Source organism: Perna viridis, chromosome 15 (assembly GCF_037379345.1).
Source record: "Perna viridis isolate PV_CMFRI_1.1 ecotype Kerala chromosome 15, ASM3737934v1, whole genome shotgun sequence".
Classification (NCBI taxonomy): domain Eukaryota; kingdom Metazoa; phylum Mollusca; class Bivalvia; order Mytilida; family Mytilidae; genus Perna; species Perna viridis.
This window is the reverse complement of record NC_142459.1, coordinates 23,033,643-23,160,498: the sequence shown is the minus strand read 5'-3', so window position 1 is coordinate 23,160,498 and position 126,856 is coordinate 23,033,643. Positions and strand designations below refer to the sequence as shown.

Genomic DNA, 126,856 nt, shown 5'->3' with positions numbered 1-126,856 from the left:
CTGGTGACCTCTTCTAAATGAATCCTTCGACAGGGAACTATCTTGCAATTCTTTATTGCGCCGGGTGCGTCCATATCCTTTGCAAATCGGCCAAGAAGTGACCACATGTCTTTTTTTATTTCTATTTGTACTTTTCCTCATCCAAGATCACATCCTGAATTTCCCATGGGAAAATGTTGCTTCTCAATCTCAAGTTGTCGGGAGTGCATTGTTTCATGTCGATCAATAAATATCCGTGGAGTTTGGCAGTGGCATACTCGTACGATTTCATGAAGTAGTTTGTCTTTTTGGGAAACATTTGTTGGGCCATGGTCATGACCTGTGATACATCTCTGGGATTTTTTGGGGTTATGTTTAAGATTAGGGTTAGATGTTACTGTTTGTCTAGGGTTAAGTTTAAAGTTAGGTCTATGTAAGGTCTTAGACTTTATGAGTCATACATATAGTTTGCGTGCGGTTCAAAGAAATTTGTTAGAGCTAAACGTTAGATGTAGGTTCGGGTTAGGATTAGCGATATGGTTAAGTAAAGGGTTAGGCTAAGGTTTATGTTTAGTGTTGGGGTCAAGCCATGTTGTTTGTCTAGGGTTAGGTTTATGGCTGTGGCCAATAAATATGAGAAATAGTTTATCGATTTAGTTACGGTTTGAGAAGGAGATATACTTTGAAGTCGAATAAAGTTAGTTGAAAGAAAATGGTTAAGGATAGAGTTAGTGTTGAATCTTCAGAATTGCGCAAGGTTCTTGCGTCTATCGCAGGTTTTGTATTGGTTAAGGCTTGGTGTAAGACCTTTATGTTATGAATGTTATTGTTAAAGCAAAACCATCTATTGTTAAAACTCATGTTAGGTTAAAAGTTAAGAGTTGAAGATAGAAATAGTTCAGGTCAGGAGGAGTGAAGGGGAAATTGAAGGTGATTAGAATCAGTGAATTGTTAGAGCCAGGAGTAAGAGTCAAGAGTCGTTAGAGTCGGGGGTACGAGTCAAGAGTGGGAGTCAAGAGCCGTTAGAGTCGGAGTAGGAGTCAAGAACCGGAATAAAGAATCGTTAGAGTCAAGATTCGGTGCCAAGAGCCGGAGTAGAGTCGTGTCACGGAAAATATAAAATAAATGTCTTGTTTATGTTTGTATACGTTTATCATATTTATTATTTGTATTTTTCATACATATTTATCGTTCATTCATTCATCATTTGCATATTCATTGACGAATGACTGATGACCGATCGAGCACACCTTGCATGAACGAACTTGGTCCAACCCTATCTAAACCTGTCTTCAAATTCATTCCATTATAAGGAGTTGACTTGAGCAGTGTCTGACACCATCTCAATTGTATTTTTGCAGGTTAGTTTCTCTCTAAATTGAATTTATTTCAATATTTCATAATTTTGGAATATCGGTTTTCATATTATATATACTTTTAAATTATGCAGTGTATTTATGAACATTTTGGTTAATTGTATTTTTGCAGAATAAAATATGGCATCCTGAATTCGAAATATTATTTAGCCACAAGGAAATGACAAAAATACCGGCGACAGTCGCTACAGTCAAAAGTTAAGTCGGAGTCAAAGTCGTTAGAGTCGGGGTAGGAGTCAAAAGCCGGAATAAAGAGTCGTTACAGTCAAGAGTCGGAGTCGAGAGTCGTTAGAGTCTAGAGTCAATATTACGGAAGAGAAAAGAGCCAAAAATAGCCTCAAAAGCGGGGTTAGAGTATGGAAGTAATATCAGCGAAAAGACTTGCCAAAATAGTCTTAAAAGTAAAGGTTAAATTGAATTGTTATCATTTCCTTCTTCGAAGAAGAAGGTCGTCGTTTACAAGATGTCCACTACCTGCCCCAGAATGCAAGATGATCTTTACAAGAAGGTATAATATGAAACGTCATTTAAGGAAGACTCATGGATACTAAGCTTTAATTGATTTACCCCATCGGAGTGAAACCAGGTGTTCTCCATATTCTAGACCATCGCAAGGATTACTGCGTCTATCACGCTACGAGAACCATGCAAACCAATACAGTCCACATACGCATCCTATCCAGCAAAAGACAACCTTAGAAAGACAGAATCGTTGCAAACTGGTTTATCGGACTATGATACTTTGATGAGAGAACTGCACCAATATGGTTTGAGAAAAGAAAAAAACCAAGACACTTTGATATATGGACTACGCCAAGACCCTTATACTTCGATGAAAGGGCTACCCCAATCAATCCAGGTTGAAACTTAAGAAAACTTACCTAAGGACCCAACGGACGAAAACTTTTCCATATACCCGACAGATGATCCCCTTGCTTTCGACATACCTAAGGGATACTTGGACGACCATTTCATGCCGTGGGCCCATCCCTTACAAGCGTCATAGCAGGACCAATCGGATGTTTGTACGTCGATTCGTACAAAACGTGAAACAAAAGATGATGCCTAGACCAGATCGAATAACGTGGTGCTACGATGTGTACCAGACCATTTATGGAACCAAGGAGGATGTCGATTTTGTACATGGATTCCCCGGCCTTGACACATTGAATTCCACAAAGAGACACTTGTTTGTTCTTGACGATATGATGAAAATCTATATGAAATCGTACGAGTATGCCACCACCAAATCCCACGGATATTTATTAATTGACATGAAACAGGACACTCCCGACAACTTGAGATTGAGACGCAACATTTTCCCATGGGAAATTCAGGATGTGTTCTTGGATGAGGAAAAGTACCAATAGGGGTAAAAAAGGACATGTGGTCACTTCTTGGCCGATTTGCAAAGGAGATAGACGCACTCGGAGCAATAAAGATTTAAAAGATAGTTCCATGTAGAAGGATTCATTTAGAAGAGATCACCAGTCGTGATGCCATACACATGCAATTGACGACAGGAAGAGCACAATGCAAACCAAAGAATGAACTGACAAAAGAAAGTGAGGTCCCAAAAAGACCTCGTGGTAGACCAGACGGAGGAAAGAATCACCAGAAAACAAATGTGACACTTATAAATGGAACTGTATAGAAAGTATTTCGGAACAAAGATCGTGGATTAGGCTTTTAGGATTATCAATTTAATCATTGTCAAAATGTCATTTGATGATGGAGATTTAAATTTGTGAATTTTAACACAACCTTTGTTTTAATTTTGTTGGGAATTGTAAATTTTGGGTATTTTTAACCATACAAACTACCATAGATTAGACTTAATTAGAGCTCCACAAAAAACAATGATGCTCAAACGGCAAGGTGGTTACTTTTACTCATATCAAAGCAAAATCTTAAAGACACCGGATTATGAAGTGGTATTTAAAGGGGAAGTAGAACACTTGATGGAACAGACAATTGAGCAGGACCCGGTACGGAGAAACAGATGACATCCCGACGAATGGTACCATGAATAAGAATTGTAAATAAAATTAAAAAGAAAAAAAAATCTTGTTGTGTAATAAAAGTGCACTAATAATAATACAGAATAACAAACATATTTACTATCAGAGTCTCATAACACGGGTCATAGTGTGCGTGTAAGTAACTTGAAAACATACTATAGCAATAAAAAGTTCAATCTCCTTATAAAAAAACATCTTACAATACTTAAACAAAAAGGGTGTGGGCAAAGAAAACAAACCTCGCATGAAATTATGGAGAGAAAAATAAAATTCCGAATTCAATGGTTTACCCTCTTAACAGGTCAAATCTAGTACACGCGACATGTAACCATTGAAAGTATGAAAAAGAAATCGGTTTACCCGATAGAGCCTTATAGCACGTTCAAAGCAAGTTTGGGTGTACGCGACATGCAAATATCGAAAATATTATAGCAGTAAAGAGTTCAATCTCCTTATAAAAAACCCATCATACAATACCTAAACAAAAATGGGGGTGGGGCAAAGGAAAAAAACCTCGAATGAAATTTTGGAGAGAAAAATAAAATTCCGAAGTTCAATGGTTTACCCCCATAACTGGTCAAATCTAGTACACGCGACATGTAAACATTGATAGTATGAAAAAGAAATCTGTTTACCCGATAGAGCCCCATAGCACGTTGAAAGCAAGTTTGGGTGTACGCGACATGCAAATATCGATAATACTATAGCAGTAAAAAGATCAATACCCTTATAATTAACTAAAGAAAAAACATTAAACGAGCACACAAGTCTCAAACCTAAACAAAAAAAGTACGTATGAAAAAAAAAATATTCAACATAATCAAATAAAAATAATTAAAACAACGATAAAAATTAATGTCCGAGAGGTAAACTTTGCACAACGCGTCCTTACACCTGTAATTTCTCCATAAAGCACAATAAAAAAATCAATACACGGGCTATTGAAATCACCGGTAAAATTGCAAACTTCTGTCTAATCCGTGAGACATCTATTCAAATTACACAATCCATTGAACAAAAAGAAATTCAAATCAAAATTTAAAATCTTTTTAGAAGTGCCCATTCAATTTGGCATTATTACACAAAGACAATGAAATTACAAAGAAATAATTTACAAAAAATAATAAAAAAAACAATTAACGTTAATGAAAATGTAGAATTAAAAAAAGCAATATAAACAAAGAAAGATAACTCTTGTCATAATACACCCCCCTTTTTAATACTTATCTGTTTACACCATAGTTTATAATGACCCTAATTAAGATACTTAATGAGGGTACCTTTGGAGGTCGTTTCCTCCCTCCTAAACTTTAACCCCTTTTTTCCGAGACCAAAAGGTAGCTATGTTCCTTTTATTGGTCTCCTATCTATGTCCACGTCCGGTCACACAAGGCCCACTTCCGGTCCCCTCCCTCTTCTTGTCACTTCCGGTCCACGACCACCGGACGTGACGCCATGCACATGCTCATTTGGTGCACCACTCTGCACCACCCGAAAAATGATAAGCCAAGAACTCATACTATACTACTCACCTGGTCCATGCTCCCAATTTTTAGTGGAGTACGAGTTGCTCATTTTGCTTTTGTTACTTTGTATGTATGATTTTAGTTGCTTTATGTTCTTTGATGTGTATGTCGGTTTTCCATGTCTGTTCTTTGTACCTGGATTACATTCTTTTAATTACCACTATAACTTTGGTTTCCTTGCTTATTCTTCTTGAAAAGTTCAACGTGACGCACGGTGTTATGCTGACTATGAGACTTGATATCAAAACATATTTAAACGACCAACTGTCTTAGTATTTCGTTCATATAAAAGTTTAAAACACATAACAAAAACTAATACTTTATTGCAATACGCGCTCTGAGAGAGTAGAATGAATCAATACAAAATTAAGAAGAAATTAAGATTCATTTAGAAATATAATGTTGATTGAAGTTACTCATATAATGCAGATGTAATTGCTGAAATGGTGAAACTTTGAAAATCCCTGACAGAATATCCTTATATTTAGAGCAACATGTTTAGAATGCATTTTCAACGCTTTAATCTTCACCTTTCCTCATTCTGATTTCTCGCCAAAATGCAATTTTGTAAAACAAATTTTCGCCAATGTACAATTCTTGTAAAAAGTAAGGATTTTTCTACTTTCATAAATATCGGAAATTAGTCGTCCTATACTTGTAGTTAGAATCACCGAGGAAATGGTCCAGGTCCCGTTGACCGGCTTCGTTGTTAGTAGATTATTTGCTATTTCAACGTAAATATTTTTATCAATTTGCAAGTAGCATATCGTCGCACAATATTATATAACATTATAAATAGTTCTATCGATTCGCATATTGCACGTTGTTGTTCTGGTTGCTACCTACACACATATACACACATAGATTGGCAACGTTTGTATTCTTAATTTAGTTAGATAGGGGGAGGCTCGTAAGACATAATAAAACACAACCACTGGTAAGTTCTATTGTTTAATTGTTTGTTTGTTGGGGTTCAACGCCCGAGCAGCAATATTTCAGCTCTATTCATGCGATGAACATGTTTGTTTGTTTGTTTGTTGGGGTTTAACGCCCGAGCAGCAATATTTCAGCTATATTCAGGCAATGATAAAATGAACATGAAATGATGATGATGAAATGAAAAATGGGATGGGACACAAGGACAATGGGGTCGACAAATTTTGATTGCCACTGGAAATAGGGAGAGGTGGGTAGGGTCGGGCAATTTAGCCTCTTGTGGCGGAGCCCTATGGTTCCTACTCCGGGAGAATACCACAGCAGGGTTTTTTATTGTGCAAGGAACGTGGCGTCTTTCCCAACACGGTGCACCACTATGGTTTGCGGTCAGGATTTCCGTATTATAGCCTGACAACCCCAGCATGTAACACACCAGGGGTACCCCATTCCACCACATAGGGCACCCAACCCAGTTGCTCTGTGGGCAGAGCGCCCTAGCCCCCGGCTAGTGTTCTGAGCACTATTTAGTCGCCTTTTACGACAAGCTTAGCGCTGCTGCAGGCCTATTCTTTTGACACCCGGACCTGCACGGGCCGCGATGAACATGAAGTGGATGATGAAATGAACATGAAATGATAATATAATGAGAAATGGGGTCGACAAATTTTGATTGCCACTGGAAGTAGGGAGAGGTGGATAGGGTCCGGAAATTTAGCCTCCTGTGACGGAGCCCCGTGGTTCCTATTCCAGGAGAATACCACAGCAGGGTTTTAGCCTGACAACCCCAGGATGTAAAACGCCAGGGGTACCCCATTGCACCACCTGGGGCACACAACCCAGTTACTCTGTGGGGAGAGCGCCCTAGCCCCGGCTAAGGTTCTGGGCACTATTTAGTCGCCTTTTACGACAAGCCTAGCGCTGCTGCAGGCCTATTCTTTTGACATCAGGGTCCGGTAAGTTCTAATTGTAAATGCTCTTTTGATTTTTAGGATCTCGTGAATATATGAGGTGGGTCGGTCACCGACCTTTTTTATCTTTGCCTTAGGATTATTTTGAACAATTTTGAGCAGATTTTGTTCACTTAGTAAAAGTATAGCATTTTTCGAAAACAGACATACACAACAAAGAACATGAAGTAACTAAATTCATAAATACAAAATAACTAAAGTCATAAATACAAAGTAACACAAGCAAATGAGCAACTCGGGCTCTGAGCGTCTCGTTTATTTTAGCCATGCAATAAAATACATTTGTTTTTAAGGAAAAATGTATTTTGATAAAGATGTTGTTTGCCCATGGATTGGATTGCAAAAATCGTATTTTTACAGTAAAAGTAAACAAAATACATGATCATAATGAACATTACGTGGCCAAAATTAAATTGATTGATTTATGGGTTCCCTTGTTCAACTTGTATAAGATGTCCCTGACCATGCCAATATAATTACCATCCCAAATGTGTTTTGAACTCAATGACGTTCCGGTCATCACCCTTAAACCAGATATTGTGACTGAGCGCCAGCAACGCCTATATGTAGAAACAAGAATGGTTCGCAACCGTGATGTCGGACGTAACGTATTTCGGAAATGACGTATGCAGTTAAGAAGTTCCTGTATGAATTTTAAATGCAGACGCCCATACTGTGTGAAAGGAAGTCTCGCATATTTCAATTGGGTCACGACATCAGCGATATAACAACATATCGGTACATTACCGATGTTATTAGCCCCGTCCCTCATAGACAGAGCTTATATTATATTAACGTCAAGTGATACAAGGAAAATCCTTTAATCACGATGAACCGTAACAGACTTCTTTTGCAATCGCAACAAAATAAAATAAAAAAATCGAACTACTGAAAATAAATCGGGTTGTTAACATAAACAGGAATGTTTCTTCTGAGTCTTTGCTAAGATTATTTGTGCTAAGAATCACCATTTTGTTATTATTTCAGATATCAAAAATGAATCGGATACAGATATCTTTGATTATTTTGCTTCTGGTTCTCCCTTCTGAAATTAGTGGTATGTTACAATGATTATGTTAGCTTCTTTTTTATCGCAATTTTGCACAATCCATTCCTTGAGATTTTTTATACTGTAATAATGTAGAATTAAGGTCTTTCTCACACAGAGACGATCCTGAACTTGCTTTGTTAAGGATTAAGCTGCAATACTCGCCAAGCATGTACATTGCTGATCTGATCATGATCATTTCTATCGCTTTTCATTGTGACAGGGTGTAAATACCAATTTTCTGCTATACAAATACAAGGTGTATATTCCAAAGAATAGGATTTATGAAAGTGTATGCATAAGAATTATGGCCAAATAATGGGTTATACATAAACATTTTGACTACCTCATGTCTGAGAGTATATTTAAAAATCTTTAACCACTTCCATTCTGTTCAAAATCTTGTAAAATAGTTACACACCTTCACATATCAGCTGTATGAAGATTGCAGAATACTGTTTCCATTTTTATCACAACTGATTGAGGTTCAAAATATGCAATCCTGTCAAGCTCTATCCTGTGCCGCATTTTATTTTGAACAGTTTAAAGTGATTCTAGTGCGTCTACATTCAAGGGATGGCTGATACGATTCACCATCATATTCCCTGTATTATTTTTTTGGTTTTCACTATAAGGTAAAAATGGAGGATAAAAATAACACAGCAACATTGCCAGAAAAGTCAAATTCATTTGTATACACAACGACACAGTGGGAACAGCTCGGAAAATGCTCCCGAGTTGTTTCCAAAGCTCGTACAAATAAATTAGATATTTCCCACAGTGTGCATGGTTGAATATTTGTATTTGTATAAAATAACCGACTATTGTTAGCAAACTAGATACTACGCACCAATTGATGAATACTATAGACAAATTTTGACCGCATGTATTGTAGTTGCCGGTTTCAATGACCTTTAGTTACAAATGTGATTTTTACTATAACGAGTATCAATATATTCTGTATTTTACATTTGATAAATACTAGCTCCTGACAGTTCCTGTTATACATTTATCCTAATGGGCTTCCATGTAATTTTTGTATTTCACGTTTGATAAAGAAAAAAAATGCTCCTGGTTACAGATATTATAGTGTTTGTTTTGTATTTTTTTTCACAGGTGGGCCTATTTGTACCGCATCTTGTTGTGGAGCAGCAGCCACAGCTGCGCTGGTAGGTTCTGCCGCTATACTACCCGCCCTCGGCTTTACTTCGAGTGGTATAGCAGCCGGATCATGGGCTGCCACATGGATGGCATCATTTGCAGGAGCTGTGCCTGCTGGTAGTCTGTTTGCTACACTTCAGTCCGCTGGTGTAGCTGGGGCTTCGTGGAGTACCATTACTGGAGCCACTGGAGGTGTCACAGGGATCTGTGTCACTCTCTGCGCTGCCTTACCATAAATTCTTCCCTGTCTTGTTTATTAGCTTTATTATTGGACTTCTGTATAAGGTCAATGTATAAGGTCAATGTATAAGGTCAATGCGTTAATCTTACACCTGGTAAGATCACTAGATTTTTGCTTGTTTTAATACTGTTAATACAGATTCACGATTCAACGAACGATGTAAAAATACTGAATTATATATTAAAACATTGACATGTAAAGATGTACTCTCATAATAATTGCATGCAGTATTTAAGTTTAACGAGCTGTGAAGTTTTGTAAATATCTTGTGTGTGCTGAATGTATTACATGTTATTGATCGTGCTATGAATTTGAACCATTGACTGTTGTGTTAGTAATCTGTATACACGTATTGAAACATATAGATAATTTGTGTTTCCCTATGATTTCAATGTTTGAATTGTAAGTTCATATTGTTTTTTTCTATAATCCATTTATAAAAGATCTTGATATAAGGAGCGGGTAAAGAACTTTATGATAGGGGGTTTCTATGTTACAATGTTCTTATTTTTACCACAATTTTGCACAAAAGTAAAAAATCAAACAAAACGGGTAGAGCTTCCAAACCCTGGCACTATCCTCTGGATCCGCCACTGGATTTACTAGTTTTAAGCAACGGAAAAGTTAAATGTAGTGCGGTCATCAATAGCATTACTCTCTAATGATAAGCTAATAATGGCGAGAATGCATGAAGAGAAAACGCAATTTTTTATATATACAGTCAAACACATATATTAAACTGTCCAACGACTTATTTTCGGGCTTTTCACACTGAAGAGTGAGCATTGTAATTAAATAACAATATATATCTTGCAAAAAATCCATATAAAATGTATACTAAAGAACGTTTTTCTCTTGTACGCCAATTTTTCAAAATGTCCGCATTTCTTTTACAAATCGACGTATGAAAATACAAACAGCCATAACAGTGTTACGCGTGAAGGTTTTCATCATTGGATAAGAATATCTGAAAATCTGAACAACCACATTTGTTTGCAGTCGTAAAAAGTATTGTGTTACCAAACCAATAGTCTCATTAATGCCACCGAAAACATTTCAATTTTTGAAAGTCAAAGGTTTGCATATTAAATAATAATTATCTTATACTAAAAGGAGAGTATATCTTGCTTCCTGTTGTTGAGGCCGTACTAGTGCCCTTCGCATTTTCAATATTGTTGATTGATAACACAAAGCTATTTCACACTGAAGATTTTTGGTTCACATGGTTAACAGTAAAGACTTGAAACCTCCGAAATGCCAAGTACCTATATAATAGTATATTTTCTTTTAGTTATATCAGTTGCATAGTTCGTTTTGAAAGTATACGTAAGCCTTAATCTTAATATAACTTAAACATTGACTAAAACTAAACGTGTTCCGTTTGCTTTTTGGCGTTTGCTCATTTGTCTTCAGAAAAAATAGTTAACGAGTGAGCAAGGGAACGAAGATTCGAGCGGAAGTCAAAAGAATATATTCCAAACAAAAAGACAGGGAATAGACGCACACGACAAATAACATGGCGTAACCAAAACAAATCCTTTAGTTTATGGTGAGGACCAGAACTCTGTTACAGAAGCCTAAAAAATATAGTATGGTAAAAAAAAATCTGCGTAGTTTGGCGAGATATTGTATAAAGAATTAGTTATTATATGAGAAAAAAACCCATTGGTAGGCGCAGAGAGAATGTCCCACAAATGGAGAGGGAATGTCCCACAAATGGAGAGTGAACGTCCCACAGATGAATGCAATATTTACAATACAGAATGAGAAATCCTCTTGATTTTGGTATAGTTTAATCATAAGTAATCGTTCGGTAGACAATAAAGTTTATAGTAGTAAAAACAACTTCCATGCTTTAGGCAGGGGACCAACACAGACGATATAATATCAATGATATATGGATATTTCAAACAAAATATCGGGCTTCAATAAATTGATCAGAGTGGGAAGATCTTTTATTTTTAATGCAAATTCCTGTAATAAAAAGAGGTCGTCTCTGGGTTAAGCTCGTTGATTTGCTCTGCATTTATGATCAAAGAGCAGCAAGATTGTAAATATATGATAGATTCATTTTATCATCTGTTTATCAATAATTTGAACAAATATAAAAGACACTGACTACTATACCAAGCACTACGAATTTGTATTTAGTTGTACTATCTTTTCTGCATTAACAACGATGTATAATGTTTAAGATTCGGGATTTAAACTTGGTATTGTCCAGGAATAAAAGACATTAGTCCTTGTCCAGTAAACTGATAATTACACTGTTACAATTGCAATACAGTGGTACAACTTACATGAACTATGACCTACGTCCAATGACTTATATAGACAATTATAACTATTTTGTAATTACCACCACTGTTAAGGCAAGGCTTCCAAAAACTAAGAGATGGTGAGTTAATATTATTTTCTTAAGATTATAACAACTTCAGGTCTTTTTTCCAAAAATAATTGATCTACATTTTTTACAGCAAAGCATATTTGCATCACTGAAAAATGCAAATAAAGTGTAACTAAAATACAAACAGTAAAACAGGCATAAAACATGTTTCTAATCTTTTATCAGTATAAACGACCTAAAAAATGTTAAAGATTCGCTTTAATATCATTTCATTTTGCTTACCATTCATTTTGCTTACCATTCATTTTGCTTTCCATTCATTTTGCTTTCCATTCATTTTGCTTACCATTCATTTTGCTTTCCATTCATTTTGCTTACCATTCATTTTGCTTTCCATTCATTTTGCTTACCATTCATTTTGCTTACCATTCATTTTGCTTTCCATTCATTTTGCTTACCATTCATTTTGCTTTCCGATCACTTTGCTTACCATTCATTTTGCTTACCATTCATTTTGCCTTCCATTCATTTTGCTTTCCATTCATTTTGCTTACCATTCATTTTGCTTTCCATTCATTTTGCTTACCATTCATTTTGCTTACCATTCATTTTGCTTACCATTCATTTTGCTTACCATTCATTTTGCTTACCTTTCATTTTGCTTACCATTCATTTTGCTTTCCATTCATTTTGCTTACCATTCATTTTGCTTTCCGATCACTTTGCTTACCATTCATTTTGCTTACCATTCATTTTGCCTTCCATTCATTTTGCTTTCCATTCATTTTGCTTACCATTCATTTTGCTTCCCATTCAATTTGCTTACCATTCATTTGCTTACCATTCATTTTGCTTTCTATTCATTTTGCTTACCATTCATTTTGCTTACCTTTCATTTTGCTTACCATTCATTTTGCTTACCATTCATTTTGCTTTCCATTCATTTTGCTTTCCATTCATTTTAGATCATTTTCGAATTGCTGGTCTAATACACAGATAAAAGTTATTTTAGTTCTTTAAAAGATTCTATGTATATATAAATATGATAGTCATAAGTTAATTAATTCGTTTCCATTGACAACGAATATTGAAATTTTGAAGTGTCATTCATTTTCCATATATTCCAGACTGCAATGATAAAAAGCTTTTTCAAAGTTTACATGTATTTAAGATAGTAAAGACTGATTAACAAATATCCCTTACAATTTGTTATCACGGCCCAATGAACCATAAGAAGATAAGTCCATGCAAATGTATTTATGTGGGATATGTACAAGTAATTACAATCAATTCTAATATGACATCTTCATATCATGAAACAGTATGTCGGTACAACTCCACCTTTAGCACCTGCGCACTGTCAATTTTTTTCGCCGTCGGTTTGAGATAAAACACTCATTTAAAAACGTTTGCGCGATGATTTAACGGTTGGTTGAAGCATAAGTGTAAGTGCATAATATAAGTCGTCAGGCGACTTATGTAATATTACAGCATTCCGTTTTCTGGATGGTGACTTTTAAGAGTAATCAAAATAATTATATTCACAATTTCGAATAAAACACAGATGCATATAAACATTATTCTAAGTACTTTTTACTTCTAGCGCCACAAATTATTTTAAATACTTTTCACATTTTGCAAATTTTGTTTTCTTCTTGACGTATTCGTAAAAATAGGGTGTGTATAACCTAAATAAGAGAGCACCGTGAGCTTTACCATACATGTAGGCGGGGGGGGGGGGTCAACTCGGTTGAAAAACCCCTTGATTACTCTTTAGCAACATCCATTTCAGTTTTGGCCTGTCAGATCAATTTTTACAGATTCTATGCTTCGATTTTGATAATATAAGAGGAGTGTATTTTTTTACAAGGCGGGTTAGGTCCTTGACAACAGCAACAGTGGAACAGCAGAAATACACGTACGTCCATCCACGTGTGTTCCGAAGTTTCTAAAGAAATAACATTCACATCTTTAAATAAGTAAAACAAATTAGAAAGATCTGTGAAAACTATCAGATGAATTTATTTTTACTGAAACGTAATCCTAACCTATATTTTCTATTTGTTTGATTGAAGGAAATGAAGAATTTTCTCCGGAAGGACAGTCATATTTTGTCACTTCCGGCACATGACTTTTTGTCGTTATTATATTGGGGAACCGTAAGGAAAATTTGATAAAGTACACGTAATAGCCGTAGTGCTCAAACTAGGTAAACTACCGTCATAATTGTAAGTATAAATATTAGAATCGTTATTTAAAATCATCCTATAGACGTTTACAAACCCTTTTTTTGCTACCATATGAAGCTAAGTTTCACCACTCTGTCTATTTGTCGCCGGAAAACTTTAGAGGTTAACGCAAAGAACTGAAGGTTGGACAAAACGATTTACACCATTACCCAAAAAGAGTTTTTTGGCTCTTCACGTTTGTTTTGACCAACCTAACTCATCATCTGGTGCATTACGCTGCTCTCTAAATGTAGCATTGTTACCTAACTTTGAAAAAAAAAGATTTGGAATGCAATAACAGCACATTGCAATCATTCCTCGGAATATCGCTTTTGAACAAATAAAATGCTATTTGTTCATTTTGGCAATAATCTAAAGACATGTTTCCACTTAAATCGCCATTGCTTAAGTAGTTTGACAATCTCACAATGAACCATTGAAGTTGCCACATGGATGGATGTCATGCCAATTACATGAACTATATCTTTTGATATTTCACCTACCCTGTCTCCCAGCTGAAAACAGTTTAAACGATGATGCTTTTTTCGTGAGTAATAATTCCATCATGCTTACATCATTATTGCATGCAGCTATGTGGAAAACTGTCCAATCAACCGAAGTTGTCACATTGACTTTTTCAGGAGATATAATTGTGCGGACTTTCTCAATATCGCCTTATAATACGGCATTAAGTAATGACCTGGGTAAAACATCAGACGAAATAATGGTGTTCAGCGTTGCAGTATTTTTTGCACTTATCGCATAGAATAATAGGGTCTTTTTTTGTTTGTCGATAAAATTGAGTTTACCGTTGCTTTCTTTCAACGACTGCATTAGCGTGGTAGAATGCGATTGTTTTACGATTTTCTTAAGGACATTTTGAGTTTTAAGGCATTTAATCTCGGTGACACTCTTCTTTAATATTTAATCATTTTTGGTTACCATTAAGTAAAGCCTATGGCTGCAATGGGTCTTTCCTGCAATTTTCAATACCTAAATAGTTGTTTTTTGTCACTTCTTGACGTATTATTCTAGAAAAAAAACAAGAAAAGATCAGAACAATTACTGGCAAATATCCAGTGTTGCAGATCTATTTCACGACAATGATTTAAATATTGTATCTGAGAAAAACGGTTAGGTTTTTACAATTGATTTCACCGCTTTCGGCTTCTTGGCCAATGTGGTCATCCAAAAATTGAACGGCTCGTGCATTTTTTAATGGCTGGCTATTTAAAACTTCAATAAACATACCGTTTCTAAGTTCTTGTACATATCGTTTACAGCGTAACATTAATTCCCCGTCCTCGCTAATTACTATGAAACTTTTATTGCCTGATTCAGAAGTGTCAAATACTCTTATTCATGTTTTTGGGCTACAAAGTAACTGGACGTCACAGTCACAGAAAAATCTTTGGATTAACATAAAAGTGTGACTACTGACAACTTCATGAAAAGAGACATGGACAAATTCATAATCTTCTGTATACCTTGATTCCTCGATATACTCACTTTTCACGGCTTTTAAGCTATTGAGAAGTTTGAGTTTCGAAATAACACGACGCAAGCCACAAGCTTCAACGGCGTTTTCCATTATTGTTTGTGAGTTTTTTCTTGAAATTTCAAATAATTCAGTTTACATCATACACAAAGCAAGAACACAATAAATTTCTTTGTTTCTGTTTTGTAATTGTGTAAATTCTTCTTTTAGGTATTTGAAAATTTTATAAAAGAACTGTTTTTTCCTATCAAACCATCGATCTTTTGAAACAAAGAGTAATCAAGGGAACCAAGGTTATAATTGTTGAAACTATGAAACTTTTATTGCCTGATTCAGAAACAAACAAAACATCGTCAATGCATAGGAAATGCAATAATACACTTACAACACTTAATTTTGTCCTCCTTTAATAGATCGTTAGCTCTTATGTTTTTTAAGATGGCTTTGCAATATTTTAAATTTATCTTCTATTGACATATAATCTCATATTTGGTACTGTCAAAGTCTATAAGTTTTGAATTATCTTATAAAAATATGTTGCTTGATTAAAGTATTCTACTTTCTGTTAATTTCGAGCGTAAAATACAAACAAGTCTTACATTATTGTCATCTAAAAAATAGATTTAAGTAGCACTCCAGCTAAGAATCATGCAAAATGTGTTTCATGGGTAAAAAGCCTACATATTTTTATTTTTGATATTTAGTAAACAGAAATTCACGTTCAGTTTTTCATATATCCCGTGTTCTTAGGAGATACAAATTAGATAGAATGAACTGTACATTTCGAAATTAAGGGAGATAACGCTGTAAATGGCACCCAAATACAATAGAATCTATTGGATTGTCAATGTTGATTATCTCCTAAGATTTTGCATGATTCTTACCAAGACTGTTACTTAAGTTCTTGGTCATGGTCATCCCACCGAGTAATCTGTATTTCTACTTACCTATTTGATCTCCTCAAGTTCGTTTTTTAAAAATGATGCTAGTTTCGATGTGATATTTAGGCCTCTTATCAACCAAACATAGATTGTCAAAAATATTTGAATTTAAATTCCTTAAGTTGAAATGTTTCATCTATTGACGATATAATTTATATATTTAAGACTGGGTGAGTAAAAGAAGAATTAATATCCACGGAAACGTGGTTATGACGTAGTAATATTTTTATTTTGTTCCTATTTGCATTTTCTTTATTTGTAAATGTCAAAAAGGTCAAGCTTGGTACAGATATATTGTGAATTCGTGTTTATACATAGAAAGAAATGTATTTACATTTCGATAAATTTCGAATCCTACCGGGGCACCCTGTTTAAGTTCCGTGTCCGAACTCTTTATTTTCTTTAACTTCTTTGTATGTTTTATTTTGGGTATTCCATGTTCTTTGTGTCTGTTCTCCTGTCTAGTCTTTGACGATGGACTGTTTTCATTTAATATTTGCTAGAATCATTCTTTTGAAACGAAATAGTCAATGTGATAAATATTTTACCGTAATAGTTTAATAATTGATTTCTTACTTAACACTTAAAGCCGAAAAGACGAGGGTAAATAAGGCACTATAACGACAGCTAGGAGAAAATTCATTTTGTCCACTAAAAATATAAAACAATTTGTTTTGCTGTTTAAACAATATAGAAAAAATATTTCCGTTTAAAAAAATGAGCCAATTTATAGGCTTATTCGATTGTTGAATAAGGTGAAAAAAAAATTCACGTTGGTGTTTTATTTTACACTAATTGTTAGAGTTATATGGTAACATCTTGTTGCGAGACTCAAAGTATATTTTTTCTTCTTCTGTACAGTGTGGATCTGTTGTGTTTTTTTAAACTTCAGTGTCCGACGTAAATGTGAGGGAAAAAAATCGGTGGGTAGTCGCGATTGGAAACAGTCTTGTATTTATCATTGTACAGAACCTTTAATTCTACCCATCAGAAAAACTATAAGCAACCAATCATTTCTGTCTCCTGGTCGGTAAAGAAGGCTAGAGAGTATTTGAACACGTATTGACATAATTTAAAATTGCTGACTATTTCTTCAAGAAAAGCAGTAAAAAAGTCACTGATGTTTTTTATCACAACTTTTGATTACGAATAGCAGTAAATTGACGTAGGAAAGATAAATGCATATGTATTGGTGTTAACTCTCCCGATAGTTAATCATACATCTCGTAATTTCTCCCTGTATTGTCCGTCTACTGACGGGAGCTTAAAATATTCCGCTTTCGTATTTATGGTATGATGGGCGAGAAAAAGGGATGTCATGAAGCTCAGAAGTGAAACTTTCAATTTTGGATAAAACACAGTTTTTTTTAATAAACACCAATCTAATGTTGTGATCTGACGCTACGGAAATCTCCTTTTTTCGGAATATTTTAATGGAGGGTCTTCTACACTAGGGTTTCCGAACTTTAAGGCCTATGCAAATTGTTTTTTTTTTTCGCTCAAATGCAACAACTTGTCATAATTTGTTTCAATGTCACGTGGATACTCTTACCGCAAAACCTCATATGGTTCGCAGGCATGTCATGCTTACATAACTGAACAACCCACATATTTATTTGACGAGCTTTAGGAACAGACAAATCACGATGGTTAGCCAAGCTTATCTGGTTGTTCTGGAGATAATACAAATAAATACATTAGTATAAATATTTTCGGCAATGTTCATATATATCGTTTTCATCTTACAACCACATATTCTATCTAAAACATGCGAAATTTTGCCATATTTTTTTCAGAAATCATCTGATTGGCGCGTGTACCTAAAAACTTGTTACCTATTTCCTTTTTTGACGTTGCTCGTAACTTAAAAGGTAATCAGGAGAAGTCATTACCGGGCGGAAGAATACAGCTTTACGTTATTCGACATCCATCATGTCCATATTAAAAAGTCTATTTGCATGCTGACATTGAATACATATGTAACACATAATACAGCTGACAATTTTGTTTAACACAAAATATAGATGCTAAAATGTGTATGAACATAATCGATAATACGAAAAAAACTGATCTGCAGACAACAAATAGCAAAGAGCAATTGGACCAAATATCAGATTACATGTGACCCTGTCATAATAAATACTGAATCTACATATAAATATTTACTAATGAGCGTTAAGAATTTACATGTATACCCATGCACCTCATGAAAGGTGCAGCAACGTATTTATTATGTGACAGCCTTGATATAAATACGGGCCAGTGTTTATAACATTTTTGGTGAAAAAAAAGAATTGTACACAGAAAGAAATGTTAGAAATACTACATTATATACAGGAAATTTTATACACACAAAAATGTGTACAAACTAAGAATACATCTTGCATATAAATATTGCAATATTTAGTACATTTTGGGACATTTCCGATATGTGCACATTGCCCATGTATATGTATTGGAGATTTTTTCCCAGAAAGAGACAGTAGTATTGACAGACCTTCTTTTTAAATAGGACTATTCTTTATCACTTAATTAGATAATTTTTTACACGCAAAAATAAGAATGGGGAGGGTTAAATCTGTACTTGCATTTGATATCAAAACAGTGTTTTTAACTTTGCCGAATCGCAGTAAGGATCAGAATGTGTTGCTACAGGTATTAAATGAGACAGCGTGTTACTGGTTTCTGGTTAAATCCATAAAAATCCAAATAAAGGACAGTTATGCCGTTACTTATTGTTAGTGCATTCATGTACTTGTATGCATGTTTTCAGCAGTGGCTATATCAAATTCAACATCTGATCGAAGAATAGATTATTTCAGATTTTATTAAAAAGAAAACCTTCACTAGTGTAAAATAAAGATAAAAGCTCTTTAATTATCATATCAACTCAACGTGCTACGATGATGCAATTAGGTTACGCTGAAAATAAAAGTGCAAGTTAAAGTTGCCCACTGAAGATATCAACTTTTAGAAATGGTTCTGCCACACAAAGTACTGGAAAATTTTCCGCCAGAATTTTGCACTATAACTAGTCAAAAATATTTCACGATCCAAAGCAAATTCAAGAAATAAACGTCAGGAGAATTTATTTCAGGACGCAAAAAAATGTTTTTGAGCATTTTCATTGATTACCTTGAAATATGATTAATCACCCACACCCTGTATTTGAGACAGATTTATACCTGAACAGTTTATTTTTGTGCATAAAAGTATTTTTTCATAATATGAAAGTAATTATAACGAAGATATTTGGTATCAACAACACATAAATTAGCATGAAACTTTAGAGATACAAAGGCAAATACTGAACACGGGAAAAAAATGAAACCAGATACTTTTAGAATTTAATTAACATCAATTATGAAGGAAAAAAAAGACACTTGAAAATTCGATTCGATAGACATAAATTGTACATAAAAACAGTCACAAATATAATTTAATACATTCGTTATAACGTCAAAGAAAGACATGGGCATTCAAATCAAATTGTATTGATAATGTCTCAACTGAATACTTGTATGCTTACATATATTGACAGCTCTAAAGCTAAGTAAACACAATGAACAGAACTAAATGTATTGTTGGTATCATTTTATATTACATTTAATAACTATTTTTATTCGATTCGTTTTGTTTTTGTTTGTATTTTGAAAGAAACTTGCCTTGACCAAAACACCTGTATATTTCGACTACCGATCAATCTTTATTTCGATGAAATTGATGTAAGTAGATTGTTTATCATTGAATTTGTTTCTTTTTCTTTTATTTTGTTCCAGGTTTTTGGTATTCGCCAGGTCTTAACAAATCTGACTGGTTTTAATGGAAATCAATTTATGCCATGCCCTCAATTTATGAACTTTTTATATATAGGACGCTTACCCTGCCGGTGCACCTGATCTATGCTCCCAGTTTTTAGTGGAGTCCGAGTTGCTCATTTGCTTTTATTACTTTGTATGTATGTAGTTACTTTATGTTCTTTGTTGCGTATGTCTGTTTTCCATGTCTGGTCTTTGTCCCTGGATTACATTCTTTTGATTACCGCTATAACCTTGGTTCCCTTGATTACTCTTTTATAAATAATCTAAAAGTCTTATATCATACTAAGCACCATATAACACTTCTACATGTTCAAGCCTTATAAAACAACTTATAGTCAGTATTGAACATGACGAATATAATTTGGTTTACATGAAAATACCAAATAAACAATTTGGTTTTACATTTTAGTCTTTTATGTTTTTTTTTTAATTATTATTTGCTTTCCTTAACAGTTATTTAGGTTACACTTGTCCTTTTTACATTTTGTTTACCCAAAGATTACAAAATCTGTTTCAAACGAAAATAAGAATCATAGGTTGCCCTAGTCTAGTAGAATAAAAACCAGTGTAGTTTAATTATATCAATCAAAATTATGGTTCAGAAAGATCGACTACAACAATCAAAACAAAAATTATGCATTCGTTGTCAAATTAACTGTTTTATACAGATTATCTGTTGGACTCAAGGGGATACTAAAACTACTTTAATCTGATAAGTAAGGAGAGCAAAACATTTAGATCCTGGTAAAAACTTAACCTTCATTTGTATTGTAACTAGATGAATAGTAAATCATTTTGCGACACATATGTAATTTAAATTAAATGACATTGAATTAAATGAAAAGATTTGGAGCAATACGAAAACAAAGTATATCTATTAATACGTAAATATCATATTGGTATAGGGGCGGTAAATGTCACGCATCCACTGTTGACACTTGCTGCTATAGATGTAAAGCTTATAGTTCCACCAGTAGCCCCAAGTAATTGGAGGATTGCAAACACGCTTCCAGCAGGAACGGTTCCTCCAAAAGTTGCCATCCATGCTGCTGTCAATGATCCAGGGATTATTCCACTTGAGCCGAAACCTAAATGCTGGAAGTGTAGCTGCTGTACCGAAAACAGAGGCACTAACTGTTATCGTCATGCAGCTGCCGTACCTTACTGGCCCACCTATCAAACAAAAATTGAAGTTAGTATAGTAAACAGATTTTTTGAAGTATTGTTTTCAAAACATTTTACCGATTTTATTTCTTAAATGGGTGGGATTGCGTATCAACTGCAGTTTCAATTCATTTTGTGTAATTTCATGCCTAATGAGTTAAATTCGTTTTGTTTTGGAGCAGCTGCAAACTGCCTTGTGGGGTGAAGTTTTCATAGTCAGTCATGAAAAAAACCATTGTTGATCCAACATTTTTCATCCCGATGTGTTTTTTGACATATTTGCCATATCCATTATCGTTATAAATGGTGTACTTAGATAACGAACTGCTTTGATGACAAAAGCGAGCACATTATTCTGCAGTTCTTCCAAAAGATGCCATCCATGCAACTGCCAATGATCCAGCGGCTATTCCACTGAAACCAAGACCTGGAAATATAGCTGCTGTACCAAACAAAGAGGCACCAATGGCTATTACCGCTTTCTTTTCCTCTTTCGTCTACCCTTGAATTGACTTATGAACAACTTGGCGGGTGTATAAAAGCTTACCCTACCGGTGCATCTGGTCCATGCCCCCAGATTTTATTTAAGTCCGAGCCCATTTCCTTTTTTTACTTTGTATGTATTATTTTAGTCACTTTAAATTATTTGTTGTGTATGTCTGTTTTCCATGTCCGGTCTTTTGAATAATCGAGGGAACCAAGGTTCTAGCAGTAATTAAAATATCTAATCCAGGAACGAAGACATGACTTGGAAAATAGACATACGCAACAAAGAATATAAATTAATTAAAATAATACATACAAAGTAACAAAAGCGAATGAGCAACTCGGACTGGGAACATTGACGAGTTGTACCGGTATAGTAAGCGTCCTTTGCTTTTCTAGAAACAACCACCGCAGCTCTAGCATTGTGATATAAACACTCCATACGCAGGTGCTGAGGGGATGTTGAAAGAATTCTTTTTATTATTTAACGAATCATGAATGTTCAATTTATTGGAAAAGTTGATACTTATGAACATGTTTTGAATATACGTATAGAGTAGCAAGTATTGTATGTATGAATTAAAACTATCTTTAGTTTTAGCCCCAACATAGTGTATCCTGAGCATGTTATTCATCTAACAATATTGAAGATGGTACGAAATTGCCTGTCACTTCAGCCGGAAATAAAAGAAGCAAAAACATGTAGATGATTCCAAGCCTGGTAGTCATTGCTGCTCAAAATATGGTTGAACACTAAACTAGATTCATAAATGAATTTAAAAAAATCACGTTTCGACCGTATGATATTTTATTGTAACAAAAACATAAGTAGAAATCAACAGAGTAAAATGAACAGACCTAGGATTACGAAAACAAAAATAATAAAATAAAATAAAGAAAAAAAATATAGGTTATCAAACTCCATTTTCTTGTTAAAATCACGATTAAACAATTCAAATACTTTATCGTATGCTCAACAAATACTAATACATAATGACAATGCAATATTGCATAAAAATAACTGATAACTGTAAAAGAAAAAAGAGAACTTTTTGAGAAAACAACTATCACATAAACACAGCTAAAACAATGATATGAAGTGCATATTACATGAACCTTTTACTTTCAATGATGATTTTTGTACTTGTACGAACACCTATTTGTTTTGCTGGCCAGAACAAAAAATGCAGAATGTTTAAATCTACGACTACTGGAAATGGAACGGAAAGGATATGATTTCTCCGGTTAAGGATAAAGAAGAAAGTGAGATAGTTTCTATTGAAAAAATGCCTAAACTTTAAACTATTTCTACTGAAGTGCACTGTTCCTGTATAACTAGGTACCGAAACATTTATTATCTTGCAAGACAAAAAGTCGACATAGATAAATTCGTATTGTAACTTCTGGTGACCCTGATCCACGCATGTGATCGATCTTTACTGCAAAGCGAAAGTGGTTAATCAACGGCAAGGAAGACCAACAAACTTCAACCGTAAAAGAAAAAAAAATGTTCGCATATAAGGCAAGGATCCTTAAAATTTACATATTGTGATATATTTTGGCACAGATATGTTAAATAATTACCATTATTTATTTGAAAACTATTCATGAAATAGATGAAATGAAATGTAAACAGAACACGTGCTTATCTGTGTATCAGTTATTGTTATTTTCCTTTGAAGGTGAAACAGTAATCAAGGGAAAAAAGGTGAGCGGTAATCGAAAGAATGTAATCAAGGGACAAAGACTAGACATGGAACACTGACATTCAAAACTACTGGTACTTTGTAAAATATACCTGACATCCGAAACGGAGTCTGATTTCTGGACGTGATTAAAACTTAGACGAGCTCTCAGTTGAATGAAAAAATTATAGTTCCGAGCGATCTAAATTCTGACTTACTGGTGTCCATTAAAATAAACTTATAGATATAATTAATTTACAATTAATTAATTCAATTTTAACAATGTTATTACGTAATAGAATAAGGCACGTAACCTAATTATATTGAGCGATACAACGAATTACAGTTTTTCTGATGTTTTAGATATTCCTCACGATATTAAAGACCACAGCGTACTGTTATAAAATGTTCGTTAAAAGCCCTTTTTCATTTTGTGTAATTTCATGCCTAATGAGTTAAATTCGTTTTGTTTTAGGGCAGCTGCAAACTGTCTTGTGGCGTGAGGTTTTCATAGTCATTCATGAAAAAACCATTGTTGATCTTGATCCAACATTTTTCATCCCGATGTGTTTTTTGACATATTTGCCATATTTATCATCGGTTACTTTGAGAAAACTGATCAGCTATATGACAAAGCGGATGTTGTCTTAAAAATGGTCTTTAGATTGAAATGTACTCCTCCAAGACAAAGCAGATGTTGATGTTTATTTCGTATATTTACTTATATTTTTTCTCTTAGTTGCAAAGGATATATTCCAACAAAAGTTGTTACAATTTGGTGCAGGCGGTGTTGCCATAGATGTCACAGCGGTACGCGTTCGAGTCCCGCGGAGGGAACGACCAACAATTTGCATCTCAAATTTGACAGTTCTAACATCGTTGGGAATTTTTCAGACCTTTCTGTATATATATATATGTATTTCAATTTGTAGACTGTTCTGTTGTCATTGGAGGAATATACCAGCAACAATAACTGTAGCTTTATATCATCCTTTATATATGTACATCATCATATTGTTTTATTTACTTCTAACATAAATAAAGCACTATACAATTGAGTTGATAACTGGGATCGATTTCAATTGAGAAACTAATGTGAATGACATGTAGCTTGGTCTGCAGAGGCACAAGTTTGATGATTGGCCAAATGGAGAGGGTTGTCCATTCTACAAACTGTTCAAACCTGCAACACCAAGTGATCATTTATCAATCAGAGTTGCACGTCTTCATAAATAATGTACAAAACAGGAAAAGAAATCCATTGCTTTGACTTTTATTTCATGTTTTGCTGATGCGACGAGTGATCAGATATGCATAGGGACTCTTTTTTTTACCCTGAGTTCACGTTATAGAAAATTGTATCTGTCCATTGACCAGATATATAGATGTATAAATTAAGATTAAATACCCACCATTCCTCCGTTTTTGTCTTTAGTTCTTGATGTATTTAGGCTGAGTTACTGAAACCGGTGTAGACAGCTGAGCTAACAGTGTATCAGTGGATGCGGTGATAATTCAACTAGTTATTCAAAATAGATTTTTGAAATGCATTTTCCAGTCAATTTTAAACTGAAAAGAAAAAAAAAATTTGTGGAAGAAAACAATAAATATTTATCATATGAATCACGATTTATCATTTATACAATGCTTGTACGATGGAATTCGGCTGTTTCCTCGGCAAAACGCCAGCCCTTACGGTCCCGTCATTCTGGCATACAGAAAATTTCAATTTTTCATATAGCATCTGATTGGCGCGTGTACATAAACCTTGTTACCTGTTTCCTGTTTTTGACGTTGCTCATAACTTAAAAAGTAACAAGGAGAAGTTATTATGCAGCGGATGAATACAGCTTTGCGTTTTTCGACACCCTATATTTCCATTTTAGAAAGTCTATATGCAGGAAAAAATTGAATACATAGGTAACACAGGATACAGCTGACTGAAATTAGAGACAATTTTATTTACACAAAAGATACAAGCTAAAATGTGTATGAATATAATCGATTATACGAATGAAATGATCTGCTGACAACAAATAGCAAAAAGCGCTTGGACCAAATATAAGACTAATATGTGGCCCGGTTATAAAAACTACTTATAAATATCTGATAAGCATATTTGAAAATCAATTGTCCCACAAGATATTTTTAGACACGTATGGTTTTCCGAAAATGAAAACTAAATGTTCATAATAATCCTGTTACCTTGACCCAAATTGGTACGTATAAAACAGGAAAAATACCATACCTACACATTGTACTGTTGATTCCGAATATTGATATTAGCTCTCTACCAGTGGTATGTATAATTCATGTCAGAATATATCTTTATGATATGTATTTGATTTTAAATTTGCATGCAATAATAAGTATATGTTAATGGATGGTCTATGTTTTGATTCCTTATATCTTTTTTACTTTTTGAACCTTTATTTTACTCTTAATGCGATTCGGTTAGGATAGATGTTCGGTTTACAGAAGCCAAAATAAATTAAAACTGATCTTAAACTGTGCTAAAAGTTGAAAAAGTTTGATTTAAACGGCTATGTTGATATCTAGTACAGGGAAACTGCATTGGGTATATCATAAAGACAAGGGCTATTATAAAACAAACTTGGTTCACGTTTATCTAATATATAAATAGATTTGTCGTAGACATAAATCGGTCTGCAATAATATGCTCCTGCGTTTTGGTGTATATATTGCAAATATGTCTATACTACAATTAATTTTCAATAAGAGCAAAACGGAAGTCATGCAAAAGGCAGGACCTCCACGAACATATGACGCTAAACCCAGTAGTCAATGATGGTTTTGAGTTTATTGTGTTAACGTTTAAATTGTTATGTATTGTATGTGATCCGTTAATTGTTCTTCTGGTGTCCTGTTGTTTTTTTATCATGTTCGTTTCGCCATTAATACTTCCGGAACTGTTGCTTTCTTCGACTATTACTACATGTATTTATTGGACTTCAAATGAGAATACATCTGTGGTCCTTTTCACAAAAAAAATTGTAATAGTAAAATTAGTCGTAAGTTATGACGTCATAGTAAATAAAAGTATTGTGATGTCATAACTTACGACTTACGACTTATTTTACTCTTACGAATTTTTATTATTTAATTGGTCTCCTCATCATTATCATCATATTTATTTTTTATTCAAACGTTTCTGTCAATATTAAACCAGATCGACAGTATTAAAAGCAAAGGTCATCAGATGATGACATTTCTTCTCAATATTTAAGTAGCTGTCTTTCTAAGAATCATGCAAAATCTGAAAAATGTGATACACCCCAAAAAAGGCTACATATTTTTATTTTTTGTAATCAAGATGTTTTTGGGTCTATATTATGAAATGTGTAAATATTCATTCAAATCTGTCTGCTCTTTGGAGGTAATCAACAATACATATCCAATACGTTTTATTGTATTTGAGTGTCATTTACAGTTGTCTCCCTTACTTTTGAATCTACAGTGCATTCTATATATTTTTTATCTCCTTAGATCACGGTTTATATGAAAAACTGAATGATAAGTTCTGTTTACCATGCCATTTCAAACAAAATGGCAAAAATAAAAATATGTAGGCTTTTCACCAATGAATCCCATTTGGCATGATTCTTAGCTGGAGTGCTATTTAATTTAAAAGTTCAGTGCAATAATTCTTTTGCGAAATTTGCTTGCAAGAACCATTATTATCTATGAATAATATACGTAGGGAGCGGACAAATGGGGTATTCTACATGAAAAATAGGGCAGAGATGAGAAATGGAATGTAGTAGAAATAATGGGAATGTGTTGTTACAGAGTAGATGAATTAGCATTTGATATAATTGAACAGCAACGGCAAGAAATAGTATGATATAATTTTTTTTTTAAACAATCAATCTGATATTGCTAACAATAACACTGAATGTTGGATCGAAAGTAGAATGGTTTCCGGAAAAAGAACGTTACGAAATTATGGTTTTATCGAATAGGTAATTGAGTGCAAGAATTGTATTTTTTAGCACCGATGATCTGGGTATAAATTCAGATAATTTAAATGGATACTCAACTATTTAAACTTTTCAAAGTGCATTTGAACTAAGGGTTACCACAATTTAAGAGAGAACAAGAAAGGGCATGTTTTTGCAGTCATTTAATTTGCATTTACGTAAAGGTTTCATTGATCATTAGGAACAATAATGTTGTAATTTGGATTCGAAAGATATATCAAACACTTGATCGATGAAAATGATATAGACGTGGATGTAAAATGTAGGGAATAGTAACATTTTGATATGTTTTAGTTGTGCTTTAGGGCGTTATCGGAATTACCTTTTTAACATTATCATGAAAGGTATTCATGTACAGTATTTGTATAGGAAAAAACTTCCCATTCTATGGTATATGGGAAATGGAGTTTGCTTGATCATGTGGATAGCATATATCGGGGATTGATATTTTGAGTGGGGGATTAGGGATTTAGTTTTTAAAGTATCTATCGATATGAAAATGTATTAAATTTGATTTAAAGAATAGCAAATCAAATGTTTAAAAATTCGAAATAATAAAATTTAATTTGATCTTTTGGATTTTGGATGATAAATATGCAATAATCATTTTATAGAGGAGTAGAGGAATGAGGGTGGGGATAATGGTTAATGGGGATAGAACTTGTTTGAAAAAGGTGTGAGTTGAATTTATTTTACCAATTAAAAGTTGTATCTCAACTCTATTGGTATATGGTTGTGTCTTGTTAAACATAATTGTCTTCATTATTTTTCTTTTTCGTTAATGTGTTACTTCCATGAAAAGTATATTCTTCGCCATTTTGTAAATGTGAATGTACTGAGTCAACATCTCGCGACATTCTTAATTGAAACCGTTACATTAACTACGAAATTATATTATTATTTCGTTTCCATTTCCAGTAGTCGTAGATGTTTTTATATGCAATATTAAATAGTCATTCTGCGAAAGAACTAGTTATTCGTACGATAATGTATTTTAATTGTTACACTTTCATTTTAACAAGACAGGTGGTTTCATAAGCCATTCAATCTATTTAAGTGGTCAACCAAATTTTGAACAACCATGGTTACCAGACTTGGCATCATCTACACGTTCTTGCTTCTTTCTTTTCCGGTTGGAGTGACAGGTATGATGGTAATATCATTATTATCGTTATAGACTATAACACTCTCAGGACTATACTATATTTAGGCAAAAGATAGTTATAATATATACATACAATACTTCTACTCTACACGTATAATAAAAACATGTTCATAAGTATCAACTTTTGCAGTAAAATGAACTTTCATAATTCGTTAAATGATCAACAGATTTTTTTCAACATTTCCTTGCTCAGCGAATAAGGAAAGTAACAAGAAATGATACAGTACCCGTATGAGATAAACTTCCAACTTACCCCATAACCGATGTCCCATTCCACAAAGCCCCACCCCCATTGCCCCACCCCCATTGTTCCATTCCCCAATTGCTCCATCCCCGATTGCATCGTCTTATTTCGAAAAGAAAATCGATAAGTGTTTTATCAGACATATATAATGAATTAGGATGCAAAAGGTTTTGTGCATATTTGCATTGTTTACATGTATTATCGCCAATCCGAGCTGCATGAGAAATAATCATCCACAATATTCTTAAACTATAGATATTTATATATAAATCTTGCATGAATACAATTTCTAAAATGATTCTTAGAAATGGATATTCTTGTTTAATATCCAATATAAAATAGGGAAATACTTTTCCAAATGTATACATATTGAGTCCCACTTACACAAAATAACATATTTCTGTAAATTGTAGAGGTGCAATCAAATTTCAGTGCTGGATTGATATAATTGTTTCCAATGTAAAAATTAACAGAATAAGCATTATATGTAAGGCTGCGACACATTATTTGAGTCCAATTGCTCAAAAATGACATATTTCTGCAGACTATAAGGGTGGGAACAATTTTAATCTTAACGGTCCAAAAATATTGTTTAAAATATTAAAAATGGCAATATTAGTATCCAGTTGGTGGTTGCAACACTCATATATCAGTCAAAAATCTTTAAAATGACATATTTTTGCAATGTGTATGTTTGCAAACACTTTTAATTTATCTATTAGTCTTAAATTATTGTAAAAAATGTAAAACGTTGTCTATATCGGTACTATGTTGATGGTTGTAATACCTAAATATTTCAAACCAAATTCTTGAGAATGAGATATTTTTACAAAAAAAATTAGTGCGAACACTTGAAATTACCTTAATGGCCTTATATTATTGTCTAAAATGTTACAATTGTCAAATTATGAACCATCAGTGTGACTGTGACACATTACTTTGAGTCCAATTTCTCACGAATGACATATTTCTGCAGATTGTAGAGGGTGCGAATAATTTTAATTTCAATAATGGTCCAAAAATTATTGTTTAAAATATTAAACATGGCAATATTACTATCCGGTCGGTGGTTGCAACACTCATATTTCAGTCAAAAATCTTCAAAATGACATATTTGTGCAAAGTGTATATGTGATAACACTTTTAATAAATCTATTATACCTGCCGTGAAAGAATAACTAGTTGAACCAACATTCTAGCGGAAATCGGAGAAATGTTATCCAGGAACAAAGACCAGACATAGAAAACAGACAAACACAACAAAGAACATAAACTAACTTCAATCATACGTACAAAGTAACAAAAGTTAATGAGATACTCGGACTCCACTTTATAATAAAACTGGGAGCATGGCCCAGGTGGAACGGTAGGATGGACGTGTTTGTATCATCCAGAAAATTCCCCACTAAACTGAAATCAATAATTGAATTATGCACATGTTTATAAATATATATCAACATGTGTTACTAATAATTTACTAATATCATTGAATGAGGAACAAATTCCACAATAACTAGCTACAACCATAAGACATATACATATTCTACCTTGAAGGAGTACTTGCATTGATATGTTAAACTTGCTGTGTCATATCAATAATTTTAAAATGGAAGGGGCCATAAATTAAAGTTTAAGTAGGAGCAATCATTAATCAGTAGTTAGTAAAATCATATCGAATTTTCATGTCCATTGATCAACTATAACAATAAAGTGATCGCACGAAAATCAAGTGAATATGGGCGACGACGACTTGGACGCCGCCGACGATGCTGTCATCACCATTGTTCGGTGGCACTATTATATTTTAAACACACACACATACACACACACACACACACACACACGAGACAGTTCATCTACTCAACTACTCGGCCATCTAGGCTATATAAAAATATAGTTTGTGATATGCATCATTAATTTGATCCTCTATCCCAAATAATAACACCTAGATGAACTGTCCCGTACTACCATACGTCGTGTACTAAGTTACAGTCCTAGACTAATCCTACGAGGAGTAATGACCCGGCCACCGAAAGCTATATTTTTATATAGACTAACTGGCCTAGTGGTCATATTGGAAAATTTTACTTTACAGTAATGTACTCAACGAAATCATTCGAAATTTGTTTGGAACAAAAATACAGTATCGGTATTTAAGGCTAAATCTATTGGTATTTACTCACAACAAAACAGTAAAACTTATCTATATAAACACAATATACTCAAAATTAATCTAACTAAATCAAAATCAACTCAATAGGTTTTATCTAAACCCTTAATAGAAACTTCTCACTGGTATGCTCAGTGAGTTACTCAATAGAACACTTATTGAAACAAAATTGGAAAAAGTATCATATGTAATCCTATTTTCACTTAATATTATTAAAACACAAATAACTTAATGGTATTTAGACGATGTCTATCGCTTAGAGCGAGACTATCGCCAAAAGATTACTAAATGCTAAATTCTACTTCTCTTTAGAAGTATCCTTAACATAACACATTTATATCGAAATTAAGACGATGTCAATCGCTATGCGAGACTTTCGTCTGAGCACTGTGACCACCAGATCGAAAAGAGACCGAATTACATATTGCAATGGCGTGTGTATGCCCAGGTCAGATGAACTAAATGTATTACTGGATCAGTTAATTAACGCCAAAGGGGTGTTTACAAATTGTCGACCATAGCATTGTATTGAAAATGATGGGTTTATTCCCCTGTCAAATAAATCAGTCCAAATTATCGTATGCAAACTATATAAAATGAATACCAATTGAAATTGCCAAAAACAATCGTACATACTTTCACAGTTTTATCTAATCTACCATGTACATCGTAAAGTATCAGAAATCGGACACTATATCCCTTCCAATGACTATATAAAGAATGAATTACATTTAAATCTCTAGCGATGGTCAACGTAATTGTTTACTTAACAGCTTAAAGGGATTCAAGTGATGCATTTTGCTGATAAAAGCGTCATAAAATTTGTCTTTGAATTTTTAACACAATTGATAAAAGTATAATTGACAGCTGACCATCAATCAATTTCATTACAATAATCAAAATAATGTAATCCAGGGACATGAAAAACAGACATACACAACAAAATACATAAAGTAACTAAAATTATACATACAAAGCAAAAGAACCAAATGAGCAACTCGGACTCAACTAAAAAGTAGGGGCATGGACCAGGTGCACCGGTAGGGTAAGCGCCCGCTGCTTTTCTAGAAACACTCGCCAAAGGTTGGCCAATATGTTATGCATCCTATATCACAGTAGTTATTCAAGGCTCTGGTTTGTAGTCTGTAGCAATATATGGTTGTTTTTGTCATCGAAGCTTTTCGTCAACTTCATACATCATTTATAATGAGAATATTTATTGAAAATAAAATAAAATGATTGAAAACGTCTGCTCAAGGTCATCAAGGGTCTACAATGAATTACGAGGTAACCCTCACACCATAAGGCAATCTACATGAAATTACATCAAAAGAATTGAAACTACAATTTATACGTAATCCTGGCCATTTCATAAACACAGCCAGTACAATATATTGACATAAATCACTTTAAACGTTTTTTTTATTACTATACTCCATATATTTTGTTTGTTTGTTAGGTGGACCATTGAGCTACGCAGGCTGCATGGCGGTAGCCGTCGGCGCCTCTATTTGCGGTACAGCAGCTATACTTCCAGCTCTTGGTTTCACCTCCAGTGGAATAGCCGCTGGATCATGGGCAGCTACATGGATGGCATCTATGGGAGGAGCCGTCCCAGCGGGAAGCTTGTTTGCCACCCTCCAGTCAACTGGGGCTACTGGTGGAGCTATGAGCTTTACATCTATAGCAGGAAGTGTCAGCGGTTTATGCGTGGCATTAACCGCCCCTTTACCATAATACTATATATGTTTTAATATACCAATTTGTTTGTAGTTCCCAGCCTTTTCAATGTCTTTTAATATAATCTATATACATGTCACAAAATGATTTATTATTCATTTGATTATACTACAAATGAACAGTAAAAGTTGAAAATCTCGATCACATTACACATTTTACGAGGATCTATTTTTTTCTTATTTTAATACTTGGTCATAATTGAGCGGATAATAATTTTGGTTAAATCTGTGTAGTACATACATGTAGCTTTTATTGGTATATTTGAACTACACTGTTTTGTTTTCTGTTTGACTAGAGCTATTAATGATTTTTATATTCTTTTGAAACAAACTTTGTATCCTTTTGGTAAATACAATGTAAAAAAGTACATGATTAACTCAACTAACTGTTCAGGTAGGAAATAATTATTAATTCAAAACTATTAAAGAATAAAATGTAAAACCAAATGCAAATGCATTTATTTGATATTTTGCAAGTGAATAAAATATATTTGTCATGTTCAATACTGATTATGTGTGTTTATAAGGCATTAACGTGTAGAATGATATATGGTACTTAGTATCATATAAGAATTCTAGATTACTTATAAAATAATATAAAATGTGGGCATGGCATATATTAAACTCATTTAAACCAAGCTCTGTTAAAACCTGGCGAATACCGAAAATTAAAAAAAAACAACAAAGAAGATGATATGAATTGAAGATAAACAATATACTTATTTTGAATCTCATTAGATTAAAAATTGACTGTGGGTCGAAAAATATGTGTGCTTTTCCTCAGACAGGTTTCTTGCAAAATACAAACATGGGTATTATACGTACTATCAAAATTGTACCAACAAATATCTGTAAAATAAAGTATTTGGTTGAGTAGTTATCAATGAAATGTGATTGAATCTCCATTTCTTTCTCTGACCTTATTCCAAACTGGAATTTATCAAATAAAATTTGTGACTATTTATGTGCAATAAATGAATACTAAATCGAGTTATCAAGTGTCTTTTTTCTTGTAACATTATCACATGAAATTCATGTTAATCAAATTCTGAAAGATGCTTGTTTCAAAATTATTTTCGATCAATATTTGCTTTTGTATCTCTAACGTTTCATGCTAATGTGTTGTGTTTTATTACTTTTAATACATGAATAATCTGCCATTCTTTATATTTGTTTATATTAGTTTCTGAGTTTAAACGTGTATAATAAATGATTACAAAACAAATATGATATCGTTGTTTTAATTTTTTTTATATCATGAATATATACTTTCATATACACAAATAAACTTTTTAGGTATAATTCCGTCAAGTATACAGGCATAGAGTGATAAATCATACTTCAAGGTAATCAATAAAATTGCTCAAATACATTTGTCCTGAAATTAACTGATTTTATGTTTATTTCTTGGATCTGCTTTGTATCAAAAATATTTTAGACTAGTTACAGTGTAACATTTTGTTACAGATATAAAAAATTTCTAAAAGTTGATATCTTCAGTGGGTAACTTGAAGTTGCCCTTTTATGTTGAATACAGTTTCAAAGAGGCCTATTGATGGATTTTAAACTTTTGAAGAAAAGAAATGTATAAATAACTAATCATAAGATTCTGCCTAGTTTTAAGGTAGAGATGCATTTAAATTGACAGGTCTTCAAAAACATGATATATGTATAGTCAAAAAAATGATATAGGCATATCTGTATGGCGGTTATCTGTCTATAAAGGACAGTGTCTCATTCCTCTATATAATCATGTGAGATGCAGTTAAGTAAAAGAATGGTTTACTACAACGGGCACTGTTTATATAAATAAGATATAAAAATAAATTAGTCCGAACATTAGTTTGGGCATACGCGAAATAGGGTAAAATAAAGAATAACCATTTATTGACATTAACTTAGATATAAGCATCCTATTCACTACTTGAAAAAAAATGCAAGGGCTGTCTATTTTATACCTCATAAAATGTTGCGGAATCAGTATACAATACCTAGAAATAATGTACAAATCAAATTATAGGAAGACGTGTAACACTTGTGATTATTATACGATTTTTATCGATGATATGACAACTATTATATGCAATTGATTAAAAGGATAAAGGCCAAAAACTTCTCTTGACAAACATTTTCGAAAACTTTTTGTCTTGAAAAAAATTGATCATGGCTGTTCTACATTTCCTTTTTATATGTTCTTTGAAATCTAGAGTGTCATCCAAAAAAGCACCTGATACAGTTTTCTGACTTAATTTTTCGCCACAAATATAAATTTCTTTAGTAGAACACTTCCAAGTTGTGATCGGCTCCCGAAAAGAATAAATTCTGTTTTTGAATTGTTCATCTTTAGCTTATTATTGTTCATCCAGTTGTTAATATCAATAGCCCAGTTCTCTAGTTCTTGAATGGCAATGGCTTCATCTGCGGGTTTAAACTGCTTATTCACTGTATGATCGTCAGCGAAACCATAAACAGTAACTGATTGAGGCACTATGTCAAATATTGTCTCTGCATACGTCAGATATAGCTATGGACCAAGACAACTTCCCTGAGGAACACTACAGTCTAATTTTCGTTGTGATGAAACAGCTGAGTTGACAGTAACTCTACAACTGCGAGGTCTCAGGTAGGAATCCACCCATTGGAGTGCCGCTCCGCAGACGCCATACTGGCGTCCAAGAACATTCAATAGAATACTGTGATCGACAGTATCAAACGCAGCACTTAAGTCAATAACAATTAACGCGGTAATCTCCTAATGTTCCATCCCGCCAAGAATGTCATTCACGAGTCGAAGTAGCGCGGACTCACATGAGTGAAACTGGCGATACGCTGACTGATTTTGCGGCAGTAAGTTATAGTCATTCACATGTCTATTCAGTCTATGGAGTGCGGCCTTTTCGATTAATTTTGACACGAAGGACAGATTGCTGACTGGCCGATAATTCGTGTATGTAAGCTCTAGGCCAGTTTTTTCAACAAAAGTCTGACTATAGCTTGCTTCCATTTGGCGGGGAAAATTCCCTGTGTCAGAGAAAGATTTACGAGTCGTGTGATGTTTGGTAACAATTCTTCCAAAAATTGTTTTAGTGCCTTAGTAGGTAAGATATCGAGTTCGCAAGATTTAGATTGTAATTGATTGATTAAAGTTTTTACTTCATCTTGCGATAGTTTTTCAAACGAAGAAAATGATGGCACATTTTTGATAGATGGTTCGTAATTCTCGAAGTCTTTCAGAGATTCTCGTATTTTCTGTATTTTATTCATAAAATATTCCGCAAATTTGTCGGCTAGTGTGTTGTCTTTGTGTATAGAAACAAGGAGCACACAGTCCAAATCAATACATGTAGCAACATATTCAATTCTCTTATGCAATCCGGCAAAGTTAAAAACACTGTTTTAATATCAAATGCAAATTCAGATGTAACCCTTCCGATTCTTATTTTTGCATATAAAAAAAGTGATTATAAATAGTCCTAGGTCTGCCAAGACTGCTGTCTCTTTCTGGGGAATACTCTGCAATACATATACATGTGCAATGGACACATATCGGAAATGTCCCAACATGTACTAAATAATTCAAAGTGTATACGTGTATACCATTTCCTGTATATACTGTAATATGTCCAACATTTCTTTCTGTGTACAATTCTTTAAATTCCACCGAAAAAGTTTTAAACACTGACCCGTATTTATATCAAGGCTGCTACATGATGAATACGATACTGTACCGTTCGTGAGGTGAATGGATATACATGTCTTGACGCTTATTTGTAAATATATATATATATATATATATATATATATATATATATATATATATTAGGTCTGAAAAATTCCCAACGATGTTAGAACTGTCAAATTTGCGATGCGAATGTTTGGTCCTTTAAATAATAATATACCGTAGGAATATGTGTGTTCATGTTAAAAAATGTCAGTTCGAAATCGTGATCTAAACAGATTCAGTTTTTCTCTTTTGATAGCACGAGATTCTAGATATCGATTTTTCAAACGCTGAACCCTTAGATTCAAAGTTTTTCAGATGTTTATTAGAGGATTAATTGCTTACTCAAAACCAACGTTTTCAAAAAGGGTGTCCGTTGAAAGCACCTTTTTGGTTGCAGTGGCTCTACTTATTTTAACACTTTGTAATTTTTTGAGATCTCGAGTGAGTTCCTTGACTTTCTGAACCTTTTCACCCTCAATATCTTCCTCTGTTTTCTTGATTACATTTTCAGAAATCTTGAATACTTCATTTATAAAGTACTTTCCTTCATTTGAAATAGACTTTACCAAACGTCGAATCATATCTTGAGCCTGTTTTTCCCGATTACTCACATTGTCGAAAACGAAGCAACGATTTTCGCCCTTAGGTAAATTGTGAAGATTCATGAAGCCTTGTATACATTCTTCTGCGATAATTGTCCTATTTTCGTCAACTTTTATTCCGATAACGAGATAATCCGTAAAGTTTGAACCCAGAACATGTTCGTAAGTACGAATTGTGTCTTTTACCTGACCGATTTTCGATACATCAACTAATAGGACAAACGCATGAGGTCCCGGTGAAGCTAATATAATGCATTTTGCTGTTTTCATTCTTTCGGAATCATCTTCTTTTCTAGGCATGTGACAAAATCGGAAAACCCATTCACTGTAATCTTGAACAGAGTCGATGAAACTTTGACATGTTTGGTCACAGGTCTCATCCATAACAATAATTCTGTAATCTACGGGAAAATATTCAAATTAGAATATTTATAATTTACATAGCTTTCATATAATATCAACGTGTTAAGTTATGAGTCAAAACGAAAGATATGACCTAATATTTCCAGTGGATTAGGATATCTATCTGAAGAGGCGCAAGAATATTTTTAATAATTGTGTTGTCCACTCTGACTTGTGCTGTATAACACACACATCAATTTACAATAATTTACAATAAAAGTTTTTCAACAAAGAAGGTTCCTATTTATCGAAATTTTCTTATTATAATATTTGATCAGTTCTGTTTTACAAATCATAAAAAATATGCGTTACCTGCAATTTTTTCCATCCCATGAACTGACATTTTCCGTAGCAGGATTGGTCTGAGGTACAATTCAAAATTAGAGCATGACCATTGATTTTTTTTAGAAAAAAATTCCTATGTCAACTTTATTTGTCATTTGCGTTCATACAAATTTACAAAAATATCATAAATTACGTTTTCATTTTCAGACTTTTTATATAGTGACGTCTTTTAATCAGTTGCAAGTAAGTACACAAAAACTAGTGCTGTTTCGTCATAGCAAATAATATAATACCTGGCTATATTTTTCCAAATTATGCTTGGACCACACAACTGTTGAATGAAACGCATGTGTGTTGATACAACAATATCTGATGACGGTCTTCTAATGCCTGATTTGGTAATTCTAATAACGGCGTTTTCTGTAAGTAAATTATTCAATTTGCGTATATACAATTTTATATTACATATACATTTCCTTAAATCTAGTGTAGTAGTAAAATAATGGAAATGTCAAACAAATCAAATATATTTTTTTATGAGATCATGTGATAGTTTTCACATATCGGTACAAAATACCAAATCTGATACTTTTGTTAATGAAAAATTAAAGTACATGGCATATACGTGAAAACAGGAAACAGAGACGATCTACATACACAATGTAGCGAACAAAAAAAAGCAATTATATTTAAAAAATAAGGGGGAAAAAGACCATATACAAAATTTTATGGGTATAAAGGTGCTTGTCAAAACATTTTTCGTTAAGGATTGAATGTTTCATTATTGATGCTTCATCGGCGTGTACAAGCGTTGACTGTAGCACATTTTCATGTCACATCAGTTTAGAAAATAAACCATCATGTCCGCACATGTTGTGGCATTATGCGTGCAAGTGTTACAGGACAATATTAACTTGAAGCCTGGGTAATATTTTCGTTCCACAAGTTTCTCAAGTTTTGATTGGCTGAGCGAATATGACGTTATTTTATTTACTTCTATACGTTCTAATATTCAAATATAAAGAAAAACACGTTTAAGTGGTTTAAGTAGTTTTTAAATTATTTATGTTATCCTCCGATATGTATGCACAATTATAAAGTTAATTTAGATAATCTCATCCTTGTTTTTATTTAATTTCATCAGCGGCAATTTACTTACATATTGTTCATTTCCGTCACTGGTGACCTGAGTCTATGTTTTCAGCGACCCTAGGGTCGCTTGTGATATTGATCAGGGAACCAGATTACGGGACAATACAAATTCTACCGAATTACCTTTGTCATCATCTTCAGCACATATTTCGAACTTCAAGGCAAATTCTTTGTCGCTGGTATCTAGAACGTTTATAAGAATGGTAATCACAGGAATGATTCTTTTTTGCTATTGGCAGTACACAAATTGCTTTTATAGAAGAATGAATTTACCATCATTCAGTGTATAAGAAACGACATAAAGTCAATTTCAAATGAACCATTTATAATTTGAACAACTCATCAATAAATGTGTTCTTCAAACATGTATGCTATAGTGAAAACACGTTGTAACTAAAAATAACTATCGGAGTTAGGCTTGTCAAACCTTTATCATTCAACTGTATTTCAAAATAAATTTAACGCAATAAGTTTTACCCGTTTGTGTAGCGAAATTATCTGAATTTTAGTCAATTCGTACCTGATTGAGATTCGCATTTAACACACCGTGATTTATTGATCTTTAACTGGGATCGTTTCTCGAAAACATTCATAAACCCCTGAATTATAATGGCGTCATACCAAACATACTGCAAGAAAAGATGTTCTTTCTTTGATCGTGTCTTGGTCTCACTTATTTCCATTCGTTGTTGTTCATCCTCTGTTCTATGTTTTATGTTAGCAAATTTTTCGTTTATTATATCATCTTCAATTTCGTATAACACATCCTGATAGTTGTCACGAATTGTCGTGTAGAGACAATTTAAAATTCATAAGATGACATTTAAGTAAGAGCTATTGAATACTTACAGCGTGCTACAATATTTCGAAGTTTATTTCGAAAGTTTTTATCTGTAATAATAATGTATGTGTGTATAAATATTAAATATTTACTGGACGTTTTGAGGTTTCAAAAATCATTAAACGTAACAAAATGATAAGCCAGATTACCTTCATATAATTTCATTAGTTACTTATATTTCGATTTTTTACTACATGTGTAATTTAAATCAACTTCAACAGGGAAGATTAACAAGTCAACATGCATGCATACAACGATAAAAGTGCATATACTTGATTAGTTGTTTTGCAGTACACACGATATAATTTCTAATACAACTCAAGGATATTCCACGTTGAATTTCATCACAATGAAAAATTACAAAAGTGGAAACTACTTTAGGTAATTATTATAACAATAATGATACAAATAGTGCACATATAATGCATGTACCTCGTGGTGGCATAGTTACTCTTTTGATTGTCATTGTAACTATTGCATTATTTCCAAAATACTTCAAAAGATGTACGTTACTATCAAACAGTCTCTGCAGTAGGTTACGCGTAAGTTCTGTGTCTGACCCCTGTATAATTGACATGATCTTCTCTGGCTTTGTAGAACGAATAAGGAATAGTATAGAACCTTCCCTTATAACCATTATGTTGCTAATGACCTCATGCATATGACCCCTATCTTCTAAAACGTCATTAAAGTGCTCCCGGTTATGGTGAAGTGCATGTAAATTAATTTCAAAATCGCACGGCGGTAACTCTGGCTGGTTGACAACTCTTCCCTCTAAAATAAAGACATATATATTCAGCAAATTTACTGTCCTGTCTTGTCTTTTAATTAACCCAAGTGAAAGTTTTTTTTTTATTTTTCATTATATACTTATCAATTAATACACAAGGAAGTTGAACATGTTCATATTTTATTTTTAAACTTTCGCCAAGGGAGCATATGGTGTGTTCGTATTTTTTAAATCAAGAATATTGCCAATCATGTAAATATTTTTTTTTATATTTCTTCAAGAGATCAGGTTTACCTCCTTGACCATTTTGAAAACATCTCAAATCGTCAACCAGATTGTTATGACCTGTTTCACAGAGTATCTGAATCAGATGAGGAATCCAGTCATCATTTTCCTTGTTAAATAGGATTTGCATCATTTTTTCTCGTTTTTCTTTTTTTCTTTCTGTGTCATCAATTGCATCGTGATCGTCAATGTCAATAAAGTTTCGCTAAAATAACATATCTGGAACACCCCTCAATAAATCTATTCGTGGCAAACGAGGATAGTGTGGTGCTCAAGTGTATGTCTTTGTATATCAGTACGCTGTTGAATGGCATCTACAATAAACATGATCCTGTCTTTAAGAAGGTTTACACTACATATAATATATTGATATAAAACTGGTAGAATGCACTGGCATTAGTACAGGTGATGTTTCCAGAGTTGACTCAAAGGTATAAACTAAACCGAATAATTCTGAAGGAACCATGAAATTTTACACTCTTAATTACAAAAGTGGGTTGTTTTTCAGATCATTGAGAGACTCCTCGATTGGCTTCAAAGAAATATGTAGAGAACGCAAATAGAAACATGTTCATTACAATACATAGACACCCTTGCATTGCACAAACGTCTAAAACATACCGTTTGCTGCCAAAAGTATTTAACAAACTCAAATAGGTCTTCTGTCTGCCGTATATGCATCTTTTGTCTCGGCAGAAATGACTTTCACCTTGATTTGAGATATACATAAAGATACTTGCCCTTGTTTGTCGTAAAGAGATTTAGATAGGAAGGAGTTTTCCTGAGCGATGTCAAATGCTCACGATAGGCTTTGAAGATGTTTACAACAGAAAGTTCCTACATGTTTATGTATCTTACGAAGATGCTCCAACATCAAGAAGGAAAAACATAAATTATACTATATAATCTTCGAATTTCTTGTATCTTATAAAGTCTTTTCTCTATCTTCTCTATGAACAAGTCGGCAAACAAGTGTCATTGAATAGACAATATGGAAACTATAAACTGAATTCAATATCTCCTCTTTGATGACTTTTGAGTACAAACATAATTTAAGAATAAAAAGCATGGTAAAGGTTTTCAATACTTTAAAATGAAGCATACTTTACCTGGACCGGCCAATTTATCGGGTATTGGTCGATTTTGTTTTTTTTAATGTCTGAATTATCAAAGCGCAGAATCTTTTTCCTTTTCGTGTTAATCGTTTCAACAGCTTATTCATCTTTAGGTTTGTGTGTGTAGTCTCTATAACACGACAGTCAATTTCTTCAAATGCTCCACAGTTGACGGCAAGTTCACTCAAATTTTCGACAGACATGTTGAGCTGGTGTTTGAAGTATCTGAGAAATTTTGAATTATTTGTGGGCTTTCTGTATCTGTAGAAAATAATATATAATCATATCATAAGGGAGATAAAGATATCTTCAGAAACAATGTCATGGCATTACAGGGAAAAAGTCTTCACCCATCTTGAAAACCAATTCAAAGTATTTAAAATATATGTATTTGTGCACGTTGATTCTGCAAAAAAATAATATATTGAATATTCTTTACTGTTTCTGATTTTTCCCAGAAAAAAATCCAGTATGTTATTCAATTTTATATTCAAATCCTGTATATACTCAACATATAACCGGAGACGAATGTCAAACGAATGTCGAACAGAAAAAAAAATCTGGTTGACATACAATTTGATATTCAAATGTGTTCTATATTTAATATATAACACAGAAACGAACGTTAAAAGAATATAGAACAGATAAAAAAAATGTTTGATATTTATTTGATATTTATTTAGAATTTACAAATAAGATTAACTAGAAATAAATATCAAACGAATGTAAAACGATAAAATGTAACCGATTGGTATTCAGTTTGATATTGAAAACTATGAATATCTAATACGAATATATTTTTCTTGCCACGCAAAAAGTATTTTGTTTTTATTTTTATTCAAAGTTAAATTAATATTTTTTTTTTCAAAAATATCCTAGCGCCCCCCCCCCTTTCAATATAAAAATGGTCGGTGCCTTATACGAATGTACTTGATTGCGGTATAAATATTACACATGTTGGAAATGTTGGTGTATTGCCACTACAACAGTGTAATCAAGGGAACCAAGGTGATGTTTACTAGCAAGTCAAACTTCCTGATATAATTTGTTTCTTTAATTTCAAGTGCATTTTGGTAGACCATGTGAAAATAATCCTTGACAACTTTTCAATGTTCAGATACAATGCAATTTGCGTTTGGATTTTTAAAAATGTCATAAGGCAGAATAGGCATCATACTGTCAAAACAAAGACGAACAAAGGTCAGGTCCTGTTGATTGACTTTTCAATTTAGTCTTACACTACAATATTCATCATTAAATATAAAAAAAATTGTAAGTAAAGTAGCGGACATTTTTAAAAATAGAGGACCCCGTTGTCTGGCACAAGACTCAACATTTTGCGAAAATACTGCACAGTTATATCGTCGAGATATTTCCTACCAAGATTGAATGATTGCTAATGCTGAAGTATACTTAAATATATTTTTAATCATTGAAACCCCACTAGATGTTTTTCACTCACAGCTAAAAGTCGACATCACTTTTAAAAACAGAACACCTTCCATGTCCAATATGATATTGATAATTTCCGAATATTACAAATGTGCATATGTTCTTAATGTCCCAAGGTAGTTTACTCCTCTATTTGGGAAGCTGAGTTTGATATTAATTAAATTAATTTGTTTTTATATCTGAAAATATAGACAGAGATATATCATATAGATTTTTCACATACATACTTACCCACTTCTCGTTCGCCATGCATACTCTAATTCTAACATATGAAAGACTTTCTATCTGGAAGTAAATTTATTACATGTTTGCATTTTTCCTACGTCATACATTCAAGGATCGCCTTGACGGAAGAGCTAAGGATACGATCCGGCATAACACTTATGCCTATGTCACACATTCACGGATTACATCGCGGTTTTTGCTACGGATTAAACTTTATGGATGACCCCTGAAAATCCGGCTGACAGTGTTTGCTTGGCCCGCTTATTCTTAGTCACAAAACAGTAAAGCAGAAATGAAATGTGGACCCGGTGGCTACCTGTACGTGCAATATATGGCTTGTAACGAGTTAAACCGAGTTGCATATGGTACAACGCACAAAGAACAAAAGCTCAAAAGGGATGCCAAGTTTCAGTATAAACACAAAGCTTGGAGCAGGTAAGAAACAATGTGTTTTGCTTATCAGTTTGATCAGTACAACGTCATATTACATAAATACATTTGTAGGTCCCCATTTCAGACAGAGCCTCACCCCTTAGACTAAGTATAGGGAGCAATACTCTGACTGAAACTAGTATGGTATTTCGTAAGTTATATCTGAAATGGGGGTGGGGTCAGGTGGGGATAACCTTGATTTCTGGACTTGTTCTCAACCTGTTAATGTAATTCTAGTCGAATACCCACACTGTCATTTTCAAATCTCTCCTTTGTCAAAGCATGCACACCAGATGAGCTTTAAAATAGTTAACAAATGCCATTTCATTACCAGTCAATGTCAAAAAAGGGCAAAATCATTAAAATGATTACCATTACATACAAACATTAAAAGAAAAAGACAATAGTAAACAGCAAAATATGCCCATTTTAAGGCTTGTAAAAACAACTTCATTTGGTGTAAAAGCGATTTATTTATTTCCATTGAAATTTTGGCCTGGACTATAAATAATAGGCTTCAAACCAATTGTTACTTTTATAACATGAACAGGATCAGTGAGATTTTTTTTATATTATTTTCATGATTATGTGTGATGCTGCTACTGTTATTTGAGGTGTATATATATGTACTTTGTATGATATTTTGTACAATTGTATTGAACATTATGATATATTTTGAATTTTTCTTTCAGCAATGATAGATGCCTTAGGGGGTACACAAAGAGTGAAGAATGTCCTTTCCACACTGAACCTACCCCCTATTTCCCATAAAAATTTTAAAGTAATGGAAAGAAGAGCAGGGGAAATGATAGAAAATTTCGCAAAGAGAGGCAGAGAGGCTTTTGAAGCTGAAATGAGGTTAGTTATTTTGTAACATTAATTAAATGCGTCTGCTAGAAATTTACATGTACTTGTAAATAATTAATTGAAAGTGTTTTAAAATGTGTAAGAAATTATACTGAAGCCTTGGCAAAGAATCAAAAGATACAAGAGACAAAGAATAGTGTTTTATTTTTGTTTTCCACTAAAAGTTGTATAGATCTACAAAAAGGTATTACTTATGATTATAATCTGAATTTTATATTATGTGCATGCACTGCACATGTCAATTATGTATGTGTGTGTAATTTCAAAATTGAATAGATATAATAATAATAAGAAAAAAGGTCCATTGTATATGTATTATCTCGCATGATTGTATAACCATTTTCTATTCGGATTTTTCAATATTTTGAAACAAAATATTATTCAACAGAAACTTTAATACTATAGAAGATGAAAATAACTAATAACACTTCAGAAGATGTGTTGGAAATTAACCCTACAGATTCTGAAATGAGAGATATAAGTTCAAATGATATGTATTACTATTGTTTATGTCCTATGTAAAATAATGCAGTTATTGCTTTTACAATGCAACAAAACAGTTTGAAAAAGTTACATATTGGCCATACAGTCTGTAAGTGTAAATACATGTACAATAGTTCGAACTCACTCTGGATTATGGCATCCTGGCAATTTCAAAACAATATTACACTTCAACATCAGTTATATTTAGTCCATGTCAGTATGTTACATGTAAGGGTAATCAAGGGAACCAAGATTGTATTGGAAATCAAAAGAATGTTATCCAGGGACAAGGACCAGACAGGGAAAACAGACATACACAACAAAATGACATAAAATAATATTTATAAAACAACAAATGTCAATGAGCAAGTGAGACTTCACTAAAACTGTGAGCATGGACCAGTTGCACCGGTAGGGTAAGCGCCATCTGCTGTTGATCTGTCAATAGTAACATTGTTTTAAATGCATATGTATTATAATTGCTTCTTGGTAACTAAAATAGTTTGGTTTCTGTATAAAATACATTACACCACTTAACACATTTTGACACTAACATTTTTGGTTTTGTTTTCAATTTTGTTGATTTTATTTTGACACATATGCATCTGTGCCTGCTGTGAATTCTTTCGGAATGACTGTTTGTGCAGTCCATGGATGGCAAAAAAGGGGATTTGATAGTTTAACTGGTAATGCATAGTTTTGGTCTACATAATTTAAATAGAATGTAGGGAGGCTTTTGGTATACATATGATTTTTTTAAACAAAAGACTTGAAATAATTATGAAGCTGTCTTCGTAAGAATCATGCAAAATCTGAAAAATGTAATGCACCTAAAAAAAGCTACATATTTTTAATTTTGTAATTAAGTTGTTTCGTTGTTTTAAAAACGAGTTGATGCTAAATTAAGGTAAAAAGGAGCAATTCTATAAAGAAGACATGTGTAAGGGAACTGTGCCTCCTGTTAGTTCGTGGATAGTCATAACATTACAGCATGGACCAGTTGCACCGGTAGGGCAAGCGTCCTCTGTTTTTTCTAGAAAAATCCGCCGAGTTGTTCCTAAGAAATCATGTCCAGGGTAAACGAAAGATGAAAGCAAAACTATGACATGTTGAACAAATCAGTTGTCATGGCGCAGACGGATACACCGCAGCGATTCACGGGTTCATGTGGACGACCATAGTGTAACTTCTGTAGTGATGACCTCAATCTTCTAGCAACATAACCCTGTTCCAGAAGCCTATTTGTTAGAAGTCTAGCGCGATACAAAAAGTCTGTGTACTTTTTACTATAACTAACATAGAAAGACGTTATGATCTTATCCCTGCAACGCTCAACACTAGTTAAGGTTTTAGTTTTGGACGTTGTTTTCGACCGAAACTTTTAATGATCATATATGCGTGAATGAAATGTAAGGGCAATAAGGTAAATAAAGTTTAGTCATTTACTATACATAGATCAAATGTCATTTGTAAGCTTTTGTGCTAAATGTTGTGTCTTATAACGCTCCATTGTGAATAAACGTCCCACTCTCTCCATTTCCCATTGCCTATCCCTCGTTGTTCCATTCCGTATACTGAATGACACACTACCCGTCTAACAACGCCAATAAACGTAATTGTTTTATAATAACATTTTATTGAAGTCTTAATTCCACTAATATAAATTCAACTTAATTAATATTATTTATCAAAGTACCAAATTAATTCTGATTCCCAATTATCGTGCCCCATGCACTATTCCTCGTTTAACAATGCCCCGTTGTCCAAAAACCATTTCTTGTGTCCATTAAATTTAATTTGATTTCATCAACTTTCATAAAACTTTGATTCCATATCATCTTAAAGTCGATAATAACAGTCCATCTTCAAGCAGTTTGTTGTAATTACTAGTTAGTGAGCGGGTAGAGAAAATGTAAATATTGGTACAGGTCATATATTTGTCAAACTCGCATTACTTTTAACCATTGGTGTATGTAAGGAGAACAACTGAATAATGTCAGTTCTGTCTAATTCACAAATAAGTAATAGCGAGGTATGAGAGTATATTATTACATTCTACCAAATCTTACCTGCACATTCTCCATTCACATTAATGACATCTGTAATAAAGAATTGATACAATTATTGGCGGATTATCAAATATATATGCTGGTTTTCGACTAAAAACGCATTATTACCTTCACATTATTTTATTTGATAATTATATTTCACTACTACTACGTGTGTAATTCGAATCTAAAACCTTAAATCGAAATTCAATTCAACTTCAAGGGAAGATGAACAAGTCAATATATACACAAAAAGTGCATTTACTTGATTAATTGTTTTGCAGTAAATACGATGTAATTTTAAAACAACTAAAATTCATGTTGTGACTATAAATGAATTTCATCAGATTGAAAAAATTGGAAAACTGGAAACTACTTCTAGTAAAAACAATAATAAAAATAATAAAAATAGGGACATATAATGCATGTACCTTGTAGTTGTATACTCATTCTTTTGATTGTCATTGTAACTACAGCATTATTTCCAAAATACTTCAAAAGATGTATCAAATAGTCTCTGCAGCGGGTTACGCGTAAGTTCTGTGTCTGACCCCTGTAAAACTGACATGATCTTCTCTGCCTTTGTAGAGCGAATTGTGAATATTATATAACTTTCTCATATATCCATGATGTTGCTATCAATCATTTGTTGAATGACTTCTTGCATAGGACCCATACCTTCTAAAACGTCATTAAAGTGCTCCTGGTTATGGTGAAGTGCATGTAAATTAATTTCAAAAGCACTCGGAGGTGACTCTGCCTGGTTTACAACTCTTCCCTCTAAAATACAAATATGTTTAACAAAACAAATGGTCTGTCTTGCCTAATGATTAAACCAAGTTTATATTCTTCTATTACATATTATCAATTTAATAAACTAGGCGGTTTTGCATGTTCATGCTTTAATTGTTTAAACTTTCGCCAAGTGAGCGTGTGGTGTATTCGTAATTTTTAAATCAACAATATTGCCAATCATGTAAGTATTTTTTTGTTTCTTCAAGAGAGCAGGTTTACCTCCTTGACAATTTTGAAAACATCTCAAATCGTCAACCAGGTTGTTATGAACTGTTTCACAGAGTATCTGAATCAGATGAGGAATCCAGTCATCATTTTCCTTGTTAAATAGGATTTGCATCATTTTTCCTCGTTTTTCTTTTTTTCTTTCTGTGTCATCAATTGCATCGTGATTGTCAAAGTCATTACTGTTATCTGGTAAGCTGTTGAATTTGAACTACAATATACAGAATTCTCAATTTAACGAAGTTTACATTACATATAATATATTAATATACAACTAGTAGTGTGCGCTGGCTGGTGATTTTTCAATATATGACACAGTAGTCGAAATAAATCTGATGGAACAATGGAAGTTTAGTCTTTTACAGTCATAATTACAAGAGTGGGCCGTTTTCGCACCATTAAGACACTATTCGATCGGCTGTTTAAAAATATAAATAGGACGATGAAAATAGAAAAGTGTCTAGTACATTACATTGCATTGCACATAACAAAACATCTAAAACTTACTGTTTGTTGGCAAATCTTACGAATATGTTCTAATATTAAGAAGGGAATACATTAATTATACTACAATATTCGAATTTCTTATATTTTGTAAAGCCTCTTCTATATTAACAATTTGGCAAACAAGGGTCATTGAATAGACGATATGAAAATTATAAAGACTAAAAACATTATTATTTCCTCTTTTAAGACTTTTAAGTACAAGCATAATAAAAGATAACATGCATGGTTAAGGTTCTCAATTCTCTAAAATGAAGCATATTTTACCAGGTAACTTACACAATTGGCCAATTTATCGGCTATTGATCGATTTTGTTTGTTTAATGTCTGAATTATCAAAGTGCAGAATTTCTTTCCTTTTCGTATTAATAATTTCAACAGCTTGTTCATCTTTAGGTTTGTGTACGTAGTTTCTACATCACGACGGTCGTTTTCGTCAAATGCCCGACACTCAATGGCTAGTGCTGTGAGACTTTCAGCAGACATGTTTAGCTGGTGTTTGAAGAATCTGAAGAATGTTTGAATTATTTTTGGACTTTCTTTATCTGTAGAAAACAATACATAGTCACTGTATAAGAAAATTGATAACCATATATCCATGTCATATTTCCTCATTTGACAGTATCCGCACTCAATGCAATAAATATGTATGTAGATCACAGGCACGGCTTGAAATATACAATTAATTGTTTTGTGCATTTCCTGTACGAAATGAGAAGCTAATAATTCGAAAATCAGCTTACTTAAAGGTCGTTTCTTCTCCTTTTCTTTTGTATCACCTCTGTATATTTTAGTCATAGGTTTGAAGCATAATAAGGTGCATTAGCCGCCACTTTATTTTTAATTTAATGTAGGCAGATCAAACGTAAGTTATCATTGAGAATATGATGTATAAGAAATTATACATTAAAATATCAGTTTTTAACGTTAAATATGTACCATGAATTAAGGTGTTCTGACTGCAATCATTCACTATGTTTTCATCCAGAACTGTTTACTGATTTGATCGTGATAAATCATTTTTTTATTATTTCACATATGATTTTTTTGGAAGTTTGAAAACAGTACGGTTTATGATCGCAATTATACCCCAACATTATTATATCAACACAAACCTTTTACAAAAGTTTTTTTTTCAATTTTTCAATTGAATGAATTGTCAAATGATTTTGAAAAATACATAACATTTTAAAATATTCAAGAACTTCTACTATGAATACTAAATGGCAACTCACTGTGAAAATACTTTAATCCGTGGATACAAATTTTCGTGGATTGGAGGAGAAACACAAGTTCATTGAATCTTTAATTCGTGGTTTTCAGTTAACATATCTATAGATCTCCTTGTTGGCAACCAAATTTCGTGGTTTAGCCTACCCACGAAAACCACGAAAATTGGTACCACAAGAACAATAGTGCTACTGTTCTCTTTGCTCTATTTGGGTTACATACTTCTGATATATAACTAATTTTGAACTACTCTAGTTTCAAAGAGTAATCAAGGGAACCAAGGTTATAGCGGTGATCAAAAGAATGTAATCCAGGGATAAAGACCAGACATGGAAAACAGACAACAACAAAGAACATAAAGTAAGTAAAATCATACATACAAAGTAACAAAAGCAAATAAGCAACACGGACTCCACTAAAAACTGGGAGCATGGACCAGGTGCACCGGTAGGGTAAGCGTCCTCTGCTTTTCTAGAAACAACTGCCGATTTGCTCATAAAAAGTCAAGTCCGGGGTAGACAAACGAGGAAAGGAAAACTATGACTCGTTGAATAAATACACGTTTAAATCATATAACAGACACTTACTAAACACGAATTGTTGCACATATAATTGAAAATTCGTCTATTGCTAGCAAAGAAAAAAAAACGTGGTTCACAAGCGGAACAAAATTGCATATTTGTTGAGATTTTTTCAAACTGATTTTACCGAACTGGAAACAAGATATGTCGTTTTGAAGTTATGTTTTAGTTAAGTAAGGAATTTTCTTTTAATAAGATATGAACACTAATTGAGAAGGACGAAGAGCGATTTGATACATTCCTCAAGAAATGCCGATGCAGAATTCTAAGATTAAATAGCCAGAAAAAGTTAGAAACAATGACCTCAACAACCACACTGAGACCACATCATCGTCAACTACAAATCGAGAATGATGAGTTGGATCGGCAACATCAAGTTCATAGACATCAGTAGCATTAAGGGCCTATAATATGGGAGTAAAAAGACCTAAAAAATTAGGTTCTGAAATGCATCTAAGTTACACAAGTTGACCCTGCTGCTTTCAGACATTAATAGAATCAATTTCAATGTCAGCTTCTTTGAACCAATAATCAAACGCACGTGCAATTTGCGTTTGAGGTGTTTAAATTATCAGGTCACAAAACCGTATGGCTTCATACTGTCAAAATAAAGACAGTCGAAAATCTGTTTTGTGGATTTACTTTTCACTTTAGACTTACATTACAGTATATATAATAAAATATTCGTTATGTTATGATCTTTATTTGAAGGGTGGTAAGTAATGTAACAATTTCTATTAAAAAATTGAGCACACCGATGTTTGGTACAGTATACAACCTTTTTTAAATTACTGCACAGTAACATCGTCCAGAATCTATTTGTCCCATGAAATCTGTACAAATGCGGGAAAACTCACGCCAAAATTTAAACACCGCCAGGTGGTTAAAAAATCAAATACATTTTCAATCAGCGGCTTAGAATGAAAGAAATAAGTGTTAACGTTTTGTGGCTTTTGCTCATTGCAATGACGTAACATTGATTCCACAATTAAACGTTAATAATAGAAAAATGTTCGAATTGAGTATGTGGGATAGTAGTATAAAGGGTTGAAAAATCACGTGTTGATGCTGTTGTATTCCGAAAATAGTCTTTAATTGAAGGATTAAAGATGATTTGTCTATTTTTGTCAAGATCCACGTTACACCCATATCACAACAGGAGTAACACGTGTCATGGAATGACTAGAGACCCTTTTTGACAACTGTAAATATAGACTTGAACATTGTGAAAGAGGTTTGGTGGTACATTTTGCAGATTAAGCTTTGAAGCTATCTTTGTATGGATTATTGTACCGTATTAGAATACAGTCAGTTCGTATACTGTAAATGAACTGCGTTATAATGAATGAACTCATTTCACAATTTACGAAGTTATTTCCTGAGTGTGAATGCCATTCCTCTGCCAGAGATGCATGCAGAAACTTAGGTTAAAGTACAAAATGAACAGAATATCTAATTTAGGTAAACTTCAAGCAATTTCTTTGTTCTTTAATAGAAGGATTATAAATTTTATTTTTTCAAATTGTCGTGGAATCAAAATCTCTAAATTTACAATTGACACTTAACAAATAGGCTTCTGGAGCAGGGTTATGTTAAAACTCCAAAGATCTTATATTAGACTTCTCGATCTCCATGCACACTCGAATTCTACCATTTCAACGACTCTATGTCTGTCAGTAAGTAATTACTCAATATCAACGTTTTTTTTTCAGACACATGATAAAGTTAGATTAAAAGTAGAACGAACAAAGAAGAAAATCCGATTCATATAGACTTTGCAAAATATTTTAAAAATATATAACAAATATATATATATATATATCGGTTTTAAATCTACGCTTCTGTTTTGAACATACAGGTTTTTGCCGATTTGAATGTTAATTAAAACTGATACTGCATGTGCCTTTGTATACCAGAATTAAATGATACAATATAATCTATCATACCTTTATTTATAGAAATGCACCAACCACACAACAAACACAAAAAACAGACACGTACCGAGGAACCTAATACAGGAACACAGACCAAACAGGAAAGTAGACAGGCATTAAGAAACCAGATCTATTAAATAATCATGAACTTCACAAATGAATTGAAAGATTTATTATTTTACTCAAGCCATTCCCTCAGTACCGAATTTATATGCATATAACAAACTTGTCAAAATTATCAAAATACACGTCTTACTGACAGCCATATGGATATGCTATATAACTCCTTTGATACGTTTGAGTATAATTACTGATTTTCGGAAAATACACTTCCAAATAGATTTGTTTTCACTTCTTTTTTAAAGTCCATTGAATTAAATGTCCGCAAAATAATCAGTCCGGTATACCGAATCTAATAAATGTTTAAATACATGTGTCATACATATAACAATCATAAAGACTTAATAGTAACACAATGTATCACTTCACTGATTTTTTTTATCTTTTCATGAAAACATTTCGTCTCAAAGACATTATGTTCTGGTACAACATTGTATGTACAATGATATGTAGTAGAGAATATATCTTTAATCTCATAGAAATTCTGTATTTTTCGATAAGACGCTAATGCTATTTATATGGTTGACAAAAAAATATATTACATGGCTTGTCCCTGAAAATATCAGCTCTGGAGTCGGGTATTACAATGAGTTTCATAGTAAAATGATGATTCTATGTTAGTGTTGTGTCATGTTTTCACAACATGAGCACGACCAAATATAAAACTGTTACTTTTAAATCGTGTAACAGATTATCATTAAAAAATATACTGGACACAAAACTCAGGTTGCGTCTATGAATATAAGAATTTAATTGCAACAAAATGTTACACCATGGACCAGCATAATTTTCACCAGAAAGACTTTTATTTATAAAAGAAAAAAGATCCATGACTGAGAAACTGTTCAAGTAGATTTACATTTACATTTACACCAAATATGAAACACTGTATGCAACAACCTTTCATGGCAATGGTGATAAAAAAAAACATTTTTACTCAAGATTCAAAACAAATATTGTGTAAACAATTCGTTGATACTAGTTTCGCAACACTGAAATTAAAAAAAAGAAAGAAAACAGAAGTAAGAAAAAAAAACTAATGGAATAATCCTGAAATTTCTTGAAAGACAAGTTCTCAAACGGATATATTCTGTGATTTAGGGTATTTGATACCCATTGAACTTTTATTTGATGTAACTTCTTCGGTCTATAATCTGTGTCTTGTGTTATTTGGTTCAGTATTTGTGATTCACTCAGTTTTTTGTGCAACGGAGCAAGCGGAGCTGTTACATTGACAGCGGAAATGACGTGTCATTTGAATATTTGAGACATTTGTTAATGTGAAAATTTTAACTAATTTAAAATTAAAGTGTAACGTGTATAGGTAGTTGTTTTGGTATAGTGGTTACATGGCGTTTGTTCAATCTATAGGCTTTTTTACCTTACACATAATAAATGCTACATTTATTATTTTTTTAAGTTTTCGTTCCACCAAAACAATCCTATCTACATTATATGTTTCATATGTTTATTACCCACAAAGTAATTCATGAAAGACAAGAAAGTAAAAACACCATTTGGTATTTATATGGTTTCAATGTGATTTCATGAATGAGAAAAGTATGTTTTTTTATATTTAATAAAAAAAATATATGATTTTATATTTTTAAATGCAAAAAAGCTCATTTTCACCATACTGATCTGATACTAATTAGATTCCTGCAAAGGTAAATATCACCATATAACACGACAAGTATGACGTATAGTTTATTAGTAAACTTCATTATATAATGAAACATGTTATTGTTTAAACTGATCAATCTTAAGAAAATAAGGCATATTTTACAGATGAATCATTATCTTATCTCAAGAAAATGTATTTAATTTTGTTTTAAAAATGTATGAATATTCAGTTTAATATTCATGCTGAACTTCTTTCCAAAGTTTTCATTAAAAAATGCGAATTTCACACTTTGTTTATATTTTAGAAATATGTTTCAACTTCTTCATTTTACATTGACCCTCTTCTATGATCAGAAATATTTGATGACGTATGCAATGTAAGGAGAATAAACAAAAGCCGATCAACAAAAATATAGTCAGAATAAAGATTGAATATACTCGGATTTCTGTCACATTGCACACACAAATGACGTAATAATTTACACTACCAAGATACTTATCTATATATGATAAAGATAGTGGGTGTACAATGGAAACATACATACGAAAACTTTAAGTGTATTATTTTGTTAAGTATACATGAACATGTTATGATGCTTGACGTTACGCATAACATCACCATCATTGTAAGGTACAGCGGGACAAGTACACAAAAATGTGTACACACATTAACCAATTTATAATTTTCAAATCAATAATTTGTTAACTTTACCTTCGGTAACTAGTCCATATCTAACATATTGGAAATATATGTTCTTTTATCATATTCTTATATATTTGAATTCAGTTTATAAAAAATGATTTTCTTGCTTTGTTTGTCTTGTTTTGCGACAAAATATTATATAAGTTCACACTGATATGACTTTTTTCTTGAATCGAAAATCTATGCCATGTTCATTATGTATGAAATATTTTATCAAACTTCTAGATATATATATGATATCATATAAATCCGCCTAGACATATGTCTTATAAAACTACGTAAAATATATAAACCATGACAACTTGGATATTCCAAGATTTATCAAGATTCCAATGCTCCCTACTACATTAACAGTAACAGGAAACTAGTCTATATTATGTAAATGTATAACATCCTAACGTTACCGGGAGTTAATGTAATTGAAAACAAAACGGTTTTCGTTTTGGAACGCTAAATAGTTAAAATGTTAAAATGGATTTATTTCTGCAGATCATTAGTACATTGTTATTTAAGAATTCCTTTTTTTTATTTTACATTGAAATCGAGTTAAAGTTGTTATCTTTAAATATGAATACTTCATGTGCATTTTTTGCTACATAGTCACCAAATTCTACATGAGACTAGATAAGCCATCATACTGTACTGTCAAAAGGGTGAAAATATGGGAATAATGGTGAAACAACTTTATTCATTTTCTCATGGGAAAGGAGCACACAGAGCAGCACATAAATTGCTGACACCACCGGCAACTGCTGCAATTGAATTCCATGATGCCCCAGAAGCCCCAGCTGCCTGGAGGGTGGCAAACAAACTACCGGCAGGGACAGCTCCACCAAAAGATGCCATCCACGTAGCCGCCCATGATCCAGCGGCTATTCCACTGGATGTGAAACCAAGAGCGGGAAGTATAGCTGCTGAACCGAAAAAAGAGGCACTGACGACAATCGCCATGCAGGCAGCGTAGCTAATTGGTCCGCCTGACAAAAAAAAAATGTTGAGTATAGAACAAGTATATTTTGTCGAAATATTTTATTGTCATATACGGATTTTGTTTTGTGTTAATTTAATTCGTATTTTAACTAAAGTTACATTACTTTTAAGTTTTCCCAACGTTTCAAATGACATAATTATACATTTAAAAAATTTGATGGCATAGACGAGCACATACGCATGACTTATATTTATATTGTCCGCCACATTTAGATTTTAATTTTTCGAACTGTTCTAGAATTTATTTTAACTGCGTAATCCGATTTTGCATATATAACAAATTATATTTTGTTCATTATTATTTGTCACATCTTGTAATGAAAATGATAATTTAAATTTTCTCTTTTTTATCATAAATTCTCTGTACCGGCGTTGAGGTTAATTGTCCATTCATGGTGTTATGTGACAATTGGGATCAGATAGAAATTTAATAACAATAATAAAAGACACACACTGATGATGAACAGTGATTACATTAGTTTAATATCATGTGTTGATACGTATTTATGGATGGAGAATTGGGATGACAGAAGGTGAACCATTAGAAGTGAAATAGTAATATGAAACGTAGAAATTAAGCACCGTTTCGAAAACAATACAATTCTTCGATGTAATAGATTATAGAATATCGGCAAAGAAAATACCGAAGTGTCAGAAGTGGGATGATTCATATTCGTCAAAATCCCTAAATAACTAAATTAGAGGAAACACATAAAAAGCCTAAAGCATTACCAATATGAACTCATCCTAATAACCGGAAGTGAAATCATGTGTTCCGGAAGGGCAAGCATGTTCCGCTACGCCAGCGGCATACGCCATAATGCTAGTGAGTAATAAATAATGACATACCGCGCCGCGTGACATACAGTATTGATAATAGAACATTAACAGAAGTGTATCATTACACACCTAAAGCAGCATCCGGGTATGTAAGTAATAACATTACAAGGATGACTACTTCTATATATTTCATAGTTACTGAAATAAAAAAAAAAGAAAATATATAATGTCGAGTCAATACTGTGAAGGTAGAATTATTAGTGGGGCACCAATTTTCGTGATTTTCGTTGGTAGGCCAAACCAAATAATTGGTTCCCAACTGAAATGAGATTCCCTTTGATTTTTGTACTGAAAACCTTAAACCAAGAATTCAAGAATCAACGAAAATGGTTTCTTCCCAAATTTTGAAAACAATAGTATCCATGAATAAAGTACATTCACACTAGTTCCTATTGAACACAATCCAGACTATTCTTAGTATCCTTTCCCATTGCGCCTTATCACCATACGATGCAATTCATATGACACATTCTTAGTAATGTATCAGGAAGGAAGATATTGATTTAAACCAATTAAATATACTTCATTTAAGTACCAGTCCACATATTCAGACACTGCCAATAGTAAAGTTATCCATGGTGTAGAAAAAACCCCAAATAACGCTATTTCAATCTACATACATTGTAATGCCCTGGTCGTGTCTAAGCGATTATGTGTTTGTTTGAAAACCAGTCCCATTGTGTAATTATTAAAGAAACAGTCAATAGACTTATGATTGAATATAATTGTTAAAAACAAAGAAATGAAATAACGCAATGTACTAGTAGGACCATAACTGTGTAATTTAGCCAGATATAGTCATACAAAAGCAAAGAAATGAAATAACGCAATGTACTAGTAGGACCATAACTGTGTAATTTAGCCAGCTATAGTCATACAAAAACAAAGAAATGAAATAACGCAATGTACTAGTAGGACCATAACTGTGTAATTTAGTCAGCTATAGTCATACAAAAACAAAGAAATGAAATAACGCAATGTACTAGTAGGACCATAACTGTGTAATTTAGCCAGCCATAGTCATACAAAAACAAAGAAATGAAATAACGCAATGTACTAGTAGAACCATAACTGTGTAATTTAGCCAGCTATAGTCATACAAAAACAAAGAAATGGTCTTGATGTTAGAGCAACAATAAATAACCCCTTTTGTATTATGTCCCGTAGAAACCAACATGGCGGATATTAGTATGGGATTTTCCCGTAAGGATTTGTTACGCATGATTTAAGCTAAAAGCGACTTGTTCAGGGAGAAGCCGTTTGGTTAAACGAATGAGCAAGTCATTTAAGACAATCTAAACGACGGTAGGTCTCAATAAAGTCGTAGAAAATATTTTTATTCAAATTTTAACAGTATGTCATTTATGTGACGCCGAGTATAGTGACATGTATTGATGTTTTATAATAAACGATGTCTTATAAATATCTGTTTCTAGTCTCTTCCGGCCTAATAAATACACGAGTTGTCTTTAATATAAATTACAGATTATCCTATTATAATATGACTGTTAAAAGTTTCATTTTCATCTCCTTAACAATTATAGTAGGAATTTTCCCGAACGGCTATTCATATTATTTGTCTGTGTTGTCTGTTTCTAAGATACATCTGAACTAATATTTACAGTCTTAAATCCTTAAAACTATCATTTAATCCCGGTAAAATCCGTTTGATAATAATTTATTTTCAATTTAAACTATGTGACATAATATACATATTATCGATTAATCTCACTTCTTGTCAACTATCACCTGAATAAACTACCCTCGATTTTTCATGGTAGTTCCTTTTAGGTTTGGTACTCTGTGTTTGGTACCCCCTCTCATTTTAACTTTCTCGAATGAAACGCTTTCTTATACACCGCCAGCTTCACGTGCCGGTATTGTGATGCTTCTCTTTGGTACCCTCAAAGCCAAAACAATATAAGTGCGCGAAAACTTTTGTTTCCTGTTTTCGTACCAGGACGATTTTTTTTAAATATTGAATCCCGTAATTTACATATTAAACAAACTGTTCCTACTTTATTCTTTGGATTATTGGGAGTCGAATTATATCTTTATTTCGTTTTGGAAGATTCTCATTGCCGAGAACCAACTCAAAACATTTTCTGTAAATAGATCTAAATATAGATCTGAAAATCCCCACTATTATATTTGCTAGACTTCGGAGAAATCAAATCATCAGCTATGTAACTACGACAATGTCTGTTTCATTTGTTTTGTAAACATAACATTATTTTGTTTATGTACTGTATCATAGTAGTAAATAATAGAATACAATACATTGTAAACATCTTAGCAAGAAGATATACTACTAAGTTGTTATCAAGATTTTTTTCGTATTTTCATGCCTCATGTCTTTCTATAAAATTTACTATTCAGTAGACAACGGTTCCTGACAATATTATATATTTACATAACAATATCTATATCTGTATTTACATTTGCACTTCTGAGAAAATACTACATTATTCTCGCACTAAAACCACCAAGTCAAACACAATCAAGAACGTTAGCTATTGTAAATTTTAAATGCAATGTAAATCTATATATTTTTTTATCTCCAAAGCGCAACCACAATATAAACAAGGCTAAGCTCTGTTTATGTGATTTGGAGATGTTTCTGAATAGAAAATTAAACTGAATTTTTCTGACATGCATAAATTACCTTTTTATAAACTGATACTTAAGTAGCAGTTTTTCTAAAAATGAGACAGGGGTTGATCAAACACCGACATCAATTTCATTCCTCGTTTGCTAATTTGAAAGAGATGTTAATCACTAACCAGTCTTTTTCATTTGGTTGTTGCGCTTCTGAGACAAAAATATACGGATTGTAGATGAAATCGGCACTTTGCAAGAATTATCATTCTTGATTTGGTTCCACTTGTTGATTTTAGTGGGAGTTGAATGTATGATTTTCTCAAAAGTGCAGATCTGAATACGATATTCATTTTACTACATTTATGTATGTGAAAGTATAGACTGAAAAAAAACCTATCTGTGGTTTCCTACACAACGAATCACTAAACTATTGGAAGTGTCTCAATTGTATATATATTGGTACTTGAATCCAAAAGTGCGCCTCACGCCTTTCTAAACTGTTATAAGACTCCTCTGAAGATTTGTTAAGAAATTGAATTAGCCTTTTGAAATTGATTAAATTTATATCGTTGTCATTTATAATTTGAAAGAAAAGTTCTAGTTAATGCTTTTGAAACTTTATAGTATTTTTATAAAACTACTTTGCAATTGTGATACACACAAAAAAGTTTAGATATTTTGAAAATGCATATTCAATTTCACCAAAGCCTATCAAACTTTCATTTGACACAGAATGAAATCAATCTAAGTTACTTTGATGCTTACATGACATTAATGTAAAATGCTGAATACATACATTTCAATGACTTGTATGAGTTGTGTCGCATCATTATAATAAATATTATTTACTGTAATACATATCTACAGAACATTAGTGTATGATATTAAATAAAAACATACCGTTTTAATGTATCCAGCCAAGGACAACTACAGTTGACTGTTAACAATATTTGATGCTTACAGCCTTCGATTATCCATAGAAAAACACAAATTTTGAAAAAAAAGTTTTCAGAATTTATTCTACTTTCTCTTTCATTTCAAAATACGACACATTTTCTATAAATAATGTAATAAAAGATAATTAATTTGTCTTTTTCGAAAACGCTCATCAGACATTAAATGAGAAAAACCTTAATTTACACCCAGGATTATATTTAATAAACAGATGTTTTTTTAAGCATTTTATATAACGCCTTTGAATGTTTTATTGACAGTTCCTTTTGTCCTATAGTCTAACATTGTATTCATGTACACGTAAAACATACTTGAGGAAATTTACGCAAATCAATATCTTAATGCGTGTTTGATCAATGCTATGTATTTTCAACTAATGCATGTATTGATATTTTAAAAGGCACTTAATAATCAATGGGTGCAATAACAACGCTTGAATGGAAAAAATAAAAGGAAACACAATCACTTAGACCAACTTTACTTTAGAAATGAATAATACATAGGTTACTGTCAATATTCGCACACCATGTGAACCGTTTGGTCGTATCTTTACATGCAGATCACGACACCATCATGTGACTTTAGAATATGTTAAATTCTACATGTAAAGTAGCCAAAACACGTAGTATCTTTAGATACGTATGATTATGTATTTGTCATTAAAAAGAGACAAGAGAGGAATCTTAGAGGACTTAACGTGTAATTAAATGTCATAAAGGTAAGTCAAAATAATTTTCAATAGATTCAGTGCTCGGAAATTTAGGAAAAAGGAACTCAGTTTGGTTGATTGTCATTTTTTTCCATTAACATTTAGCGCTCCAAATTTTCTTCACATCTTTAATGTCAAGTACGTAATTTCAACAATTCAACATTTCTACACCAATGAATATATTTCCTTGGTATTACAAATGTATTTGCCTCAAATGTTGATTTTAGTTTAAAAGAGGCCTGTACCTGTTTTATACCGTATCTATAGTTATTATTGACTCTAAATACCGAACTAGTATTAATCAAATCGTTTTGACCAGTAAAATCAATTTTGACAAGTTTTAAGGAGGTAGACCTAGTGTAAGGGACACAACTCTTAACACTCATTGGACCATTTGTATTCAGCATTTTACATCAATGTGATGTAAGCATCAAAGTAACCTAGATTAATTAATTCTGTGTAAAATGAAATATTGATAGCCTTTGGTGAAATTGAATATGATTCAAACATATCACTGACTTCATATGTTATGTCCCTTACCCTAGGTCTACCTCCTTAAGCAATCTCAGATAACAGAATCATTGGGGAAAGATTTCGCTTATTATCCTGGTTGTTAAAGTTCATGTGTTTTACATTTATGAATAAAACGTATTCTAAATATTCGTCCAGATCAAAGTACATTTCTAAAAAATGTACTTATACAAATAGGTTTACTTATAGCATTGACACAAATCCATATGTATTTATGAAAGAGTAATCAAGGGAACCAAGGTAATATCGGTAATCAAAATAATGTAATCCAGGGACAAAGACCAGACATGGAAAACAGACATACATAACAAGAACATATAGTAACTAAAATCATACAACATACAAAGTACCAAAAGTAAATGAGCAACTCGGATTCCACTAAAAACTGGGAGCATGGACCAAGTGCACCGGTAGGGAAAGCGTCCTCTGCTTTTCTAGAAACACTGCCGAGTTGAAATAAATGATTTTGAATCTTAACTGATATTTTGGAAGACGTTTTATAATTGATAGGTGTAATTATGACGCTTGAATAGACGAAATGTTAATACACAGACGCTTTGTATAGACGTTATATAGCCCATTATACTTTAGAAATATAACATTGAAGAGATTTGCCATTACGATTTAACTAACCAAAGTTTTTTCTTGCGTATAATTCATGCAGAATTTGACAGCCTTTTTTTTGGCGTAAAGAATGTGATATGTTCTATCGGTCCTCTCAATTGGCTACTACAATAATTCAATCTACAAATACATATAAAAGTGTACCCGATGAGACAAAAACAAAGTTTCTTCATCAGATTTGATGGATGGTCTTTCATATCATTTGCAATACCGTAAAATGTAAGGATATGCACTTGTTGCTGGTTAATTACACATTTCCATTGATTTTTGTTTCTGTTATCGCATTTAATTCCTTAATTATTGTATTACAAAGGTGTTTTTTTCCATAAAACCGGCTTTCGTTATAGCAAATTTGCATTTTTCTTGTTTCTTATTACATTGAATATTTCTCCGATATTGAAAATATACGTGTTTTTCTGTTCCTTAACATTGCGTCATCGAAACTTTAATAACTCCACAAACTGGGTGTAGATTAAACCAAGATGCATATTTTAGTGGCAATCACGTTTCTTTTTTTATCTGTTTTTGCAAATGTTTTTACAAGAACAAGGCTTAATTCAAGGTAACTGTTGACTCATCATTATCAAACATTTGATATAGCACTTTGGATTAATGTTCAGGGTTAAAAAAATCAATGACTGTTAAAAAGTTCTAAAGACCAACTAACATAAGAATGTTTCTGTACAATATGTATCGTCTGGTTTCTGATGTACTTATAACGGTTCACGATAGTTTAACAGTGTTTACTATTAGTAAAATATTTAGAACTAGAATCGCTTAGCGGGGTCGGTCTCAGTTTGCCCTGTTAGTGATATACAAAATGTCGAAATGATTATTTTGCGAAACTTTTTTGCGTTAGGAACTGGTCATAAAAAATGAAAACACTTATTACAATAGTCAAAAGAATTACACAGTTTGTCATTTTGTCAATGTACCTTTAAAAGTGAAAGATTGACCAACAATACCACTATTTTGTTGTTTTCGTTATATGTAAATATGTATGTAAGTTACTGGTAATTCATAGGCTCTTTTTGCATTGAAAAAAAATATTGTAGATGTTTCCATAGCTTTTGTAATAATTTGGATACGATCGCGATGAAGTCGACTGAAGCCTTTCGTGTCGAAACCCTTTTATTTTATGTTTATTATCAGAGGTAAACGTAAAAAATAATAGCAGTGATTAGACCTATACTGCTACCACTCTCTCCAAAGAAGAGATTGTGGAAAACCATAAATCTGTGCTATCCTTTTTTGGTCTCTCTACCAAGGACGATGATTGTGATTTACCGTCTATGTACTGGATTCCCAGAGGAAGATGTTAACAAAATGCTGGAATTTTTAATCGACAACATATTTGTCCAATGTGGTGGACGTGTTTTTCAACAAACGGTCGGCATTCCAATGGGAACAAATTGTGCTCCTTTACTTGCTGACCTATTTCTTCACTCTTATGAGGCTGACTTTATAGCTGATTTGATCAGAAAGAAAGAATACCGTTTGGCTAGATCCTTCAATCCCAGTTTCCGTTATATAGATGACGTATTATCTTTAAACAATCCTAATTTCGGGTATTTGATACATCGCATCTACCCAAAAAGAACTTGAGATAAAGGATACTACAGACAATGTGAAGTCAGCCTTATATCTTGACCTACACTTAGAAATCGATGGTAAAGGAAAACTATTGACCAAACTTTACGGCAAACGTGATGATTTTTCATTCACAATTGTCAACTTTCCTTTCATTTTTGGCAACATCCCTTCTTCTCCTGCGTATGGAGTGTTCATATCACAACTCATACGTTATACCAGAGCTTGCCGAGACTACGCACACTTTTTGTATGGCGCTAGAACTCTAACAAATAGGCTTCTGGAACAGGGTTATGTTGCTACAAGATTGAAGTCATCACTACAGAAGTTTTATGGTCGTCATCATGAACTCGTGGATCGTTATGATGTATCCATCAGCAGCATGAAAACTGATTTATTCAATGGGTCATAGTTTACCTTTCCTCGTTTGTCTACCACGGAGTTGACTTTTTATGAGCAACTCGGCGGGTGTCTCTAGAAAAGCAGAGGACGCTTACCACACCGGTTCACCTGGTCCATGTTCCCAGTGTTTAGTGGAGTCCGAGTTGCTCATTTACTTTTGGTACTTTGTATGTTGTATGATTTTAGTTACTATATGTTCTTGTTATGTATGTCTGTTTTCCATGTCTGGTCTTTGTCCCTGGATTACATTATTTTGATTACCGCTATAACCTTGGTTCCCTTGATTACTCTCTGATAACTGATAAAGCCATTAAGGGAAAATAGGATTCAATAAACTCACAGTAATTGTGAATTGACACTTTTATGTCATTTCATTAAAAGCTTTTTTCTGAATGTTCATATTCCTTCTGGTTTGAGATATTGCATCGATTGTACGTTTTGAAATTCTAGATCTTTGATATTACTCTTCAGATTTCCGAGATGACTTCTCTCAGGCTGTCGCAAGAAGAAAAAAATTTTTGGCGCTTTTGTATGCTCAATAAGCGGACTGTAGCAGCAGCCTTACGAAATTACTTCGACAAGATCATCCCTCCGCAACATCTTACAAAAGTCATCAATAAGAACATGAATGTCATTTTAAAACTCGTTAAGAAAAGGGTGATAAGTTCGAGTCAGGAGAAGATTCTTCAGGGGATTCCAGGTACTGCGTGGCCACAAAGAATGGTGAACGCAGCAGGATCAGGTATGTTGACCAACGAATTGTTGAATGATACATTGTTATTTTTTTCTCTTTGCAAATAAAAAAAAACCAAAAGCAACAACAACAAAAAAAAAAACAAAAACAAAAACAAAAAGAAATAGAACAATGCTCCTTGATGTTGAAAGTATGTGTTATTATGATAAATAAAAAAAAACTTGCTATGTAATTACATGTATCAAGTTTTGTTGACCTTCCATTTATTTGTCTTTTATGTTATCATACCATTAGAAAGTATTTCACTACTGTGATCCTTTAATCATGTCTCAATATCGTCAGAAAATCTGAGTCTTGCCCTTTGTTTAAAAGAGTGTAACACACTTCTTTTAACGAAAATATTGTAGCCTAGTAAGTAATTGCGAATGTGAAATGAAATATTTCCAGCAAGCTATGATATTGTTGTTTGCGTTATGTTTTAGTGCACATGCATATAAACTTATATAATGTTCCCATACTTGCACCTCATAACGCCTATTTTTACGAAATAAATAGCCATACAAATGTGTTAACAGAGGAGAGGCATGCCATTTATATACCTCATACAGACAGAAGTCAATGTTATATTGAATTTTTTGAACATCTGTATTCTACTAAGACAATCATAAGACTGTAAACCTGGAAATTTTTGTGCCTCTTTATTTTCTCTGTTCCTGCTATCAGTCTGTTCCCGCAAGTTTAAATTTCGCTATCGTTTCTTAAATTGTTATTAAATGTTCTTCGAAAAAAATATTCGCGACAGTTAAATAAAACAGCCGCAAAATAACACGGTTTAAAGTGTAAAGTTATAATTAATTTCTCATCTTTTAAAGTATATCAAGAGGGTTGCAATCCGCTTACAATTTATTAACATAAAAGTCATAAACATACACATAATTAGACATATGTTTTAATGTCAAAATGTTAATGTGTTTACGCATAAAAATGGCTACCTTGGAATGTTCTCTTTAGTAGTTTTACAATTATTACTTTTACAAATGGGGTATTCTCAAACTTCTGGCGATTCCCATATTTTAGTATTTTAAAGTGTATCTAACCTAAAGATGATAAACCATGTTAGATTTTAAATATTTTAAGCATCAAAATAAAATTTGTTTAGGAATAGTAAAATTGAATGATGAAAACTGAATTTGAGAAAATTCTACCGCCTTTACTTCTTCTATTTCTATTTCGTTTTGAATAACTTTATCGCAATAATTCCGCTTGTGTTATAAAAACCATTCCTAATTCTTGATCTGATAAGTTCTACATTTACTTAAACTTATTGTGCAAATGCATCAAGTTGTCTGTATTATTTTGACCCGAAGTTAAATTCAAAGCTATTTTCGTCTAACTACCTGGTAACTTTGAGGTACCTCATTTGCGTTATCGCCATTGTTACAGTAGCTGTCTGTCAAATCCTCATATGGAAGAAGCTAGAACTGCCCAAATGATGTTCTATTGTTAAATGAATTCACTTTGAGCATTCAGCATCATAACGTCATGTTGGTGTCTTATATCAAAAATGATATTTAACAACATATCCTTTAAGAAGATATGTGGCGCCACTTTTTAAAACCGATCATGTTTTCGGTTATGCGGAAAACGGGAGAAAGACTTATAGCAATGTATATTTTGCGTTTTAGCTTCTTTTTTTTTTTTGGTCTTTCAGGATCTTCGTCAAAGGATTTAGATGTAACTTTAATGATATGCCTCATTCGAAATCTCACTCAAATTAAACCACCCATAAACGGATGGGAAACACTTCCACAACCCCATGAGAAAACTGCGGGTGCATACATTGCTACAGTGAAATTTTTTAGAAATCAACTTGCTCATGCAAAAGACACGACGATGGGCAACATTGAATTTCAAAACAACTGGAAAATTGTATTAGAGGTAAATAAACTTGCGAAACCACATATTATCATAGTAACTTTAATCAATTGATGTCATTTTTCCCTTGAAATTATAAAAGTTTAACGTGCGAAAGTTTATACCGTCTTTATTCTCAGTTTTGTAAGATATTTATACCTAAGCAACACCGCCTGCTGACATTGTAGAACACACGGTCACAAAAATATAGTTTTTTTTTATGTTTTATTTTGATTGATTGGGGAATTATGACGAATTCATTTAATTACTGCCCACATTAAATTCAGACACTGGTGAAGTGGTTCAAAGTGAGGAAAACTCCAACAAACAAACGATGCTTTTTTGTCTACATATGCTATACTTTAACATAAGAATAATCATGTGTGCATTCAGATCAGCTCTTTAAGGAAATTAATGCATTCATCTTACACTAGCATTAACCTAATGAAACCAAACCAAAAATGATAAATCTTGCAAAGTACCAATTACATGTTCAATAAATATACCTTTTTTATCTCAAAAGCCCAACAACCAAATGAAAAATTGTAACTGTTTATGTTATCAATTTACGTAACTGTTTCTAAACAAGAAAATAAACTGAATTCGGCAGTTCTTTAATATACATAAATCACCTTCTGTCTGGTTATTTAAAAATAGAACTTTTTATGAATATTACACAAATATATATCAAAAGTAAAATTAATAATTACAAATTAACGTAAATGTAATGATCTGATAGGCCTCAATTTCGTCAGTTTTGGTGTCAATATTTTTTTAATTATAATCTTCCTATATAAATGTAAGACTCGGGACTGCGACGGGGACCCCGTAGTGCGATGGTCGCCCTGATCTGCGATGGTCAACTGAAATATATGTTGGATGTGTAACGCTTATGAGCGAAAGTGCGTTGGTTGGTATTGAGTAAAGTCACAGAAGTGCGTTGGTAACCTATTCAACGTTACCATGAAAGTTGATGATACTATGAAAAAAAAAACCCATTCAAAACAAGGAACAAAATATGACATAGAAGGTAAACTATTCTTACTGCCATATACAAGACGTTCACTGAGCGTATACATTCATTACGTTCCGAAGGAAACGACTAGACTGACGTAGCCCGTTAACAAATTACGGCGTCAATCATAATATTAATTCTTTACTAACTTAGCTGCAGTGTATATGGCGGCACTCAGAAAAGCGCCTATATTATACTTAACTTCATTTGTTTTGTTTTTTTTATTTTGTTTTTGGCAAATTCTACAGCTACTGTACATATGTGTTATGCACTACATTTTAATGCAAAAGAGCTATCCACATGTGTTGTTCATATAAGAAAGTTGAAAAATATGTGATTGTGAATGTGCCTTTTAATTTATCTCTTAGTCTACTCACAGTTTTCTTTCCAATTGCATGTAGACTAGTTATCTGCATGTTCCTGTGGAATAATTTTGAAAGAAAAATTTCATTGGTTTTGTACATTTGAGGTATAGTTAAAAATATAAGAAAGAGTCAAGTCATTTCAGCGTACTGCCACACGCATTTCCGTGTTGCTTTTAGCATTCAACAATCACTGTCAACCATCGCAAGTCAACTTGATCATAATTGCACTTCAGGGTATTACAATTGCACATCTCGTAATGGCCAACGCATCTCTTATTCTTGGCGATCATCCAACAACCGCATCCCATTGAGGGTCGGAGTCTTATATATATTTGGTGCTCATGCTATTGCTGTGTGTATATTGTCAATGGGAAGGTTGTAGCATTTATGAGGTATACATTGTCATTCAATTGAATCTTATTATTCCGATGTTCTAGGCCGTAACCTTTTTTTGCGGTGGAACACCACCAAATAATATCAATGAGATCATTAATCTTGATATGGATGGATCACAAGCTGCTATTACAATAGAGATGTTGACAAGTGAAAATGAGATGATCAAAAATGAATTGTCAGAGGCAAAGGACAATTTAAAAGATGTACAAGATCAGTTTAAGACCCACAGAGAAGGAACTTTACCACATAACGTTAACGGTAAAGTTATATTGACGTGTTAAGTTTTATATTTTGAAGTGAACTTTAAATTACTTGCACGCGTAGTGATATTGAATTTTAGGAGTTATTTTTTTGACGGAGAATGTGAATTGCTTAATTTACTTCGTTGTTTAACAAACTGTTTAATTACGTTATTCTTAACAATTCCACTTACTCGTTTGCCCATTATTGTTCATATTCATTTTGTTTTTTTTTTCAAAATGGATTCGGCGCTATATAATTAATGTTTTTCATGCCATATCTGAGCAGTATTATTTTCTATAGCTAATATTGAAGAGACAGTTAGAAGATGGGACAGGGATGAAGAAGTTTTCTGTGAAACAAGAGCCACAGAAGCAGCTAAAGAAGCACTAGATTCGTCCAACATTTTGATAATATCTGGAAATTCTGGTTCCGGAAAGTCAGCAGCAGCACGTCATCTTGCTCTTCATTTACTTTCTCAAGGATTTAATATAGTACCCGTCGATTCGGTGCGTGAAATCATAGAATATCGATGTAAATCCATTAAACAGGTTTTCATTATAGACGATGTCGTTGGGAAATACAATGTCGACAAAGTTAAGATAAATGAGTGGGAGAATGAGAAACTTAAAACCATTTTTGAATCTAAAGACGTCATACTTCTATGCACCCTACGAAAAATAATTACAGAATGTGGGCATTTTACATCTAGTAGCACACTTTTGAAGAGTAAATCCGTACTCATTGACTTCGATAGTTATGAATATAAATTGTCAAAGGAGGAGAAATATGCAATGTTGCAGACACATTTGAGGAAACATAATAAAGAAAGTGATCTTTCAGAGAATGAAATGCTTTTGTGTTGTAAAGGGACTATCGCTTTTCCACTGAATTGTCGATTGTTTGTTTCAAATTCTCGTTGGTTTGATAAAAAAGAACAATTCTTCTATAAACCTGTCATCTTTCTAAAAGATGAACTGACAAAAATGTACAACAGGAATAAGAAAATTTATTGTGTTCTGGTACTCTGCATGATCTTTTCCGGTAAACTGCCAACTGAACTACTTGATGTTTCTTCAGATTTAGATAGTAAAATGTTACAAAAAAAAAGCCGTCGTAATGAAAAGTGTTATTGAAGCTTGTGGACTTCCTCGTAACATTTCTAGAGAAGTACTTCTTAATTCCATTCAATCTGTGCAAGGTTTATATATTGACAATTTAACCATAAAGTACTATAAATTCATTCATGACTCTATATTCGAAGTCGTTAGTTGTCATTTTTCATCGGTCCAACCGAAAGTCTTTATTCAGCATTGCGATGTACGGTTTCTTTGTAGCAGGGTGAGACTATATGACCCCGAAAAAGATGACGATGAGTGTGTCATTGTGATTCATAAGGAAAAAGAAATATACCTTATTTCGAAGTTTGTCCAAGAGGTAAAAAAAGGTATGTTTGTCCATATTTTAGGAAGTCAACCTATCAAAGATGAAAGATTTGTTCAACTGTTTGGTCGGTATATTAAAGAAGAAGGGATCAGTAAAATAGATTTGTTGAATACTTCAATTTCAGACGTTTATGATAGGTTGTTTCTTGTTGATTGTCGGTCAATCGAACTTATACAAACTATCACTCGAAAAAAATCGTCATATTTTGTATTGAAACATTCTATGTTAGGAAATTACAGATATCTTCTCTACTGGATAGTTGCCAGTGATTGTTTTCATTTGTTTCTGTTTTTCTGGAACAAAATGTCTAGACGTGAGCAAAACGACTATCGAGCTGTTGGTTTCAGAAGTTATTTTAAAGGGTCATTACTTCCTTTGGCATTACTAAATGGTAATTTAAAGATGATTGAAGTTATATTTGAATATTGTAATGAAATAAAATGCCCTGTGACACAACATGTGATTACAAAATTCGTAAAAGAAGGCACACATATGGAAATTCTTCAATATTTGCTAGAAAACAACGTGAAACTCAATTTTATTGACCAACATAAAAAAACAGTTTTGTTTTATGCAATGGTTTCTGCACAGAGTGAAATGCAACGCATGATTATGTCGTTCGATATTCTACCTGGATCAATTCTTGAAGCTGTTTTCCTTAGCGATTTTGAAAAAGTTAGTTCCGTCATATCCACCAAAAATATTTACGAGAAAACCAGCTATGGTTGGACCGTTTTCCATATCGCTGCATTTAACAATGATATAACCATGATGAAGTATCTTCTGAAGGAAATACACATGAACGATAGAGCAAAACATTTGAACTTAAAGTATTGTCGAGGCGAAATAAAAAATATAAAAGATATAACGGGCATGACACCACTACATGTAGCTACAATAATGAATTGTTATGAGATAGTTAAAGTACTAATTGAGGAAGGGACACCTTTTCAAAATCGAGATAACTGTGGAAACAAACCTTTTGATTATTGCAAAAATGACAAAATAGCAGTTCAATTAGTCGAATATGAACTGCGTGGCTACGAAAGTGAAAGTACAAAAATACAATGGATATCGGAGAGTTTTTCTAGGAGTATCGAGGAGGCTAATTCAGAGCATGTCAGTGACTCGACTGTTGTAGTAATAGATCAACATGACGAATCAGTTGCCGATAATAGACCAATGGCATCGTCATGGCACACACTTTGCAGTATTATTTTTAATTTTCAATTTTTTGTCTTCACAACTCAGTTTTTCCGGCCACGAATAGACAAAGCAGATGCTAATGGCGACACGATGCTTCATAAAACTACAACAAGCGGTTGTGATGAAGCTTTTGAAAAGTTATTAAAGAAAGGTGCAAATATTTACATTTATAATAATGACTATGATTTACCATTACACAAGTCAGCCGAGACTAGAGCCAAACACCAACAAATTGATGAAATTATCAAACACATAGCTTTACAGGACAGGAGGAACCTTTTTAAGATATTTGTATGTTTGTGCATCGCTTTTGTTATATTGAACACAATAACATCTTTAATGCTTAAATTGGAGAGCCCGGAGCATGGACCAATGCAATATTTTATAATTTTATGGATCACTTTTTCATTAGTTATTTTGTTTAACTTTGTGTTGAAATCTGTAAAGGTGAATATTAGGCATTTTTTCTTTAAAGAACACTTTTCTATCTTTATTTACTTGCTCATATCTCCAATGTTGATTGTAGTGAGTGTGGCTGACGTCAAAAATCATTTATCATCCCTCATCATAAATTTAACGTTTATTTATCTCATAAATGCATTTGTCTTATGTTGGGTTGAAATTTGCAACCAATCCACACATGCAAACTTTCAAAAAACCCCATTTCTACACTGTGCGCGTGTTTTAGGTTTATTATCTGCGTATTTCGTGTTGATATATGCAGGGGGTATGATCCAAGGAGATGCTGTTGGTGTTAGTAAAATTGGAGCTGCATTTTGTACATTTTCAGCGAAAACAAGTATAATTTCTTTTATCCTTTCTATTTTTAGTATGATTATTTATGTAATGTGTTTACCACAGTTGATGCTCCTATATGAGTTATCTCTTTACAATAGCTTATCGAAAAAATCCCAAAGTAAGAAACATATTCGTAGCCGAAAAGCCCTTTTTTCGTTTTGCATTTTGTCGCTGTTTATGTTCGACCTAATTTTAACGTTAATTATGCTTGCATTTTGAACAATTTTAAAATTTGTCACATTTTTTATTGATTTTTAACTTTTTGTCTTAATTGCAACACTCTGTTGGAGAAAACTTGTAATCTGTATTTCTTTTGTTTCTGACTCTTTGTTATAATTATTTAAGCCACTCGATATTTCGTAAAAATATAAATAGACAGTCATATCACATATTTTAATCTCAGATAATGACAAAAGGGTCTTAAGTACATAGTATAACTTAATTAGTTAAACACTTATCAGCATTTGTATGTTGGTGTACTCGTCAATGGCACACAAAATGTTTGTGTGGAGACACTACAAAAGCACGTCACGTAGTGTAACCTTAGATATACTCACTTTAATATGTTTAGCTTTATAGTTAAATCCCTGCTATAAACAAAAATCAAAAATCAATAAGCGCCTTCGACTAAATAGTGCTCAGAACCTTAACAGGGGGCTAGGGCGTTCTGCCCACAGAGCAACTGGGTTGTGTGCCCCAGGTGGTTGAATGGGGTACCCCTGGCGTGTTACATGCTGGGGTTGTCAGGGTATAATACGGAAAACCTGACCGCAAACCATAGTGGTGCACCGTTTTGGGAAAGATGCCACGTTCCTCGCCCGTTAAAGAACACTACTGTGGTATTCTCCCAGAGAAGAAACCATAGGGCTCCGCCACAGGAGGCTAAATTGCCCGACTCTACCAACATCTCCCTATTTCCAGTGGCAATCAAAATTTGTCGACCCCATTGTCCTTGTGTCCCATCCCTTTTTCATTTCATCATCATTTTGTGTTCATTCTATCATCAATTTCATGTTCATCGTCTGAATATAGCTGAAATATTGCTGCTTGGACGTTAAATCCCAACAAACAAAACAATAAGCGCCTTTGATAGAACAGTGATCAGTTTATGATGTATACAAATTGATTTCGTTTTAAAAAAGAATGTGAAAAGTCCCTGTTAGGATGGCGTATTGGATTGCCATTAAAAACAAATCAGAGTTTCATAGCAACAATTTGTTTTTGAAACATGTATAGGATTTGCAAAAATGATATTTTGTATCACAAAACTAATATTAGTTTAACCTGTTTTCAACTGACAACTTTCCTGTAGTTTAATTGTTTGCCAGTTAACTCATTTCTACATACATAGATACTGATTAAAAGGAATTTCAAAAGATGTCGAGTTTATTTGATTAAAACACTAACAAACAAAAACAGTGCAGTACGAATTCATGGAAAAAAATATTGCGTTCGTATAATGACTAGGTACTTTCGATGTTTTCTAGGTTGATATATACAATAAAAAAAAATGCAATAAGAGGAGACAGCCATCATAAATAAAAAAAAATAGTGCAATCGTAAATTTGCTATTTATGTGTGTGTGCTGCATGTGTCTGTCTAATTACACCTGTTTGTCTTATTGATTTATCAATGTATTTTACATGTATGCATGCAATGTATAGTTATTATGTACTTAATGTTTAGTATAAAAGCTCCAAAGGGCTTATGTTGTATTGTTGTTATTAAATTGTCAACTTAAAATAAAGCTTATTTGATTTGATTTGAAGTATAATGGCTTGGTTTTGTTGTGTTTGTTCTTTTCGCCAAAACACATTAAGTGTTTTGACAAAAATCGAGTGTATATTTTAAAATTCACAATAAGTTTTTGAAATCAATATAAGGTTTATGTATATAGCAAGTGGACATATTATTTGCTTTATTTCTGTCAATTCCGTTTTTCCTAGCATTCACGAAGAACATACAATCGGACTATTTTTACAATGAAATAATTTTAAACAACATAGAAAACCACGAAATATAAGTTGTACCTTTTTATGTTCCATAAAGTACTTTTTTCAATTGGTCAAAATGCAATTAACATGAAAGAAAAGTAGTCTTTGATCTATAAACGAAACAAATAAAAGGCAAAACTGTATCGTCTAAATACTGACATTAAAAAGGCCATGGCACAAAGAGTTATAAACAATGTCATGAAATGATTAAATTTGAATACAAGTAATAATTGTCGACACCATGTTTGAATTGCTCCCTTTCTTAGGTTGCTCATTTAGTTTCGTTTATTTGTACATGTTTATTTGATTATTCCTCGATTTTTGTTGTTTATGTCTGTTTTCCCTGTCTAGTATTTATCCTTGGAATACATATATATTCCTTAGATTTCTGTTCTGCTCGTATCTTGATTTCCTCGAACGCTCTTCCATCGGATGTTTTCAGGAGTGGATGAAAAGATATTGAAAAGGGGGCTTCTATGATATCGTATGCTTACTTTTTCCAAAATTCTGCGGAAGAAAAAAAAAACAGTAGGAGGATACCGAACCCCGAATCCCCCTCCTGAAGACCCGCCACAGTAACATTGCATGTATGTATAGCGCTTGTAATGACGTAAAAATTCATAACTTTTTTTTATTACAAAATAAACGTTTCGTAATAGAGTTAGTGCCGGTTTACCGTATGTTCCATGGGTAATTATGTTCCCTTCCGACCCTCTTCTATTAATCTACTTTTGTTGTTTGATCCTTTTATGCATTGGAATTAAAATTCAATATATATGTTTATTAAAGTCTCGGCACTTGTATTGTAACAAGTACAAGTATGCATACACTAACTTTAAAAAGTACATGTATTGATCAATAATACTAGTGCGATTCTATTTTTGAGTGATCGAGTGTAACACAGAAGGCAATTTATATAGTGTTGTCAATGTAAAGTTTAAAGCGCCGCAAATATTTAACTTTTGTTGATTGATATATGATTTTAATGAACTTAATTTTGTATTGGCAAAGTACTCTGGGTAGAAAAGGGGGACCAGGTCCCACTTAACTTGTCTATGTACGTGACTGATACAAAAGGTTTAATCCTGTTTTATTTTGACCAAGTAAAAAAGAAATGACATGAGACAGGAATTTCTGACTACGGTATTGTATATTCTTGAGTATTATTATTACGGAAAGATATTAAAAATGAAACAAGTTATCGTAGCCGGAACCAAGCCCCCCCCCCCTCTTTTAGTGTTTGTTCGAAGTGTTTGATTAGCACCATTAGGTCAGTCAATGTCCTCCCCTTTTTGACTTTTTCGGATGTGCCAGTGGATATAAACACTTAGTTCATGAACCCTCCCTCATTACAAAAGCAAATAAAAAAATCATGGCAATTAAGAAAGATAAATACGGAACAGACTTGAAAATGAATATAATTATTTCATGAATCGCAATTCTAAATCTTCCGACAGTATATCTACATATAAAAGATTACATTTTTTTTCATATTTGTTTACAAGATGCTACAAAGGGTTACATGGTAAAATGTATAATTGTTAATTTCAATATGTCAGCCCTTAGGAGATAATTCACATTGAAATTCAACATTGTTTATTGTCCCCAAGGGTATTCACCAACTCAGTAGTCAGACTTGTCTGACCCCGGATAATATCATACTTTATCTACCTTATTAAAGAAATCTATCATGGTAGAAATTCTCGGTAATTGTTTTGTCTTCCTATCTCGATAGTTCTGGTTATGAGGACTTCTTGTATACAACTAATATTTTCATTATGATCTTCCTACATATTTGAATTTAATGCTGCTGATCAGAGGTTACTCCTTGAAACACGTGTACAGCATATCGAAATTTACAATGTATAAAACTGGTGTTTTTTGTATTTAAGAACCAGTGGGTCGATACTACTGCTGGTGGGTCTGGGGTCCCCAAGGCTATTCACCAACCCAGTAGTCGGACTTGTCTGACCCTGAATAATATCATATTTTATCTACCCTATTTATGAAATCTTGCAGTATTCCAAATTTTAAAATACGTAGAACACCGAGGCTTCATTTCTTGCATTGCACAAGACTGTATAAAACTGGTATTTTTTTTAATTTAAATAACAATTGCATGATAAAAATCATTACCTTTAACGTGAAAAGGTTGAATACGTTACCATTTTTTAAATGAAAAGTATTAATAATATGTACTTTAGGGTATAAAGTAGGGATGTAATTTGAAAAATTGCAAAAAACTATTAAAATTATGTTGCCATCAATTTGAATTCCGGTGCACTTGGTCCATGCTCTCCGTTTTTAGTGGAGTCCGAGTTGCTAATCAGTTATTGTTATTTAGTGTGTATTATTTTATTTACGTTATGTTCTTTGTTGTGTATGTCTGTTTTCCATGTCTGGTCTTTGTCCCTGGATTACATTATTTTGATTACTACTAGAGCCTTGGTGCCCTTGATTACTCTTTCAGCTAAGCTATGTCGAACATTTTTTATATTGCTGATATTGACAAGTATTACAGTGTGCAAGGTGAGTTTGCCATTTTCTTGATAATAGACCATGCGTTTTTTGTTTGTTTATTCATTGAGAATACGTTCTAGAGCCTCTAACAATGCAAAGTAATTATATATTATAAACTATAAATTATACAGGAAAGGAAGTAAGATCGAAAAGTAGTTTCTCTAAATTGAATATCATTCTTCTATACATTTGTATAACATTGTGTATTGACCGTTATACAGGGCATTTTAAAGAACTATTGTTTATTGGCTAAACCTGCCAATTAAACATGAGAAATCCAGTTTTTAAAAAAAATATTTCAAATATATCACTTTCATCAAGAATTAAGTAACTAAATTGTATATGAAAAAAATATAACGATGATGATTAATGAAAACAATAAATGTTGCAGATTTTTACCAATACCAAATTAATTACATTAATATTTAATTCGTATTATTGGAATGGGGATTTTATGTGGGTTGGGGACTTGTTCATGGGAAATGGGGGAATTTTCTATGGGGATAGCACGAGTTATCTTCATATGTATTGGCATAGTTTATTGACGGAATCATTTACAGAATTAATAAACCAAGGTAAATATAATCATAATTTTGGTAAGTCTTCCTCATATTTGTCTAAAAACAAAATAATCTAATAAATGTAGAAATACTTGTTGATAATTGGTGATAACAGCAAAAGCGTTTATATATGTGACGTTTGTCAAAATAACCTAAGCACCACTTTTGCACACAAATAGCTATAAGTATCTGCATATCAGAAAGCATTTGTGCCTATAATAACAAACCCATGGTTTGGCTTTGCCGTTGCACTTATCAGCTTTCAGCGACCAACTGACATTCAAGCAACATTAAACCAACAAAAACATTTCATTAAAATGACGATAACAATGTGTTTCTGAGGACTACCCACATTTAAGTTGCGTTAATCAAGCTTCTGGGTAGTCTACAGCAGTAACGTTGTAAATCGAGGCCATCAAAATAAATCACTTAAAGTAATATCTTATTTGACTATATCTAATCAGATGACTATAGACAAGTAGTGCATGACTAACACACATAAGTTAGGTGTGTTTGGTTTGAACGCTATATATTCATGTAGTATTGTATCGTGTTCTTTAAGACTCGACTAAGAACGACATAAATAATAAAATAAATAATAACAATTTCATATAAGGTATTACTGTAACAGTTCCATACTTCGAAATATACTCTCGAAATGTTTATCATGAAAGTATGCACTAATTTTTACTTCCTGGTCGGTTATATTATATAAACAAATAATATTAAAAACAAGACGTACACTGTCATTGGGTATTTCCGTACATGTGTTATTGAAATGATGAATTTTAAAAATTCGATTTGGATTTGGATCTGAAATTCCCGTTCTTGTTGTTGAAATTCTTTCCAACACCATTTACAGAAGATGTTCATTCAAACTGAAATCTCTAATTTGTAACGTCGACAGGCTCAATCGGATACTCGCTAATGCTAATAGGTAAATGCATGTAGTAAGCGTCTGTCGCTTAAAAATTAGTTATGAATGGTCATATATGAAAAAGTGTTATATTCAAGAGCAGCTCTGACTTAAAATCAGACAGAGGATTTTAGTTATTGAGTCTTGCATTTCATAATCCCAAATATGTTTGTTGTTGAAAACCTTCTGTAGGCGTCATAGAAATTGATTTGAAAATTAAAATTCAAATAAAAGTTGCCAATGGAAGGAATTAACACTTTAAAATATGGTTAAGTTCTACTGCCTATTCTAATTTTATATGATAATAAAATACAAATTCTGTTCCCATATCATTGCATGTGTAAATTCTTGTATGTGGTTTTTCTTTCAGAGGCATTAAATGTCCTGGATTATTTTTTTTGTTTTTTTTCGAATTGTAGCTTAAATTGTTGAGCCTCAATTTCATTTTCTTTTCTTGCCAGTGAAAATGTTATACAATGTATGTTATATATTGATTTTTAGAAGCACTTGTTCTATACAAATAAAAAAAATTAAACTAACAATTGATTAAACCCTTATGAAAACATAAATCAATTTATACTTTACCGAAATTATATGACATTTCTTTTTTTGTTAAACATACACAAAAGTAAGCAATGATGCAAAAAAAATAATTATAGGAAATATAAAAGTAATGACATATACATTGAATGGTAAATTCCCATTGTTACCACATGTCATTCTCAAATTTCTCGTTCGTTTGTGTCCCTATCCTCATTATATAAATATATTTGAAAGTTATGTATCGTGTTTCGGCGGTAAACATGTTTTTGTCATGCCTCGCTACAGCTGGAGCGTCACCAGTCTTGTCGGTTGACACTACCAACTCTTGGTTTCATGATAGTTGGTTAAGCTGCCGGATCATGGGAGTCTACTTGGGTGACACCGTACGACGGTTCAGTCGGTGCAGGTGGTGTATTGCAACAGCACAGTCAGAGGCAGAATGTAAAGGAACTAAAGTTGTTAAAAGCGTCTCTTCTTTTTTTTCTTAAACTTTAAAACTATGGATTCTTAAATTGATTTAATTAAAAGACAGGCCTAGATGAAACAAAACTGGTACATATATTGTAATATTGTTCTTTTATGCCAATTGCCATCAACCTGTTGAATATTTCAGTGATTCAATTTAGCAACTTCTCACCTTTCATCGAAAGTTCATGGTTTGACTATTGGTTATTTATTTTTAATTTTGTTTACTTTTTATTTTGTTTTTATTTTGTTTTTTTTTCTGTAGTTTTTCAAAAACTGACAAAATTTAGAAATATAAAGTAAATGTTCAAAGTATAAAATCATTATCCAAAGAACAAAACAAATAAGCCGATGAATATGAAAAAAACGAAACTAGCGGATAAAGTTCCAACTTATTCATTTTTATTACACATTGGCATGCACTGCAGCTAAGCCCATTTAAGCCCAGTAAGTCGCCATATTCAGCGAACAAAGAACATTCATGACATGTGAGAGTAATTTGTCTTCAGAGGTCTATTGCAGAAAACGCCAGTTTATATAAGTTGACCAAACCGCTTAGAACTATAAAATTGAATAATATAAGAAATAAGAAGTATAATACATAAGGAGTATAAAAATATCTTGTTGCAATACATGGGATATATACTCCCTAAACAGTAGTCCTTACGTAATATGCCGACTCATGCAACCATGGGCTGTAAACTTACTGTTGCTGGTTGTCATTTGTTTCAAACCAACAATCGTTTAAATGGTTGAATAGTGACTAATGGTTCCAATTGTCGACTGCATAGTTTACAGTCGTTTTTAAAACTTTCCAAAAGATTATTATAAAAAAGAAAGTTAACATTTCCGGAGGTAAAAGTTAACAAAGTTAAACGAGAACCAAATATCTAGTTAGTCACTTGTAATGTTAAGTATTACACATATACTTATCATTGTTTTAAATATTATTTAGTATTGTAAACTGTAATATTGGAACTGTTGTTTTTCTCAATTCATATAAAAGGTGTAATGTCATGTATTGACTTTACAAAACTTTAACTTAATTAAATTGGATTCTTCGTAAACAGAAGCTATTTATGTTATTATTAGATTTTAAAATGTAAAAAATATAATCCACTAATTGTCTACTTGTAATGGTGTTGATTAATTTAGCTTCAATCTCAGTCAAAATGACGATATTGATACATATATAAGCAGCAGATTTTTTTTAATTCATTAGAATTCATAAATCTGCTCAACCAAATATCCACATGTAATGGTGTTTTGTGCGTTTTAAGAAAATAAAATACAAATTTCAAGTTCAACTTATTTTGTCCAAACCCTGACTTAACGTATCAAAAAAAAAAAAAAAAAAAAAAAAAAAAAAAACACAGTAGTACTGACTAACAATATGATTTAGGGTGAAAGAAGTAGACATGGTTTTGCATTACAACAACAACAACAACTACAGAACTTTCATTACAAGTTCTAAATTCATGATTATGAACGAAATATGAAAGTACAGACTGATTATAATATTAGAAGTAACCTTCCAAGATGTATAAATATAATGATGTTTTTTTTTTCTTAAATGATGGCGAATCAGATAAAGATAAGTCGCCTTTCTTTTGTTTTCATGTCCGTGGCGTAAGCATGAAATGGACTCTGTTGCCGTTATTGATGGTTAAAGGCACTGCACCTATTACTCTGTAGTATATCTTATGCATTATGTACCGATTACATACTAGTTGCATCTACAGCTCTGTAATATAACGAATTTGCCCCATGGTGGGAATAATTTACACATATCATGTGACGTAAACAAAATTCAGACGCAACTGACAGCTGCAAACAAGTAAATGAATGCCTTTCCTAGCTTAGAAAAGCTGTGCTTCGTTTAAGATAATAAGAATCGGAGTTATGTTCTTGACAACAGTAATAGTAGAACAGCGGAGATACACGTACGTACATCCACATGCTTCCCGAAGTTTGTTAAAACATCACATTAACTTCTTCAAATAAGGAAAAAGAAAAAATACTTGAAAACTAGCAGAAAAGGTCAAATTATTTTTATATATTGGATTAACTAGTCCTTGGTTTGTTTTGTTTGGGTTTTAAGGAAAGACAATACAAATGTCGAGTTCAACTGATTTTGTCCAAACCCTGACTTAACATATGAATATTCAAATAAAACAAAGTAATAATGCAGTATTAGAAGTCGTACATGAAATTCTGTGTAGTATGAAAGAAGTAGAAATGGTTGTGTAATATAAAAACGAAATTTTCATTACAAAGTTCAAATACACGATTATCAAGTAGAAATGCAAGTATTATATTATTCGGAAATTGAAAGTTACCTTCCATTATTTAGACATATACTGATGTTTGTTTTTTTTTCTTAAATTGATGGCGAGTCACATGAGTCGCCGTTATTTTTGTGGCGTAACTATGCAATAATACATGTGTTGTTCTTATTTCTTGTTATAGGCACTGCATCCATTACTCTGTTGTATATCTTATTTTTCAAGTTTCGATTAAATACTAGTTGTGATATCATCTTATACATACTTACTGAACCAATTTTTCTATTCTTTTTTTCTTAAACTTTTAATACGTCGGGGCTGTTTACCAATTCAAAACTGTGGATTCTTAAAGTGACTTAATTAGGAGACAGGCCTAGAAGAAACAAAACTAATACATATATTGTAAAATTGTCTTTGCTTATACGCATCACCACCAACCTGTTGAATGTCACAGTGATACATTTTCGCAATTTCTCACCTTTCATCGAAGTTCAGGTTTGACTTTTGGTTATTTATTTTTAATTTTGTTAACTTTTTTTCTGCAGTCTTTGTTTTTTTTTTACTGTTGACAAACTGTAAAAAAATATGAAGTATAAGTTGGAATTATAAAAATATTACCCAGTGAACAAAACAAATAAACCGATATTTATATGTATATATGTATATAAAACAGAACAGGCGGTCATGTTCCAACTACTTCATTGTTATCACACATTGGCAGGTATTACAACTAAAACCTATTTTAGCCCAGTAAGCCGCCATATTCAGCGACAAAAGAACATTGATGACATGTGAGAGTTATTTGTCTTCTGAAAAATGGATACTCTTATGAGGTCTATTGCAGAAAACACCAGTTTATATAAGTTGACCAAACCGTTGAGAACTATCAAATTCAATAATATATGAAACTAGTGATATAATAAGAAATAAGGAGTATAGAAATATCTTATAGCAATACGTGTGATATGTACTTCGTAAACAGTAGTTCTTCCGTAATACGCCTGACTCATGTAACCATGGGCTGTAATACGCCTGTCTCATGTAACCATGGGCTGTAATACGCCTGACTCATGTAACCATGGGCTGTAATACGCCTGACTCATGTAACCATGAGCTGTAATAAACTTACAATTGTTTGTTGTCATATAGTTGATTATTATTTTGTCTCGATTTAATTTAAATCAACATTGGTTTAAATGGTTGAATAGTGACTGATGGTTTTAGTTGTCAACTGCATATTTTACACTCGTTTGAGAACCAAATAGCCAGTGAGTCACTTATAATCTTTATCAAGTATTATAAATATAATTATCATTTTTTAAATATAATTTATTATTGTAATTTATAAAATTGAAACTGTTTTTTTTTCTCAATTAATTTTAGAGGGCTAATTTGATGTATTGATTTCACAAAATTTTGATTTCAATAAAGTTTGAATCTTAGTGAAAATTGAGATAGTAACGGTAGTTTTTGATTTTAACATTTCAAAATCGGATCAACAAATTGTCTACCTTTAATGGTGTTTTTTGTAATGTTTAAATTTTGATGTTATAGCGAATAAACTAATACAAGATGGGAAGCCTATATCATATATAGGATTAACTAGCCTTTGATTTACATTTTTGCGTTTTAAGAAAATATCATACAACGTTGATGTTGAATTTTTTTTGTCCAAACTCCGACATAAAATATCAATATACAAATAAAACACAGTAGTACTGCAAAATCAGAGGAAATTCGGACTTCAGAAAGAAGTAGAAATGGTTGTACATGTCAACAAAAAAAAAAAAAAAACAACAAAAAAAAAAAAAAAAAAAAAAAAAAAAAAAAAAAAAAAAAAAAAAAAAAAAAAAAAAAAAAAAAAAAAAAAAAAAAAAAAAAAAAAGCGTCCATTATATATTCTAAGTTCATGGTGTTGAAGTAAAAATGAAAGTACAGACTGATTACTATATTAGAAGTAACTTTCCAAGATTAGGAAGTATGATTTTTTTTTCTTAAATTTATGGTGTCAGAAAAATCACCGTTCTCTTTTTTTTTGTTTTTGTTTTCGAGTCCGTGGCATAACCATGAAATGGAACATTAGTTGTCTATATGGATGGTTATAGGCACCGAACCTATTAGTCTGTTGTTTATCTTATTTTTCAGTTACCGATTAAATACTAGTTGTATCTACGGCTTTGTTATGTAACAAATTTGTCAAATGTTGTTTTAATTGAATCATGATATTGTTGTATACTGAGTATGATATACATAGTTTAACCATACAAAATGTTTTTCATTTCTGTAATTAATATTTTTCTTAGATTTTTGTATGTTTTGACGCCCCGTGCAGGTCCGGGTGTTAAAAGAATAGGCCTGCAGCAGCGCTAAGCTTGTCGACTAAATAGTGCTCATAACCTTAGCCGGGGGCTAGGGCGCTCTGCCCAAAGAGCAACTGGGATGTGTGCCCCAGGTGGTTCAATTGGGGTTCAATTTTTCATTTCATGTTTATTGTATCATCATTTCATGTTCATCGTCTGAATATAGCTGAAATAGTGCTGCTCGGACGTTAAACCCCAACAACAAACAAACATTGTATGTTTAGACAAAATGACGAGGTCTGGTAGATTATTTAAGTTATTTCTGATTTTTGCGATACTTAATTGTATACAAGGTAGGTGATTTGTAAGAGATATATTATTTTCTGATAAACTACTTTTCGATTTGTATATGCGCCAGAAGGGTCTTGGGAAACTACACAAACATGTCGATTAAATGTTGAAGATATCTTCACTGCAAAGAGTGATCAACTGAACACGGATTCTACAGGAAAACAAAAGAACACAATCCAGGGACAAAACCAGACAGGGAAAACAGACACACGCATCAAAGAACATAAAATAACCAAAATAATATGCACCCAGAAACACAAAATGAGCAAATTGGACTCCACTTAAAACTAGGAGCATTGGTCAAATTCACCGGTAGGGCGATCGTTTTCAAATAATTTGATCTGGCCCTATTTTAATCGTATAGTTTCTCTATATTTGTTTAAATGATTTGATAGTAGTGTCAGTGTTTTTAATCGTCATATCGTGTAGAACATTTTGCATACTAATGGTTTTAACATTTACCCTGCCTTAATCTGAAGCATTTAGGTCATTAAATGCATTTCAATACTTTAAAAAATGCTAAAAATGACAATGCATAATTGTGACATTTAAACCATTGTTCTTTGTTTACATTTTGACAGATGCACCCAAAAGGCTTTCTTATTAATGAACTTTTTAATATATTACTAACAAATGGGTTTCTAGATAAGGGTTATGTTGCTACAAGTGATCACTACCGACGTTTTATGGTCGTCATTATGAACTCGAGGATCGTTATGGTGTATCCATCTGAACAATTTGTTTGTTTGTTTGTTGGGGTTTAATGTCCGAGCAGCAATATTTCAGCTATATTCAGACGATGAACATGAAATGATGATACAATAAACATGAAATGAAAAATTGGATGGGACACAAGGATGGTAGGGTCAACAAATTTTGATTGCCACAAGATAAAAGGGAGGGATGGGTAGGGTCGGGCAATTTAGCCTCGTGTGGCGGATTGCAAAGGTTCCTACTCCTATCGAATACCACAACAGGGTTCTTTTACGTGCGGGGAACGTGGCATCTTTCCCAACTCGGTGCACCTCAATGGTTTGCGGTCAGGTTTTTCGTATAATAGCCTGACAACCCCAGCATGTAACACGCCAAGGGTACCCCATTCAACCACCTGGGGCACACATCCCAGGTGCTCTGTGGGCAGAGCGCCCTAGCCCCCGGCTAGGTTTCTGAGCACTATTTGGTCGCCTTTTACGACAAGCTTAGCGCTGCTACAGGCCTATTCTTTTGACTACCGGACCTGCACGGGACTCAGTCTGAACCATGGAAAATGATTTATTCAACGGGTCATAGTTTTACTTTCCTCGTTTGTTTACCCCCTGACTTGACTTTTTATGAGCAACTCGGTGGGTGTTTCTAGAACAGCAGAGGACGCTTATCCTACCGGTGCACCTGATCCATGCTCCCAGTTTTTAGTGGAGTCCGAGTTGCTCATTTGCTTTTGTTACTTTATATGTATGATTATAGTTACTTTATTTTCTTTGTTGTGTATGTCTGTTTTCCATGTCTGGTCTTTGTCCTTGGCTTACATTCTTTTGATTAACGCTATAACCTTGGTTCCCTTGATTACTCTTTTACAATCTTTGTTATCAACTAAATAATGATACTAGTTTACCAAAAACTGTATATGTAATTGTTTAAATTCGAAATGTATTTATTTTCACGCATATTACTGTCAGTTAAAAGTTGCAAAATGAAGTACTGGCAAATTCAATTTTTAGCGTTTGATGGTATTTCGTTAACTTGAATATAAGCAAAAATAATTAACCATTAAATAAGTACTATTATATTATATGAGAACTAAAATCGATTTTTTAAATAGCGAGTTGTATAGCACGATGGATTGTTTTCACCTTTGTTATTAAATGAAAAAAAAACAAGAAATCAAAACATGTTTTGTTTAAATCTAGGAAGAAGAGTTTGGTATTCCACAAATCTCACTGTATCAGTGACGGAATCAGCGGCTGTCCTGTCAGCTTTGTGTTTTATTGGAGCTGGAGTAGTCGCTTGGCGGTCGGCGGCTTGGTTGATGTCACTATACGGTGGAAATGTGGCAGCACGGAGCACCTTTGCAACTGCCCAGTCATTGGTAGCTACAGGGGCATCTTGGAAAGGAGCTGCAGCTTTTGCTGGTAGCGTGACTGATGTTTGTGAACATTTATGTGACTGATTGCTTTTGAATCTATTTTTTCTTCTTTATAAAATACTTGCGTTTTAGAAAAAACAATGTGATAATTTGTACTATTTCCTAATTAGTCGCAAGAATGACCGAACAGGAATAAATTACCTGATGGTCATTCTTTAGAAAGATTGACAAATAGGTACGATAGTATGGGATATGTGGCGTAAATGACACTTTTGTTTGAAACGTAGTTATTTGTCTTACACGCATACGCCTTTAAATTTTCTGATTAAACAAAATAATGACAATGTTAAGATGTATTTAAAAGAAACAATATTTGAGTAGAAATTAAAAGAATATAATTAAAGGATAAAAAAACTAGGGGAAAACTGATACACATAACAAAGAACATAAAACAACCAAATTAACACGTACAAACAACTGATCAGGTGCACTGGTAGAGTAAGCGTCCTGTATTTTTTCTACAAACGCTGATTTGCTCACACATGTCAAATCCGGGTAGACGAATAGGAAAGGGAAACTATAACACGATAAACAGATTGGTTCTCATTGTGCAGATGGATATTAAATGATTTATATTTACAATAAAAGTTAAGTAGTGAGAAATTCTCATTATGAACTGTTTCCCAAAAAGCAAAGGACACCTTTAAACAAGTTTGTTATTTCTGTCAGTCGTTGTTCAGCTAATGCTGTATCAGTTTAATTTAAATTTTCTTCACTTCGACATTTTAGTACCATTCTTTGTAAGAGCCATGCAGTGGGTGGCAGATCATTTATCTCAATTTAGTCTTTCTGTCTATAATATATTCAGTACATCTAGAAAACAACGCAGGATAGTTAAGGCACATCGGGGTACTATTTGGATAGAAAATCGTTTTTTATTTAAATGCAATATCTCTGTATAATTATTTTTGTACGGTATTTTGTGTGTAGTGGTTTTTATTTCTGAGTGTATCAAGTAACATTTGCAAAAAAAATTGTCCACGAAAACACCCATTAAGGTATTGTGACGTGACTGTTGCGCTAGCGTAACTCATTAAGAATAAAAGTTAAAAATACAAGTTTTTCCACTGAACGGATTTTGTCGATCTTTTACACATGTTTAATTGAAAGCTCAACCTTCATGTTTATCGGTGCTCGCTTCAGGAAATAGTATGCATAATTAAAATATCCCCATTAATTTGCCGGTAATTGATTAATTGGTAACTTTTTGCATTAACATTATTAATTTTCCACGATTCTAAAAAAAATATCTCTTGCGAGCATCTGTTTTCATACAAATTGCCTTCTAATTCAATCATTCCCCAAAATAAATTCATATCGTTCCATCGGAACAACTAGTAATTTTTGATAATTCATCACGTAATTTGGGCAGTTGAAGCACACTGCCGTTACTTCCAAGCGCTCAGGTGATTTTAACTGAATTATTTTGAAATCGGATCCGGAATGTTTTTCCGTATGGAATGCGGGAAATATGAATAAAAAAAAACTAACTGTAAATTTTATCCCTTACTCCAAGATAGCTAGTTTTGCTTTGTTTCAAATAAAAAATCCGTTTTTCAACTGTTTCATAATTTACAAGTGTAATTCTATTAAGTGAACTAGCAATTTCCTGTTTCCCATATACAACTGTACATATTGTAACCAACGTATCCGCAGTCGTATTTATCATGCATTTTGGACCTACTTTAATTTAAAAGCTGCCACACAAAATAATGGACTAAAAAGCGTTTCACCTACCTTGTTTACTTGTAGATCTGCAGAATATTTATCTCCAGTTAAGGCAAGTGCATTTGACACAGACATGACATACCATTGTGCATAAACGATTGAACCAAGGACTTTGTGAACATACATACAAAACATTTCAATGTGTTCGTGATTTTTTTTTATTCAATGTGTGTGACTTCATGATGCATTGTATATAATAAAAAAATAGGATATTCATGCTACTTTTTTTCTCAACATCTTAAGCATTTTTGTGGTCAAAATCTAACTTTTCCTATTACTTGCAGTTCTACATTTTTTTTTATTGACTTATAAAATAAATAACATATATATTTAGTTAAGTGTAAACTTGTACACCTTTTGTATCTTGTTTTTTTTTGTGTTTTAAGGGGCATCAGCTGCAAGAACACCAGAAGACATGTCTGACATTTTGTTTTCAAGATTTTAAAACGCTAAGAAATATATCAATTTCATTTTCATTGGTCCATATATTGTATGAAATTATGAATATTTGCAACTTTGCTAAAGTTATTCTTGCCAGATCGACCAAAGATGGCAATGCTATTGAAAAATTCAACAATTTCCCAGAATCAGTTCAATCAAAAATAACATCAGAAAAAAAAAGGAAAAGTTTATTGAGGCAAAATACAACAACTACACATCAATAACTCAGAGACATGAAAATTACACTATCTTCAAGAATAATTACAAGAATCTAAATATTGAATCTTATGATACTTTCAAAAATATATTAAAAAAGGTTCAAAAGTATGTAACTGAAAGCAAATATGTCATTAACAACAGCAAAAATGGAGAAAAAAAGAAATTCACAGACTACTTCTGTCTAAACAATTGGCTGCACCTTCCTGAAGCTGACCAAAAACAACACACTATAGACAACTGCATCCAGTGCATGACAGTTCATGCTAGCTCTTCCTCTCTACACAAAAGCTTTTCAAATGCTTCCATTCTTGTACAATCTGGTTCCATGCTATTGAAAAATATTGAAAATTTAACACCACCTAACACAAAACCATCTCAGAAAAAAGGACAGAAAGCAGTTGAAACAATGATGAAGGTTCTACAACCAGTTGTTGAAAGGAAGTATGATACTAATTTCAAAAATGCTGTAGCAGAATCCTTGTCCCTTCAACCAAAAGAAACTGCAAGAGAGGCCAAAAAAAAGTCAAGAAAATTATTCATCAAACTAAACACCAAATTGAAGAATCAATGCAAGAAAATGACAATGACTTAGACCATCTTTTGGGAAGTGGGCAATCCTTTGCCCAATATGAAAGGGACAGAATTAATTCTTGCTTTATAGGTAGGGAACAAGCTGAAAAAGTTAACATGACCCAACAAACAAAAATAGAAACAGGTAAAAAAAAAACTATGGCATGATCACTCTGCAATATTAAATCACTCATATGTTAGTTTCATGGTAAGCTTATTATATGAAACCAGCACTTTTTTTAACAAATGAGGAGTATAAAACAAGTTATCCACAACGACAACCAGTTGATGTCCAAACAGCAGTCGGGCGACCTAACCTATACATTTTTGGCCAGTCAGGTAAGCATATAAATATACAATGAAAATAAAAAAAAAATACCACTGATAAGATGACCAAGTATTCAAACAAAGTAATCTCCATGTACAATCATACCAACCCATATAAAAGAACAGTGTTTCAATGTCCCCAATAAGTAAAAAAAAGGTGTGGAAAACTTTAAATTCACTGAGACTTTCTAAGTCGAAGGGTCATAACTTCCATAAAATCAAATAACTGTAACCAAAGTCAAACTTCATCTGTAACTTCTCATAGTAAGGCTACATACAAAAGGTAAAAGCATTACAAAAAAGTGTGGAAAACTGTAAATTCACTGAAATTTTTTAAGTCCAAGAGCCATAACTTCCGTAAAAATCATTCAACAGTAACCAAAGTTGAACTTAATCTGAAATGCTTTATAATGGGGCCAAATACTAAAAACAAACTCGTTTGGTAAAAGCATTACAAAAAAGTGTGGAAAATGCAGACGGACGGGTCACTAGTAATAAAATGAGAAATGACTATATATGGTACACTCCTCGAGACATTTACGTTTCCACTATAAATGCTCACCAAAATGAATGCTTCTATCGTGTGTTTAAACAAACGCTCCTATCAAATGACAAAAAATAATAATATTGACATATGATGTAGACAGAAAAAAATTAAAAATTAAATTAATGAAATTATATAAATTAATAATAGCAAAAAATATAAAAAATAACAGTTAAATCAAGGGAATAATCAAAGGACAAACATAAACAAATGCTTCTTTCTTGCCTTTTAAACGTACGCTCCCAGCATGCATTTGAACGAATGCTTCTATCGTGTGTTTAAACGAATGCAAAACTATGTGTAAACCCACGATAAATGATGCCCGAACGCTATGTGCTAGTAAGTAAGTATACAATCATTAAACAAGTACATCAAAATATATTGTACAAGTTAAAGTAAGCCAAGTACAAGTATATCTAACTACAATGCGTTAGCGCTAGTGAGTGAGTAAAGTATATATTACTATAATGTGCTAGTAAGTAAGTCGAGTATATCTTAACTACAATGTGCTAGTAAGCAAGTCAAGTATAAAGTCATTAAATGCCAGCAAGTAAGATAAGTATAAAATCATTAAATAAGCACATGTACATAAAAATGTACATCCAATTATAAGTAAAATGTGCAAGTAAGTAAGCTAAACACATCAAACTAATGTATAAAAGTAGTAAGCTAAGTATACAATGAACAAAAAAAGAACACATATCTACAATGTGCTAGAAAGTAAGGTATTTTTACAGTCATTAACTAGATTATACAACCTAGTTTTTCAACCATACACTCAGTTTGATAAGTGAACCCTTAAGTAGCATTAAGAAATTTTCTGCCTGAACATCAAAATTATGACAAAGTAAATACCTCACATTCCAAGGGTCCCTCCCCCTTTGTTTAGAAAGAGATTTACAATAAATTTGCAAAACCTGTCCCCAACATATGTATAAATTTCTTAATTGGACCCACTTTAAAATATTTCTAGATCTTCCCTCTGGCAAATAGAATATTATTGTCCCAGCTATTGACCAACTCTTATTTTGCAAGAAACTACATAATTTCCCATGTACTGAAATACCTTTCATGCTGAACTTGTCAATAACTGACAGTCATAAGAATAGAACATTTCAAAAGAAAAATAAAGTATTTTAAGTTGTGTACATGTCTAAAGGATATAATAAGTAATATCAAGTAACAATCACACCTTATTTTTTTATTGGCCAATGAAAAACTAGGTTATAATCAAAGCCGCTTAGAGTACATTAAGTTAATTCTTAATGAATAAAGGGGGAGGCAGCCACTGCCCACTCTTCATTCATTAAAAAGTTGCTTAATACACTCTAAGCTTTACATACATGTAATAGATATACTAGTACTTAAGCTAAGTATATAGAACATCAAGTAAGAGCAGGTGAAAGGACCTATGCCACACACAGTTATTTTAACAACAACATGTACATATGTTATATCAACTTTAAATTATACTACATGTATGTGTCACATACATGTATCTGGACCATTTGATTTTCAGACCTGGCAAAATCATTTTCAATCTGTCCGACATTTGAACAAAATCCATCCAGCCGTTTTCAAGTATTTTAGTCCACTATATTTTCCTATAGGGTAGTATGTACAAATTCAACATACAATGTACATGTAGTAATTAGTCCCATAACTTTTAAATTAATCGAATCAACTAGAAATGGTGATGAAAAACCTACAAAATTTGAACAAAATCTGTCACTTTTTTATTAGAGTACAGAAAATTTTAAAAAATAAGGAACTATGTAGCGAGTCCTTGGAAAATAATAAGTAATATTTCATCATGAAACTTTTAAACTTTTAAAGCATCAAAGGATGTTGAGCAGGCCTTGTATACCACACCAAGATGTGAGGACTTTCTGATTTGTTGAATGGCATTAACATTGATGGGACACAACATGATTTTAAACTTCGCTTGTTTAGTGGTGATGGTCCTGCCAGACAATTCGAAGCTGGCCAAAAAAGAGGTGGTCACTATAGTTGTCTATGTGAGGTAAACTCAAATCAGCACATGGACTTGATCCGTTACTTCGATATCAGTTACATGACTTTAGAAGAAAGGAGGGAGCATGTAGTCAAAGGGGTACTGTGGGAAAAAATCATATGCAACAACTGTATAAATCCTTTTAACAACTTAAAAAAAGATGAGATCGAGAGCGAGTTGGACAAGAGGGGCATTGGTGTATACAACCTAAAGAGTAAGCAAGACCTTCAAACTAAACTTGATAAAGTTCTGCATGGCATTTGTCGTCCACCTGCCCTACTTTTAAATCAACCACAAAAAACAACTGAAGAGTACAATATAAACTATTATGAAGTTATGAGTTGTGAGCCATTGCATGACTTAACAAATGTCATCCAAAACCTGATTGTTGAGTTGCCTAATCACGTTACTGACAAATCGACAAAAACAGAACTTGAAAGATTCTACACCACTATTATAGGTGACAAAACACAAGTCAAAGGGTCAGATGCCAGAATTTATCTGGTACGTTTGCCAAAAAAAGTTGATGACCTCCATGTTGATGGCAAAATATCAGAGGACATAAAAAACATGATCAACTCTCTCGTAGAAATTCAAAACATTGCTTATAGTCCAGCAGACAAAAGGTCACCAAGGACAGTTCTAAGGCTTTACAACTTTACCTTTTCTTTTGGAATGTTGGCAAAAACTGTTATAGGCATACCAGAGAAACTCACTGAGAGGAAATTTTACGGCAGCCATTTCCATAGTCTTGTAGTGCACCTTCCGGAAATATTTCGTATAATAAACTTAAGATCCATCCTCGCAGAACAAGAAGAAAGATCCTTCGGCTCACTTAGGAAAATCGCTCTTGGTACAACAAACAGAAAACCTGGTTTTGTTGTTGATAATACTGTCCTCAGATTTAACAAACAACAAAATTCTGACAACTTTAAAAATTATTTCAATAAACAGGACTCAGCCATAAGTCAAGAAGCACAGCTTCTTTCCAAGAAACCAAACACTTCATTCCCCAAAACCTATGTTGCCAGCAGAAGATTTCTGTTCCAGTCTCATTTTCGAAGAATCTCAGATTTCCTCCTTCCAGGACAAAATGTGTGGTGACATTACAATGGAAAGGACATCATTTTCCATGACTGTACTGAGGAACTGTCTTCGAGGCCAGAAGGTCTTCCTCTGGCAAATTTTGTTCGAACATCTGTTCCAAAAGAACAAAAATTAATGGAATTTGTATGGCAAACATGTCTTAGAAAGGTGAAAGATGACAAAAATAAAGGGTTGGGGCTGCTTTTAAAACAAGGAACAAAATCACTGATTGACGGTGAATAATACATATAGACCCTTTAAATGAAACTCTTAACGCAAGACATTTTTAACTGCTCATGTGTATTTATTTTTAATTAATGTGTCAATAGTAAACAGGAGTTAAAACAACATTACCATTGGCTTGCAAATATTATTTTCTTTTTCAAAGTTCTGCCAAAAATATCACGAAAAGAAAGCAAAAAATGTAAAGTTAAAGCATTAGGTATGTAAATGAATAGAAAATCCCTTCTACCACAATACTTAGGCCAACACAGAAAAGAAAGATTGTAATGATCCAAGTAGTATGTGAAGAATACTAATAACTGCCGAAATACTTCATCTGTGACATTATTGACTGATCGACTGTATCTTAATATTATATGGCAGACATTTCAAGAATTTCAGAACGAAAACTATTCATCCATTGAACAGACCCCTCTTTGTACAAGTCGAACACACCAAGTTAGATTTTAATACTGCTAGCGCACAGAAGCACTAGGGCACATAAATATTAATCAAAACCAACAAGCATTCATTTAATACCCTTAAATACCACACGACTGGTGGAGGAGTAGTGCTTATCAACTTTGAAATATTTGGTATGACAGTGCTAGGAGTTGAACAAACAACCTACTGAACTGAGGCGAAAATATTTTAAATCATGATTAGGAATCTTATATCTGAAACCTGGCAGAATGTGTATGTATATATTTTTCTATCAAAATGGGTATTCTGACCTTATTATTAACCAACTACCCAAAATTCGTCAAAATATGTCAAAAACTGACAAATTGATATGAATTCAAATCGGGCATCTATACAGGGCCAATATGGATCAAACCAGGGCCAATACGGTATCATAACTTCTGGTCGTTTGACATCGCTATTTTAAGTTAGAAATTGGATTTCATGAACTTTGATCACCAGGACTAAGAGCTGTAGAAACACACAAAAATCTTCCATTTTATACAAAAAGGATATTAAAGACTGATTAATGCAAATAAACCTACACGTTCTTTGTAAAACAGGAAAAAAAAACTGTTCTACATGTCATCTTGTCAAGTTGGTTAATATTATTGTTAATAAATATGTAATTTTATATTGACCCTATTGTAGAATTCGGTCAGTCATACTGGTCTCGACAGTCGTATTGGCTGTCGGCGATGCCTCTGGACCAATACGACAGCCTCGACCAATATGACTGACCTCAAACCTATAACAGGGCCAATATAAATTAAATATTTATTAACAAATAATATTAATTTGGCTCAGGTAAATTTTAAATCAATTTGAAAATGTAATATAAAATTCTTGATAATTCACTTTTGAAACATTGCAGCGGAAGATTTAGAGTGTACATGTATCAACCAATTTGACCTGACAGATGATGAAGCTGATCAAGCATGTTTTAACCATTCACCTCAAGCAGGTACAAATTTGTAATGTATTTTTCTATCGAACAAAAAATACTGATTTATACATGCTCAAATTCAATATGCCAAGTAAAAAGCTTTGCGGAGCACAGCTTGATACACCAGCAAGGGTCAAATCCTGATGAGTTGGGGCAAATAAGGACACTCTATTCAAGTTGATACAGATCTGAATTTTGATGGCAATTAAATACAGAAGTTAACATTATGTTGATACCCCATGTGAAAAAGAAAACTGAACAACTACTTAACCCCTTTCAATAATAGTTAAATTAACCATATAAGCATGTTCTGTCAGGACTACATTCAATCCTTGTCCTTTATTCCAGAATATATATCCGCATCAGAGCTTGTGAAAACTATACTTGGTAATGTGGTTAGGTTCATCAAATATAGGCGACTGGCACGAGAAAATCCTTCGATCTCATCATTTTCACAACAGTATGAACGAGCCAAGGCAGTAGTTGGATTTCTTATGCTTGGAAGGCTAAGAAAAATGTCAACAGGAATGCTTCAAAAACAAACAAAAGCTCAATTAGAAAAATGGGGTATAACAACGAGATGAAAGAAATATTGTATATGCATATAAAAATTGACTTAACTACACCATAGAAATGTTTGTGTATGAATTTATGAATGTGTCTAGATTTTGTACATGTTGTTTTCTATATTTATATTTAAAGAAATAGAAAAAAAAAAGAAAAAAAGAAAAAAAGAAAAAAAAAATAAAGAAAAAAGAAAAGGGGAAAAAAAGAAAAAAAGATTAAAAAAAAGGGTGGGGGGGGGGTGGTAATGCAGCCGAGTTGGTTTCGATCACAACTTGCCAGTCACAAGCCTGGAATAAAAGCCACAATTCTTTAGCACAACATGATTTAGTTAACTGTTACATATTATTTGATGTACACACAGTGCTTATGTCAACTTTTAGTAACCTTGTACAGGTAAAATTTTGGAAAAAAAACTTCATTCTCTGGGCAGGAATTCAAAAATATTATAAATAATATGTTATCAAACCAATAATTCAGGTAAAATAACTTAAAAAATTTAAGCACTTTGTTTAATTAGGGAACTTTCTCTCAAAGGGGCAAAACTTAGTTCGGCATTAATTATACATGTACATATGTACATGTAATACAGTATTATACTATTACATTGTATACTACTATTCACTGAATTGGGGCTTTTAAATGCAGAGTGACCACTCTTAATAAGTCACGCTCCTTGGCAAAATTCAGGCAGATACATGTATTAAGAAAAAAATCAAATGCATTATTTCAACAGCACACCAAGACCTCAATATTGATTTTAAATAGGTAAAAATAGATAATTAGTTTATAATAACATTGTCATTGAAGTTTGGCAATTTTTTGCTATTTAGTATTATGAACCATCCGGAAAGTTGAAAATTATAAACTAACATTTGGACATTTACTGCCTGTCTGACCAAAACATTTAGCTACACACATATTTTTATAAGCATTAAGGTCCATCAACCATTAAATAAAACCATACTACATGGAGAATAGGAAAATGTGTGAGCTTTCAAATGTAATGGTATTGATGCTGACAATCAAAAGTCTTTCGCCTTTTGCAAGCATCGACATTTAAATGCCATTGTCTTAAAAGAAAAAAAAAAAAACAGTAAAGAAATTAGGAAAAATAAAAAGGTTTGCATAACCACTGATCATACACATAGGTTTTAGAGCATGTTCACTAGTAGAAAAAATGAAACATTGTTCTTTACATTATTTCAAATGTCTCTGAGGGCAGTTAAACAAATTATACTTTAATTTGAAATCCTATTGAATATACATGTACATGTAGACTTACAGCAATAGAATATACTACTGAGTAGTGTTCCCAGTTAGCCTACAATAGGAACACCATTAAGACCTTCACATCAAAAAGATAGTATCATACAAAATGTAGTATCATTTATGCAATCCATAACTGTTCTAAAACGGTGTGGGAAACCATCGCTCGACAGCTTTCCAAATACAAGTAGATGTGTAATTTGGCGAGTTCCAAGTAAACTTAACCAGCCAGTTAAACATTCCTTAATATTATAATTAAATATATGTTCCATTATTAAGATGTTTAGCTTGAATATGTTAAGTAAATGTTGCACAATTTATTGACTTGTAAAGCATTGTTACGATATGCAATTTTAATCTCCAGTAAACAGGATGTGCCAAAACCTACACAACGGTCCTGATCTCGTATTAGTAGTCAAACGAAATTATCTTGGTAATTTATGAAATGTTACCTTGCAAATAAGTTGTTTATTGTCAAAATAAAATTGAACAACAAGCAAATGATAAATATTTTCTTGTTTCATAATGATGAATCTGTTGAAGAAAAAAATATCACCAGGTGTTCTATGGTAGTTATGTAGGAAATATTGGTATAATGTGGGGCAGATTTTCCCTCAAGAGCTATTTTAATTGCTCATTAACATATCTAAATTTGTATTGAAATCAGAACTGGTCAATTTCAACTAGTGTTTAAGGTGTTACAACATTCCCATACTCTGAAAAACAGCAAAACAGAACCGAGGTCCTATTCCACGCCCCATTCTTCAGACTATTTTGCCTGCTTTGAACACTATTTTTTTTCAAAGAAAGCGTTCCAGCCACCCGTGACACTTAGTTTGGTAAACAGGAAATAATTATTGAAATAATGAAGCCGAGTTTATTGAATTTTTTTAAGGGACACTGTTCATTCAGAATCAGATAACAGTTCATTGATTTTTCAAGGGTTCTGACCAAATTCAAACATCATTTTATCAAGTCAGTGCACTGTTGTTGTCTTGAAAATAGAACCCATAGAAGAAATATGCGGTGGTCAGTAAGAGAATGTCTTGAGTTGAAGACATGACACTTAAAAAAATCAAGTTACTAGGATTAAAATACACGTATTATAATAATCACTACATTCTGAAGTACAGATAATCATGACATTCATCAAGGCATTTGTTGAGACATTTTCCAAGAATTTACTGTGAAGCGGTTGGTAATGTTGTCATAATTGATGCTATTACTGATGTTGCCAGCATCACATACATTTCAAAAAAATTTTGATTTAATTTGAGACAGCACAATCTGTAACTGGATCGAGAACATTATTTGACTCACAAAACTGAGGATCAAACCCTAAACTGCTCAGCGGCAACCCAATTTGGCAGAATTAATCCTTTATTCAAGTCAATTAACTTATTATTTTAATCTAACTACCTTCGACAACAAAGGTACATGTAGGCGGTCCTGCAACACAATCTAAACAACCAGAACTAATAGAGCATTAGTATAGAACACGTTCTAAACAGGTACAGTGCTAGATTCATAGTGGAGATCTTTATTAAAAGACATCTTGCAGGAAAAATCATTAGCTTACGACCAAAAATAGGGCGAAGTTGTTTAGGTTAACTTCCATCAAATCCAATTTGTGTATAGGGGGAGGGGAGGGCGTTACAGACCAGTACAGTTGATCAAATATTTCATACCAGTCAATTGCTAGCCTTTCATCAGTTTTAGAAGAATCAAAATATGTGTGTGGACGACCGTATCTACTCAACGAAAGACATAATTTCTGTCAAATAATCACCATGTGCTATAATACTTACGATCCGGTGACGCCTAGGAAAATGCAGAATAGTCGTTGAATTTGACGAAGTACGCTCAATGTCCTAGATGCAGTTGATTCAAATAAAAATCTGGCAATAAATCGTGACATTTCAATAACAAACAGTCTCTCAATAAATCAAAATTTCACGCAGACTTCAGAGCAATTGATAGGCAGGTGCTCTCCGAAACATGGCCGCTTCAAAGCTTCGAGCTGACAGTGATTTCCTTTCATTGGTCAAAACTTCGCGGTTGGGCGGAGTTATGTTAGCAGACGAATTATTCTAAATCATGCATAAACATCACACTTTCAGCGCTCAAATTTTACAATATAGGCTAATGTTTATTAATTTTCCTTCAACGGTAAAATTGTGTTACTATTTTATACTGTTCCCGCCGTTCAATGTATCGACGCCATATTGTGAATACTAATGAGTTGAGGGGGAAGACAATGTCATAATTGTCATATTTCATACTGTAGGCAGAAAATGCCTTAACTATCCTGCGAACTGAAAAGCTATTTAAATTTATCCCGAAGCATCTGTGACGTAGATATGTTTTGCTTGCTTATATCAGGAAAACGGACGGAAACATTTTCGGTCATTTTTCCATAGTGCATATTAACTAAATTTGATCTATTGATATCTTAAAAAACGCAAATTTTACAAACACTTTGATGGTTATTTCTGGAAGTTATCAGGTATAAATTCTTGTTCAATGCAATACAATATTTGCGTTTTTATTATATTATTTATCTTCATGTGCAATACCTGAAACACATTTTGTCCGATATAGATGGAGATATAGTTAATACATTAAGAGTTCTTGTTACAATAAAACTTACAAAAAATGGAGCAAATTAAAGCACATTTTCAGTCATTCCATTCAGAATTTTGGACTTTTCTTGTTTCATTCATTACATGGAATTAATAGGTTTTGCCAATTACCCCACGTTTCTTTTCATAAATTTCTTGTACACAACTTAAAATGTTATTTGAGAAGTGTTTAATGAAATCATTAATATTATACGGTATTTTAATAGATACAATTTATTCAAACGAACCCTAAAGAAAATCAAAAGAGAAGTGTTTCCTTCCAAGATGTCAAATGCTTATATTTCAAAAACGATCAAAATGTTCGATCAATACTTTTACTTTTATTATTTTAGCATGAAAGATCTTTAAACATTTTATCATCCTTTAAAATCACTATCAATTGTCAACACAGCACTGAACATTCTTAAACTATTAAATGCTTAAAGTTTATCGAATAAACATGATACACTGCATGCTTGTAATATAGAAACTTTTTGAGTTGTAAAATAAATAACGTTTCTGTTTTTTTCCAAAATCATTTGGAGTTTCCTTTTATCATTTAGTTGTCGAACTACCATTAAATTGAATATACACTGTTCGTTTGATCTTGTTAATATGTATATTATGTATTTCTCTAAAGTTTATAGTCTAATAAAAAAAAACATCCATAACACAACAAAACAAAACAAACAAAACAAACAAAAACAAAAACAAAAAATCATTGACTTGTTCTTTTTTTTCTTCTCAAAATAATGTTTGTTTTGTGAATTCAAATAATTAATGATTAAATCTTAAAGATATCAGCCCCGTGTAGGTCCGGTTGTCAAAACAATAGGCCTTCAGCAGCGTTGAGCTTGTCGTAAAATGTTATTAAATAGTGCTCAGAATCCTTGCCCCCGACTAGGGACTCTGCCCAGAGAGCAACTGGGTTGTGTGCCTCATGTAGTGAAATGGGGTACCCCTGGCGTGCTACATGCTGTTGTTGTCAGGCTACAGTACGGACGACCTGACCGCAAACCATAATGGTGCACTGTTTTGAGAAAGATGCCACGTTCCTTGCACGTAAAAGACCCCTACCGTGGTATTCGTCCGGAGTAGGAACCAGCAGCTACCAGACAAAATTGGATACAATTTAAAATTTGGTATGATTGTTTATGTCTAAAATGACTATTAGGAATTTTATCTATAAAAGAAAAACATGGCTACTGTTACAAAAAAAAAACAAAACAAAACAAAACAAAAACAAAAACGATCATCTAATAAAGCCATATATCCAAGTGAGCGATTCAGTTTGCTAATTTACGTTTTCTTCCACATTACAAAGTATGACTTTCCGTATCGATCAAACATAAATTAGGATACACATCCCCCAATTCACCATAGGAAAATCTCCATCCCCTCACTGAATCCCCGTTGCATATTTCTTATTAAAAATTAACATTTTATCGCTATTTTGTTTAAAATCCCTTTGAACTTGCTATACGATAATTTTCAATCTCACGCCAGTCGAATTAGAATGAAAATTATCGCTAGTTTCTATTTTCCCGCGTGGCATACAAGCACAGCGTAGGAATATTTGACGACCCAAATTACCTGTTTGTTTACTGCGTATGAAATAATGGCTAATTTGTTGCAATATTTTCTACCCTACAATGGAAAATGATTAAATACAGTAACTTACTCGATTGGAATGAATAAACCCCAAAATTATTCCACAAATTTTTAACTCGACTGTCATAGTTAACCGATATTTTTTTTTCAAACAAATGTGTATCACAGCTGTACATTATACGTGACGCCACGTAGAACATCGCCGAAAAATAGTCCCGAAAGGAAATTCTGCAGCGCTTATGCAACCTTACATATTACGGTCAAGAAAACTGAAAATAACAGAAAACTAATACCATACAATTCAGCAAAACAGTGATAAGCATAGTTTTATTTTTTTTTTCAACTCGCAGGAGTTTCTCATGCTCATCTCGTCTCGCGTGAAAGCCGCTCGTTGAAAGAAAAAGATATTAAATAATCCTATAATCACATTACAGTTTTTATTCATAAATTCTTAAACATTTAAACTGATATTTTAAATTTAATTAAATATATTTTTCACGTCAATAGATAGTTTTGAAAAGAAAATCCCCCCATTCAAAATCGCCATCCCCATTACACTTTCACCCCCCATTTACAATGTCCCCATTCCCATTACAATCTCCCCATCCCTTATCCTCATTCCCCATCCGCATTTAGCAATAGAACATCAATCAAACACGTGTACAACATATAGAAATTCACAAGAAAGAAAACTGTTATTTTTGTGTATTTAAATGTGAACTTTTTTCATTTGTTTTTGTAAAACACTTTTAAATAAAAACTTTTACATAAAGCCTAATATTAGAATTTCTATAATATAAATGAATCAGTTAAAAGAGTGTTATCTCTGACTGAGTTAAGTATTAAATTATTTTGCATGATAATGTAATATAACACTATTAAGAAATACCCTACATTGTAGAATCTGAAGTTTTCCCCATACAAGTACTTTTTTATTAATTAATTTCGTTGCATTTATTAGCAAATATATATACCAATGAACTTATATTCTACACTTGAACGTAATGGTTTGTTTTAACATATTTGTTTACTACTAAGCAACAGCTGATAGAAAACATCCTACATATGTCAGATTAACAATAGTTTCATTCGTGATTTGGTTTGCAGTACTTTTAAGAAATTTAATCGTAGGTTCTAATTATTCACCTTTGTGGAATGTAGGACTTCTTACCGAGAAACGACTAGATTTAAATCTGAATTCTTTAAACCATTGTTCTCTAGTGCGGTCGTTGTAAAAAAAGATATACAATTAATAAGAACAAACAATGATATTTCTGCAGAAAATAGCATTTAGCATCACAAGTCAACTTAGGACAGAACTCCAATCAATGTATCTTTTCAATGGCCTTCCCTGTACAATGAAAACGCTGTTGCCATAATAAGAAAAAAATCTTATTATGGTACTTAATACCCTATACGATTAACGTTGAAAAAACATTGTCATATTTGATTACTTAGGAATATGGATTACATTTACAAAAAGCTATTACCATTAAACGAATAGGGCTTACAACGGAGGGAAAACAAATAAGCATAGTATGTAAAGGCTCATTTGAGGCAGGTGTAAATTGTTAGAGAACAAGTGATTTCCATGATGTTTGTTAAAAAAAAATAAACAAAACAAAAAAATAATAAAAATAAATAAATAAATAAATAAAAAAAAAATTAAAAAATAATAATAATGATAACGCCTGTTTTCGATTATAATAAACTAGAGCTCATTTTTTCTTTTATTATTTTGATTCAATTTTGTATAATGTATATGGAAATGCCAAAGGTGTGAACTTGATGTAATTAGAACCAGATATTGAATTGTCATGTTTTGTCTATATATGAGAGAATGTCATTTTACTCATAATTGTGTTTGAATATGGCATATCTCGAAATAAAATATGAAAAAAAAAACATAACAATTAGACAATAATACTTTACACAAGAGTTTCATACCTGGTTGACTTTTACAAAATATATTTTTATTTACCATGACATTCATCAGCTTTAATAAATAAAGATAACCCTATAATCAATTTCTTACGTATTTTGCAAACATATGCGAGGTTATAAAAATGAAATTTTACAAAATCAAATTAAAAACCTTTTAAATGGTTGAATAGACAGTTATGATTTTTATTTATTTACTGCATATTCAACTTTCGCTTTTGAAGTTTTCAAAAATCATATTTTTACTTTTACAACCTTTAGTTTAGATTAAACATATTTTATTGTTCATAAACAAGGATGGATGAGGTACACGTTTCACAATTTAGATACACATTCTCCATTAATATACGATACAATTCATACATGAACAATTGCACAAATTATATTATATTAATATAAATAAAAAGATGAATATGAAGAAAAGAATTAACACATATCAGATTGATTTTCGACACAAAAATGAGTAAAATCAGTCCAATGGATCTAAAAATCCGATTAATAAATTATATTTTAAACCAGGTTTCACTGTATATCAATATAAATCTCCAAAGTCCAGTACATATAAATTTTACTTGGTTTTAAACAGTAACGATGTAACGCACGGGTTATTTAATACTGACCGATATGAAGCTGTCGTGACAAAATTGTTTTCCCGTAAAAAACGTGTTTAATTTTATCTCGATCGAGGATTTACCTTACATATTAATCATTCCATATTAAATCAGTTAAAGTAAAGTCTGCTAAATGTAAATACATATGATGAAGGGATATACTTTATTCATATTTCACACGATGCTCTTATGGAAGATGGAAGTATAAAGAAGGGTTCAATTCCGAATGAATAAATTATCATGATGGAGGGATATACTATTTTCATATTTCACACGATGCTATTTTGGAAGATGGAAGTATAAAGAAGGGTTCCATTCCGAATGAATAAATTCTCATGATGGAGGGATATACTATATTCTAATTTCACACGATGCTCTTATGGAAGATGGAAGTATAAAGAAGGGTTCCATTCCGAATTAATAAATTCTCATGATGGAGGGATATACTATATTCATATTTCACACGATGCTATTATGGAAGATGGAAGTATAAAGAAGGGTTCCATTCCGAATTAATAAATTCTCATGATGAAGGGATATACTTTATTCATATTTCACACGATGCTATTATGGAAGATGGAAGTATTTAGAAGGGTTCCATTCCGAATTAATAAATTCCCATGATGGAGGGATATACTATATTCATATTTCACACGATGTTCTTATGGAAGATGGAAGTACAAAGAAGGGTTCCATTCCGAATTAATAAATTCTAATGATGGAGGGATATAAAATGTACAGATGTTAACAGACATACCATCGGGTTAGTGTGATCCATTGAACTAACTAATTGTTCACAATACAATATACAATAGTATGCAAAAGGCAACAATTCTGTACACTGACGATCAATATTTATGTTTAGGCGAGGACAAATTTATCGAAATACAAAACGTTTGCTTTTCCTGATGAATTTTTGGACAGATTCGAATATAATTATATTATTATCAGTATCAAGGGTTTCATCACAAAACAATAATAATTTAGCAGAAATTACAACATTCAATTTGTTAATAAAGATTGCTTGATTCATTGATTGTTGTTGTTTATTGCCGTTTCGGCGACCAGGGCCATATCACGGCAAGAATATTTAATGCAAGGAAAATATTAAAATTAAGATCAAAGTCTCTTCATAAAATAATGAAATTAAAACAAGCAGCTATTTACATATAAAAAGGTACATAAAAGGTGAACCTAATACATAAAATACATATAGAAACATAAATTCGATAAAACATTTAAAATATTGAAAAACTAAGGAAGGTATCCAATTTAGATTTTATTAAATAAACCGATGTCCCGCAAGAAATCGATGATGTTTTCAGATGAAACGGTCTTGAACAAATCAAACATATTGGCGCAGTCAAAATAATTTTGCCTGGTGTTGGCAAAATCCACACAATCTAGAAGAACATGTTTGATAGAGAAAGGGCAATCACATGGGATACACTCAGGTGGAGGATCACCAACAAGCAAATGGCCATGTGTAAATCTAGAATGTCCAATGCGGCATCTAGTCATGACCACTTGCTCTTTGCGATTGCCCGACCCGGATTGATGAACGCCTAGATCAGGTTTTATGGAATTGAGTTTGTTGTGTTCAAGACCGTCCCAACGGTCCTGCCACATCTTTAAAATATATTTCCTTATTAAACGTTTAAAATCGTGTATGGCAAACTTACGTCCTTTATTATTTCATTTAATGCCTTTTTGGCAACCCTGTCTACAAATGAATTCCCCTGAATACCAACATGACTTGGTACCCAGAGAAAAACAATCTCTTTATCAAATTCCCGAAGTCGATGAATAAAATACAAAAATTGTAAAATAAGAGTGTTTTTCAGTTTGTGATTCTTAATTGCCAAAAGACAGCTCAAAGAGTCAGAACAAATAATAAACTGTGACAGATTAGATTGAGTAATCAATTTAAGTGCTAACAATATGGCTCGAGCTTCAGCTGTGAATATGGAAGCGCTCGATGGCAACCGTTCAGTTACAGTTCTGTCACCATGGACAGCAGCACATGCAACGCTATCGCCATCTTTTGAGCCATCTGTATACACCGTCGAAAAATCCGGATAATTTGCTTTAATTTCAGAAAAGTTTTATTGTAAATATAAAAGATTGGTATCGGACTTTTTATATTCACGCAGATCAAAAATGAAAGAAGGATGTGGAAGCTCCCATGGAGGGCATTTCGAAGTAACAACAGATGTCACTGCATTGGTCTCCAGATGAATTGCTTCCAAATGAGGTTTTATTCGAATTCCAAAAGGAGGGGTTTTGCTTTCATGTTTTCGATAAATGTCGACATAAATAGGATTAATGACACAGTCGTAGGCAGGGCTATCTCGGTAGGCCATAAGTTTACTTACATATTGAAGACCTAATTTCAAACGTCTGTCTCCAAGGGATGGTTCATTTGCCTCGGCATAAAGGCTCTCAATAGGAGAGGTTCTGAATGCACCAAGGCAAAGTCGCAACCCCTGGTGGTGAACAGCGTCTAAAATTTTAAGGTAAGATTTTTTGGCGGGACCATAAACAATAGATCCATAATCAAGTTTAGACCTAACCAAATATCAATATAAATTTAATAAAATTGAGGTATCAGCACCCCAATCGGTACTGGACACCATTTTTAAAATATCTAGTGCTTTAAGACACCTAGATTTAAGTAATTTGATATGGGGAAGAAAAGAAAGTTTACTATCAAAAAGTAATCCAAGGAATTTTGTCTCATCTACTATTTTGATTTTATTACCATAAAGAAAGAGATCTGGGTCCGCATGCAGCTTTCGCTTTCGACAAAAGTGCATACCAACAGTTTTAGATGTAGAAAACTTAAACCCATTCTCCAAAGCCCATTTCTCAATTCTTTTGAGGCAAAGTTGGAACACCCATTTCCTGTTCCTTCTCCTCAGAAAAAGTCGAATTTACCCTCACATTAAAATGGCGATCTGACAAAAAATTAGACAAGAAAGAGGAAGTCTTCCTTTCAACCCCATATCAAATATATCTTTTAAAATACCATATTTCCACGTCGTGTCATAGGCTTTTTCTAAATCGAAAAAGACCGACACAACATGTTCATTTTTAGCAAATGCATTTCTGATGAGCGTTTCAAACCGGACTAAATGGTCAAGAGTACTTCTGCTTTGCCTAAAACCACACTGAATATTAGTGAGTAAGTTGTGCTTCTCAAGGAACCACACAAGGCGATCATTGACCATTCGTTCCATTGTCTTGCAGACGCAGCTTGTCAATGCGATCGGGCGATAATTTGAAGGATCCGTATGATCCTTTCCTGGTTTTGGAATAGGGACAACTGAAGCCGTTTTCCAGATGGACGGAACGTTACCAGAAGTCCATATCTCGTTCATTAACGCAAGAAGTGTATGTAGAGATGGATCAGGAAGATGTTTCAAAAGTTGATAGTGAATATTATCTAGCCCACTAGCTGTATCGTGGGCTTTAGCCAGTGACGATTTTAGTTCCTCTATAGAAAATTGAGAGTTGTAGGATTCAGCATTATTTGACTTGAAGTTTAATTTTGTCTTTTCTGCAGATGATTTAATTTTTTGAAAATCCGGTTTGTAGTTAGTTGAGGATGAATGTTTAGCGAATGTTTCAGCTAGCTTATTGGCGATATCTTTTTCGGTGGTTAGAGTGGTATTACCAACTTTAAGGTGTTTCACTGAAGAATTCGAATTTTTTCCTTTTACTTTTCTAATAAAATTCCATACTTTATTGAGGGGAGTGTGAGATTTAATACTAGAAACAAAATTTTTCCAAGAGGTTCGTCTGGCTTGTTTATATGTACGTCGAGCTTTCGCTCGAAATATTCGGAAGTTTGACAGATTTGCTGGTGTAGGATTTTTGTCAAACCGGCGATGGGCCTTGTTGCGTTCTTCGATCGCTTTGTCGCACTCATTAGTAAACCATGGTTTACTAGGCCTTTTTGGATTTGTCGAGGTTTTAGGTATTGTTTTATTAGCAATTGATGTCAGTCTTTCATTAAATAATAAAATGGGATCTTCAACATCCTTCATCGTTTCTAATCGTAATTCTTCAAGACAGTGGGCTTCAAATGAAGCCCAATTTGCTTTCTCAAGTTTAAAACGAGGTTGACGTTCCTCCGTTTTGGAGGATAAATGCTCCAAAATAATTGGAAAATGATCACTCCCACACAAGTCATCATGAGCTCGCCATGTAAACTCTGAAAGTACGAGAGGATCACAAATGCTTAAATCAATAGAAGAATACGATCCATTGCCTGAATGAAGGAACGTTGAAGATCCGTCATTAAATATGCACAAATTTTCTTGCTGAAGGAGCTCCTCAACGTTTTTACCTTTATCATTCGTATGATTACTTCCCCATAAAGGATTATGAGCATTAAAGTCACCCAAAATAATAAATGGTTTGGGCAACTGTTTAACCAAATCAACTAATTTATTTCTGCACAAAATTGAATTTGGAGGAATGTAAATGGAACAAACGGTTATGGTTTTATCAAGGGATAATCGAACGGCCACTGCTTGTAGATCGGTAGTTAAAGGAACTGAACTATGTATTACTCTGTCCCTAATAAAAATGGTAGATCCACCAGCAGCTCGTTCATTTGCCTCAGCAAATGTACTATACATTGTATATCCTTTTACGGAAATTTGATCCGTTTCTTTTAAATGAGTTTCCTGAAGACATAATGCAACTGGTAAAATAGACTGAACAAGAAGAGTTAATTCCAAAATATTAGCCTTTAAACCTCGACAATTCCATTGAAGTAATTTGGCCATTTTTATGGGTGACTAATGGGGGATATTTTCTCTGACTTGGATCCGCGACCACGACTCGATGACCTTCTAGTACGAGTGCCACCATTAAGGTCAATTCGAATTGACTGAGCGCGCTGCTCCTTGTATTTTTTCATGGCAACAGGATCTGTTTGGTCAATCTGTTCAAGGTCGGGACCCAGCCAGTTTTCACCTGGACAAAGTCCATGATCTGTTGTTTCCATGTCAGACTCGGAATCCGAGTCCGACACCACAGGCGACACAATCTGTCGCCTAGACTTGGATTTCTCCAATTCCTCCACACGGAAATTCCCCAACTTTTTTGGGGGTTGGACATTCTTCTGTTGAGATTTGGAAGACGATGACTGTTGTGATGATGGAGATGATTTTGAAGATGATCCGGAATTTTGGGATGACTGAGTCTAAAAAAGTTTAAAAAAGTCAAGTTTAAAACGAGGTTGACGTTCCTCCGTTGTGGAGGATAAATGCTCCAAAATAATTGGAAAATGATCACTCCCACACAAGTCATCATGAACTCGCCATGTAAACTCTGAAAGTACGAGAGGATCACAAATGCTTAAATCAATAGAAGAATACGATCCATTGCCTGAATGAAGGAACGTTGAAGATCCGTCATTAAATATGCACAAATCTTCTTGATGAAGGAGCTCCTCAACGTTTTTACCTTTATCATTCGTATGATTACTTCCCCATAAAGGATTATGAGCATTAAAGTCACCTAAAATAATAAATGGTTTGGGCAACTGTTTAACCAAATCAACTAATTTATTTCTGCACAAAATTGAATTTGGGGGAATGTAAATGGAACAAACGGTTATGGTTTTATCAAGGGATAATCGAACGGCCACTGCTTGTAGATCGGTAGTTAATAAAGTTAAGCATTTGAAGTCTATGATCAGAATATAGTGTGCAGTTTAAAAGATAATGCTATGAATTCTCTCTAAAGAAAGCACATGCACAAATTGAGTCCGGAACTAAATTTAATCTATATAAATCATGTTTAAGACAACTGCAGTTATTTCTTAATCTAGTATGTAGAATTAATATGGCTCCGTCCCCAGCATAAAAATATTCTGGAGGCGATTTGTTTTTAAAACATATATGTTGTATTTTGGATTTAAATAATGAGAAAGTTCCACTTTCTCGTATATCTAATAAATTCCATGATTCTATTGCGGATGGGAAGAAAGAATGTTGATAGACTTACGTTCTACTAAATGGAATAGTAATATTCTGTCTATTACGAAAAAAGTAAGTATTTACCTCCGCTACTAATGGAGGTAGAAACCCCTGTAAGTAACCAGGCACTAGGTTTTTAACAATCTTATATAACATTAATAATTGTTTGACCTTGCGCCTAGTACCCAAATTTTCCCAACCCGTTTCCTTATAAATTGTTTCAAGGCTGGCGTAGCTTGTAAAACCACACACAATTCGTGCCACCACAAGTTGAATTTTTTCCAGTGTATCAGAATTCAAATGACCACAGTTATACCATACCTCAGAAGAATAATCCAAATTTTGACGTATATAGGTAAGATAAATCTTTTCAAGATATTCCCTTTTTAATCTGAATTCTAACTTTCTCGACACATTAAGTTGTTTTGCTTTGCAGAGGTCTCATTCAGTCTATCAACATGCCTTGTCCATTTACAATCATGGCTAAAAGTTATTACAAGGTGTTTATGACATTCAACATGTGTAATTATTGTTCTCGAAAATTCAAAGCTAAATTCTCATTTAAAGCTTTCATACTGAAGATTACAATCTCAGTTTTTGGTGGGATTGAATTTAACAGCCCAATTTTGCAGACCATCTTTTAAGATAGTATTGACTGTATTAATAAGATTAATTAGATCATGATTATTACTTGCTGAATGACCTATGGATGTATCATCAGCGACAAGTCTACCCAACCCCACCAGTCCATCTGATTTGTCATTTATAAACATCAGAAACAATAAAACCCAAGTACTGACCCCTGGGGCACACCAACATTTAGCATTCCATTAGATGACACGGAATATTTGAGTACAAATCTCTGTGTCTGTCTACTCAAATAACCATTTAACCAACTCAACAAGTCTCCCTTTATCCCATCTTTATCCAGCTTAAAAAAAGGCCCTCTATCCAAACTGTATCAAATGCCTTGCTTACATCAGCAAAGGTCACACTAGTGATGTAATTATCATTGACTGACATCAGGATCTAAGTATAAAGTTCAATAAGTAGATGGGTAGTAGAATACCCAGGAATGAAACGTGACTGGAGCTTCTACAAAAGCCATTCATGGCTAGATGATTATAAATATGTTTTTATACAATGTTTTCGAGTAATTTGCAACAATGACACTTTTTAAACTAAGGAATCACATGTGCAATCTTCCACTGATGTGGAAATATTTTTTTCACCTAAAGATCTACCAAGGATACGCGCTAGGGGTTTTGATATTGCATTTCTGACTGCCAGTAGCATCGTATTGCTTATAATATCATGGCCAACCGCTTTGTTTGGATCAAGCAACTTAATAACATCTCTAACTTCTTCCTCCTCGGTGATAGTAATATCATTGTTACATCGATTATCAAAATGCGGAATTCGCTTGCAGGCTACACTTATATTTGTGATTGAACAAAAGTATCTGTTAAAAATTTCGGATTTCTCGGAAGTATCATATGTCAAGTTAGAAAAATCAGTCGGATTTTAAAGTGGTGGAATGTCATTTGTAGACTTTTCACCTTTTCATAACATATTGATAGTCTTCCAGTATTACCTACTGTTTGCGGTTTTAAGACCATCAAAAGTATTATTTAAACTTGCAAAAAAACTGTTTTTTCGCTTGTTTTTTTTTTATATTGTTTACTTTATTGCGTTGCTGATTAAGTTTTAATTTACAGAATCTGTCAATACGCGGAGATATTGTTTCCGCAAACGATCCCTTTTACGCACTTCTCGTCTAAGATTGGTATCAAACCGTATCTTATCGTCACATCTAATAGTGACTTCCTTGGTAGGAATACAAGTAGTAATAAATTCTGAAGGGAAAATGTCTGATTTGAATGAATTTTATTTAAATACAGAATTTCAAGTGATCAAATATCATTATATATGAGAAATCATGTATCTTGTTGTACACAATGCTTTTAAGAGAAACACGAAACTGTCTAAATTGAAATAGATACATTATACGACAAAGTTTGAAGTGTTAAAACAAACCGTTGATACAAATCTTATAATTCATATTGCTTCACGATAACACCACAGAACTTTCCAATTTCCGTGTCATTTCTTTTACATGGTAAAAACGTTCGACAAAACATGGCATTGTCGAACCCAATCTTACTCTTACGCGCACCCACAAATTTACATCGGTAATCTAAGAAGAAGCGTGATGTTTGGCAAGCAACAACAAATTTTTTTTTCAATCAATTGTTTGACTGAAAAATTTTGAGACCAAGTTAGAAACGGATGAGCTGATTCCATTTTTCGTTTGATGCTTGATTTTGACATTTTGACTGATTAATGTCTTCCTTCTCATTTTATTTGGTAATTTTGCAATAACGTTTAATGAATATTTAAGGTACTGATTATTGCTATGAAAAATGTCTTGCCGCTGCTGGAACAAATGGAGTTGCATCGGCCGTCGATGGAGCATTATTATTGCCTGCTATTGGTTTCACATCGACTTGGGTAGCTGTCGGTTCATGGACTGCTAGCTAGATGCCATTGTTTGGTGGAAATGTGGCAGCAGGGAGTTTATTTGCAATTTCATAATCGATGAGCACACGGTGTATCCTTAAAAACATTTACGCATGTCATTGGGAGTGTTGCTACCTACTGCATAAAATACTGTGGTTTATGTTTGTGATTTTGTAGATTATCAGACTGTTGGAGAGTTATAGGTTGTTGAAAATTGCTATTGTTTCCTTTATGACTCTGCTATGTTGTGAAGTAATTCAAATATATTCATGTAATTATATTAAAATTCATTTTTGTTTAAAATAGTGTATTACAATACAGATAAATTATTATGTTTTTACACAATGAATACCACGGCTAGCTTATTTGATGGATTAATTTATTTATTTTTGAAAATAAAACTGTTTTTTTTTTTTCAATTGAATGGTTTGATTCATAGATTTGTTTTAGAAATTACATTAACAATATAAGACTGATTGTTGTGTTTTGACGCCCGAGCAGCTTTTTTTCAGCTATATTAGGGCGATGAACATAAAATAGATGTTAAAATGAATATGATATGATGATAATGTTAAGAAAAATGGGATTGAACATAAGGATGATAGAGTCGACATATTTTGTTTGCCACTAGTAATAGAGAGAAAAGTGTAGGGTCAGGCAATTTAGCCCCCCAGTGGCCGAGCCCAAACGTTCCTACTGCTATCGAATACCAACGTAGGATTCTTTAACGTGCGAGAAATGTGGCATTTCCCAACACGGTGCGCCACTATAGTTTGCAGGCAAGATTTCCATATTATAGCCTGACGACCCCAGCATGTTACACGCAAAGCACACTAACTCCTGGCTCGGTATTATCTATATAATTCCAAATTTCATTAAATTTGTAGCTTAAAGGGAACAGATAAAATGAAATATATATATATCTTTCAATTAAATTACCACATCTTTCAATTAAGTTCACTCACGAAACATCTGCTACTAGCATCTCGTTCCTCGATACCTCCCGCACCTTATCGGGGGGAGAGCTCTCCACGGACCTATAGACCTATACTCAAAACCAACTGACACACATCAATATCTTATGCCTAAGAGCTGTCATCCATCTCACCTGACTAAGAGTATACCATTCAGTCAAGGTCTTAGGCTAAGACGCATTTGTTCAAATGACAAATCCTTAAACAAACGTCTAGGTCAACTGAAGAACAATTTAAGAAGAAGGGGATATAGATACAAGACCATTAAAGAAGGGTTCCAAAAAATTCACAATATCCCAAGAAGTAGTCTGCTACAATACAAGGCAAAGAAAAAATGTAAAAGAACCCCTTGTGTGCTAACATACCACCCCTGCTTTAAAAACAGCCACAACACCATTCATTAGCACTGGGCCTCTGTCGAGAGAAACTCAACACTATCCAAAGTCTTTCCCGAACCACCTATGATTGCTTTCAGACAGCTTGCGTAGTATACTTGTGAGGGCTGAAATATCTAAGTCCAACTTGACTCCAGGTGAGAGTCGCTCCTGTGGTGACAAAAGGTGTAAATGTTGCAACCAAATGCACCACTCTTTATCAATCACCAGCAAAGTCACGGGGAAACGCTACAAAATATTTTGCAACGTGCACTGCAAGAGTGCTAGTGTAATATATTTGCTCCACTGTCCCATTTGTGGCCTTCAATATGTTGGTGAATCTAAACAGCCTTTTCACGAGCGCTTGAATGGACACAGGAGCGACCTAACAAAAAAGCCTTTACTCCCAGTGAGTCAACGCTTTAGATTACCTAAACACTGCCTCGATGATTTCAAAATCTTCATCGTGGAACAAAACACGATCTGGAGCGATCTACAGAGAGTGAAGCCTGAGGGATTTTGGATAAAAGAACTCCGTGTTTTACACCCACACGGAATTAACAAAAAAAAACATTAATTTCTTCCTATTTTGTATAGTTTCTTATAACAGTATTTGTAAATATTTTTTATTTTTATAGTTCAGTATTCAAGATCAGCACACAACGAGTGTCTATAGCACAATGTTCAAGATCTTTGTTACTGTCGGTAAAATAACTTTATACGTCACAGGTATTCACCTGATTAGGTAGTGAGTTGTGTTCACAGACCATTTACTTTCATACACACTCAGTTTATTTAAGGCACGGAAGAAGGTCATTTGTTGACTGAAAATTCTGCCCATTATATACTTTATTATAGTGTGTTAACTTCTTTATCGGTATCGTTGTACAATCCTTTAGATCTATATATCTTCCCTGTATCAATTTGATCCGATGGAGCAGTGTAGCAAATAGAGTCGTCACATTCTGAGACGTTGTATAATATTGATTTGTTGTGTCATGCATCATTAATTTGATCCTCTTTCCTACATATTAACATCTAAATGAACTGTCCCGTACCACCATACATCGTGTACTAAGTTACAGCCCTAGATTAATCCTACGAGGAGAAATGACCCGGCCAGCGAAAACTATATTTTAATATAGCCTAGCTGGCCGAGTGGTCTAGGGCGCTGGACTTTGTGCAGGCGGTGTTGCCATAGATGTCACAGCAGTACGAGTTCGAGTCCCGCGGAGGGAACGACCAAAAATTTGCATCGCAAATTTGACAGTTCTAACATCGTTGGGAATTTTTCAGACCTTTCTATACGTTTATATATCTTCCCTGTATCAATTTGATCCGATGGAGCAGTGTAGCATATAGAGTCGTCACATTCTGAGACGTTGTATAATATTGATTTGTTGTGTCATGCATCATTAATTTGATCCTCTATCCTACATATTAACATCTAAATGAACTGTCCCGTACCACCATACATCGTGAACTAAGTTACATCCCTAGATTGATCCTACGAGGAGGAATGACTCGGCCAGCGAAAGCTATATTTTAATATAGCCTAGCTGGCCGAGTGGTCTAGGGCGCTGGACTTTGTGCAGGCGGTGTTGCCATAGATGTCACAGCAGAACGAGTTCGAGTCCCGAAAAGTCCATTAAATCTGTGGTGTTTTTTTTTTGTAAATATCCATGAATTATCGGTTTTCGCTGTTAATTCATTTTCAAAAGACCAGTAAGGATCTTGTTATACAAGCAAAACTTACAGTTTGTTTGTTTGTTTGTTTGTTTGTTGGGGTTTAACGTCCGAGCAGCAATATTTCAGCTATATTCAGACAATGAACATGAAATGATCACATAACACTTCATGTGTCTTCTCAAAGGTTTTTCTCTACAAGAACACTTTATGCAAAGAATATGAAAATATGAACAAAAATTGACCTGACATGAATGCAAAAAAACACACAATGATAGAGAATCAACTCCTATCATGTGCCACTCAATTATGAATTTTATATGGAGTGCTGTTAGAAAATAAAAACATTATGACTTGAAAATAGAAACGCATTGCTATATATGCTCACTGTGAAGTATTTTAACACTTGAAACGGTTATAACCAGTAAACGAATAAGGCTTGATACCCCAGGGAAATTCGGATTCATGTGTACAAGTTTTTGACAAACCTTATTGTCTTTATATTGAAACCGAAAAAAAAAACAACAAAACTAAAAAAAACAACAAACAAACAAACAAACAAAAAGAAAACAATACAAAAGAAAAAAAAACAATACGTATTAAAAAAAAATGATAAAACGTTGTTGATATGAATTTTAAATCGAACAGTTGACGCGTATTTTAAACACTACTCATACCAAACTATTTCGGATGAAAACAAAATCAATTTATTTTAGTTGCGTCATGTCCTTTGTTAGGTATGTCTGTTTTCCATGACTGCTTCCATGACTGGTCTTTGTCCCTGGATTACATTCTTTTGATTACCGCTATAACCTTGATGCCATTGATTACTCTTTTATAAAATGAAATTTAAAACGAGTTTAAAATTACTTGATATATCATCGAAGGCATTTATCTGAAAATTAAATGAATAAATAAGTAATTTTTTTTTATTTATTGTTATAAATTTGCAACAACAAAGCAACAGCAAATGATCATGTTAAGAATTATTGATTTAGGTCAGATAGAACTTTAAATAATTCTACTTTTGGTTTGCAAAACTTTTAAAAATCGAATAAAAGGTTCGTTTAAATCTACTTTCGATTTAAAGACTCTAGAACGGAAAACCCATCACATTTATGAAAATCGTTTTCATCCTTTAGTTAAATTTCATGGAATCTGTTTCGCTGAATTAGGAAACATTATAAACGGTAAGTGCAATAATTAATAATCATATCATAGCATAATTCGACACCAAATAGAAACCTAGACACGTTCTTAATCAAACATTGTACAATTTAAGAAAACGTAGGACAAAAAACTTAAACAAAAAATTAAAGATGTCTTCATTGTTTATCGTATAGCATACAACATGGCAAAAGTGGAACTCAAACAAAAAACATAACAAAGAGTAATTGTTAAATATTGACAATGGACAAAACACTTTAATTAAGTAACATTAAAATCATTTTAAATTTGATTTTATAAATATATGGTTTTTGGTTTCATGCTTAATAATTTGGTATGGAGGCTTACCCTACCGGTGCACCTGGTCCATGCTAACAGTTTTTTTTAGTGGAGTCCGAGTTGTTTATTTGTTTTTGTTACTTTGTATCTACGATTTTATTTACTTTATGTTCTTTGTTGTGTATGTTTGTTTTCCACGTCTGGTCCTTGTCCCTGGATAACATTCTTTTGATTACCGCTATAACCTTGATTCCCTTGATTACCCTTAGACTATTAGCCAGGAAATCAATCTAAATTAATGTTTCTCAAGTGACTATGAAGCCAATTTAAGTGTTTGGTATGTCTTCAGTAGATATTTGCAGTATCAATATCAGCACTTTCAATGGAAACAAGGTTGTATACGATATCATTGTAGGAAATGACTGAACACATTTTTATGTTGTTTTTTTTTCTTTTGAGTATAGAATACATTCGAAAAACACCAAAGATTTTTATTTGACTTCTTAGTTTATTGTTCTATTATCATTTATGTTATAATTTTTGTTGTCGGGAGGTCTTAGAACTTACTTGAATGTGTTGACACTTATTAATGACATGTTGGTGATCTATTGAAGTATTTCTATTTTTATAATGGGTATACGATGGTACACGCGTTGCGTTCAACCATGTCTGTTCCTTTTTCTATCGTGAAGTATTCCATAAACAGATCTATATTTTTCAGCATCGATATGTCTAGACAGGTCTTATATATATTGCTCATCATGACAATTTTGAATTGTGTACAAGGTAAGTAAGTAATTTGATAGCAAGATGTGTATTTTTCTAATCAGTTTAAAAATCGGTCATTCGTTTTTTTTTTATTCTGCTATTTTGAACTTCTTACGATGTGTAATACATTATTTATGAAAGAAATGACTGTTATAGTTTTTGGTCAATAAAGAAATAATATCAATCACGTGGTGAACACTAAATATCATGCGTAGCTGATTTTCAAATAGATCAGAAAATGTTCATTTTACTACCCATACCACGTGTGAGAACATATTATTTTGATTCATGCGATCTGAATCGTAGTAGAAAGATATATAATCTGGCACAGTGTAACGCATCACACTTACATGAGGTATCTTTTGAAAGTATTGTGTAACACACTGATGTGCGATCCGCTGGGGACAAATACGTAACAAAGACGTTGACACGAGTCGGAATACGTTGCTGAGCGTCGAAAGTGCGAAAAGACGAACGACACAGGTACAAAATATATAAACATTTTACAAAGATATATTATAGTTTCTTGAACACATTAAAATACGCTGGATTTATGCTGATAGAATTTGAATCGAACATGCAACAATAAAGCAACGGTTGTCTATCATACTGTCGAACACTCTACGAGATTATATTAGCGTCCTCAGCGTTCGCGGGTATGTTAAGGAGGAACTCATGAATTGTCATATTTTCAACAACGAAAACAAGCTAATTTAAACTCATCTTAATGCGTGACATTGCGTCAATGTTCTTATCTTAAGTATACTAGTGTATAAGATAAGACTTTCAAAACACAAAAAGATCGACAAAATGTCAACATTTTCAATAAATATTTGTCACATGATCGGTTTATCAAGCCGTGGTCAGATCACATAAATGTCAAAAGTGCAGTAGGAAGATGACAAAACTGTATATTCAAATTTTAATGGTAGGTCAATGAATATGTATATTTTTCAAAACGTGCTCAAGAAAGTCTGACAAATATACATGAAAGTTAAAAAATTGCTCGTAACATTCCTGAGATGAGATATTTTTGCGGTTCCATGTATTTCAACGAATACTTAAAGAAAACGCTACTGATAGATCACTTCCTGCAGCAGTTTTCATGTAAAATGAAATATGCTATATAAAATGAAGTATAAATCAACTTAATCGACATAGCGGATATCACTGCATTTTTGCATTTTCTAAACCATATAATTTTTCACATAGCGGCGACATATTTCATTTAATATTGTAGTTATCTATAACACAATTTGAAGAAAAGTTAGTAATTTGTGTTAAATATGTTATCTTTTTTTTTGCTGAACAAAGCATGGTTACCCCCTCCCCCTTTACAAGTATATATATAGTATATGTCATCTTAGAAAATATTCCATATCCAACAATTTCTAGGCAATATTTCTTATCATTGAAAATTTGTTATAGGTATCCTTCTCCGAAATCTGCATAAATGTATACAGAAAGTTTTTAAGATAACTTTATATGTAACGGCTTAGTATTTGGTGTAAATGTGATATGTTTAAGACATTGAATGAGTGTGCATGTACAATTGAAACTCACTGAAGCATTTGTTTTATAAGGATCATGAGGTATCATCATAGATGATTGAAGTTGATGAACAATTTGCCAACAACGAACAGACAACATTGTATGGAGTTTTTGCTCCATATATAAAAGGAGATGTACATTTAAAGTTCAATTTGATAATGTATTTGACATGCATACCCCCCCCCCCCATACACTTCACCATAGTACGAAATGAAGTATCATCATTCAAGGAATAAATGTAAATAACATTTACTCTGTTTTTCAAAGCCATGTTCCATTGAACACATAACTACTTGTAGTTTACTAATGCATCCAATTTCAATGTACATGTATAATGTACACATGAATTATGGCAATTAAATGCTTCCTTCTGTTAACTTTGAAATCAAAATTGAATCCAATTGCAGGGAATATTTATTCACAAATAAAAAGTCAAATTTCTTGTCACTCTCAGTTGGAAACTGTTGAAGTTCGGTAATATTCTATACCCAAGATTCCAAACTGTCACCAAAGTGATAGAAACATCAACCATAAGTAAGGTTGGCGTTGCTGTCCATTGTTTTGAAGCTTGGAGTTGGCAAATATCTCTGTAAGGACAATACAATTCAAATTAGCATATATTTCGTGCAATCAAATTACTAGTCAGTCTTGTACGGCCACACTGGTTGAAATGACTATAAATAATTAATTACACATATTCCAAGAATTTGACATGTCATTGAAAATTATTGAAAGGTATTATTTGCATCCCTTGTTAGATAGTGTTTGTTCAAAAGAAGTACTTTACAATTTTAATTAAAACTTTAAATGAAGATAATATAAACAGACATTTACTAGTATCAATTTACAAATTTGCGCTCGGGATGTAATATATTTATCATTTCAATACACATTTCGGCAGATGAAGATTTTTGAAACTATGATGACAGTTGTTCGATGTATGTTAGTAGTACAACTTACCCAAACGTGGTGTTGTTTTACTGGTAACATGTATGACTTCAGAATTCGTCGATGATTGAAGTGTAATGTCTCATGGTCGGTAAATGCAAGCATAACGTTTTATGTGTTTACTACAGGTGCTCTCACGTTTTTTAAGCTTATCTGTTACGTCAAAATTAATACAAAAATACTCTCAATTTTGTTATGTTGTGTAAAAAAGAGAGTCTATTCAGTCGTTAATTTTATATATTAAAAGAACTAAGGACTACATGTAATACTAAAATATTCTGATATGTAAAGATTTTGGTTACTTCCGCTATAAATTCTCTCAACTTAAAACGTCACGTATTGTGTGCGTGATCAGACGTCAACCAAATGTACAAGAAAACGCCTTAACATACCCGTGTTGATGACCTGAAACTTTTTGACTTTTTGTTAAGCCCCGTGCAGGTCCGGGTGTTAAAAGAATAGGCCTGCAGCAGCGCTAAGCTTGTCGTATAAGGCGACTAAATAGTGCTCAGGGACCTAGCCGGGGGCTAGGCGCTCTGCCCACAGAGCAACTGGGATATGTGCCCCAGGTGGTGGAATGGGGTACCCCTGGCGTGTTACATGCTGGGGTTGTCAGGCTATAATACGGAAAACCTGACCGCAAACCATAGTGGTGCACCGTGTTGGGAAAGATGCCACGTTCCTCGCACGTTAAAGAATCCTGCTGTGGTATTCGATAGTAGTAGGAACCTTTGCGCTCCGCCATAGGAGGCTAAATTGCCCGACCTTACCCATCCCCCCTTTTTCCAGTGGCAATCAAAATTTGTCGACCCTATTATCCTTGTGACCCATCCTTCCTTTTTTCCATTTCATGTTCATTTTATCATCAATTTCATGTTCATCGTCTGAATATAGCTGAAATATTGCTGCTCGGACGTTAAACCCCAACAAACAAACAAACAAAACTTTTTGTTAACGGGAAAAGAAAATACCGGACATCTTTGTTATAAACAAGTTGCAATTTATACCTCGGTCTACAATTCAGGGCATTTGTTTTTGTGTTTGGTGGTACGGTAACACGCTCAAAAAAATCCATCCACCCTCAGAAAGATACAAAACAAGTCTTCATACCACAAAAAAAAAAGCACCTCACGTATCTCTTGAAATGGAAATTGGAAATGCAATTTGACAAAGAAAAACATCAATTAGAATGCTTTGAAAGACTACAAATTAGTATTAAATATTAGCCTCCATTCTCTTCCAAATGATATAGAATAATGCAAGAAATAATGTAAAATTTAAATGATGACGATATAGCCGTATGCCGGCATTTTTTTCGACGTCACCGATGGGCGTTACCAAATTTTACAGACGTCTGAGTTTCCGACATTTATTTCCTAATAGGAAGTTAAGCAAAGGGGACAGATTAGATTAATCAGGAAAGAAATTAACAAGCATATATAGTTTCATATAAAGCATGCTAGGATAATACCAATAGCAATAACGTTTTGAAAATACGACGAATTAGATTTGTGGTGTTACAAGTATATCCTTCCTTAAAACGAGGGTAAAATGTTAAAATGTATTTGAATAATTTAGGGAACAATTGTGCTGAATAAGGTGAAGTTATCGAAATTAACAAAATGACATTAAAGGGAAAAAGGTAATAAGAATTAAATGTCATATTAAGAGTTTTAGAAATTGGAAAAGTGAACTTTTATTTGTCAAAATTAGTAAATTGTATTATCAAACAATTTGAGATGCTGATGATTTTTTTACGCAGGTGGTATGATATGCTATGCCATATGCATTGCTTCTGCAGGAGCAGCGGTGTTACCTTATTTTGGTTTTGGACAAGGTGGTGTAGCTCCTGGTGGATTTGCTGCCAACCTGATGGCTTTGAACGGTGGCGAAATGGAAAAAAATGGTTTTGTTCCTAAAAGTTGGAAAAAACATGCAAAAAAGTTCTGTGAAAACTATTGTCAATCACAGTGAAATATTAACTGACTTGTTAAAATTGGTGATGTAAATATATCTATTTTATATGTTTAAAACTCATATAACGGCGTTTAGAGTTAATTTCTTCCATCATTAAAACTTAAACTTCTATAAATGATGATTCATGATGTACTGACAACATTTGTCATTGAAAGTGACCATCAGTGCAAGGATGGTCTTTTTCATGTGGTATTTATGTTACCTTGAATTTTGAATTTAAATAATCGATATTTGTTTTGATACTACACTTCCATTTTAAGTAGCACTCTAGCTGAGAATCATGCAAAATGTGATTCATGGATGAAAAGCCTACATATTTTTTATTTTGGATATATTTTTAAATTGCCATAGTAAACAGAAATTAAAATTCAATTTTTTCTGTATTCTTAGGTGATAAAGGTTATATGGAATGCACTGTAGATTTCAAAACTAAGGGAGATACCTCTGTAAATGACACCCAAATAAAATAGAATCTATTGGATTTCCATTGTTGAGTGTCTGCTAAGAGCAGGCAGATTTTAATGGATAATGACACATTTCATATTATAGACTCATAAACCAACGTAATTACAAAAATAAAAAAAAATAAGTAGCCTTTTTTTGGGTGTATCACATTTTTCAGATTTTGCATGATTCTTACAAAGACAGCTACGTAATTAGAAGAATAAGTAGTAAGAACATCCTTTTATCGTTTGCCCTATGGTATCATGTGTGACATTTTTGGATTTACAAATAAATTCATTCCTTTTATTAGCAAATCAATTTGTGGGTGTAAAGTAAAAAACGTAACAACTCAGTGGTGAGCAGCGTCATTTAACGTAATTTCCTTCTAATAAGACTGTCTAAACATTTAAAACATTGATATCAAAGATATGACTTGATACTATAAGAATAGGAGATGATTGCCGAATAGTCATCCATTAAATGCAAAGAAAATAACAATTATGAAGCCTCTATATGTCATCACACATCCATGATAGGCAAAATCCATACCTTATAGCAATCTGTAAAGAAAGAAAGAAGAAAAAAAAAACGTTAAAAAAAGAATAAACATAAAAACAACGTAAACCACTGTACTAAATTACAACAATAAACGAACTATAGAAATCAGTCGAATTCGGATTTAACCCTTGACATCGATACAAAATACAAACACCTTAACAAATAGGACACGATTCATTAAGCATTATCAAATTCGAAATAGTACTCTCTGTTTCTGTAAGCTGGTTTAAAATCCAAAAGCAACTGCTAAATGTGTTAGCACGCTTAGCTATCTGAGATTGAAGTATCAATAAAAACATGTCCAACAGGACTTAGTGAAAACATATTATAAAATACAGGGTTTAGTCATTATTGAATTGTCAACTATTCTGAAACATACTTATTTTCATAAAAGAAAATTTTTGTTTCATTGTTTTAGTTCTTCAGTATTATAAGAAGTTATTTTACAAATATGACGTACACATAGCTAAATAGCTTGTTTGTTTGTTTGTTTGTTGGGGTTTAACGTCCGAGCAATATTATCAAACAAAACAGAAGATAGATACATTTTGATGAAATCTGGTAAGAATTCTAACTGATGACATAAATAAAGTTAACTGCATGAACTTAAACTAGTTGTTGTTTATTTACCATTTCTTTAATTATTATTTCATTGTTCAAAGCTTCAATGTTTACCTTATTTTGCAAAATAGACGAGTTAGCTGTTGAGCATATTTCATATATTGACTAATTGAACAATCGCGTGAGTTGATAAATCAGGACTTTAATATTGTATTTGTTTACGCAACAACATAATTATTCATAGGACCGCTGGATTCCCGTTTAAAATGACTGACCCCATTCTTATGTCAATGTGCTACCTACACTGTACAACCGTGATATGCAATAAAAATATATAAAAAATATAAAAGATATCATAATGTGATAATTTCTGCATAGGACCTGTTATTGTAGAGTTTTTACTGGCAAATTTCAACAATAACAACACATTCAATATTAGGATATACAGACATATACAGACATACAGACGTACATACATGACATATACAGAATGTTTATGCATTAACACCCAAAATTAGGCACTAAATGTACTAAGTTAATATAAAATCATATAGACGTATAACTCAAAATTACCGACTTCATATATACATGTTTGAGTAAACAAAACATAACATGCGGTTTTTCATATAACCCTCATTCTTATGAGATAAAAATATATCGAATGTACTGTAGCATACAAAACTGAGGGAGACAACCTTGTTAATGACGCTAAACTACACTAGAAACTTTTGAATTTTCAATGTGGATAATCTTCTAAGAGCAGATGGATTGGAATGAATGAATAATTATGCATTTAATCGTAAAGACTATAAAACAACTTAGTAACAAAAATGTTATTATCTCCTATTTGTTGCATGCAAATCTACCTGACTGTGTGTTAGCCCTTTAATTATGTCAATCCTGGACAAATCATTGCAGGTGGCATAAGTATCGTTGATAACTACCGACGCTTCGGCTGTTTTTTGCTATATTTTTTCGGAAGATTCTAATTACCTTTAACCATAGCACATCAAATAAAACATATCATCAAAACTGTGATAATATGCAAGTAAATTGACTAAAACAAAAGAAAAAAAGAGACAGGCCGACACACTTTCTAATTGGATACTTTCCACAAGTCTTTAATAAGTTTGAAAAACCACCTCTATAATAAATGACCCCTAGATCAAACACTTCATGACAATGTTGTCATCGTTGAAGCAAACACAATAGTAAAAAAAACATTATGTTAACTGATTGAAATGGGTCTAGACAATTCACTGGGTAACCTAACATAGATGTTGAAGGGTACCCATCTCTTTTCCGTTCAAGTGAAAGACACTTTATTGACTGATTGAAACGGGTCTTGATAATTTACTTGGTAAACTAACATAGATATTGCATACATTGATTTACATTAGACAGATCAAACTAAGGACGATGTGGTTGCTGTGTGATTGTGCATCATTTTCTATAAAACTTGTCCGTCGAAAGCAACTGTTTGACGTTTCTAATGTTGTTCTTTGCGCTCATCGGTGACATCATAGACGGACGACCGCTAGATATTCCGCCATGACAGTAGACGAATGATGTCAAATGGCAAAAACATACTGAGGGAATCAGAAAAGGGTTTATGACTCATGAAATATGAATATCGTAAAATATGAACTCGCTTTATTTAATTTCACCGGGGCTCGTTTGTTTTTTTTTATCGATTTTGCTATGTATGTATATATTTGCTAATCATTTTTTAATTCCCTATTATGTATGTTACAAGGTTTCCGTGACGATATGATTTTGAGATAAGGATGTTCTGATGCAAGATACATTTGATGTGCGGTAGTATTAGGTAGTCAAAGTGGATTGCATTTAGTGTTGACAACTACAAGCATAATCACACAGGATTAAATTTAATTCAAAAGGGGTTCGAGATACGCCAATTCAGCAATAAAATACACATATGGTGTTTATGTGTACTGATAATTCTTTCAATGATGAATGTTTAATTTGTAAATGAAGTTTAATCAAGCCATGCAATTAACTTACTTCGATGTTAACTATTATCTAAATTAGATAGCAGTCTGATGGAAGTCATTCTTGACTTGTCTAACAATAATTAAGGGAACCAATTTTGAGGCGGACATCAAAAGATTACAATACAAAGATCAATATCAGACAAGGAAATCAGACACATAAAATGAGGAACATGACATAGCCAAAATAACGTGTATATGGAAATAAAAAGTAATTAAACTACTAAAAACTGGGAGCGTAGACAAGGTACAAAGACAATGTAGGCGTCATCTGCATTTTTAGAATATGTTATAACCTTGGTTCCCTTGATTATTCTTAAAAACATCGGCCGAGTTACTGAAATATTAAGCCCGGTGTACATTACAGATGAATGAAAAATTATATTGTTGAATTATGAGGTTGAATTCCAAAAATAAAACTTCTATAAAAAAAATTGTAAACAGTGAATACAGGAACTAAAAAAAAGATGACAGGATGAAGTTAACGCGTCTCTATCAGGACTGTTTTTCTTGAAGGAGGTTTAGCAAACAATGAAATTATACACGATTACAAATCTAGGTGATATCGTGTGTTATTCGTCATGCCTCGTCGCAGCTGGAGCAGCATCAGTTATGGAGCAACGGCTGTACTACAAGCCTTGAGTTTCACATTGACTGAAATTATTGCGGGGTCATTGGAGGCTACATGGATGGCAAAACATGGTGGTAACGTATCTGTTGGTATTGCCTTATCTCTTCCTCAGTCGATTAGTATTAAACGGCTTACTTTTAAAACAAGTGCAGCCATTGCGCCATTGGTAGTAGTGTGACAGATGTGTGTTACTAGTTTTATTATCAACACAATTATATAAATTGTTTATTTGTCATCATCTCTAAATTCTGTTCCTTTGTAGGGAAAATATACTTAAAAAAAACCTGTTATTTGACCTGGAGAGAAACACCCGCTCCAGGTGCTTTTTTGATAGAAATATAGGTTCATTTAATGAAAGTTATCATTCCGTATAAAAATATTATTGCTTGTAATTTATTTCTAAATAATCATTCAAATATATGCTTTAAACCACAGCAATGATAAAAAAGTGTTTAATACATGACCAAAATTTCGTGCAACACAATGTTTGCGTCTATTCAAAAACATGAAGAAAGAAACCATTCATATCATAATAGACATGAATCATGGAAACTCAACTTTATGTCTACCACTCGAAGTCCAACAATGCGACAAATATTGCAAGTCCTTGGTAAAAAAATGATAAAACGGAGTCCCCATGAATTACTTCTTCATTATACCGTACTGCTCAAATCTATAATTTTAAACTTTGTATGTACATTTATTTGGTGTCTTCATATATAACAAGAAAAGATATTGAGAA

The 126,856-nt window shown here is 33.0% G+C and overlaps 6 protein-coding genes, 2 long non-coding RNA genes and 2 pseudogenes across 10 annotated transcripts; 7 read left to right on the top strand and 3 right to left on the bottom strand.

Moving 5' to 3' along the window:
- The first annotated feature begins 5,715 nt into the window (after positions 1-5,715).
- Positions 5,716-10,101, top strand: LOC148597519 (uncharacterized). The gene is made up of 3 exons (XM_088563882.1): positions 5,716-5,839; positions 7,794-7,863; positions 8,971-10,101. The coding sequence occupies exons 2-3, from the start codon at positions 7,803-7,805 to the stop codon at positions 9,249-9,251; spliced, it is 342 nt and encodes a 113-aa protein (XP_088420008.1). The 5' UTR covers positions 5,716-5,839; positions 7,794-7,802; the 3' UTR covers positions 9,252-10,101.
- A 13,036-nt stretch (positions 10,102-23,137) lies between these two features.
- Positions 23,138-24,496, top strand: LOC148597518 (uncharacterized). The gene is made up of 2 exons (XR_015919171.1): positions 23,138-23,449; positions 24,166-24,496. It is a non-coding gene; the product is annotated as an uncharacterized LOC148597518 (long non-coding RNA).
- Positions 24,497-25,587: 1,091 nt separating this feature from the next.
- Positions 25,588-33,975, top strand: LOC148597517 (uncharacterized). 3 transcript variants are annotated; one of them, XM_088563444.1, is made up of 3 exons: positions 25,588-25,725; positions 28,454-28,572; positions 32,466-33,975. In XM_088563444.1, the coding sequence occupies exons 2-3, from the start codon at positions 28,509-28,511 to the stop codon at positions 32,741-32,743; spliced, it is 342 nt and encodes a 113-aa protein (XP_088419570.1). In that variant the 5' UTR covers positions 25,588-25,725; positions 28,454-28,508; the 3' UTR covers positions 32,744-33,975. The 3 variants fall into 3 exon arrangements, with proteins under 3 accessions (XP_088419570.1, XP_088419569.1, XP_088419571.1); XM_088563443.1 differs by having other exon boundaries at positions 25,593-25,725; positions 28,450-28,572; XM_088563445.1 differs by having other exon boundaries at positions 25,599-25,725; positions 28,485-28,572.
- Positions 33,976-36,807: 2,832 nt separating this feature from the next.
- LOC148597516 (uncharacterized) lies at positions 36,808-40,899 on the bottom strand. The gene is made up of 6 exons (XM_088563040.1): positions 40,776-40,899; positions 40,184-40,525; positions 39,034-39,093; positions 38,052-38,178; positions 37,786-37,835; positions 36,808-37,472 (listed from the first exon to the last, which is right to left on the bottom strand). The coding sequence occupies exons 1-6, from the start codon at positions 40,897-40,899 to the stop codon at positions 36,808-36,810; spliced, it is 1,368 nt and encodes a 455-aa protein (XP_088419166.1).
- A 2,371-nt stretch (positions 40,900-43,270) lies between these two features.
- LOC148597515 (uncharacterized) lies at positions 43,271-46,121 on the top strand (annotated as a pseudogene).
- LOC148597514 (uncharacterized) lies at positions 45,017-49,869 on the bottom strand. Its single transcript, XM_088564244.1, has 5 exons — positions 49,192-49,869; positions 48,403-48,619; positions 47,820-48,168; positions 47,410-47,439; positions 45,017-45,778 (listed from the first exon to the last, which is right to left on the bottom strand). Exons 1-3 carry the CDS (start codon positions 49,708-49,710, stop codon positions 48,005-48,007), a joined length of 900 nt encoding a protein of 299 aa, XP_088420370.1. The 5' UTR covers positions 49,711-49,869; the 3' UTR covers positions 45,017-45,778; positions 47,410-47,439; positions 47,820-48,004.
- Positions 49,870-54,471: 4,602 nt separating this feature from the next.
- Positions 54,472-60,694, bottom strand: LOC148597513 (uncharacterized). Its single transcript, XM_088564491.1, has 3 exons — positions 60,435-60,694; positions 57,003-57,071; positions 54,472-56,080 (listed from the first exon to the last, which is right to left on the bottom strand). The coding sequence occupies exons 2-3, from the start codon at positions 57,064-57,066 to the stop codon at positions 55,800-55,802; spliced, it is 345 nt and encodes a 114-aa protein (XP_088420617.1). The 5' UTR covers positions 57,067-57,071; positions 60,435-60,694; the 3' UTR covers positions 54,472-55,799.
- Positions 60,695-60,832: 138 nt separating this feature from the next.
- Positions 60,833-74,186, top strand: LOC148597512 (uncharacterized). The gene is made up of 5 exons (XM_088564489.1): positions 60,833-61,206; positions 64,816-65,086; positions 66,750-66,976; positions 68,770-68,986; positions 69,272-74,186. The coding sequence occupies exons 2-5, from the start codon at positions 64,825-64,827 to the stop codon at positions 70,102-70,104; spliced, it is 1,539 nt and encodes a 512-aa protein (XP_088420615.1). The 5' UTR covers positions 60,833-61,206; positions 64,816-64,824; the 3' UTR covers positions 70,105-74,186.
- A 14,947-nt stretch (positions 74,187-89,133) lies between these two features.
- LOC148597511 (uncharacterized) lies at positions 89,134-93,667 on the top strand (annotated as a pseudogene).
- Positions 93,668-116,195: 22,528 nt separating this feature from the next.
- Positions 116,196-123,515, top strand: LOC148597510 (uncharacterized). Its single transcript, XR_015918991.1, has 3 exons — positions 116,196-116,408; positions 117,386-117,450; positions 121,694-123,515. It is a non-coding gene; the product is annotated as an uncharacterized LOC148597510 (long non-coding RNA).
- Positions 123,516-126,856: the final 3,341 nt, after the last annotated feature.

Coding starts and splice junctions, on each gene's coding strand:
- LOC148597516 (XM_088563040.1), bottom strand. CDS start 40,899: ATGATGCAAATCCTATTTAACAAGGAAAATGATGACTGGATTCCTCAT. Junction 39,094..40,183: donor AGTAACTATGCCACCACGAG/GTACATGCATTA, acceptor TAAACGTTCTAG/ATACCAGCGACAAAGAATTT. Junction 37,473..37,785: donor TGGGATGGAAAAAATTGCAG/GTAACGCATATT, acceptor ATTTTCCCGTAG/ATTACAGAATTATTGTTATG.
- LOC148597517 (XM_088563444.1), top strand. CDS start 28,509: ATGGTTACCAGACTTGGCATCATCTACACGTTCTTGCTTCTTTCTTTT. Junction 28,573..32,465: donor TTTTCCGGTTGGAGTGACAG/GTATGATGGTAA, acceptor TTTGTTTGTTAG/GTGGACCATTGAGCTACGCA.
- LOC148597512 (XM_088564489.1), top strand. CDS start 64,825: ATGACTTCTCTCAGGCTGTCGCAAGAAGAAAAAAATTTTTGGCGCTTT. Junction 65,087..66,749: donor GGTGAACGCAGCAGGATCAG/GTATGTTGACCA, acceptor TTGGTCTTTCAG/GATCTTCGTCAAAGGATTTA. Junction 66,977..68,769: donor ACTGGAAAATTGTATTAGAG/GTAAATAAACTT, acceptor CCGATGTTCTAG/GCCGTAACCTTTTTTTGCGG.
- LOC148597514 (XM_088564244.1), bottom strand. CDS start 49,710: ATGACTAAAATATACAGAGGTGATACAAAAGAAAAGGAGAAGAAACGA. Junction 48,620..49,191: donor CCGATAAATTGGCCAATTGT/GTAAGTTACCTG, acceptor TGTATATTGTAG/TTCAAATTCAACAGCTTACC. Junction 48,169..48,402: donor TTTTCAAAATTGTCAAGGAG/GTAAACCTGCTC, acceptor TTTGTATTTTAG/AGGGAAGAGTTGTAAACCAG.
- LOC148597519 (XM_088563882.1), top strand. CDS start 7,803: ATGAATCGGATACAGATATCTTTGATTATTTTGCTTCTGGTTCTCCCT. Junction 7,864..8,970: donor TCTCCCTTCTGAAATTAGTG/GTATGTTACAAT, acceptor TTTTTTTCACAG/GTGGGCCTATTTGTACCGCA.
- LOC148597513 (XM_088564491.1), bottom strand. CDS start 57,066: ATGAAATATATAGAAGTAGTCATCCTTGTAATGTTATTACTTACATAC. Junction 56,081..57,002: donor ATACCCGGATGCTGCTTTAG/GTGTGTAATGAT, acceptor TTTTTTTGTCAG/GCGGACCAATTAGCTACGCT.